This window comes from Macadamia integrifolia, unplaced genomic scaffold (genome assembly GCF_013358625.1).
Source record: "Macadamia integrifolia cultivar HAES 741 unplaced genomic scaffold, SCU_Mint_v3 scaffold562, whole genome shotgun sequence".
In the NCBI taxonomy this organism is placed as follows: domain Eukaryota; kingdom Viridiplantae; phylum Streptophyta; class Magnoliopsida; order Proteales; family Proteaceae; genus Macadamia; species Macadamia integrifolia.
In genome coordinates this window covers 77,902-222,080 of record NW_024870486.1, presented here as the reverse complement: position 1 = coordinate 222,080, position 144,179 = coordinate 77,902, and the positions used below count along the sequence as shown (strand labels likewise).

General features: G+C 41.8%; 1 non-coding gene across 1 annotated transcript; it reads right to left on the bottom strand.

Annotated features, from left to right (window-relative positions):
• Positions 1-120,959: 120,959 nt before the first annotated feature.
• LOC122069252 lies at positions 120,960-121,066 on the bottom strand. The gene has a single exon (XR_006137416.1). It is a non-coding gene; the product is annotated as a small nucleolar RNA R71 (small nucleolar RNA).
• Between the last annotated feature and the right edge of the window lie 23,113 nt (positions 121,067-144,179).

Below are 144,179 nucleotides of genomic sequence, written 5' to 3'. Positions count from 1 at the left end.
AAACACAAGGTCATGGAAAGGTCTCCAAGTAGCTTGCAAAACCAAGGAAGGGTAAGTATAGCATCAAACAAATAGAATTTCAATATCAGACATGGCATACCTCAGTGAGATCGTTCAAAAGAGAACGAGTAGTGGTCCCCGGAGGATGGCATCTGGCCTGGACCACCTGGTTATCTCCCCATTTTGTGGCCAGGAGGAAGAAGAATGTCTTAGGATCCCTCAGTTTAGGGGCTAGGGTTCCCAGAGGCTCAAAACACCAGGTATGTTCCAAGAAATCAAAGTAAGAAAGTGCAGACCGAATGGCTGAAAGAAAATAGATATGAGAAGGAAAGTTACCTGGATGATGTAGCCTGCCCCCTTGAGGCCCCTATTTCCATAGGATAGCAGGTCCAAGGACCATAGGAAATATGCATAGGCGGCCCCGCCCCAGTCCCAGGTATCTACTGTGCGAAGATCTTTGAGGAAGAACACCAGGTGGATATCTACTCCCCCTCGGAGGTCACTGAAGAGGCACTAACCCACAACAAACAGTAGGAAGGAACATGCTATCTGAGACAAGTTGCCTGGATTCTCCCCCAGGACAAATTTCCACCATTGGGCACTAATCTCCCCTAGACAGATGCACGTCTGGCCGGCTTTAATGGTGATACCAGTCAGATCTACGAATTCCCTGGCAGGCAGGAATCCTACGGGTAGGGTCATAGTTGTACCCCCAAATGGAATGTCTATCAAGGCATAGAATCACATAGGTGTAATGGTGATCTCGCCAGCAGGAAGGTGGAAAGTGTGAGTACAGGGCCACCACTGCTCCATCAGGAACCCCATATGGAGTTACAGATGCGATTCCGGCTGTTGTGAAGGGTTTGCTCGAAATACCAGTTGACCAGGCCGTCATCCCTATGGGAAGGACTTCTACAACTCTCAAGCTGGACCTCTCCCAGAGTCTTCCTCTTCCTCCTTTCGGCCTTATTTTAAAAAATTATAAAAAGCCTCAGAAACTTTCCTAAATTATAAGAAGCCCCAGAAAGTTTCCCAATTTGCACAGAAGCCCATGGAATGTCAAATGCTCCAAATAGCTCCTCCCAAAAAAAACAAGATGAATATCTTCGAGAATTCCAAGAGCAAAATGAAGAACACCAAGAACAAGAGGAAAAACTTTCAAGAAAAACTAGAGGGTTCTAGGAACTCACTTCACTTAGAAAAGTTAGAATGAAGAATGAACAAGGGAGGGGACCCATTTTATACAAAAAAACAATTCCAGATCAAGCATCAATAATCAAAAGATTCCAAATCAATATCAAGAATCAAATTCTAAACCAAAAATCAAGAGAAGATATAATTTATCTGGCCCCAAGTGGCCCAATCTCATCGACTCGGCCCCAAGTGGCCTAATTGCATTTACTCGGCCCCAGGCAGCCCAATCACTTTTATCCGGTCCCAGGTGGCCCAATGTTGTTAACTCGACCCCAGGAGTTCCTTTTTCTTTGAGTCGGACTTGAGTGGCCCGATCTCATAGACCAAATCCCTAAACTGGCACATGTGAAGCCCGACTAAAAAAATCCTAGTATCAAACATTTTTTACTTGTTGTAAGATTGGAAGAGCAACAAATTCCTCTCTTGTAACCATTAGTCTCAGATAGTCCAGACCCAGCCTGGAGGCCATATTCCCTCAACTGGCATATGTGAAGCCCAGCTAAGGAAGAATTAGGATCAAAGTACTAACTTTTTTTGTAGGATTAGAAGACTAGCAAATTCTTTTCCCCCAATTGGTAGCCCAGATAAGTCCTAAAACTTTAGAGATATTATTTGTTGCATTTTTTCAACTCCGTCATAACTGAGCAAGATGACGGTAGTATATGCTCTGAGTGACAAAATGTGGTCGACCTTTTCTTTGCCTTTCAGCAGTTGGTATAGGCCTTGGCCAAAAAGGGGGATTCTGTAGACACCCAATTTTGTCACCCTCCTCTAGCTCTGATGAAATTTGGATCTTGGATGCGACTTCTGACTTTCGACAGACAGAGGTGCTGATGGAAACATTCCCCTACCCAAAACCCTGGATATCCCCATGCAAGAGAGAGGAAGGTCTAATTTTAACTTTTTATATATGAAGGAATCTAGTCAAAATGACCATACAGATGAATAATGCTCAAAAATACAATTCCGATGATATATGATATGTCAAAATTGGGCTAATGAATCTCTGGCAATCATCCCCGAAAAATCATGCCTTCCTACACATATGCTGTGCACAGGGACTGTCTCGCTGGAAACCTGGAAAAATCCCTCACCTAACCCAAACACCCTAAAATTCATCTCTACCTACCCGGATAACCCCGAAACACTCCCAGGTCTAAAACCCTAGAAATCCCCACGCGAGAGGGAAGGGGTCCAATTTTCGCTTTCTATATACGAAGGAATGCAATCAAGATGATCATATAGATGAATAGTGTTTGAGAAAATGATTCTGACAATATATGATACACCAAAATCGGATTGACGAATCTCCCGTTATCATCATCGAAAAAACCCATATTCACATGCGCGCTGCGGTCTTTGGCCAACAGGCCAGCCAGCGCGCGTGCTCACTACCCATGGGCTGCAGCACATGCACACAACCCCACAGCCATGCACATAGCCTCACAAAACATGCACGGAGCCATGCCATGCACACACTTGTACACCCCTACCGTATGCTATGCGCCCCAACCGTACATTATGCCAGCCCCCACCGGATGAGTGTGCAGCCCCTCCATATGCTGTGCCCCCTCCATATGTGTGCATGCCCCCACTGCACAGTGTGTATGGCCCCACCGCACACTGTGCATGCCCCCTTCGCATGGCTGCGAGCCCCCAACACACGAGTGCGGTCCCCCACCACATGGTGTGCGCACCCCTGTCGTATGCTGTGCATGTCCCTACCGCATACCGTGTACACCTTGCCTGCATGGCCGTGCACACTGTGCCTGCACCATGCACAGGTGGCCCACACACCGTGCATATTGCCAGCACACCCATGCATTCATGCACCTGTGACATCACCTGCACTCCCTGCCTAAACATTCTCTCTCCTCCCATTTTTTTGAAAACTACCTTTTATGGCTAAACCTTCTCTCTCCTCCCGCTTTTCTAAAAATTACCTTTTTTAGCTAAACTTTCTCTCTCCTCCCTCTTTTTTGTAAACTACCTTTTTTGGCTAAACTTTCTCTCTCCTCCTGTTTTTCTGAAAAACTACCTTTTCTGGGTAAACTTTCTCTCTCTTCTCATTTTTTCAAAAATTACCTTTTCTGGCTGATCCTTCTCTCTCCTCTCGCTTTTTCAAAAATCACCTTTTTTCGGCTAAAGTTTCTCTCTCATCCTATTTTTTTGAAAATCACCTTTTTTTGGCTAAAATTTCTCTCTCCTATTTTTTCAAAAATCCCCTTTTACCAGCTAAAATTTTTTTCTCCTCCCATTCTTTTCTGAAAACCCCCTTTTACCATTGGACAAAAACCCTCCCCACTCATTTTACCTTCAACCCCCCTTTACCCATTGGACAAAAATCCTATCTCCTCACTTTAGGCAAGAGCCCCCCTTTTGTCCTTTGGATAAAAGGATTCTCCCTCTTTTATTTGGCCAGAAAAAACTATAAATACCCCCTCCCTTAGAAAAAAACACACCAACACACCAGAATCCCCTTTCAGAGTGAAATTTTGCTCCCCTCCCACTTCTTAATTTTCTTCTGATCTTTGGAGCGATCTTTGCCATGATTCGAAAACTCATTCGGATCTTCGAAGTGTTCTTTGGGATCTTGAAGATCTTCAATCCAAATTCTTAGATAGATCCAGTTTTTAGCCAAAAATAGGATGTTCTTAAGCCACCTCCTTTGAGTGTTCTTGAGCATTCTTGAGCATTCTTGAGATAGAAACCCCCCCTTTTTGAGGTTCTTCGGGTCTATGAAGAGATCTTTGTTAAGATTTGAAACTCTGTTTGGATCTTCAAAGTGTTCTTCGGGGCTTTGGAGTTCTTCAATCCATTTTTAGGTCACCCTGTTTCTTTTCAGAAATAGCCTTTTCTAGCCGAACCCCTATCCGAGTGTCCCTGGAGTATTTTTAGAAATAGCCATTCCCAGTGTAAGCTTTACCGAAGTGCCACCTCAGCCTAGCCTTCCCTTAGCTTATCCACAGCAGAAGCTCTACCGGAGTGCCACCTCATCCTGAGCCCAGAAATAGTTTTCCCTAGCCAAAGCTCTATCTGAATCCAAAGCCAGAAATAGCCATCCCTAGCTAAAGCTCTGTTCGAATCCAAAGCCAAAAATAGCCTTCCTTACCCCAATCTTTGTTCGAATCCAAATCAGAAAGTGACTATTCCTAGCTAGAACTCTGTCCAAATACCATCACAATCAGTATCTCTCAAGAAAGGAAGTTGGAGGTCAAGACCATCTTCCTCTGATCCAAGAGAATCCAAAAAATAGTCCGAGCCAGTACTAATCAGGGGCCCACCCCTCTTGACCCGAAACAGGGGTTAAGTTCAGGTATAATTTCTCAACCAACTTGTCATAATATAGACTTTAAACAGACCTTATCTTAGTGTATATAGTAGATTGAATTCAATTAATGTATATATATATATATGATAACTTAGCCATACATATGGAATAGTAATAATTGTGAAAAATGTTCGTTCTCAAGCATCTAGCAAGAAGACTAGTTGAACTGGGCAGATTGGGTGCTTAACACCTTCTCAACTCTGTAACCTCACACTTACCCCAAATCTCTAAACCAGACCAAATTTTGGGCCCTTTTCTCAGGAATCAAGCCCACCACCGGCTCCTAGGCCCATAACCCTCGGTGGTAACTCCAAACCCTATTTGCATGATCTTGATCCCTGAATTGGACCATCATAAAAACCCCCATCTTAAATGATGAATTTTACACTCTTATGAAATAGGCCTCCATATATCTCCAAGCCGTGATATGGCAGTGTGGGGCCCGTAAGCAAAGCACACATGACTCAAACCCCTCCCCCTCACATAAAGGTGAAGAGAGAGAGAGGAGAGAGGATGGGGATGCATAGCTTATTCTTCTCCGACCGCTACCCTAACACTAGAACCGAATTCCTTTGTATATGAAATGTCAAATTGGACCTTTCTTTTCTCTCACATGTGGTTTCTAGGAATTTTGGGTAAGTTTGGAATGCTTCTGGGAATGGTTACCTCAGCAAGGAGTCATCTTTGTCGATCAAAAGTGAGAAGTAATGTCCAAGATCCATAAGTCATCATAGTCAGAGGACGGTGACAAAATTGGGTGTCTACAGAATGCCCCTCTTTGGCTGAGGCCAGTGCCAACAGCTAAAGGGCAAAGAGAAGAACGATTATATTGTCACCCAGAGCATGTACTGCCATCATCCTGTTAAAAATTGACGGAGTTGAAAATGTAACAGGTAATATCTCTTAACTGCTTTAAAGTTTAGGACTTACCTGGACTGCCGGTTGTAGGAAAGAAATTTGAACCCTTTCGATCCTGTTATAAAATGTTGAACCATTGTTTCACAGAGATTTGAGCCCTCCCTTTAGAAGATGTCAGTGCTTGAAATTGTTCTTAATGCATCATTTGCAAAGATTTGAGCCCTCTCTGCAGAAGATGTTAGTGCTTGAAAATGTTCTTCCTAAGCTGGACTTCCTTACGCCAGTTTTAGGAATTAATCCATCATTTGCAGAGATTTAAGCCCTTCTTGCAAAAGATGTTAGCTCTTGAAATTGTTCTTCCTAGGCTGGGCTTTCTTCCACCAGTCCTAAGAATTAATCCGTCCTTTTGCAGAGATTTGATCCCTCACTGTAGAAGATGTTAGTCCTTGAAATTGTCCTTGATCAATCATTTACAGAGATTTGAGCCCTCCTTGCAGAAGATGTCAGTTCTTGAAAATGTTCTTCCTAGGCTAGGCTTCCTTCTGCCAGTCCTAGGAATTAATCTATGAGATCGGGTCACTTGGAGCCAATTCAAAGAGATTGGGCCACCTGAGGCTAGGTCAATGAAATTGGGCCACTTGGGGCTAGGCAATGAAATTGGGCCACCTGGGGCCGGGTCAATGAAATTGGGCCACTTGGGGCTAGGTCAATACTTAGGGCTGAGTCAATGAAATTGGGCCACCTGGGGCCAAGTCAATGAAATTGGGCCACCTGGGGCCAGGTCAATGAAATTGGGCCACTTGGAGCCAAGTCAATGAAATTGGGCCACTTGGGGCTGGATCAATAAAATCAAGCCACCTGGGGCCAAGTCTATAAAATTGGGCCACCTGGGGTTAGGTTAATGAAATCGGGCCACCTGGGGCGGGGTAAATGAAATTGTTTTTTCCTTGATTTTTTGTTGATTGGGATTCTTGAATTTGAATCATGCGATGGGAACCTTGAATTTTAAAATTTTGCTCTTGATTTGGAATCTTACTTTTGTCCTTTGATTTGGAATCTTGCTTTTGGCCCTTGATTTGAAATCTTGCTTTTTGCCATTGATTTGGAATCTTTGATTTTTGGCTTTTGATTTGGAATCATGATTTTCAAATGTATGTGATTAACACCATTTGTGATGTAAATATTTTCTACCTTTTCCATTTTTATCTACCATGTTCATTTGATAGATTTTCATCTATCATTTCATATGATTTTTACTTACCATTTTTTTATGAGACTCTCGTCTTCACTTTTATATGCCATAATTTTTATCCACCACAAGAAAATATTTTGTGGTATTAATCTTTAATTTGCACCTTGCAATTAGAATCCAAATTTTTTTTTTTCAAAGAATGAAATTTCATCCATAAAATGCCCCCCCTCCCATTCACTCACCAATCCGATTTCCTTGAGTTTGGAATGATCCATGACCGAGTTAGTTTGGGTTCTAGTGTTTTTTTCGAAGATTCAAAGCTTTTCCGCATTTCTTTGGGTTTCCTCAAAATTTTTCCGAAGATCATCGAGTCTCCTTCGAAGTTCTTCATAGTTCTCGAGGAGGGACCCATTTGGAGAATTTCAAGTGTTCTTAGGCTTTTTTACAGATTGTGAAGCTTCTTGGGGTTCTTTACAATTTTTGGAACTCTTGGAGTTCTTTGCAGTTTTTTGAACTTCTTGGGGTTCTTTGTAATTTTTTGGAACTTCTTGGGGTTCTTTGTAAATCTTGGGAAATATGGCTAAGAGATGAAAGAGGACTCCAGGAGAGATCCGACTGGGTATTAGAGAGAGATGCAGCACATGCTCTCAGGAGAAAGGCAGTCTCGCAGATTGCTATATCGATTGGTATATCGAGTGGACCCTTCAAAAGACTCCGAACGACATATGTAATGCAGTGTGGGGAAAATGGGTAAGTCTTTTCCTTTTCCTTTCATTATTATTCATTTCTGTTTATTTCTGCATTTATTTATTTATTGTTCATTTTTGCATTTGTATATTTTTTTTTGTTCATTTTTGTTCATTTTTGTATTTATTTATTTTTTATTCATTTTTGCATTTGTATATTTTTTGTTCATTTTTGTTAATTTTTGCATTCATTGTAGGAGCATGATGAAGGAATGGCCCCTACATTGGCTAGGTATGGCCATCCTAATACAGTTCGGGAGTGGTATGAGATGCTCCCCCATAGAGCACAAGGGCAAGTAGATTCCACTTACCTATGCCGCTTGGCCTTATTGGAGACCAGGAAATTCAGCTCGGTAGTGGCGGAAGCCTTGGTGGAGAGGTGGTGGCCGAGTACCCATTCTTTTCATCTTCCCATCGGTGAGATCACCATCATGTTTTTATACCCTGACTCGCATACCCTTCAGGGGGAGGCCTCTATCGATTCCTGAGACATTATCAGCACGGGAGGAGTTCACAGAGCTGACGAGCATTGAGATTCTAGACAATGATACACATATCCACTTGGGTGTGATCACTGCCACTGGATGAGGAAGGACCTAAGAGTGAACTCAGGTAACCCACTCCTTCCTATTATTTTCCGTGGCCTAGTGCCTTTTTAGTGACCTCCGGGATGGAGTGGACATCCGCATGGTTGCCCTCTTCCAAAACCTTCATGAGGTGGACTCTTGGGATTGGGGTGGAGCCGCCCACACCTATCTTCTACGGACCCTTGATCTGTTGGCATATGGGGATAGGGGCCTCAAGGGGGCAGGCTTCACTCTCTAGGTGACTTTGCATTTCTTTTTTTTTTTTTTCTTTTTCTCTTTTCATATTACTTGCACATCCTTATTTTGATATTTTAATTCAGCCTTGGTGTTACGAACACCTAGAGATCCTAGCCCCCATGTTGAAGGTTCCTCAGATTTTGCCTTTTCCCCTAGCTAGCAGATGGGGAAATAGTCAGTTTTTAAGGAACCGACACCTTCCTTCGGGGCTACAACCCGCTCTCTTTTAGATGGTCTCACTAAGGTAAGTCATTTGTGGTTTCAAATTTTCCTTTTACCTTGTACTATATTGATCACTTCTTGACTTTACATGTTTAATGGAGACCATTCCGAGATCTCCATTTCTACAACCCCGAGGAATTAGCTTGAGCTCAACGCCTAACAGAGCCGTACACTATTCAAGGGCATTTGGGGCCATGCCTGGTATCTGGGGGAGCGTGTCACTCCTTAGTGGTCTGATCCTCCAGTGCGCTCCCTTCCCTACTATCCTCCATCGACAATGCATAACCCTGAGAGTATCCCCGAGGATCAAATAGAGGTATGGGATGACAAGGTGTGGGATGATTCCCTCCTAGATCTGGGTAGGAATTATGAGGACTACCTTAAGGAGGGGATAGTCTGTGCTCCTTTTGGTCCCAGAGGACTGCTGGTATGTTTCCTCTCTTGAGCATTTTTTTTTTTCATTTCAAATTCTTCCTCTTTTGATTGATGTTCTTTCAGTGGAGAACACGGCATGTGGACCCCCCTTCCACTCAGTCATGAGTAGGTGATGCTTCCTCATCCCAGGATGGACCATCTATTATTGTAAGGGGACCTCTCTGGATGGCCATTAGTCCCTTCAGTGGTTTCCTGGGTTGGTCTTATCCTAGTGCAACCCGCCTGGGTATTCCTTAACTCCTGGAGCGTAGAATGGATAGGGACGCCTCTCTTGGGCTTCCTATCCCATTTGACTATGTGAGTATCAAAACACCTCTTTATTTGATTGGTTCTTAATTTCTTTGGACTAACATTCTCTTTCTCAGGTGTCTCCGGAACTCTATGCCGAGCTCAGGAGGATGCATCAGAGTCTATCTAAAGTCGTGGTTGACAAGGTATTTTCCTGATCTTAGTTTCTTTCCTCTTTTGTGGCTCCTTTTCTTGATCATTCAACGTGTTCCCCAGGAGAGAGAGAACAAGGCCCTGAGTAGACAGGTTGACTCTTGTCGATGAGATATTGCCCATTTGCAGGCACAGGTTGAGGGCTTCTCACAGAGGTCGGGGAGTTCAGGATTGGCACCTTCCAATTCTTCGGCCTTTCCTGAGGATGACGCCGAGTATGGTTCTGGTGAGGATCTTGACTTCTAGGGATTCATTTCTGTAGTTCTATAAACATAAACATATGTATATTCTCCCCCAATGTTTTTTATTATTACCTTCTTTTTTGTAATTTTGGTATTTTATGAATGGAAACCTATCTTTGGCACAAAGAAAATCTCTTTTTGGTTTGGAATGTTTTTTTTTATATATACATTTTTTGTTTAGCACAATCAATTCCACAACTCAAATTTTCATTAGAATAATTGAGATAACATGAAAGTAATAAGAAAGTCCAAATATCTCCTTCATTCTACTATGAAAATGACCTTCTTATCATAGATAGGATAGGCAGGTAACAAAGTGGGGAGACAGTTCCTAGGGTGGGTAAAAGTTTACTAACTCCTCTGGATCCACCGCCTTAATTATGTATTGTTGGTTGTTGTAAGTATGCAAGTAGAAAGACGTCTGAGTCAATCCCATTAATTTGACATAGTTGCATCCAGAGGTCTTCATCAGAAAATCCTCTTATGGATTCCCTGGGCATCTTCATGCAATTTCCTTTATAGTCCTTCCTTGTAGGTAATATTTCCAATCAACAATGAGCTTAAACTCTGATGCTTCCCTCCTTGCTTGCTAACAAAGAGCTCCAAGTCGACCTCCATTTAATGGCCTATTCAGTTTCAGCTTCTCAAGCAGCCAAAGCTGGGAAATAGCAAGACTTCCATGATAACAACCATGCCATTTCCTTAATGTGTCATCTAAAGAATCCATGACTTTTCCTAAAACCATCATAAGCTAAGAAGAGATGCCATGATTTTTCAAAGTATCACTCATTAGCTATTGTCATAACCAAACCTTTATCACTGTTGCACTGAAACCCTCTAATCAAGGGTGGGAAGTGAACTTCCCTTGACAAACTGGTGCCAGGTGGTGACTTTTGGGGAATAAAATTCTGGATAAGAATCTGGAGGACCATAGGCGGATGATGGATGCCCAATGGCCTTGCATGCCAAATGGCACTTCTTGGGAGACACAAGCTATGATGATCTTTTTAAGATACCTTGATTATTAATCTAGGAACCAATTTATTGTCTTCATATGGTTGAGACCGTACTTGCACATGTCAAGTTACCTAAGTATCCCTTGAGAGGAATCAGGCCTGACATAGTCCGGGCTATTCACCCTATTAGACATAGTATTTCTTGAGTTGATCCATGTTGATCAGTCCGGGTATTTCTTCATCATTGTGGTCTATGAGTTTCACAGCCTTACCTGGTAGAATCTCTTTGACAGTGAATAGGCCACTCCAGTTGGGCCTGAATTTCCCTCTTAGGTTATGAATTGGAGCTCTTTGTTCTCAAGGAACAAGTTCACCCTCTTCTATGTGACGGGGCCTCACATTCTTGTTGAAGGTCCTTGCCATTCTCAGTTGATATTTTTTCAGATTATCCATGGCCTTCATACTCCTTTCATCAAGAAAGTTGAGTTCATCGTGCCTAGCCTTCACCCATTCTCCTTCAGGTAACTAGCTATTAAGAAGCATCCTTAGAGATGGTATTAAGATTTCCATGGGTAGAATTGCCTCAACCCCATATACCAAAGAAAAAGGGGTTGCCCCTGTCAAGGATCATACAGAAGTCTAGTATGCCCATAGGGTAAGGGGTAGCTTATCAGCCCAATCCTTGTGTGTTTCTGCCATGTTCTGCAGAATGACTTTGATATTCTTGTTAGCTACTTCTACTGCCCCATTGGTCTACGGCCTATAAGTGGTAGAGCGATGCCTTCTGATACTGAATTTTGTGCAGATTTTGTTGATCTTGCCCCAAAAATGGGATCCTTGATCTGATATCAATTCTTGAGGTACTCCATATCGGGAAATGATGTTTTCCTTGATGAACTTGGTCACCTTAGCAGATGTCAGGATTGCATAGGACTGAGCTTCTATCCACTTGGTGAAATAATCAATGGTTACTAAGATAAACTCGTGGCCATTAGATGCTTTAGGGTTGACATTTCCAATGATATCAACACCCTAAGTGGAGAATGGCCAAGGTGAACTCAGCAAATGCAGCTCAGTGTAGACACCCAATTTTGTCACCCTCCTCTAGCTATGATGAAATATGGATTTTGGACTCGACTTTCGACTTCTGATTAACAGAGATGCTGATGGAAACATTCCCCTACCCAAAACCATGGAAATCCCCGTGCGGGAGGGAAGAAGATCTAATTTTGAATTTTCATATATGAAAGAATCTTGTCAAGATGACCATATAGATGGATAGTGCTAGAAAATAAGAATTTGACAATATATGGTATGCTAAAATCGGACTGACAGATCTCCTGCAATCATTCCTAGAAAATCACATTTTTTTCGAGCGCTTGTCGTGCACACCGGCCACCTAGCCAGCCCAGCCAAACCAACCAGCCCAGCCAGCCTAGCCTGGCCGCACACCTGTGCGCGGGCCTACTGAACACCTGTGTGCAGCCATGCCGCACACTGTGCATGGGTCTATCGTATACTATTCACAGGCCCGCTGCACGCTGGCGCACAACATGCACACTTTGCCAGCACACCATGCACACATGGCCTGCACATCGTGCACATTGTCCGCACACCCATGTTAGGTCCCAGATGACACTGAGAGGGGGGGTGAATCAGTGCATCCAAAAAATTTTCCTCAGCTAGTTCTTTACTAGATCACCAGCTGATGTGGCTAACTCTTAGTCACAGTCTATCGATGCTGCCCAGAGCTACTATACTATTGATAACTCTCGCTACTGCTAGAAACTTACTCACATAACTTGTATTGCTGCTGAAAGCTAACTCACAAACCCCACATGTCAATCACTATCACATACACATAGTTGTATATACATCCACACTGCACCACTAAGTGGTCATGTGTACCAGATATGTACACCTATCCTGCAGGCATACACTCCAATCCACAATATAATACTAGCATGCACAATCACAACACAAGAAATATCCACTGTTGGGCTCATCTACCTTACCTCCTAATGTGGACCATTGTAATTTGGTCTGAAGGGCAAAATCGTCGAGTAGGAAACCTATGCTACGAGAGGATATTGACTGACATCTTTTGCCGTTTTGGGGTGGACTTGGAGGGTGAGGCATGCTTGGGTGAAGAGGTCATAGACTTCAACCAAGATTCTCTGAGGAAGATGACCATAGATCTATAGGAGGTGACACCTATTCCAGGAGAGGGTTAGCAGCCTATGAAGGTAGAGGGTGGCGGTACTAACAGGGCAGGAGAAGAAGCTACTAGGGTTGGTGGGGCTCCACCACTTGATCCCCAGGCTATGGGTTCGATGGTAGCTTCTATAGAATTTACTCAATACTAATTATGACTGCATCCACAGCCAAGGGAACATGTTCCCAGTTTCCACCATTAACTTACAAAGGCTAGGTCTTCACTCCAATTTTCCCAGAATAATCTGAGAAGCCACACTCATGGCAGATATGTTTAGGTAGTGGTAACTACCAAGGAACACGCTGTCCCTATGTCCAGCACCCACTAAACACTAATTACATAGATACGGTTGGGCTTGTGATAATTCCCTTCAATGATATCCCACATATCATAAGTCTATGGCAATATAACCTAGCTAAGCATATAATAAAAATACAGTAAATCAAAAGCACAGGTCAATAAGGTTAGAATAGCTTACAACCCTGTAATGTCTCTGATCATTGATTTCTGAAGATGGGACCGAGAACTCTGATGGTCCACTAGAATCTTCAATCTCCCCTAAGTTAATGAAGAAATTGGAATCTTCAAGTGCACTGTAGAACCCGTATCAGTCTGTGTTTGAAACACTCTAGCAGTGAGTGTGAGATACAGATACTCTCCCTGTTCTTTTCCTCTCTTTCTTTTCTTTTCTTCTCCTTCCTTCTTTCCTTTCCTTTCTATTTCTTTCCTCCTTTGTGGAAGCTCACGTAGCTACATCAAGGCACACCACTTCTCCTCTTCTCTCTTCTTTCTTTCTACTTCCTCTTTTCCTTTGTTAGAGCTCTAATGGCTCAATAATGGCTCACACAAGCTTGAATGGGCTTCTTCTCTCTTTTCCCTTTCTTCTTCCTCTTCTTTTCTCTTCCCTTTTCTTGGCTACCACCAATGAAGCTTGCTGCCTTGGCTTTCAACAGCTTCTCAAGTCTCTAATGAAGGCTATGGATTAACTACAAGAGATTGTTGGTTTTGAATTCAAAGCATAAGCCTTCTTTGAGATTCAACTAAAGTATTTGGCCATCTCTATAACTCTTTTCTTCATTTTCTTCCCTTAGGCATGTAGAGCTCAAAGATATGAAGAATTTCCAACTTGAATCACCCAAATCGGAGTTAGGATGAGGGAGATATAGCCATTTGAAGTTGGGCTAACCAGAAAGCCAGAAATGAAATCTTCAGAGGTTAGAGTAGGCTACACCAGCGGTGCACGCAACAGGGGAGCAGATCTGACTGTAGATCTCATCTAAAATATCTTATAATCTAAGTTGTCCGATTAAACCAACGGATAATAGTTCTAAACCATTAGATTTGAATCTTACAAAGTCAAAGATGATGTCATCATAACGTATGTGCTGACATCGTCAGACGTATTATCAATCACCGATTGGCTGGTGTAGCATGTTTCACGGTATGCTGTCAGCTAACTTTAATAAAGCTCCATTGATCTTGACCGTTAGATTGGAACTGATCTGATATAATTGGCTCAGATCAAGATATGGAGAATCTCTTTATAGATTCTTTGCACATGCGCTACACACAATCAAGACTCAACATGGTGAGGCACCACACCATGATGTCCAATGCACTTCACCAATGAGGACCTTCGCGCAGGAATCTAAATCGTCTCATCAACACCTAAGTTCAGCAGTCGTTAGATGAGAATAGGCCTACGTGGCTTCATCTGAACCTTCCATTCTACAACTCTATACTCTCTTTTATTGCAATCAAGCCCCTACCTCCATATATTTCAGTGTTGAAATACCCTTATCAAGTTAGACCTTTAAAACCTTGAAATTAAAAAAAAAATTCCTCAAATGTCAAAATTAAAATCTGGAAAATCCACCTAACACCGAGAGTAATTGATAAATTTTCTAGTTTGGATTTTTGAACTGGCTTCACGGAAATAGATGTAACTTTTTCATACTATATCCGATGAGATGAAATGAAGTATGTTGAAACCGTGACTGGACGCTCTACAACTTTTCAGAAGACCCGATCATCTGACTCAACATGTAAAATGATCAAAATGCTCCTAGACCTTTCCAATGATTCATCTTCCTTATATGGTATCGGAATCCTATGAAATCAGATTTGTTGGAAAGATTTGACTTTTGTCGTATCATTACATGGAAAAAACTTTGTTTAAAATATTCATCTTCAATACCGAAATTTCCCTCAACTACCACAATGCCGTAACTTTTTCATACAGTATCAGAATGCGACAAAATTAGATGCACTGGACTAGATAAATTACAATCTATATTTTTCATGAAGGAATGGTCTTCCAAAAAAGACATTTTCGTTACCAAAAATGCTCCGAGCTTAAATAAGCCGATTTTTCCAGTTTTGACCTAGAAACCTGCACCACCTACCATGGATAGATCAAACCACTCCATACACACAATGTGGCTATGTTATCTCATCGGTGACACTGGACACTGCCATGTCATCATTTCCAACCACATAACCCAAACTGGTCACATCATCACCGCCATGTGATCGGGTCGCCAATAAGGATAACCATACAATAACAACCCATGCATTTGTGCACCCGTGACATCACCCGCACCCTCGACAAAACTTTATCTCTCCTCTCGCTTTTTTAAAAACTACATTTTTCAACAAAACCTTCTCTCTCCTCTCGCTTTTCTAAAAATTTCCTTTTCAAGTAAAACTTTCTCTCTCCTCCTGCTTTTCCAAAAATTACCCTTTCTGATAAGACCTTCTCTCTCCTCTTGCTTTTCTAAAAATTTCCTTTTTTGGTAAACCTTCTCTCTCCTCCTTTTTTGAAAATTACCTTTTTAGAAAAACTTTCTCTCTCCTCCTGCTTTTCCAAAAACTACCTTTTTCGACAACACTTTCTCTCTCCTCTCGTTTTTTTAAAAATTACCTTTTTTGACAAAACTTTCTCTCTCCTCCAGTTTTTTCTGAAAATCACCTTTTTCCAAGCTAAAATTTCTTTCTCCTCCCATTATTTTCTAAAAACCCCCTTACCCACTGGACAAAAGCCTTGCCCACCCATTTTTTCTTTCAATCCCCCCTTTACCCATTAGACAAAAATCCTATCTCTTCACTTTAGGCAAGAATCCCCCTTTCGTCCACTGGATAAAGGGATTCCCCCTCTCCTACTTGGTTGAAAAAAACTATAAACACCCCCTCCCTTAGAAAAAAGGAGACCAACAGACACCTGAATCCCCTTTCTGAGTGAAAATTTCCTCCCCTCCCCCCTCTTGATTTTCTTCTGATCTTCAGAGCAATCTTCGTTAATATCCAAAAACTCATTCGGATCTTCGAAGTGTTCTTCGGGATCTTGAAGTCTTCAATCCAAATTCTTAGTTAGATCCAGTTTTTAGCCAAAAATAGTATGTTCTTGAGCCACCTCCCTTGAGTGTTCTTGAGTGTTCATGAGTGTTCTTCAGCGTTCTTGAGCGTTTTTGAGATAGAAACCCTCCCTTTTTAGGTTCTTTGGGTCTATAAAGAGATCTTTGTTAAGATTTGAAACTCTATTCAGATCTTCAAAGTGGTCTTCGGGACTTTGGAGTTCTTCAGTCCATTTTTAGGGCAGCCCATTTTCTTTTTAGAAATAGCCTTTCTAGCCAAACCTTTGTCCGAGTGTCCCTGGAATCTTTCCAAAATAGCCATTCCCAGTGGAAGCTCTGTCGAAGTGCCACCTCACCCTAGCACTCCCTTAGCCTATCCCTAGTGAAAGCTCTGTTAGAGTGCCACTTCATCCCAAGCCCGAAAATAGCCTTCCCTAGCTGAACCTCTGTCCGTGTGTCCCTAGAATCTTTCCAAAAATAGCCATTCATAGCGGAAGCTCTATCGAAGTGCCACCTCAGCCTAACCCTCCCTTAGGCAATCCCCAGTGGAAGCTTTGCCAGAGTACCTCCTCATCCCAAGTCTGGAAATAGCCTTCCCTAACCGAAGCTCTGTCCGAATCCAAATCTAAAATTTCCTATCCAAAACTCTGTCCAGATACAATCACAATCAGCATCTCTCAAGAAAGGAAGTTGGAGGTCAAGACCATCTTCCCCTGAGCTAGGAGAATCCAAAAAATAGTCCGAGCTGATACCAATTAGGGGCCCACCCCTCTTGACCCAAAACAGGGGTCAAATTCAGGTATAATCTCTCTCCCCATTTAAGGATAATGTAGATACCTAATAAACCTTATTTTAGTGTATATAATAGTTTGAATTCAATTAATGTATATATATATATGTGATAACTTAGCCACAAATGTGGAATAGTAATAATTATGGAAAATGTTCGTTCTCAAAGCATCTAGCAAGAAGACCAGTTGAACCGGGCAAATTGAATGCTTAACGCCTTCCCAACTCTATAACATGACACTTACCTTAAATCTCTAGACTAGACCAAATTTTGGGCCCTTTTCTCAGGAATAGGGCTCACCCCCCGGTCCTAGGCCCATAACCCTAGGTGACGAATGTAAACCCCATTTGCATGATCCTGATCCCCGAATTGGACCATCATCAAAACCCTATCTCAAATGATGAATTTTACACTCTTGCGAAATAGGCCTCCACGTATCTCCAAGTGGCGATACGGTGGTGCAGGGCCAGTAAGAAAAGCCCACATGACTCGAACCACTCCCCCTCATATGAAGGTGATGAGAGAGAGAGGAGAGAGGACGGGGATCCATCTCCGGTCGCTTCCCTCACAATGGCGACTCTGCTGAGGATGAATGTCAAGCTTTCAATACTTGATGCTACCTTTAAATGCAAGAACATTTTCCACCACATTTTTTTGAAAATGTGTTTGGCTAACCCCATGTTTTAATGATATTTGCTAATTGCATCGGGCATCATGCTTGAAGTGAAATCATTTAGCGAGGGACTCCCTATCATGCCTACACCCTTGGGGGGTCACCGCATGTCATGGAGAGTACTCTGAGAGCAAATGATGCCCACTTCCTATATAAGAATGAGAGATATCGTCAAATGGTAAAGATGTTGTATTTATACCAGCACCATCGGGGAGGTTCGTGCACTTTATAGCACTCTGAGATCAATGCGTCATCAAATGGTGAGGATGTTCATATTTGTGCCAGCACCCTCGGGGACATCTGAGCACTCTATGGTATTCTAAGATTGAATGATGGTTACCCTACATTACACTTTTTCACACAATCACTCATGGTTCCACCATCCCGTGACCAATTGCTTAACCTCGTGTGTAGTCATGAGTAATGGGCAAGGAAGTCACCGCCTTGATCTCGTACCTATGGGTATATCAAAAGGATCACATACCTTGCATATATAGATCCTGTCAAGGAAGCCTTGTCAGTCCTATTGCATCACTGCATGCTCGCATCATGTAGAAAATAGATGAAGAAGCTAGAAGCGCCACAAGCTAACTGTAGAACTTGTTAGCAATCTTGAAAAGGAATGTTCCTACACTATATTCCCATTTTAAAAAATTGCTTTTCTAAAGTGGATTTTGGATAAAATGTGTCCCTCCTCCTTAAGGAAAAAGTCCATATACATAACTCAAGAGCAATCCCATCAGAGTCACGTTAAGTCCCGAGAAGTCTCGAGAAAATTAGGATGAAGGACACCTAGTGGGAAAAGAGAAAGGAAAGCATGAATTTATTACATGGAATGTCTTATGGGAATATTCTCAACAAGCCATTTGTATGAATCTCCTACTTATGACATTGGGTGGACCATCGAACCCTATCCACCCCTATCATTAAGCGGACTAACTTTGGATGGATCATTGGTTGATAATCTAGTGAATGTGTGAACAAGGGGTGGGGAATTCAAGAATCCTAAAATAAATCACTTTTGGTTTAGGCATAATTCCACATCTCAAGTATTCACCGCGGTCCTTTTGGATGCATCAGGGTAATTGGTTGACTCGCCTAAATCCAGAATCACCTCTATTATCTCTTTGAGATTGTCTACTACCAAGTGATTACAGCTCAGTAAGCATGGATCCACCCAATATGGAAACCCCTGAATAGGCCTGGGTCCGTCCTGTGGAGACTTTGTAGACAGAGATGGCTGAAGTCAAAAGAGGAATAGCTTAGATATTGTATACACTTCAGAACCCTCCCAGAGCTGATCCTAAGAGTGAGCCGGCACCGACAACAAGAGATATAGACCAGAATGGAGCTATAGGTCATTGTGGGAATTCTTTTTGAGTTAATTCAGGGGAACCAGAGTATGTCTGGCCAACCAGTCAAAGAGGATCTTCACCTATCCATCCCAATGGTCAATGAGGGGCCTATTCTAGGGTCCCTCCTCCTAGGGTAGTGATCGAAGATGAAGAAGAGGAATTTGTAGCACACGTCCATTTTGAGCCTTCAGAGATGGAGAAAGAAAGGAAGCTCAAAGAGCAATTAGAGATGTTGGACAGTATGATTCGAGTAGGAAATGGCTCAGAAGGCCAAGCAGTGGATTATGAGGAAATGAGTTTCTTCTCTAGAGTGAGAATTCCAGAAAAATTCAAATGGTAGACAGATAGGTTTGATGGGTCAGGAGACCCCAAGGCTCATCTCAAGGACTTCCTCAGCATCGCCAAGTCATGGCAACTTGTAGATAACCATATGGGGTAAGCCTTTATGTTAACCCTATCGGGACCAACACTGAGGTGGCTCACATATTGGAGTCATCACAAACTCAGAATTGGGCACAGTGGTGAAGGCCTTCATAAAACAATACTCCTACAATACTGAGGTGGATGTGAAACGTTGGGAGCTTGAGATGTTGAGGTAGTAGCCTAAGGAAGGATTCACCGCCTTCTTGATGAGATTTAGAGACAAGGCCGCTAAGATGGCAGATAGGCCTTCAGAAGCAGAGCAGATAGAGATGTTAATAGAGAACTTATCAACACCCTATTATGATGTTCTTTACTATCAACATTTGTAAACTTTTGATGCCTTGATAAACACTAGCACACGGGTGGTGAATAGAATTCTGAGAGAGACCCAGTATCAAGGGTCCTCCCAAGATGCAAGCAAGAACACCTGGGTCAGACAAGGAAAGGATCCAAAAACTAATATGGTGAGTGCAGTTCAGCAGTCAGTCTCACTAGTCACCTCTTCACAACCCTTCATAATACAAGCAGATGCACCTGGCCAAAAGGCTCCTCACCCAAGAAGGTAATTTTCATGGGAATGCCCATAATAGTCATATATGAGAAGTTAAAGAAGCGAGGATTGCTAGGGATAGTGGCTCCAGAGTGATCAGCAATCCTCCTCTAGCTTGGTATAGGAATTATGAGTATTGTGCCTACCACACTCAAAAGGGGCACAATACTAAAAGATGTTTGGGTTTACAACATATAATTCAGGACTTGGTAGATAATGGAACTATTGAGGTCAAGATCAAGCAACCTCCCAATGTCAATACCAACCCACTCCCTGATCATGTGAACAATTTGGATGAAGAAACTACAGAGAGTGACCCTACTCAACTCATTATACCTACAGCTCGGAAGAATCATATGAATGCCCACACTTATAGGAAAATCACGAGTCAAAGGGCTAAAGTTATAAGAACCGCAGAAGAAGAGAATCATTAGAGGAAAAGTTAGAAGATTGGGTGCCCCCCGTCCATCCCTCATCAGAAGAATCCACTGCACCACATTACTAACCTCCGCCACATTATTAGCCTCCGCCATATTATCAGCCTTCGCCATATCATCAACCTTTTGCCCCACCATCAAAGTGGAGGAACCTCTTCATCCTATCACCCCCAATCTTTATATCTTACCTCTCACATCACATCATCATCATACCATCCCACTTCATATCCCTCATCACCCTCATACCAATCCTATTCTCAAGGTTCAATGCATAACCCAAAAGAAGGATGGACAGACGGGTACGATTGGAAGGATATACTTGCACTACTAGATTTCCCAAATATGACTTCATCAATAGGGTCAGTAAATACATAAAGGGGAAGACTAGGAGAGTGATCCCACTTCTCTAATTCAGTATGTTATAACTTCAAAAGACAATCCAGAGGTAATTGAAGTGATTACAACTGATCTTCTCAGAGCAGTAACCACATTGGCCATAGGGGAGCTGATTAAAGAATACACTTCCTTAATCCACATAGGGAGTGACACAGAGGACGTTGAGTCAAGACTAGTCCAACTTTGAGGCAGTAATGATAGGATAGGACCAACCCTATGGAAATTTTTTGGTCCGTACGCTCTGAATACTACAAGCGTTTGCTAGAGAATTTGATGGTCCTAAGGAATCTGATGAAAAATCAAGGGGGAGTGAAATCAATAAAGAAGAGAATGATGATTGAAGAGGATTAAAATAATGATGAGAAGGATGGAGATGACTCTAATTCTTGAGAGGATGATGGGTATCCAGACTGGGAAACTACCAAGGGGCTTGGTACAATGATTATGATGATAAGTTAGAATATTACTCACCAGAACATCCGACATGTTTCTCAGTCTATGCCATTGGCAATGATGACCTAATAACAGATCCAACAAATGGCATTTATCCTTCCCTATCCATGGAGGGTGATGATTCTACATCAGATTCAGAGAATGAGGGGGAATTTAGAGAGCCAACGCAAGTTTATATGGATGAACAGTACACCACATTTGAGTTGGAAGAAAAACTGTATGAAGTGTATTCCAACACATTGAGAATGCAAGAAAGGGTAGAAGAAATTGACAAAATGTTAAGGGAAGTAACCATCATTGATCTTTACTACCGGGAGCAATTGGATGATTTGGAGGAAATAGGACCAGATGACACAATCGTAGAGGTAGTAGACACTGCATCCTAACAGCTTTTCAATGGAGTCAAGAAGCTATGAGCCAGGGCGATGGATATTTGTGGAGGTCCTCAACTTCCCACCCCAAGCAGGGAAAGAGAATCAGAAGAAGATGACTCTATGGTGGGGATAATCACCCTAACCAACAGTGATGATGAAGATAGTTATACCACTGAGATTATTGTGAAAAAACCAATCGGCGTGATGGAAACTAGAAGTGGGAAAGATTACAAGGGCAAGGCTATAGCAATAGAGCAACCAAGGGCTAATGAAGCTGGAACTAGTAGCATAAAGAAAGAGCCAGAGAACCCAGTCTTAGCTCAACTCAAGAAGTCCCAGGTAAATATCTCTATTTGGGGATTGATGATGGCGTTCCATTCGCACCATGAAGTAGTCTTGAGGTCTCTCACTAATGTGCAAGTGCCAATCGAGATAAATCTGATGCACCTCACACATATAGTAGAAGAAAAATATACAGTGCAGTCCCTAATGTTCTCAGATTTTGAGCTTCTTAAGGAAACCCAACACAATCGGGCTATCCACATTATAGTTGAATGCCTTGACAAAGTAGTTCCCCAGGTTCTTGTCAACAATGGGTCCACTTTGAATGTGCTGCCATTGAGATCGGTAAAGAGTATCAGTGTCAACTTGGAAGAAATTAGGACAAACACCCAAACCATAAGGGCATACGATAATACCAAGAGGAAGATCCGTGGCATCATTACCCTTGCTATAAAGATTGGCCCAGTGAAGTTTGATATTGATTTCCAATTCATTGATATACCGACAACTTTTAACATGCTCTTGGGAGGCCTTGGTTGCATCCTGCGAAGATGGTGTCCTCTAGTCTCCATTAAAAAATGAAGTTCATTTATGAGGGGAAGGTGGTCTTAGTGGCTGAAGATCCTGAAGTGGTTAACACTTTGGCCAATATTGAAAATGGGAAGAACAAGACCAGAAGGTGCAACTGAGTGTTTTTGACACCACTTGTGCAGCCATTGCCAAACAAGCTCCAAAGAAGAAAATTTTGGCTGACAATGAAGCCATCTGGAGTCCACTAGTGAATCAGATGATGAAGAACATGCAGTATTTTCCTGGTATGGGACTGGGGAAATATCACCAAGGAGTTCCAAAACAGCCTAGTTTGGTGGTGAACAAAGGAAAAAATGGTCTCGGCTACACTCCCCCAACTGTCAAAGGGAAGAAAGTGCTGAGGATGACTAGGAAGACCTCCGTCACTTACTACCCTACTCTCAATGGGTACTTCATGAAAGAAGGAGAGGCTTTCCCCTTTTGTGGAAGTGTGGAGCCATGGTTTGATGAAACCGCTGCCAAGATGCCACCAGGACTTGAAATTTTCTTCCAAGATGAGTTTGATTGGGTTACTCATGAAGTGGAACAATAGAAAATGCTAGTCAAAGAAGGTGACCAAGATAGTTGCATCACTGGGATAGAAGAAATTATGCTGATTGAGACTCGGTCTTCCTCTGATGATCCTACAACATTAATCCAATCAAAGGAGGCACCTAGTCCTCAAGTTCTCATGAAGAGAGAATGGGAGAAGAAGATAAGTTTCACCTAGAGTCTGCTACTTCCCATTGATTTGAAAGGCTTTATTTTCTCTCTCCTACAAGAGCCAAGAACCCAAAAGTTGCATGAGCTCAAGCCCCCATCCTTTTAGAGGAAGAAGTGTGTATACAAAGCAGAGGAGAGCACAGAGGATGATGGTTTGTATGTACTATGCCTAATCCAATTACAATGGGAAGGCTCGTGAAGGTGGTCAAAGATATGACTGAGGTACGGGGATGGCATCCCTCAGCAGGCTAAAAAAGATGGACTTCATAGAAAAGGGATTGAGCAGTCACCACCGATCTTCACCCCTCAAAAAGTTTAGCATTTTAGAGCCCGAGATTGATCAGTTGGTATTCATGAAGAAACGGGCATCTGTCTAGAGGAACTATGACGCCATTAAAGAAATAGCAGTAACCTTCTCAGAAGGCAATGAAGGTCTTTTGCCACATCTCCTCATCCATCAAGCCACTAAACCACTTTTGAAATGGATAAGCAATGGAGAAAACTTCAAGTTTGCTCATGCTATTGAGTCAACTAGCCTGATTACCCCTGGCGAAAGCATCAAGCCAGTTATCGAGTCTGTACTTGAATTTGTTGTTTGTGATTCTATGTCAATCTCCCCTTTTGAGAAGAGTCTAGAGTCCTTGTATGATGAGTCTATTACTCCTTCTTTCATTAATGAAAATTTTGATTCCAAGTATGACTTGCCTCCTTTTTCCGATGACGATCTTAATAAATATCAAGAATTAATAAAGCAATGCAAACCAAAGAAAGCCCAACCCATCTATGAGGACACTCGGGTTATTAATCTAGGAATTGACCAATGCCTTCGAGAGGTAAAAATTGACACTACCCTTGATGATGAAGAAATTAGAGCCTCTTCTCTCCTGCGTAGGGGTTTTTAGGGTTTTGGGTAGGGGAAATTTTCCATCATCATCTCCATTGATCGGTAGCCAAAAGTCACATCCAAGATCCACATTTCATCATAGCCAGAGGAGGGTGACAAAATTGGGTGTCTACAGAATGCCCCTCTTTGGTCGAGGCTTGTGTCAATAGCTAAAGGCCAAAGAAAAGAATGACCACATTTTGTCACCCGAAGCATATACTGCCGTCATCTTGCTCATTTAAGACAGAGTTGAAAAATGCAATAGACAATATCTCTAAAGTCTTAGGACTCACCTGGGCTGCCAATTGTGGAAAGGAATTCGTTACTCTTCTTGAAAAAAGGTTAATACTTTGATCTTTTGACTTTTCCTTAGCTGGGCTTCATATGTGCCAATTCAGGGAATGTGGTCTCCATATTGGGTCTTGTCTTTCGACCCAAACTAGACTATTTGGGACCGATGGTTACAAGAGAGGAATTCATTGCTCTTCCATTCTTTCAAGAAGTAACAATATTAGATTCTTCAATTTTCCTTAGCTGGGCTTCACAGTGCTAGTTTAGGAATTTGGTCGATGAGATCGGGCCACTTGGAACAGATTCAAAGGGGTTGGGCCTCCCGGGGGCCTGGTTAATGACATTGGGCCACCAAGGGCTGGGTTAATGAAATTGGGCCACCTGGGGCCGGGTAAATGCAATTGGACCACTTGGGGCTCGATCAATGAGATTGGGCTACTTAGGGCTAGGTAAATGAAATTAGGTCGCCTGGGGGCCTAGTCAATGAGATTGAGTTACCTAGGGCTAGGTAAATGTAATTGGGCCACTAGGGGCCGGGTCATTGAGATTGGGCTGCCCCAGGCCAGGTCATTAAGATTGGGCTGCCTAAGGCAGGGTGTGAGGGTAGCAACCGGAGATGGATGGACTATACATCCCCATCCTCTCTCCTCTCTCCTCTCTCTCTCTCTCTTCACCTTCATGTGAGGGGGAGGGTTCAAGTAGTGTGTGCTTCACTAGTTGGCCCGCACCGCTGTATCACCCCTTAGCGATACATAGAGGCCTATTTCGCAAGAGTGTGAAATTCATCACTTGAGATGGGGGTTTTGATGATGGTCCAATTCAGGGATCAGGATCATGAAAATGGGGTTTGGAGTCGTCACCTGGGGTTATGGGCCTAGGACCCGAGGGTGGGCCTGATTCCTGACGAAAGGGCCCAAAATTTGGTTTGATCCAGAGATTTGGGGTAAGTTTCAAGTTACAGAGTTGGGAAGGTGTTAAGCACCCAATTTTCCCGATTCAATCGGTCTTCTTGCTAGATGATTGAGAACTAACATTTTTCACAATTATTACTATTCCACAGGTATGGCTAAGTTATCATACATATATACATTAATTGAACTCAATATACTATATACACTAAGATAAGATCTGTTTAAAGTCTATATTATGCTTAAATGAGGAGAGAGATTATAGCTGAATTTTACCCATGTTTCATGTCAAGAGGGGTGGGCCCTTGATTGGTACGAGTTCAGACTGTCATTCATATTCTCCTAGCTCAGGGGAAGATGGTCTTGACCTCTAACTTCCTTTCTTGAGAGATGTTGATTGTGATGGTATTCGGACAGAGTTTTAGCTAGGAACGGTCGCTTTCGGATTTAGATTCAGACAAAGCTTCAGTTAGGGAAGGCTATTTTGGACTTTGGATTTAGACAGAGCTTCAGCTAGGGAAGGCTATTTCTAGGATTGGGATGAGGTGGCCCTCCAGTAGAGCTTTCACTGGGGATAGGCTAAGGGAGGGCTAGGCTGAGGTGGCACTTCGCCAGAGCTTCTGCTAGGAATGGCTATTTCTGTAAATATTCTAGGGACACTCGGATAGGTAGTAGGGAAGGCTATTTCTGGATTGGGATGGCCTCCAGTAGAGCTTTCACTGGGGATAGGCTAAGGGAGGGCTAGGCTGAGGTGGCACTTCGCCAGAGCTTCTGCTAGGAATGGCTATTTCTGTAAATATTCTAGGGACACTCGGATAGTGGTTTGGATAGGAAAGGCTATTTTTGATTTTGGATTCAAACAGAGCTTTAGCTAGGGAAGCCTATTTTTGGGCTTGGGATGAGGTGGCACTCTGACAGAGCTTTCACTGGGGATAGGCTAAGGGAGGGCTACGCTAAGGTGGCACTTTGGCAGAGCTTCCGCTGGGAATGGCTATTTCTGAAAATATTCCAAGGACACTCGGATAGGGGTTCGGCTAGGAAAGGCTATTTCTAAAAAGAAACAGGCCTACATAAAAATGGATTGAAGAACTCCAAAGTCCCGAAGAATACTTTGAAGATCCAAACAGAGTTTTAGATCCTAACAAAGATCTCTTCGTAGATTCGAAGAACCTCAAAAGGGGGGTTTCTATCTCAAGAACAGTCAAGAACACTTAAGAACACTCAAGGGATTTGGCTCAAGAACATACTGCTTTTGGCTAAAAAATGGATCTAACTAAGAATTTGGATTGAAGATCTTCAAGATCCCGAAGAACACTTTGAAGATCCAAATGAGTTTTTGCATCTTGACGAAGATCGCTTCGAAGATCAGAAGAAAATCAAGAGGGGGGAGGGGAGGAAAATTTTCATTTTGAAAGGGGATTCTGGTGTGTTGGTGTGCCTTTTTCTAAGGGAGGGGATATTTATAGTTTTTTCCAGCCAAATAGGTGAGGGGGAATCCCTTTATCCAATGGATGAAAGGGGGGCTCTTGCCTAAAGTGAATAGATAGAATTTTTATCCAATGGGCAAAGGGGGGGTTGAAGGAAAAAATGGTTGGGGAGGGCTTTGTCCAGTGAGTAAAAGGGGGTTTTTAGAAAAAATGAAAGGAGAGAAATTTTAGCAAGAAAAAGGTGATTTTCAAAAAATGGGAGGCGATAGAAACTTTAGCTAGAAGAAGGTGATTTTAAAAAAAAAGGAGGAGAGAGAAGGTTTAGCTAAAAAAATTAGTTTTAAAAAAAGCAGGAGGAGAGAGAAAGTTTAGCCAAAAAAGGTAGTTTTTAGAAAAGCGAGAGGAGAGAGAAAGTTTAGCCAAAAAAAGCAAGAGGAGAGAGAATTTGAGCCAAAAAAGGCAGTTTTTTCGAAAAGCAAGAGGAGAGAAATTTTAGCCAAAAAAGATAGTTTTTAGAAAAGAAGGAGGAGAGAGAAAGTTTAGCCAAAAAAGATAGTTTTTGGAAAAGAGAGAGGAGAGAGAAAGGTTTAGGCAGGTAGTACGGGTGATGTCACGAGTGCATGAATGCATTGGTGTGCAAGCAATGTGCATGGTGTGCGGGCCACCTACACATGGTGCAGGCACAGTGTGCACTGCCATACAGTAGGGGCATGCATAGAGTATGGCAAATGCATGCACACTGTGCGGCAGGGGTGTGCGGCCAAGTTGGGTTGGCTAGTTGAGCTAGTGTGTGTGACATGCACGCAGAAAAAATGTGATTTTTCGGGGAAGGTTGCGAGAGATTCATCAGTCCAATTTTGGAGTATCATATATCATCGAAATCGTGTTTCCAAGCACTATTTATCTGTATGGTCATCTTGACCAGATTCCATCATATATAGTCAAAATTAGACCTTCCTCTCTCCCGTATGGGGATTTCTAGGGTTTTACGTAGGGAAATGTTTCCATCAGCACCTCTGTCGGTTGGAAGCCAGAAGTCGTGTCCAAGATCCACATGTCATCATAACCAGAGGAAGGTGACAAAATTGGGTGTCTATAGAACGCCCCTCTTTAGCCGAGGCCTATGCCAATGGTCTAAGGGCAAAGAAAAGAACGACCACATTTTGTCACCCAGAGCATATACTACTGTCATCTTGCTCAATTACGATGGAGTTAAAAAAATGTAAAAGATAATATCTTTAATTTAGGACTTACCTGGGCTGCCAATTGGGGAAGGGAATTCAGTAATCTTCCAATCCTGCAAAAATTTAGTACTTTGATCCTGATTCGTCCTTAGCTGGGCTTCATATGTGCCAGTTCAAGGAATATGGTCTCCAGGCTGGGTCTGGACTATCTGGGACCGATGGTTACAAGAGAGGAATTCGCTGCTCTTCTAATCTTACAACAAGTAAAAAATGTTTGATGCTTGGATTTTCCTTAGCCAAGCTTTACATATGCCAGTTCAGGGATTTAGTCTATGAGATCCGGCCACTCAGACCCGACTCAAAGAAAAAGGGTCGCCTGGGGTCGGGTTAACAATATTAGGCCATTTGGGGCCAGATAAAAGTGATTGGGCCGCCTGGGGCCTCATAAATGAGATTGGGCCACCTGGGGCTAGGTAAATGAGATTGGGCTGCTTGGGGCTGTGTAAATTATGTCTTCTCTTGATTTTTCCTTGATTCTTGATTTTTGGTTTAGAATTTTATTCTTGATGTTGATTTGGAATCTTTTGATTCTTGATGCTTGATCTGGAATCTTAATTTTTTTTTTTTAATAAAATGTGTCCCCTCCCCTGTTCATTCTTCATTCTAACTTCTCTGAGTGAAGTGAGCTCCTAGAACCCTCTGGTTTTTCTTGAAGTTTTTCCTCTTGTTTTTGTTGTTCTTCATTTTGCTCTTGGAGTTCTTGAAGATATTCATCTTGTTCTTGAGGGAGGAGCTATTTGGAGATTTCGATATTCTCATGGGCTTTTGTGCAAATTGAGAAACTTTCTAAGGCTTCTTATAATTTTTGAAAGTTTTTGGGGCTTTTTATAATTTAGGAAAGTTTCTGAGGCTTTTTGTAATTTCTAAAAATATGGCCAACAGGAGGAAGAGGAAGACTCTGGGAGAGGTCCAGCTCGAGAGTTGCAGCAATCCTTCCCACAGGGATGAGCGCTTGGCCTATTGGTATTTTGGGCAAACCCTTCACAATAGCCGGAATCACATCTGCAACTCCATATGGGGTTCTTGAGTAAGTCTTTACATTTCGTTCATTAATTTGATCATCTTTTATTCCTGGTTTATATTATTTTTTCTTTTTACTACTTTTATTTATTTATTTATTTATTATTTCCATTAGCATGAGGGGAAGGAACTGCCTACCTTGGCCTCCTATGGCCATCCGAACATGGTTAAGATTTGGCATAGGATGCTCCCTTGCAGGGTGAAGGAGATGGCTGATGATACCTCCCTGTGCCGGTTGGCCCTCGTCGAGACCCAGGAGTTTAATCCGGCATTAATGGGGCCCTAATGGAGCTATGGTGGTCGAGTACTCACACTTTCCACCTTCCTATTGGTGACATCACCATTACGCCTATATGCTTCTATGCTTTGACGGGCATTCCATTTGGGGGTGGAACAATGACCCTACTCATAGGATTCTTGACTATCAGGGAGTTCACAGATTAGACTGGTATCACCATTAAAGCGAGCCAGACATGCATCCACCTAGAGGAGATTAGTGCCCGATGGTGGAAAGTTAGCCTAGGGGAAAATCCAGGCAGCATGTCTCAGATAGCATGTTCCTTCTTGCTGTTTTCCATGGGCCAGTGCCTCTTCATTGACCTCCGATGGGGAGTAGATATCTGCCTGGTGTTCTTCCTTAAAGATCTTTGCACAGTAGATACCTGGGACTAGGGTAGGACTGCCTATGCATATCTCCTACGGTCCCTAGACCTGCTGTCTTATGAGGATAAGGGCCTCAAGGGGGCAGGCTACATCATCCAAGTAACTTTCCTTCTCATATCTATTTTCTTTCAGTCATTTGGTTTGCACTTTCTTACTTTGATTTCTTGAAAGAGCCTTGATGTTTTGAGCATCTGGGAACCATAGCCCCTAAACTGAGGGATCCTGAGACATTCTTCTTCCCCCTGGCCACAAAATGGGGAGATAACTAGGTGGTCTGTGCCCGACGCCATCCTTCAGGGACCACCACTCGTTCTCTTTTGAACGATCTCACTAAGGTATGCCATGTTTGATTTTGAAATTATATTCGCCTAATGCTATACTTACCCTTCCTTGGTTTTGCAGACTACTTGGAGACCATTCCATAACCTTGTGTTTCTGGATTCTGAGAGAGTCAACTGGGTTCATCAATTGTTTGAGAATAGTCCTTTTCTAGGGCCTATAGGGCCATGCCTGGTACTTAGGAGAGAGAGTAGTACCCCAATGGTTAGACATCAATCCATGTCCTTCTCCCAGTCTTCCTCCACCCACTATGCATTGTCTAGAGACTGTCCCTACAAATGAGATGAAGTACTTGGCTAATGGAGTATGGGAGGACTCCTTTCTTGTTCCGGATAGGGACTATGGAGGCTTCCTTGAGGAGGAGATAGTGTGCACCCCTCTTGGTCCCAATGGTCTAATGGTATGTTGCCCTTTCTTGAGTATTTCCTACAAATTCTTCCTTGCTTTGGTCTTGACTGGTGTTCTTTCATGGGAGAGTGAGACATGTAGATCCTTTTACTATTCAGTCGCATGCTAGTGGTACCGATCCTTCACCAACAAGACCCTCTACCAGTGCTGGTGGGTCTCTCAGAGTTGCTAATGTCCCTTTTTGTGGCTTCCTTGCCTGGACCTATCCCAATGCGGCCAACCCCTCATCTTTTAGAGCCGAACAAAGATGTAGATGCTTCCCTTCGGCTGCCTATTCCTTATTATTATGTGACTATCTGATCATTTTCTAATTAACTCTCAACTTCCTTTGCTTGATAGGCTCTTTCTCAGGTGTCTCCAGAGGTGTATGCTGAGATTAGGAGGATGCCCTATGGCCTGTGCGAGGTGATAGTTACCAAGGATAGGGAGCTTGCTCGGTAGGGTGAATTGATTGAGGACTTGACCCAGAGGTTGGAGTGGGTTGGAGTAGCAACGGTGGACTCCCTGGTGCTTCATGAAAATGGTTCAGAGTATGGTTTAGATTATGACTTCAGACCCATAGGGATTTGTTCCTATATTTCTTGCAAACACAAACACATGGATATTTCAACATTTCTATGAAAACTTACTTTTGGCACAAAGAAAATCTTTCTTCCCTTTTTTTTTTTTTTTTATTGCAATGCTTAGGAACAATCAATTCCATTACTCAAGTCATAATTATAATAATCGGGATAACACGAAAATCCAAATACTTCCTCGTTCCATTACCAAGTGAATTACATGAAAAGGGGGACCACTTTCCTACCATAGACGGGATAGGTGAATAACAAGGTGGGGAGACAATTCTTGAGGTGGGTGAAAGTTCACTAACTCTTCTGGGTATGTCTCCTCGAGCCCGTATCGTCGGCTGATGTACATAGGCAAATGAAAGGATGTGTGTGTCAATCCCATCAGTCTGACATAGTTGTGGTCAGGGGTCTTTATCAAAAAATCTTCTTGTGGCTTCCCTAGGCACCTCCATACGATATCCTACACAGCCTTTTCCTGTAAGTACTTCTATCAATCGGTGATAAGGTTGAATTTCAAAACTTCTCTCTTATCCCAATAACAAAAAACTCTAAGTGGGCTTCCCCTTAATGGTGTGGTGAGCTTCAATTTCTCGAGGAGCCAAACCTAAAAAAAAGCAGAAGCCCCCTGATAATGATCAAGTCTGAATCTCTGGCCATAGCTCATGTCATCAAATCCCTTGAATGTTTCTACAAGAACCGTAGGGATGATGTCACCTCCCTTCTCTAATAGTTTTACTATCTCAATCAAAACAGATGGGGCACCATGCCTGGGAGTGTGGAGAACATAACAAGCTATCATGAAAGTAAATACGCATCCAAGGATCTCTGCTGATGGATTCTTCCCATTGGTAGATATTGGATGAAGATTTAAGCCACCTTCAGAATGTCGATCTTCCTATACTTGACAAACTGCGTTACTTCTTCTTCTTTCCATTCGAAGAAATCCTCAATTTCCTCTAAGCAATCTTCCTTTAAAGAGGGTTAGAACAAACTACCTTTGGGTGGAGATGGCATACAGATCCAAAATTCTTCAAGAGTTGGGAAAATCTCTGCTAATCCAAACCGAAATACATGCAGGTCGACATCCCAGTGTTGAGGCACCTATCGGAGTAATTGGTGATGTAGCTTCACACATCCAACTTGGCCAAGAAATGACACATTCATGGATTCCAGCAATCGTGGTGCCCTCATATTTATGTCTAAGGTCATTTCCTCAATTTCTTATCCAACGAGCTCATGAATTTTCCTAAAACCAATACAAAAAATGAGATATGATCATTTATCAAAGCATTACTCATTGGATAATGATTCAAACAAGCCTTTACCATTGTTGCATCAAACTCTTCTTTTTTCTTTTTTTGACTTCGACTGATCTAGGGTGGAGAATAAATTGGCTTTGATAAACTGGTGTTGGGTGGCGATTTTCTTTTAGAGGATAGAATCCTGGATAAGAATAGATGGACCATAGGTGAATGATAGATACCTAATGGCCTTGTATACCAAATTTTGATTCTTGGGGGAGAGAATCCTGGGTAAGAAGTGACGAACCAATGGGTGGATGACTGATGACTACTGGCCTTTCATGCCAAATGGCAATTTTTAGGGGACACAAACCATGATAATCTTTTAAGGTACTTTGATTATTAATCAAGGAACCAATTTATTACCTTAGATGGTTGAGACTGCACTTACATATGTCAAGTTGCCTATGCATCCTTTGAAAGGAACCAGGCCTGACGTAGCTCAGGCTATTCACCCTTTCAGACATAATATTTCTTGAGTTGATCTATGTGAACCAGTCCAGATATTTCTTTACCATTGTGGTTTACGAGTTTCATAGCTTTGCTTGGTAGAATTTCTTTGATAGTGAATAGGCTGCTTCAGTTGGGCCTGAATTTTCCTCCTGGGTCATGAATTGGGGCTCTTTGTTCTTGAAGAACAAGTTCACCTTCCCCTATGTGACGAGGCTTTACATTCTTGTTAAAGGCCCTAGCCATTCTCAATTGATACTTTTTTAGATTATCCATAGCCCTCATACGCCTTTCATCGAGAAAGTTAAGCTCGTCATGTCTGGCCTTCACCCACTCTCCTTTAGGCAGCTGACTATCAAGAAGCACCCTCAGGGATGGTACCAGGATTTCCACAGGTAGAACCACCTCAACCCCATATACCAAAGAGAAAGGGGTTGCCCCTATCTAGGATCATACAGAAGTCTGGTATGCCCATAAGGTAAGGGTTAATTTATCAGCCTAATCCTTGTGTGTTTCTGCCATTTTCTATAGAATGACTTAGATATTCTTGTTAGTTGCTTTCACTACCCATTGTTCTGTGGCTTGTAAGTGGTAGAGTGTTGCCTTCTGATACCGAATTTTATGCAGATTTTATCGATCTTGCTCCAGAAGTGGGATCCCTAATCTGATATCAATTCTTGAGGTACTCCATATCGGGAAATGTTATTTTCCTTGATCAACTTAGCCACCTTAGTAGAGTGAGGACTGCATAGGACTCAGCTTCTATCCACTTGTTGAAATAATCAATGGCTACCAAGAAGAACTTGTGACGATTAGATGCTTTAGTGTTGACCTTTCCAATGATATCAATACCCAAGATGAATTGAGCGAATGCAACTCTGTTGGTAGGATATGTATGATATTAGCAAATATCTGACACTTGTGGCATTTCTTGACAAAGTCCACGTAGTCCTCTTCCATTGTGTTTCAGTAATATCCTAGCTTGAGTATCTTCTTAGATAACATCTTGGCATTCATGAGGGGTCCATGAAGACCTTGATGAATTTCTTCCATGATAGTTGTAGCTTGTTCTTCATCTACACAAAACAACTGTATTCCGTTATAGGACCATTTGTATAATAGATCCTCTTGGAGAATAAATTGGGTGGCATATCTTCTCTGAAACTTCTTCACTCTGTCAGTTGCTTCAACTAGATACTTCCTCTCCCTGATGAAATTCACTATGTGAGCGAACCAAGACCGACCACCTACAGTGAGAGAGTTCATTGAGTTCTAATAAATGGACCTACTTCTTTGGTCTACCAAAAGTAGTTAGACTCTAGCCATAGGGTTGCATTCTACCATAGAAGCCAAGGTTGCAAGGGCATCAGCAAACCTGTTATTATCCCTTTAGAATTATTTGAACGAAATCCTCTCAAAGTGCTCAATCACCTCTTCTAGATGCTCTTGATATGGCTTTAGCTTCTCATCTCTAGTTTCCCACTTTCCATGTGTCTGACAGATGACAATGGATGAATCACCGTAAACCATAATCCTTTTCACACCAATGGTTAATGCAGTTTTGAGTCCCAAAGCACAAGCTTCATACTCAGCATTATTGTTGGTACATGGGAAGTCAAGGCAGAATGACGAAGGTAAATAAAGACCATTAGGAGTGACAAGCAATACTCCCACACCACATCCCTTTTGATTGGATGCTCCATCAAAGAATAACTGCCATTCATTAACTGTTTCTTCTTCCTCTATCACTACGATTCCTTAATCAAAAAAGGCATCATCCAAGGATCTTCCATCTTCTATGGGGTGGGCAGCCAAATGATCAGCTATGGCTTGCCCGTTGATATATTTCTAAGTAACATAGGTGATGTCAAACTCTGATAGCAAAAGTAACCAATGGGCCATCCTTCCTACTAAGGCCAGTTTCTCAAAGAGATATTTGATGGGTTCCATCTTTGAGATCAAATGCACCCGATAGGAACATGTCGTGTCATAACCTTTTAGTTGCCCAAATCAACACAGCACAAGTTCTTTCAAAAGATATGTACAGGGTCTCATATTCTAAAAACTTCTTGCTGAGGTAATATATAGCATGCTCTGCCCCCTTTTCCGTTTCCTTATGTGCTAGCAAAGAGCCCATGGAATACTATCCCATGGACAGATACAACAGAAGTGGCTCTGCTTCCACTAGGGGTGTCAATACTGGTGGGTTCATAAGGTACTCCATGATCTTGTCAAAGGCTTATTCGCATTGGTCATTCCATTTCATGGGCTGATCCTTCTTTTGCAACTTGAAAATTGGTTCACAGATTGTAGTCAACTAAGCTATGAATCTACTAATATATTGGATGTGACCTAGAAATCCTCATATTTGCTTCTCAGTCTGAGGCATGGGCATTTCCTGAATTGCCTTAATCTTGATAGGGTTGACTTCAATACCTCTTTTACTCACCAAGAATCCTAACAAATTTCCCGTTGTTGCCCTGAATACACACTTTTGAGGGTTCACCTTCAGCTGATACTTCTTGATTCTTTCAAAGAATCGCCTTAGTGCAGGAATATGCCCTTGTCGACCTTTAGACTTTACTATCATGCCATCCACATAGACTTCCACATCTTTGTTCATTATGTCACGCAATATGGCCGTGGCAGCTCTTTGATTGGTTGCCCCGGCGTTCTTCAGTCCAAAAGGCATCACCTTGTAACAATGGTTCCCCATGGAGTGGTGAAGGCTATTTTCTCACGATCTTCTGGGTGCATGCTTATTTAGTTGTATTCCAAGAATCCATCCATGAATGATAATAAAGCATGTCCTACTGTATTATCCACCAATACATCAATGTGAGGTAATGGGAAGTCATCTTTAGGGCTTACTTTGTTAAGATCTCGGTAGTCTATACACATTCGTACCTTTCCATCTTTCTTCGGTACTGGTACAATATTAGCCAACCATTGGGGGTACTTCACCACTTGCAAGAAACCCGCATTCCATTGCCTCATAACTTCTTCTCTAATCTTCTCACTCCATTCTGGCTGCATTCTTCGGTGCTTCTATTTTACCAGCTTTGCGCCAGGGTAAGTCGACAATCAATGCTGCATAATGTTAGGTTCGATACCAAGCATATCCTTATAAGACCAAGCGAAGACCTTGTGAATTCCTTTAGAATATTACTCATCCATTCTGCTTCTTTGTCATCAAGGGTAGTGCCAATTTTTACCTCTCGAAGGCATTGGTCGATTCCTAGATTAATAACATGAGTATCCTCATGGATGGGTTGGGATTTCTTTGGTTAGCATTGCTTTATTAATTCTTAATATTTGTTAAGATCATCATTGGAAAAAGGAAGCAAGTCATGCTCAAAATCATAAATTTCATTTATAAAGGATGGAGTAACAGACTCGTCAGACAAGGACTCTGGACTCTTCTTAAAAGGGAAGATTGACAGAGAATCACAAACAATAGATTCGACTATAGACTCAATAATTGGATTAATGCTTTCACCAGGGGTAATCAGGTTAGTTAACTTAATAGCATGAGCAAACTTGAAGTTTTCTCCAATGCTTGTCCAGTTCAGAAGTGGTTTAGTGGCTTGATGGATGAGGAGATGTGGTAAAGGGCCTTCTTCACCTGCTGAGAAAGTTGCTACTATTTCATTAATGGTGTTATGGTTCCTCTAGACAGGTGCCCGCTTCTTCATGAATACCAACTGATCAATCTCGTGCTCTCGAAAGCTAAAATTTTTGAGGGGTGAAGATCGATGGAGACTGCTTAATCCTTTTTCTATGAAGTCTATCTTTTTACAAGGGTAGCGGCTAGAGGTGGATCCCCATTCTCTCTCCTCACTCTCCCTTTACCTTCGTGGAGAGGGGGAGGGGTTCGAGTCATGTGTGCTTCGTTTACGGGCCCCACACCGCCGTATCGCTCCTTGGAGATAGGTAGAGGCCTACTTCACAAGAGTGTAAAATTCATCCTTTGAGATAGGGATTTTGATGATGGTCCAATTCAGGGATTAGGAGCATGCAAATGGGGTTTGGAGTCGCCACCTAGGGTTATGGGCCTAGGACCCGGGGGTGGACTTAATTCTTGAAAAAAGGCCTGAAATTTGGTCTGGTCCAAAGATTTGGGGTAAGTGTCAGGTTACAAAGTTGGGAAGGTGTTAAACACCCAATCTGCATAGTTCAACTGGTCTTCTTGCTAAATGCTTGAGAACGAATATTTTTCATAATTATTACTATTCCACATGTATGGCTAAGTTATCACATATATATACATTAATTGAATTCAAACTATCATATACACTAAAACAAGGCTTATTAGATATCTACATTATGCTTAATGGAGGAGAGAGATTATACCTAAATTTGACCCCTATTTTAGGTCAAAAGGGGTGGGCCCTTGATCAGTACCGGCTCAGACTATTTTTTTAAATTCTCCTGGCTCAGAGGAAGGTGGTCTTAACCTCAAACTTCCTTTCTTGAGTGATACTGATTATGATGGTATCCAGACAGAGTTCTGGCTAGGAACGGTCACTTTCGGCTTTGGATTCGAACAGAGATTCGACTAGGGAAGGCTATTTTTGGCTTTGGATTCGGATAGAGTTTCAGCTAGGGAAGGCTATTTTCGGGCTTGGGAAGAGGTGGAACTCAGACAAAGCTTCAATTGGGGATAAGCTAAGGGTGGGGTTGGCTGAGGTGGCACTCTGACAGAGCTTCTGCTAGGGATAGGCTAAGGGAGGGCTAGGCTAAGGTGGCACCTCGACAGAGCTTCCACTGGGAATGTCTATTTCTAGAAATATTCCAGGGGCATTCGGACTGAGGTTCGGCTAGGAAAGGCTATTTCTGAAAAAAAAATGGGCCGACCTAAAAATAGATTGAAGAACTCCAAAGTCCAGAAGAACACTTTGAAGATCTGAACAGAGTTTCAGATCTTAATAAAGATCTCTTCATAGACCCGAAGAACCTCAAAAAATGGGGGGGTTTCTATCTCAGGTACGTTTAAGAATGCTCAAGAACACTCAAGAAAACTCAAGGGAGGTGGCTCAAGAACATACTATTTTTGGCTAAAAACTAGATCTAACTAAGAATTTGGATGAAAAATCTTCAAGATCCCGATGAACACTTTGAAGATCTGAATGAGTTTTTGGATCTTGACGAAGATCGCTCCGAAGATCAGAAGAAAATCTAGTGGGGGGAGGGAAGGAAAATTTCACTTTGAAAGGGGATTCAAGTATCTATTGGTCTCCTTTTTTCTAAGGGAGAGGGGGATATTTATAGTTTTTTTTAACCAAGTACGAGGGGGGAATCCCTTTATCTAGTGGATGAAAGGGGGGCTCTTGCCTAAAATGAAGAGATAGGATTTTTGTCTAATGAATAAAAGGGGGTCCTGAAGGAAAAGATGGGTGGGGAGGGCTTTTGTCTAATGGGTAAAAGGGGGTTTTCAAAAAAAATGGGAGGAGAGAGAAATTTTAGCTTGGAAAAAGGTGATTTTGGGAAAAGCGAGAGGAGAGAGAAAGTTTGAAAAAGGTAGTTTTTAGAAAAGTGGGAGGAGAGAGAAAGCTTTACCAGAAAAGGTAATTTTAGAAAAGCAGGAGGAGAGAGAAAGTTTTACCGAAAAAGGTAATTTTTGAAAAACCAAAAGGAGAGAGAAGGTTTTGCCAGAAAAGGTAGTTTTTGGAAAAGTGAGAGGAGAGAGAAGGTTTGGCCAAAAAAGGCAATTTTTGGAAAAGTGGGAGGAAAGAGAAGGTTTTGCTGAAAAAGGCAGTTTTAAAAAAAGGGAGAGGAGAGAGAAAGTTTTACCGAAAAAGGTAGTTTTTGGAACAGTTGGAGGAGAGAGAAGGTTTTCCCGGGGGTATGGGTGATGTCACGGGTGCGTGAATGCATGGGTGTGCAGGCAATGTGCAAGGTGTGCGGGCACAGTGTGCATGGTGTACGGCTGAAGCCTGCACAGCGTGCAGCAGGCCCACACACAATGTGTGGCAGGCCAACTCACAGCGTGTGGTAGCCCCACGCATAGCCTGTGACAAGCCAGCGCACAGCATGCAATGGACCAGTGCACAGCGTGCTGCAGGCCCGTACACAGCATGCGACAGGCCCGTGCACAGTGTGCGGTAGGCCCGCTGTGCATAACGTCCAACTGACCCGTGCACAGCGTGAGGCAGGGTTGCGCACAGTGTGATACAGGCCCGTGCATAGGTGTGTGACTAGGCTGGGTTATCTGGCTTGGGTTATCTGGGCTGGCTTGCTTGGTTGGGCTGGTTGGCTTGGGTAGGCCGACCGATTGGGTGGCCTGTGTGTGACATGCACGTGGAAAAACTTGATTTTTCAAGAATGATTGCTGGAGATCCGTTGGTCCGATTTTGGTATACCATATATCGTCGGAATTGTATTTCTGAGCACTATCCAATTGTATGGTCATCTTGACTAGATTCCTTCATATATGAAAGTCAAAATTGGACCCCTTCCCTCCTACACGGGGTTTTCTAGGGTTTCAGACTCGAGAGTGTTTCAGGGGTATTTGGGTAGTTAGGGGATGAATTTTAGGGTGTTTGGGTCAAGTGAGGGATTTTTCTAGGTTTCCAGTGGGATTATCCATGCGCAAGGCATATGTGCAGGAAGGTGTGACATACGGGTGAAAAAACGTGATTTTCTGAGAATGATTGTTGGAGATCCGTCGGTCTGATTTTGGCGTATCATATATCGTTGGAATTATATTTCTAAGTACTATTCATCTGTATGGTCATCTTGACCAGATTTTTTCATATATAAAATGTTAAAATTAGACATTCCTCTCTCCCACGCAGGGATTTCCAGGGTTTTGGGTAGGGGAATGTTTCCATTAGCATCTCTGTCAGTCAGAAGATGAAAGTCGCATCCATGATCCATATTTCATCATTGCCAAAGGAGGGTGAAAAAATTGGGTGTCTATAGAATGCCCCTCTTTGGCCGAGGCTTGTGTCAAAGGCTGAAGGGCAAAAAAAAGAATGACCACATTTTGCCACCCGGAGCTTGTACTACCGTCATCTTGCTTAGTTATGACGGAGTTGAAAAATGCAACAGATAATATCTCCTACCTACTTTGAAGTTGAGGACTTACTTGGGGCTGCCAATTGTGGACAGGAATTCACTACTCTTCCAATCCTACAAAAATGGTTAATACTTTGATCCTGATTCTTCTTTAGCTGGGCTTCGCATATGCTAGTTCTGGGAAATATGGTCTCTAGGCTAGGTCTTTCGAGCCAATCTGGACTGTCTGAGACCAATGGTTACAAGAGAGAAATTCTCTGTTTTTCCAATCTTGCAATAAATAAAAAACATTTGATTTTTTTGATTTTCCTTAGCTTGGCTTCAAGTGTGCCAGGTCAGGGAATTTGGTCTTCCAGGTGGGTTCTTTTGAACCGGGTTGGGTTATCTGGTCTTCCAAGCAAGTTCTTTTGAACCGGGCTGGGCTATCTAGTCTTCCAGGCAGGTTCTTTGAATCGAACTGGGCTATCTGGTCTCTCAGGTGGGTTCTTTTGAACTGGGCTAGGCTATCTGGTATTTTAGGCGGGTTCTTTCAAACTGAGCTGGGAAATCTGGTCTTCCGGGTGGGTTCTTTCAAACCGGATTGGGCTATCTGGTCTTCCAGGCAGGTTCCTTCGAACTGGGTTGGGCTATCTGGGATCGGGTTAATGAGATTGGACCATCTGGGGCTGGGTCAATGCAATTGGGCCTCCTGGGCTGGGTCAATGAGATTGGGTCACCTAGGGTCGGGTAAATGAGATTGGGCCACCTGGGGCTGGGTTAATGAGATTGGGAGGATGCACTATGGCCTGTGCGAGATGATAGTTTCCAAGGATCGGGAGATTGCCTAGCAGGATGCACTGATTGAGGACCTGACCCAGAGGCTAAAGTAGGTTGGAGTAGCATCTGTTGACTCCCCAGTGCTTCATGAAGATTGTTCAGAGTATGGTTTAGATGATGGCTTATGACCTATAGGGATTTATTCCTATATTTCCTGCAAACACAGACACATGGATATTTTATTTCCTTTTTATTTTTCCCTCCCCTTGCTTGTTCATTATATTATTTCACATTTCTATGAAAACTTACCTTTGGTGCAAAGAAAATATTTTCTTTTTGTTTGCAATGTTCAGGCATAATCAATTCCATAACTCAAGTCATAATTAGAATAATCGAAATTACACAAGAATCCAAATACTTCCTCATTTCATTACCGAGTGAATTACATGAAAAAAGGACAACTTTCCTACCACGAATAGGATAGGTCATTAAAAAGGTGGGGAGACAATTCTTGAGGTGGGTGAAAGTTCACTAACTCTGCTGGGTCTGTCTCCTTGAGCCTGTATTGTCGGTTGATGTATATAGGCAAATAAAGGACGTGTATGTCAATCCCATCAGTCTGACATAGTTGTGGCCAGAGGTCTTCATCAAAAAATCTTCTTGTGGCTACTTTGGGCACCTCCATGCAATATCCTACATAGCCCTTTCCTGCACGTACTTCTTCAAAACGGTGATAAGGTCGAATTCCGAAACTTCTCTCTTATCCCGGTAATAAAAAACTCCGAATGGGTTTCCCCTTAATGGTATGGTGAGCTTCAGTTTCTCAAGGAGCCAAATCTGAAAAATAGTAGGACTCCCCTGATAATGGTCTAATCCAAATTTATGGCCATAGCACATGTCATCAAATCCCTTGAATGTTTCCACAAGAACCGTAGGGACGATGTCACCTCACTTCTTCAATGTTTTACTACCTCAATCAGAACAGATGGTGCACCATGCCTAGGAGTTTGGAGAACATAATGAGCTATCATGCAAAGTAAATAAGTATCCAGGGATCACTGCTGATGGATTCTTCCCATTGGTAGATATTGGATGAAGATATAAGCCACCTTCAGAATATTGATCTTCCCATACCTGACAAACTGCTTCACTTCTTCTTCTTTCCATCCAGAGAAATCCTGAATTTCCTCTAAGAAATCCTTCTTCAAAGAGGGTTAGGACAAACTGCCTTTGGGTGGAGATAGCATACAAACCTAAAATTCTTTAAGAGTTAGGCAAATCTGCACTAATCAAAACCGAAATACATGCAGGTTAGCATCCCAGTGTTGAGGCACCTGTCAGAGTAATTGGCGATGTAGCTTCACACATCCAACTTGGCCAAGAAATGACACATTCATAGATTCCAGCAATCCTAGTGCCCTCAGATTTTTGTCTAAGGTCATTTCCTCAACGTCTTATTTTACGAGCCCATGAATTTTCCTAAAACCAATACAAACAACGAGATATGATGATTTATCAAAGCATTACTCATTGGCTAATGATTCAAACAAGCCTTTACCACTGTTGCATTAAGCTCTTCTTTTTTCCTTTTTGGACTCTGACTGATCAAGGGTGGAGAATAAATTGGCCTTGATAAACTGGTGCCGGGTGGTGATTTTCTTTTAGAGGATAGAATCCTGGATAAGAATGGACAGACTATAGGTGAATGATAGATACCTAATGGCCTTGCATACCAAATTATGATTCTTTAGGGAGAGAATCCTAGTCAAGAAGTGATGGACCAATGGGTGGATAACTGATGCCTAATGGCCTTTCATGCCAAATGGCAATTCTTGGGGGACACAAACTATGATGATCTTTTAAGGTACTTTGATTATTAATCAAGGAACCAATTTATTACGCTAGATGGTTGAGACCGCACTTGCACATGTCAAGTTGTCTACTCATCCCTCGAAAGGAATTAGGTCAGACGTAGTTCAGGCTATTCACCTTTTCAGACATAATATTTCTTGAGTTGATCCATGTTAACCAGCTTGGGTATTTCTTCGATATTGTGGTCAACGAGTTTCATAGCTTTGCCTGGTAGAATTTCTTTGATAGTGAATGGGCCGCTCTAGTTGGGCCTGAATTTTTCTATTGGGTCATGAATTGGGGCTCTTTGTTCTTGAAGAACAAGTTTGCCTTCCTCTATGTGATGGGGCTTTACATTCTTGTTAAAGGCCCTAGCTATTCTCAATTGATATTTCTTTAGATAATCCATAGCTTTCATGCACCTTTCATCGAGAAAGTTTAGCTCATCATGTCTGGCCTCCACCTACTCTCCTTCAGGTAGCTGACTATCAAGAAGCACCCTAAGGGATGGTACCAGGATTTTCATGGGTAGAACCTCCTCAACCCCATATACCAAAGAGAATGGGGTTGCTCCTATCGAAGATCGTATAAAAGTCTGGTATGCCTATAAGGCAAGGGATAATTTATCAGCCCAATCCTTGTGTGTTTTTGCCAGTTTCTGCAGAATGACTTTGACATTCTTGTTAGCTACTTCTACTGACCCATTAGTCTGTGGCCTGTAAGTGGTAGAGCGATGCCTTCTAATACTGAATTTTATACAGATTTTTTCGGTCTTGCCCTAGAAGTGGGATCCATGATCTAATATCAATTCTTAAGGTATTCCATATTAGGAAATGATGATTTCCTGGATGAACTAGGCCACCTTAGCAGATGTGAGTACTGCATAGGACTGACCTTCTGACTGAGCTTCTATCCACTTGGTGAAATAATCAATAGCTATAAAGATGAATTCATGGCCACTGGATGCTTTAGGGTTGACCTTTCCAATTATATCATACCCCAAGTGGAGAATGGCCAAGGTGAACTGAGCGAATGTAACTCTACTGGCGGGATATGTATGATGTTAGCAAATATCTGACACTTGTGGCATTTCTTGACGAAGTCCATGCAATCTGCTTCCATTGTGTTCTAGTAATATCCTAGCCTGAGGATCTTCTTAGATAACATCTTGGCATTCATGTGGGGTCCACAAAGACCTTAATGAATTTCTTCCATGATGGTTGTAGATTGTTCTTCATCTACACACAACAACTGTATTCTGTCATAGGACCGTTTGTATAATAGATCCTCTTGGAGAATAAATTGGGTGGTATATCTTCTCAAAAACTTCTTATCTCTGTCAGTTGCTTCAACTGGATACTTCCTTTTCCTGATGAAATCCACTATGTGAGAAAACCAAGACCGACCATCTACAATGAGAGAGTTCACCGAATTTTGATAGATGGGCCTGCTTCATTGTTCTACCAAGAATGGTCGGACTCTGGCCATAGGGTTGCACTCTACTATAGAACCCAAGATTGCAAGGGCATCAGTAAACCTATTATTTCCCCTCTGGAGGTATTTGAGAAAAATCTTCTCAAAGTATTCAATCACCTCTTCCAGATGCTCTTGAGATGGCTTCAGCTTCTCATCTCTAGTCTTCCATTTTCCCTGTGTCTAAAAAATGACAATGGATGAATCTCCGTAAACCTTGATCCATTTCACCCCAATGGTTAAAGCAGTTTCGAGTCCCAAAGCACAAGCTTCATACTCAGCAATGTTGTTGCTATATGGGAAGTCGAGGTAGAATGACGAAGGTAAATAAAGACCGTCAGGAGTGACAAGCAATATTCTTGCACCACATCCCTTCTGATTGGCTGCCCCATCAAAGAATAACTGCCATTCATTAACTGTGTCTTCTTCCTCTATTGTGGTGATTCCTTCATTGGGGAAGGCATCATCCAAGGACCTTCCATATTTTGTGGGTTAGGTAGCCAAATGATCGGCTATGGCTTGCCCCTTGATAGATTCCTGACAACATAGGTGATGTCAAACTCTGATAGCAAAAGCAACCAATGGGCCATCCTTCTTGTTAAGGCCGGTTTCTCGAAGAGATATTTGATGGGATCCATCTTTGAGATTAAATGGACCTGATAGGAAACCATGTAGTGTTGTAACCTTTTAGTTGCCCAAATCAACGCAGCATAAGTTCTTTCCAAAGATGTGTACAGGGTCTCATATTCCAGAAACTTCTTGTTGAGGTAATATATGGCGTGCTCTGCCCCTTTTTTTGTTTCCTTTTGTGCTAGCAAAGAGCCCATGGAATACTCTCCCACGGATATATACAATAGAAGTGGTTCTCATTCCATTGGTGGTGTCAATATTGGTGGGTACATAAGGTACTCTTAATCTAGTTGAAAGCTTTTTGGCATTGGTTATTCAACTCCATGGGCTGATCCTTCTTCAGCAACTTGAAATTTGGTTCACAGATTATAGTCAACTGAGCTATAAATCTGCTAATATATTGGATGTGACCAAAAAATCCTCGTATTTGCTTCTCAGTCTAAGGCGTGGGAATTTCCTGAATTGCCTTGTTCTGGATAGGGTCGACTTCAATGCCTCTTTCACTCACAAAGAAGCGTAACAACTTCCCCATCGTTGCCCTGAATACACGCTGCTTAGGGTTCAACTTTAGCTGATACTTCTAAATTCTTTCAAAGAATCACCTCAGTGCGGGAATATGCCCTTGCCGATCTTTAGACTTTACTATCATGTCGTCCACATAGACTTCCGCATCTTTGTTCATTTTGTCATGCAATATGGCCATAGTTGCCCTTTGATAGGTTGCCCCAGCGTTCTTCAGTACAAAAGGCATCACCTTGTAACAATAGGTTCTCCACGGAGTGGTGAAGGCAGTTTTCTCACGATCTTCTGGGTGCATGCTTATTTGGTTGTGTCCTGAGAATCCATCCATGAATGATAATAAAGCATGCCCTGCCGTATTTTTCAACAATACATCAATGTGAGGTAATGGGAAGTCATCTTTAGGGCTTACTTTGTTAAGATCTCAGAAGTCTACGCATATTAGTACCTTTCCATCTTTCTTCGATACTGGTATAACATTGGCCAACCATTGGGAGTACTTTGCCACTTGTAGGAACCCCACATTTCATTGCTTCACAACTTCTTCTCTGATCTTCTCACTCCATTCTGGCTGCATTCTTCAGAGCTTTTGTTTTACCCGCTTTGCCCTAGTCTAAGTCGACAATCAATACTACACAATGTTTGGTTCAATAGCAAGCATATCCTCTTAAGACCAAGCAAAACCCTCAGTGAATTCCTTCAAAAGATTACTCATCTGTTCTACTTCTTTGTCATCAAGGGTAGTGCCAATTTTTACCTCTCGAAGGCATTAGTCGGTTCCTAGATTAATAACCAAAGTATCCTCACAGATGGGTTGGGCTTTCTTTGGTTTGCATTTTTTTTATAAATTCTTGATATTTATTAAGATCATCATTAGAAAAAGGAGGCAAGTCATACTTGAAATCAGAAATTTCATTCGTGAAAGGAGTAACAGACTCGTCATACAAGGACTTTGGACTCTTCTCAAAAGGGGAGATTAACATAGAATCATAAACAATAGATTCGACTATCGACTCGATAATTGGCTTGATGCTTTCACTAGGGGTAATCAAGCTAGTTGACTCAAAAGCATGAGCAAACTTGAAGTTTTCCCCAATGCTTGTCCAGTTCAGAAGTGGTTTAGTGGCTTGATGGATGAGGAGATGTGGTAAAGGGCCTTCTTTGCCTTCTGAGAAAGTTGCTGCTATTTCTTTAGTGGTGTCATGTTTCCTCTGGACAGGTGCCTGCTTCTTCATGAATACCAACTGAACAATCTCATGCTCTCGGAAGCTGAATTTTTTGAGGGGTGAAGATCAGTGGAGATTGCTCAATCCCTTTTCTATGAAGTCCATCTCTTCGAGCCTGCTGAGGGATGCCATCCTGGTACCTTGGTCACATCTTTGACCACCTTCATGAGCCTTCTCGTTGCAATTGGTTCGGGCATAGTATATACAAAGCATCATCCTCTATGCTCTCCTCTATTTTATGTACACACTTCTTACTCTGAAAGGGTGGGACTTAAGCTCATGTAACTCTTGGGATCTTGACTCTTATAGGAGAGAGCAAATGAAACCTTTCAAATCAATGGGAAGCGACAGACTCTAGGTGAGCCTTATCTTCTTCTCTCATTCTCTCTTTATGAGAACTCAAGGACTAGGTGCCTCCTTTGATTGGATCAATATTATAGGATCATCAGAGAAAGACCCAGTCTCAATCAGTGCAATTTCTATTATCCCAATGATGCAACTGTCTTGGCCACCTTCTTTGACTAGCATTTTTATTGTTCCATTTCATGAGTCACCCAATCGAACTCATCTTGGAAGAAAATTTCAAGTCCTGGATGCATCTTGGCGGTGATTTCATCAAACCACGACTCCACACTTCCACAAAAGGGGAAATCCTCTCCTTCTTTCACAAAGTACCCATTGAGAGTAGGGTAGTAAGTGACAGAGGCCTTCCCAGTCATCGTCAGCACTTTTTACCCTTTGACAGTTGGAGGAGTGTACCCGAGACAATTCTTTCCTTTGTTCACTGCCAAACTAGGCTGCTTTGGAACTCCTTGGTGATATTTCCCTAGTCCCATGCTAAGGAAATACTGCATGTTCTTCATCATCTGATTCACTGGCAGACTCCAGATGGCTTTATAGTTAGCCAAGATTTTCTCCTTTGGAGCTTCTTTGGTAATGGCTGTGCAAGTGTTGTCTATTTTAAAATCACTCAGTTGAACCACCTGGTCTTGTTCTTCCCCATTTTCAATGTTGGTCGTAGTGTTAACCACTTCAAGATCTCTAGCCACTAAGACCACCTTCCCCTCGTGATGAACTTCATTTTTTGATAGAGGCTAGAGGACACCGCCTTCACAGGATGCAACTAAGGCCTTCCTAAGAGCATATTAAAAGTTATAGGTATATTAATGACTTGGAAATCAACATTAAACTTCACCGGGTCAATTTTTATATCAAGGATAATGACACCAAGGATCTTCCTCTTGGTATTATCGTATGCCCTTATGGTTTGGGTGGTTGGCCTTATTTCTTCCAAGTTGACACCGATACTCTTTGCTGATCTCAATGGTAGCACATTCAAAGTGGACCCATTGTCAGCAAGAACCTAGGGAACCACTTTGTCAAGGCATTCAACTGTAATGTGGAAAGCCTAATTGTGTTGGATTTCCTTAGGAAGCTCAGAATTCAAGAACATCAGACAATTGTGTTGGGTTTTCTTTAGAAGCTCAGAATCTAAGATCATCAGGGACTGCAATGCGTATGTTGCTCCTACTATATGTGCGAGGCACATCAGATTTATCTCGATCGGCACTTGCACATTAGCGAGAGACTTCAAGACTGCTTTACGGCACGAAGGGGACACCATCAACAATCCCCAAATGGAGATATTTGCTTGGGATTTCTTGAGTTGAGCCAAGACTGGGTTCTCTGGATCTTTCTTTAAGCTGCTAGTTCTAGCCACATTAGCCCTTGGTTGCTCTATTGCTAGAGCCTTGCCCTTGTAGTCTTTCCCACTTCTAGTTTCCATCACATTGATTGGTTTTTTCACAATAATCTCGGTAGGAGAACTATCTTCATCATCACTATTGGTAAGGGTGATTATCCCCACCATACAATCATCTTCTTCTGATTATCCTTCCTTGTGTGGGGTGGGAAGTCAAGGACCTCCACAAATATCCACTGCCTTAGCTCATAGCTTCTTAACTGCATTCAAAAGCTATTGGAATGCAATGTCTACTACCTTTGCGATTATGTCATCCAGTCCTATTTTCTCTAGATCATCCAATTACTCTCGGTAGTATAGATCACTAATGGTTACTTCCCCTAACATTTTTTCAATTTCTTCTACCCTTTCCTACATCCTCAATGTGTTGGAATACACTTCACATAGTTTTTCTTCCAACTCAGACATAGAGTACTATTCATCTATATAAACTTGTGCTGGCTATCCAGATTCCCCCTCATTTTCTGAATCTGATGTGGAATCATCTCCCTCCATGCATAGGGAAGGGTAAATGCTACCTGTTGGATCAGTTATTAGGTCGTCATTGCTAATGGCATAGATTGAGAAACATGTCGGATGTTCTGGTGAGTACTATTCTGACTCATTATTATACCAAGGCCCTCGGTAGCCATCCCAGTATGGATACCCATCCTCCTCAGAGTCATCTCTATCCTTCTCATATTCATTTTTGTCCTCATCGTCATCGTCATCATCCTCTTCTTTACTGATTTCACTCCCCCTTGATTTTTCATCAGATTCCTCAAGACCATCATATTCTCTGGCATCCAAACACTCATAGTATTCAGAGCGTACTGACCAGAAGATTTCCATAGGGTTGGTCCTATCATTACTAGCTCAAATTTGGACCAGTCCTGACTCATCATCATCTGTGTCACTCCTTATGTGGATTAAGGAAGTGTACTCTTTGATCTACTCCCCTATGGCCAATGTGGTTACTGCTCTGTGAAGATTAGCTGTAATCTCTTCAATTAACTCTAGATTGTCGTTTAAATTTACAGTAGGCTGAATTAGAAAAGTGGGATCATTCTCCTGGTCTTCCCCTAATGCATTTACTGACCCTGTTGATGAAGTCATCTTTAGGGAATCTGGTAGTGTAAGCATATCCATCCAATCATACAGGTTCGTCCATCCTTCTTTTGGGTTATCCACTAAACATTGAGAATGGGATTGGTATGGGGGTGATGAAGGATATGAAGTGGGATGGTATGAAGATGATGTAATGTGAGAGGTAGGATATGAAGATTGGAGGTGATAGGATGAAGAGGTTCCTCCACTTTGATGGTGGGAAAAAGGGTTGATGATATGGCGGAGGCTGACAATGTGGCATAGGCTGGTAATATGGTGCGGTGGATTCTTCTGATGAGGAGGGATGGATGGGGGGCACCCGATCTTTTGACTCTTCCTCTGATGATTCTCTTCTTTTGGGGGTTCTTATGACTCCAGCCCTTTGACTCATGATTTTTCTATAAGCACGAGCATTCATATGATTCTTCTGAGCTCTAGGTACAATGAGTTGAGTGGGGTCACTCTTTGTACTTTCTTCATCCAGATTGTTCACATGATTAGGGAGCGGGTTGGTATTGATATTGGGAGACTGCTTGATCTTGACCTTAATGGTTCCATTGTCTACCAAGTCTTGAATTGCATGTTGTAAACCCAAACATCTTTCAGTATTGTGCCCCTTTCAAGTGTGGTAGTCACAATACTCATTATCCCTATACCAAGCTGGAGGAGGGTTGTTGATCACTCTTGGAGCCACTGTCCCTAGCAATCCTTGCTTCTTTAACTTCTCATAGGCGGTTGTTATGGGCATTCTAGATCAAAAAACTGCCTTCTTGGGAGAGGAGCCATCTGGGCTGGTGCATTTGCTTGTATTATGAAGAGCTGTGAAGAAGTGGCTGGTGAGATTGACTGTTGAACTGCACTTACCATATTAGATTCTGGATCCTTTCCCCATCCAACTTGGGTGTTTTTGCTTGCATCTTGGGAGGATCCTTGATACAGGGCCTCTCTTAAAATTCTATTCTCCATCCGTGGGCTGGTGGCTATCAAGGCATCAAAATTTTTCTAATGTTGACAGTAAAGAACATTATAATAGGGCTTTGACAAGTTCTCTATTAACATCTCTACCTGCTCTGCTTCAAAAGGCGTATATGCCATCTTGGTGGTCTTGTCTCTGAATCTCATCAAGAAGGTGGTGAATCCTTCCTTAGGCTACTGCCTCAACGTCTCAAGCTCCCAACGTTTCACATCCACCTTAGTATTATAGAAGTATTATTTTGTGAAGGCCTTCACCACTGTCACCCAATTCTGAGTTTGTGATAACTCTAACTATGTGACCCACCTCAGTGCTAGTCTCGATAGGGTTAAGATGAAGGCTTGCACCATCTGGTTATTTGCAAGTTACCATGACTCTGGGATGCTGAGGAAGACCTTGAGATGAGCCTTGGGGTCTCCTGACCCATCAGACCTATCAGTCTGCCACTTGAATTTTTTTGGAATTCTTGCTCTATAGAAGAAACTCATTTCCTCAGAATCCACTGCTTGGCCTTCTGAGCCCTTTCCTGCTTGAATCATACTCTCCAACTTCTCTAACTATTCTCTCTATTCTCTAAGCTTGCTTTCCTTCTCTGTCTTTGGGGGCTCAATGCGAACATGTGCTGTGAATTCCTCTTCTTCATCTATGATCACTACAAGGGACCTTAGAATAGGCCCTCGTTAACCATTGGGATGAGTAGGTGAAGATCCTCTCTAATCGGTTAGTCGTACATACTCTGGTTCCCTTGAGTTGACTCAGGAAGAATTCCCACGATGACCTGTAGGTCCATATCTCCCGTTTTCGATGCTGGCTTATTCCTAGGATCAGCTCTGGGAGGGTTTTGAAATGTATGCAGTATCTGAGCTTTCCATCTTATAACTTCATCCATTTCTATCTGTAAGGTCTCCACGGGATGAACCCAGACCTATTCGGGTGTTTCTGTGTTAGGTGGATCCATGCTTACTGGGCTGTAATCACCTCGTAGTAGACAATCTCTAAGAGATGACAGAGGTTATTCTGGATTTGGGTGGGTCAACCGATTACCCTGACGCTTCCAAAGGGACCATGGTGAATACTTGAGATGTGGAATTGTGCCTAAAATAAAATTGGTTTATTTTAGGGTTCTTGAATTCCCAACCCCTTGTTCACACATTCAATAGATTATCAGCCAATGATCCATCCAAATTTAGTCCACTTAATGATAGGGGTGGATAGGGTTTGATGCCCCTGGTCCACCCAATGTCATAAGTGGGAGAGTCATACAAATGGCTTGTCGAGAATATACCCATAAGACATTTCATGTAATAAAGTCATGCTTTCCTTGCTCTTTTCCCACTAGCAGTCTTTCATCCTGATTTTCTCGGGACTTCTAGGGACCTGACGTGACTTTGGCGGGATTGCCTTTGAGTCATGTATCTGGACTTTTCCCTTAAGGAGGTGGGACACCATTTATCCAAATTCCCACTTTAGGAAAGCAATTCTTTATGATGAGAATATAGTGTAGGAACATTCCTTTTCAAGACTGCGAATAAGTTCTACAATTAGCTTGTGGCGCTCCTAGCTTCTTCATCTATTTTCTACATGATGCGAGCATACGGTGGATGCAATAGGACCAACAAGACTTCCTTGATAGGATCTATATACGTAAGGTACATGATCTTTTTGATATACCTATAGGTACAAGATCAAGGGGGTGACTTGCTTGCCCATTACTCATGACTACACATGAGGTTAGGCAATTGGCCACGGGGTGGTGGAACCGTGAGTGATTTTGTGCAAAAGAGTAATGTAAGGTAACCATCATTCAATCTCAAAATGCCATAAAGTGCTCGGAACTCCACAAGGGTGCTAGCACGAATACGGACATCCTCGCCGTTTAATGACGCATTCAATCTCAGAATGCTATAAAGTGTACGGACCTTCCCGAGGGTACTGGCACAAATACAACATCCTCATTGTTTGACAAATCCTTTCATTCTTGTATAGGAAGTGGGTATCATTTTCTCTCAGAGTACTCTCCATAACATGCGTTGACCTCCCCGAGGGTGTGGGCATGACAGGGAGTCCCTCACCAAATGATTTCACTTCGTGTATGATGCTTGATGTAGTTAGAGAATACTATTACAAACATAGGGTTAGCCAAACACGTTTTCAAACAAATGTGTTGGAAAATGTTCTTGCATTTAAAGGTAGCATCTAGTATTAAAAGCTTGACATTTATCCCTAGTGGAGTCGCCACTGTGAGGGTAGCGGCCAGAGGTGAATCTATATCCTTTCTCTTCTCTCTCCCTTCACCTCATGGTGAGGGGGAGGGGTTCGAGTCGTGTGTGCTTCCCTTGTGGGCCCTGCACCATCGTATCACCACTTGGAGATATGTGGAGGCCTATTTTGCAAGAGTATAAAATTCATCCTTTGAGACAGGGGTTTTGATGACGGTCAAATTCTGGGATCGGGATCATGTAAATAGGGTTTGGAGTCATAACCTAGGATTATGGGCCTAGGACCTGGGGGTGGGCCCGATTACTGAGAAAAGGGCCCAAAATTTGGTCTGGTCCAGCGATTTGGGGTAAGTGTCAGATAACAGAGTTGGGAAGGAGTTAAGCACTTTTTTGCATTAGTGTCTATAATTTCTTTCTTCTGTGTAATACTAATTGATAGGATCTCATTCGTAAGTGCTACAAGATCTCGTGCACTGGAGCCCAAGGCTATGGGCCCGAATTTTTTCGTATGGAACACTTTCTTTTTCAAGTAGAATCCCCTAGTATATGAAAGAATGAAAAGGCACTTTCATTGAACGCCAGTTGTTACCATAGTAGCTACATGAATCGAAGCAGATACTGGAGTGGGACCCTCCATAGCATTGGGTGACCAAGTATGCGATCCTATCTATGCAGATTTCCCAGCAGCACCAATAAAAAATAAAATACAAATAAGAGTTATGGCATTCAATCTCATATTACAAGAAATCTAAGAATTTCTAGGGGCACTAGCATGAGTAAAAATGGTTGAAAAGTCTACTGTTTGAAAGAGAGTAAAACGACCCGAAATCCCAGGAGCAGATCCAAAATCACCTACTCGATTGACAGGCATAGCTTTTGTAGGTGCTTTATCTGTCTTGTCTTCCACCTCATAAGGGAGTTGTGTTCCGAGGGACTACAAATCTCTATGGAACTTGGACATACTTAAAACTGACCCAATTGAGACGGTGGCCACACCTTGATCAAATAGTGATGATGTGGTAAACCCTAGATATGTGGCTGATTTATCAAGGGGAAGGACCACGCTAGTCGTCTTAGTGTGTGGTAATTTTCTTGGTTCAACTGGTCTTCTTACTAGATGCTTGAAAAAGAACATTTTCCACAATTATTACTATTCCACATGTATGGCTAAATTATCATACATATATACATTAATTGAATTCAAACTATTATATACAATAAAACAAGGCTTATTAGATATCTACATTATGCTTAAATGAGGATAGAGATTATACCTAAATTTGACCCCTGTTTCAGGTCAAGCGGGGTGGGCCCCTGATTAGTACCGGCTCGGATTATTTTTTCAGATTCTCCTGGCCCAGGGGAAGATGGTCTTGACCTCCAACTTTCTTTCTTGAGAGATGCTAATTATGATGGTATTCAGACAGAGTTCTGGCTAGGAACGGTCGCTTTCAGATTTGGATAGAGCTTCGGCTAGGGAAGGCTATTTTTGGCTTTGGATTCAGATAGAGCTTCAGTTAGGGAAGGCAATCTCTGGGCTTGGGATGAGGTGGCACTCCGGCAGAGCTTCCGTTCGGGATAGGCTAAGGGAGGGCTAGGCTGAGGTGGCACTTCGGTAGAGCTTCTACTGGGAATGGATATTTCTAGAAATATTCCAATGACACTCGGACAGAGTTTTGGCTAGAAAAAGCTATTTCTGGGCTTGGGATGAGGTGGCACTCTGGTAGAGCTTCCACTGGGGATAAGCTAAGGGAGGGGTAGGCTGAGGTGGCACTCCGACAGAACTTTTGTTGGGGATAGGCTGAGGGAGGGTAGGCTGAGGTGGCACTTCAGCAGAGCTTCCGCTATAAATGGCTATTTTTGGAATATTCCAGGGACATTCAGATAAAGGTTCGGCTAGGAAAGGCTATTTCTAAAAAAAAATGGGCTAACCTAAAAATGGATTGAAGAACTCCAAAGTCCCGAAGAACACTTTGAAGATCCGAACAGAGTTTCATATCTTAACAAAGATCTCTTCGTAGACCCGAAGAACCGAAAAAAAAGGGATTTCTATCTCAAGAACGCTCAAGAACACTCAAGGGAGGTGGGTAAAGAACATAATATTTTTGGCTAAAAACTGGATCTAACTAAGAATTTGGATGGAAAATCTTTAAGATCTTGAAGAACACTTCGAAGATCTGAATGAGTTTTTGAATCTTGACGAAGATCGCTCTGAAGATCAGAAGAAAATCCCGAGGGGGGAGGGGAGGAAAATTTCACTCTGAAAGGGGATTTAGGTGTCTGTTGGTCTCCTTTTTTCTAAAGGAGGGGGGAATTTATAGTTTTTTTTCAACCAAGTAGAAGGGGGGAATCCTTTTATCCAGTGGGCGAAAGGGGGGCTCTTGCCTAAAGTGAAGAGATATGATTTTTGTTTAATGGGTATAAGGGGGGGCTGAAGGCAAAAATGGGTGGGGAGGGCTTTTGTTCAGTGGGTAAAAGGCGGTTTTCAGAAAAAATGGGAGGAGAGAAATTTTAGCTTGGAAAAAAGGTGATTTTCAGAAAAGCGGGGGGTGGGAGAAATTTTTATCAAAAAAGGCAATTTTTGAAAATGCAAGAGGAGAGAGAAAATTTGGAAAAGGTAGTTTTCGAAAAAAGCGGGAGGAGTGAAAAAGTTTTACCAGAAAAGGTAGTTTTCAAAAAAGTAAGAGGAGATTGAAGGTTTTTTCAAAAAAGGTAGTTTTAGAAAAGCAGGAGGAGGGAGAAGGTCTGATTGAAAAGGTAGTTTTCAGAATAGCAGGAGGAAAGAGAAGGTTTTACCAAAAAAGGTAGTTTTAAAAAAAGTGGGAGGAGAGAGAAAGTTTTACCGTAAAAGGCAGCTTTTGGAAAAGTGAGAGGAGAGAGAATGTTTTGCTAAGGGTGCGGGTGATGTAACAGATGCACGAATGCATGGGTGTGTGGGCAATGTGCAAGGTGTGTGGGCCATGTGCACGGTGTGTGAGCATAGTGTGCATGGTGTGCGAGCATGTGCACGGTGTGCGGGCACAGTGTGCACGGTGTGCGGCTGGGGCCCGCACACTATGCGGCAAGGCCATGCACAGCGTGCGGAAGGCCAGCGCACAGTTTGCGGCAGGGTCGAGCATAGTGTGCAGCAGGCCTCACACAGGGTGCGGCAGGCCCATGAACAGTGTGCAGCAGACCTGCTCACAGCATGCAGTGGGGCCGAGCACAGTGTGCGATAGGCCCATGCACAACATGCGATAGGCCCGCGCACAGTGTGCTGCAGACCCGTGCACTGCGTGCAACAGACCTGTACACAGCATGTAGCAGACCCATGCACATGTGATAGGCCCGTGCACAGCGTGCTGCAGATCCGTGCACTTCATGCAACAGACCTGCGCACAGCATGCGGCAGGGCCGTGCACAATGTGCGGCAGGCCCGTGCATAGGTGTGTGGCTAGGATGGGCTTGGCTGGGCTAGCCAGTTGGGTGGGTGGGTGGCTGGTTGGGTGGCTGGTGTGCGCGACATGCGCACGAAAAAATGTAATTTTTTGGGAAAGATTGTCGGAGATCTGTTGGTCCGATTTTGGCATACCATATATCATCGGAATCGTATTTTCGAGCGTTATCCATCTATATGGTCATCTTGACTAGATTTCTTCATATATGAAAAGTCAAAATTGGACCCCTTCTCTCCCGTGCAGGGATTTCTAGGGTTTCAGACTCGAGAGTGTTTCGGGGTTATCTGGGTAGGTAGGGGATGAATTTTAGGGTGTTTGGGTCAGGTGAGGGATTTTTTCAGGTTTCCAGTGGGACTATCCATATGCATGGCATATGTGTGGGAAGGCACGACATGCATGTGGAAAAATGTGATTTTTTGGGAATGATTGCCAGAGATCCGTTGGTCCAATTTTAGCATATCATATATCGCCAGAATTGTATTTTTGAGCACTATTCATCTATATGGTCATCTTGACCAGATTCCTTCATTCCTTCATATATAAAAAGTAAAAATTAGACCTTTCTCTCTTCCGCGTAGGGATTTCAAGGGTTTTAGGTAGGGGAATGTTTCCATCAACATCTCTGTCGGTCGGAAGTCGAAAGTCGGTTCCAAGATCCATATTTCATCATAGCCAGAGGAGGGTGACAAAATTGGGTGTCTACACTTTTCGAGCCTATTGAAGGATGCCATCCCGGTACCTCGGTCACATCTTTGACCACCTTCCTGAGCCTTCCCATTGCAATTGGTTTGGGCACAGTACATACAAACCATCATCCTCCGTGCTCTCCTTTGTTTTGCATACACACTTCTTCTTATGAAAGGATGGGGCTTGAGCTCATACAACTCTCGGGCTTTTGGCTTTTGTAGGAGGGAGCAAATAAAACCTTTCAACTCAATGGGAAGTGGCAAACTCCAGGTGAGCCTTATCTTTTTCTCTTCTTCTCTCTTCATGAGAACTCGAGGACTAGGTTCCTCCTTTGATTGGATCAATGTTGTAGGATTACCAGAGAAAGACCCAGTCTTAATCAGTGCAATTTCTGCTATCCCAGAGATGTAACTGTCTTGGTTACCTTCTTTTAGTAGCATTTTCTATTGTTCCACTTTATGAGGTACCCAATCAAACTCGCCTTGGAAGAAAATTTCAAGTCCTGGTTGCATCTTAGTCGCAGTTTCATCAAACCACGGCTCTACATTCCCACTAAAAGGGAAATCCTCTCCTTTCACAAAGTATCCATTGAGAGTAGGGTAGTATGTAACAGAGATCTTCCTAGTCATCCTCAGCACTTTCTACCTTTTGACAGTTGGAGGAGTCTACTCGAGACCATTCTTTACTTTGTTCACCGCCAAACTAGGCTACTTTGGAACTCCTTGGTGATATTTCCCCAGTCCCATGCTAGGAAAATATTGCATGTTCTTCATTATCTGATTCACTGGTGGATTCCAAATGGCTTCATAGTTAGCTGGGATTCTCTCCTTTGGAGCTTCTTTGGCAATGGCTGCGCAAGTGGAGAGCCTGATTTTGTTAGGTTTCCTTAGGAAGCTCAGAATCCAAGAACATCAGGGACTACACTATATATGTTGCTCCTACTATATGTGTGAGGTGAGTCAGATTTGTCTTGATTGGCACTTGCATATTAGTGAGAGACCTCAAGACTGCTTCACAGTACAAAGGGGACGCCATCAACAATCCCCAAATGGAGATTTTTGCATGGGAATTATTGATTTGAGCCAAGACTGGGTTCTCTGGCTCTTTCTTTATGCTACTAGTTCCAACCTCATTAGCCCTTAGCTGCTCTACTGCTAGAGCCTTGCCCTTGTAGTCTTTCCCAGTTCTAGTTTCCATCACGTTGATTAGTTTCTTCACAATAATCTTGGTGGGATTACTATCTTCATCATCACTATTGGTTAGGATGATTATCCCCACCATAGAATCATCTTCTTCTGATTCTCCTTCTCTCCTTGGAGTGGGAAGTTGAGGACCTCCACAAATATCCACTGCCCTGGCTCGTAGCTTCTTGACTGCACTGGAAAGCTATTGGAATGTAGCGTCTACCGCCTCTGCGATTGTGTCATTTGGTCCTATTTCCTCCAGATCATCCAGTTGCTCCTGATAGTAAAGATCACTAAAGTTACTTCCCCTAAATTTTTTCAATTTCTTCTACACTTTCTTGCATTCTCAATGTGTTGGAATACACTTCACATAATTTTTCTTCCAACTCAAATGTGGAGTACTGTTCGTCCATGTAAACTTGGGTTGGCTCTCCAGATTCCCCCTCATTCTCTGAATCTGATGTAGAATCATCTCCCTCCTTGCATAAGGAAGGGTAAATTTCACTTGTTGGATCAGCTATCAGGTCATCATTGCTAATGGCGTAGACTGAGGACTGAGAAACATGTCGGATGTTTTGGTGAGTAATATTTTAACTCATCATCATAATCTTTGTACCAAGGCCTTTGGTAGTCATCCCAGTCTAGATACCCATCATCCACTCAAGAATCAGAGTTATCTCCATCCTTCTCATCTTCATTTTTGTCTTCATCGTCATCGTCATCGTCATCGTCATCGTCATCGTCATCATCCTCTTCTTTGTTGATTTCACTCTTTCTTGGTTCTTCATCAGATTCTTCAGGGCTATCAAATTCTTCGGCATCCAAATACTCATAGTATTCAGAGCATACGGACCGGAAGATTTCCATAAGGTTAGTCTATCATTGTTGAAGTTACAGCAAGATGAATTAGTGAAGTGGGATCACTCTCCTGGTCTTCCCCTAACGCATTTACTAACCCTATTGATGAAGTCATCTTTAAGGAATCTGGTAGTGCAAGCATATCCTTCCAATCGTACCCATCCGTCCATCCTTCTTTTGGGTTATATTCCGAACATTGAGAATGGAATTGGTACGAGGGTGATGAGGGTGATGGGATGGTATGAAGATGATGTAATGTGAGGGGTAGGATATGAAGATTGGGGGTGATAGGATGAAGAGGTTCCTCCACTTTGATGGTGGGGGAAAGGTTGATGATATGGAGGAGGCTAATAATACGGTGGAGGCTGATACTGTGGTGGAGGCTGGTAATACGATGCGGTGGATTCTTTTGATGAGGAGGGATGGACGGGAGCACCCGATCTTCTAACTCTTGCTCTGATGATTCTCTTCTCCTGGGGCTCTTATGACTCCAACCCTTTGACTCATGATTTTCCTATAAGCACAGGCATTCATATGATTCTTCCAAGCTCTAGTTACAATGAGTTGAGTGGGGTCACTCTCCATAGTTTCTTTATCCAGATTGTTCACATGATCAAGGAGTGGGCTGGTATTAATATTGGGAGGCTGCTTGATCTTGATCTAAATGGTTCCATTGTCTACCAAGTCCTGAATTGCATACTGTAAACCCAAACACCTTTTAGTATTGTGCCTCTTCTGAGTGTGGTAGGCACAATACTCATGATCCCTATACCAAGCTGGAGGAGGGTTGCTAATCACTCTTGGCATCACTGTCCCTAGCAATCCTTGCTTCTTTAACTTCTCATATGCGGCTGTTATGGGCATTCCCAAATCAGAAAATTACCTTCTTAGGTGAGGAGCCTTCTGGGTTGGTGCATCTGCTTGTATTATGAAGTGTTGTGAAGAGCTGGCTCGTGAGACTGATGCTGAACTATGCTCATCATATTAGTTTTCATAACCTTTCCCCGTCCAACTCGGGTGTTCATGGTTGCATCTTAGGAGGATCCTTGATACTGGGTCTCTCTTGGAAGTCTATTCTCCACCCGTGTGCTGATGGCTATCAAGGCATCAAAAGTTTACAAATGCTGATAGTAAAGAACATCATAATATGGCTTTGACAAGTTCTCTATTAACATCTCTACCTACTCTGCTTCTGAAGGCCTATTTGCCATCTTGGCGGCCTTGTCTTTGAATATCATCAAGAAGGCGGTGAATCCTTCTTTAGGTTGATGTCTAAACGTCTCAAGCTCCCAACGTTTCATATGCACCTTAGTATTGTATGAGTATTGTTTAGTGAAGGCCTTCACTACCTTTGCCTAATTCTGAGTTTGTGATGACTCCAACAATGTGAGCCACCTCAGTGCTGGTCCTGATAGGATTAACATGAAGGCTTGCCCCATCTGGTTATCTGCAAGTTGCCATGACATGGTGATGCTGAGGAAAACCTAGAGATGAGCCTTGTGGTCTCCTAACCCATCAAATCTATCAATCTGCCATTTAAATTTTTATGGAATTCTTGCTCCAGAGAAGAAACTCATTTCTTTAGAATCCACTACTTGGCCTTCTGGGCCTTTTCTTACTCAAATCATGCTCTCCAACTTCTCTAACTGCTCTCTGAGCTTCCTTTCTTTCTCTGTCTCTAGAGGCTCAAATCGGACGTGTACTGCAAATTCCTCTTCTTCATCTTTGATCCCTACCCTAGGAGGAGGGACCATGGAATAGGCCCATCATTGACCATTAGGACTGGTAGGTGAAGATCCTCTCTGACCGGTTGGCCAGACATGCTCTGGTTCCCATGAGTCAGCTCGGGAAGAATTCCCACAATGACCTACAGCTCCATTCTATTCCACATCTCCCGCAGCCGATGCTGGCTCATTCCTGGGATCAACTCTAGGAAGGTTCTGAACTGTATGCAGTATCTAAGCTATCCCTCTTTTGACTTTAGCCATTTCTATTTGCAATGTCTCTATGGGGCAGACCCAGGCCTGTTCGAGAGTTTCCATGTTAGGTGGATCCATGCTTATTGGGCTGTAATCACCTGGTAGTAGACAATCTTGAAGAGATGATAGAGGTGATTCTAGATTTAGGCGAGTCAATCGATTACCCTAACAAGTCCAAAGGGACCGCGGTGAATACTTGAGGTGTGGAATTGTGCCTGAACCAAAAGTGGTCTATTTTAGGATTCTTGAATTCCCAACCCCTTGTTCATACATTCACTAAATTAACAAAAGTTAATTCATCCAAGGTCAGCCGCTAAATGGTAGGGGTGGATAGGGTTTAATGCCCTTGGTCCACCCAATAATATAAGGGGGATGTTCATACAAATGGCTTGTTGAGAACATTCCCATAAGACACATTCCATGTAATAAAGTCATGCTTTCCTTGCTCTTTTTCTACTAGGTGTCCTTCCTCCTGATTTTCTCCGGACTTCTTGGGACTTGACGTGACCCTAGCAAGATTGCTCTTGAGTCACGTATCTGGACTTTTTCCTTAAGGAGGAGGAACACCTTTTATCCAAAACCCACTTTAGGAAAGCAATTATTTATAATGAGAATATAATGTTGGAACATTCCTTTTAAAGACCGCAAACAAGTTCTACAATTAGCTTGTGGCGCTCCTAGCTTCTTCATCTATTTTCTACATGATGCGAGCATGCGGTCGATGTAATAGGACCAACAAGGCTTCCTTGATAGGATCTATATACACAAGGTACATGATCCTTTTGATATACGCATAGGTACGAGATCAAGGGGGTGACTTCCTTTCCCATTACTCATGACTACATACGAGGTTAAGTAATTGGCCACGGGGTGGTGGAACCATGAGTGATTGTGTGCAAAAGTGTAATGTAGGGTAACCATTATTTGATCTCAGAATTCCATAAAGTGCTTGGACCTCCCCGAGGGTACTGGCACAAGTATAGATATCCTCGCGATTTGATGAAGCATTTGATCTCAGAATGCTATAAAGTGCACGGACCTCCCTGACAGTGCTGGCACAAATACAACATCCTTGTCATTTGACAATACCTTCCACTCTTGTATAGGAAGCGGGTATCATTTTCTCTCAGAGTACTCTCCATGACATGAGCTGACCTCCCTGAGGGTGCGAGCATAACAGGGAGTCCCTCGTCAAATGATTTCACTTTGAGCACGATGCATGATGCAGTTAGCGAATACAATTACAAACATGGGGCTAGCCAAACAAGTTTTCAAACAAATGTGGTGGAAAATGTTCTTCCATTTACATATAGCACCTAGGGTTATGGGCCTAGGACCCGAGGGTGGGCCCGATTCCTAAGAAAAGGGCCCAAAATTTGGTCTGATCTAAAGATTTGGGGTAAGTGTCGGGTTACAGAGTTGGGAAGGTGTTAAGCACCTAATCTACCTAGTTTAACCGGTCTTCTTGCTAGATGCTTGAGAACAAACATTTTTCTTAATTATTATTATTCCACATGTATGGCTAAGTTATCACACATATATACATTAATTGAATTCAATATACTATACTATATACACTAAGACAAGGTTTATTTAAAGTCTACATTAGACTTAAATGAGGTGAAAGATTATACCTGAATTTGACCCCTGTTTTGGATCAAGAGGGGTGGGCCCCTGATTGGTATTGGCTCGGATTGTCTTTCTTGTTCTCCCGGCTCAGGGGAACATGGTCTTGACCTCCAACTTCCTTTTTTGAGTGTTGCTGATTGTGATGGTATCCAAACAGAGTTTTGATTAGGAATAGTCACTTTTAGATTTGGATTCGGAGAGAGCTTTGGCTAGGGAAGGCTATTTCTGGGTATGGGATGAGGAGGCACTCTAGTAGAGCTTCCACTGGCGATAGGCTAAGGGAGGGCTAGGCTGAGGTGGCACTTTGACAGAGCTTTCATTGGGAATGGCTATTTCTGAAAATATTCCAGGGACACTCGGATAGGGGTTCGACTAGGAAGGGTTATTTTAGATTTTGGATTCGGACAGAGCATCGGCTAGGGAAGGCTATTTCTGGGCTTGGGATGAGGTGATACTCTGGCAGAGCTTCACTAGGGGTAGGCTAAGAGAGGGCTAGGCTGAGGTGGCACTTTGACAAAGCTTCTGCTGGGAATGGCTATTTCTAAAAATATTCCAGGGACACTCGGACAAGGGTTCGGTTAGGAAAGGCTATTTATGAAAAGAAACTGGCCAACGTAAAAATAGATTGAAGAACTCTAAAGTCCCGAAGAACACTTTGAAAATCCGAATAAAGTTTCAGATCTTAACAAAGATCTCTTTGTAGACCCGAACAACCTCAAAAGGGGGGATTTCTATCTCAAGAACGCTCAAGACCGCTCAAGAACACTCAAGAACACTCAAGAATACTTAAGGGTGGTGGCTCAAGAACATACTATTTTTGGCTAAAAACTAGATCTAACTAAGAATATTGAAGATCTTTAAGATCCCAAAGAACACTTCGAAGATCCGAATGAGTTTTCAGATCTTGATGAAGATCGCTCCGAAGATCAGAAGAAAATCAAGAGGGGGGAGGGGAGGAAAATTTCACTCTAAAAGGGGATTCTGGTGTGCCTTTTTCTAAGGGAAGGGGTAATTTATAGTTTTTTCAGCCAAATAAGAGAGGGGGAATCCCTTTATCCAGTGGACGAAAGGGGGGCTCTTACCTAAAGTGAAGAGATAGGATTTTTGTCCAATGGGTAAAGGGGGGGTTGAAGGCAAAAATGGGTGGGGAGGGCTTTTGTCCAGTGGGTAAAAGGGGCTTTTTAGAAAAAATAGAAAGAGAAATTTTACCTAGAAAAAGGTGATTTTTGGAAAAAAGAGAGGAGAGAGAAACTTTAGCCAGAAAAAGGTGATTTTTAGAAAAGCGAGAGGAGAGATAAAGGTTTAGGCCAGAAAAGGTAGTTTTCAAAAAAGTGGTAGGCGAGAGAAGGTTTAGCCGAAAAAGCAATTTTTGAGAAAGCTGGAGGAGAGAGAAAGTTTAGCTGAAAAAGGTAGATTTTGGAAAAATGGGAGGAGAGAGAAAGTTTAGCCAGAAAGAGCAATTTTCAGAAAAGCAGGAGGAGAGAGAAAGTTTAGCTGGAAAAGGTAGTTTTTGAAAAAGTGGGAGGAGAGAAAGTTTAGCTAGAAAAGGTAGTTTTTAAAAAAAGCGACAGAAGAGAGAAAGGTTTAGGCAGGTAGTGTGGGTGATGTCACGAGTGTGCGAATGCATGGGTGTGCGGCTAATGTGCATAACAGGTGTGTGCACGGGAGGGTGTGTGGGCAATGTGTATGGTGAGCGGGCCACCTGCGCATGGTGCAAGAACAATGTGCACGGCCATATAGCAGGGGCATGCATAGCATGTGACAGTGGTGCACACACTGCACGGTAGGGGTGTGTGGCCAAGCTGGGCTAGCTGGTTTAGCTGGTGTGTATGACATGCATGTAGAAAAAATGTGATATTCTAGGGAAGGTTACGGGAGATCTGTCAGTCCGATTTGGCATAACTTATATCGTCGAAATCGTATTTCTGTACACTATCCATTTGTGCGGTCATCTTAATGAATTTTAGGGTGTTTGGGTTAGGTGAGGGATTTTCTCAGGTTTCCAGTGGGACTGTCCATGTGCACGGCATATGTGAGAAAAGGCGTGATTTTTTGGGGATGATTGCCAAAGATCCATCACCAAATTTTGATGTATCATATATCGTCAAAATTGTGTTTCTGAGCACTATTTATCTGTATGGTCATCTTGACCAGATTCCTTTATATATGAAAGGTCAAAATTAGACCTTCCTCTCTCTCACACAGGGATTTCTAGGGTTTTGGGTAGGGGAATGTTTCCATCAGCACCTCTATCGGTCGGAAGCTAGAAGTCGCACCCAAGATCCATATTTCATCATAGCCAGAGGAGGGTGACAAAGTTGGGTGTCTACACCGGGTCAATGAAATTATGTCTCTTCTTAATTTTTCCTTGATTCTTGATTTTTGGTTCTTTCATTTGGAATTTTGCTCTTTGCTTTTGATTTGGAATTTGATTTGAATTTCGATGCTTGATTTGGAATCTTTAATTTTTTTTTTTTTGGGAGAATGAATTTTTTATATAAAATGTGTCCCCTCCCCTGTTCATTCTTCATTCTAACTTTTCTAAGTGAGTTTTGAATTCCTGGACGTTTTTCTTGAAGTTTTCCTTCTTGTTCTTGGAGTTGTTCACCTTGCTCTTGAAGTTCTTGAAGATCTTCATCTTGTTCTTAAATTTCTTGAAGATCTTTATCTTTTTCTTGAAGTTTTTGAAGATCTTCATCTTGTTCTTGAGTGAGGAGTTATTTGGAGAATTTGATATTCTTATGGGCTTTTGTGTAATTTGGGAAGGTTTTTTGGGGCTTCTTATAATTTCTAAAAATATGGCTAAAAGGTGAAAGAGAAAAACTTTGGGAGAAGTTCAGCTTGAGAGCTACAACAATCTTTCCCACATGGATGAGAGCCTGGCCGACACACCGTGCAGACTCTTCACAACAACTGGAATCACATCTGCAACTCCATATGGGGTTCCTAGGTAAGTCTTTATATTGTATTCATTATTTTGATTATCTTTTATTTTTTTCTTTGTCTTTCTTTTTATGTTGTTTTGCTTTTTGTTTGCTTATTTTTGCTGTCTTTTATTTCCATTAGCATGAGGGGAAGGAACCACCTACCTTGGCCTCGTATGGCCATTCGAACATGGTTTAGTCATGGCACAAGATGCTTCCTCGTAGAGTAAAGTAGATAGTTGATGCAATATTCCTAGGCCGATTAGCTTTGGTAGAGATCTGAAAGTTTAACCCGACACTGGCGGGGGCTCTGATGGAGCGGTGGTGGCCCAGTACTCATTCTTTCCATCTTCCTATTGGCGAGATCACCATTACGCCCCAGTGCCTCTATGCCTTGACAAGCATTCCATTCGGTGGTAGATCCATGACTCTATCTAGGGCTCCGACTGTCCAGGAGTTCGCAAACCTAATCGGCATCACCATTGAGGCTGACCAGACACACATCCACCTAGGGGAGATTAGTGCCCGATGGTGGAAAGTTGGCTCAGGGGAGAACCCAGGTAACATATCTCAGGTGGCCCATTCCTTCTTGCTATTTGTTGTGGGTCAGTGCCTCTTCAGCGACCTTCGAGAGGTAGTGGATATCCGTCTGGTGTACTTTCTTTGAGATTTTCGTATAGTAGACTTTTGGGACAGGGGCAGGGCTGCCTATGCATATCTCCTGCGGTCCCTAGATTTGATGTCCTATGGAGACAAGGGCCTCAAGGGGGTAGGCTTCATTATTGAAGTAACTTTCCTTCTTATACCCATTTCCTTTCATTTAATTGGATTGCACTTTCTTACTTTAATTTCTTGAAACAACCTTACTGTTTGGAGCATTTGGGGATGATTGTTCCCAAACTGATGGAACCTGAGGCATTCTTCTTCCTTGTAACCATGAGGTGGGGAAATAATCAGGTGCTTAGGGCTTGATGCCATCCTCCAGGGACCACCGCTCGTTCTCTTTTGAACAATCTCACCGAGGTATGCCATATCTAACACTGAAATTCCTTTCATCTTATGTTGTACTTACTTCTCCTTGGTTTTGTAGGTCACTTGGAGACCATTCCATGACCTCGTATTTCCAGATTTTGAAAGATATGCCATGATCAAACACTTATCCGAGCACTAAGTCCTTTTTTGAGGTATATAGGGCCATGCCTGGTATTTGGGAGAGAGAGTAGTATCCAATGGTCGAATATCGATCCACGCCCTTCTCCCGATCTTCTTCCACCCACTATGCACTGCCCAGAGATCATCCCAATAGACGTGATGAAGCGTTTGGCTGGCCGAGTATGGGATGACTCATTTCTGGATCAGGATAGGGACTATGGAGCCTTCCTGGAGGAGGAGATAGTATGCACCCCTCTTGGTTTTGATGGTCCAATGGTATGTTACCCTTTCTTGAGTATTTCCTTCAAATCCCTTTCTATTTTGATCTTGACTAACGTTCTTTCAGGGGAGAGTGAGACGTGTAAATCCTTCTGCTATTTGGTCACATGCCAGTGCTACCGATCCTTCATAGGCAGGAACCCTCTACTAGTGTCGACGGGTCTCTCAGGGTTGCTAACATCCCCTTCCGTGGCTTCCCTACCTGAACCAATCCCAACATAGCCAACCCTAGTCTCCCTCATCTTCTGGAGTCAAACACAGATGTAGAGGCTTCCCTTGGGCTACCTATTCCTTATGATTATGTGAGTATCTGATCATCCTCCAATTAACTCTTGATTTCCATTGGCTGATATACTCTTTCCCAGGTGTCCCCGGAGGTCTATGCTGAGATTATGAGGATGCACTATAGCTTGTGTGAGGTGATAGTTGCCAAGGATTAGGAAAATGCATAGCAGGACGCGCTAATTCAGGACCTGACCTAGAGGCTAGAGTAGGTTGGACTAGCATCTGCGGATTCCTCGGCACTCCATGAGGATGGTTCAAAGTATGGATTAGATGATGGCTTTTGATTATAGGGATTTTTTCCTGCATTTATTGAAAACACAAAAAAATGGATATTTTCTTTCTTTTTTCTTTTTCACTCCCCTTGTTTATTCATCACTTTATTTCAGCATCTTATGAAAACTTATTTTTGGCACAAAGAAAATCTTTTTCCTTTTTTTTTTGTTTGCTTGGAATGTTCAAGCATAATCAATTCCATAACTCAGGTCATAATTAGCATAATCGGGATAACACGAAAATCCAAGCACTTCCTCATTCTATTACCAAGTGAATTACATGGGAGGGAAACAACTTTCCTATGATAGACAATATAGGTAAGTAAAAAGGTAGGGAGACAACTCTTAAGGCGGGTGAAAGTTCACCAACTCTTCTGGGTCTGTCTCATCGAACCCATAATGTCGGCTGATGTATATAGGCAAATAAAAGGATGTGTGAGTTAATCCCATCAACCTGACATAATTGTAACTAGGGCTCTTCATCAAAAAATCTTCTTGTGGCCTCCTTGGGTCCCTCCATGCAATATCTTGCATAGTTCTTTTGTGCAGGTACTTTTCCCAATCAGCGATGAAGTCAAATTTTGGAACTTCCCTCTTATACTGGTAATAAAGGGTTTCGAGAGGGGGTCCTTTTAATGGCTTGGTGAAAATTAGTTTCTCTAAGAGCCAAATCTGAAAAACAACATGACTCTCATGATAATGATCTAGTCTGAATTTGTGGCAACAACTCATATCATCAAATCCCTTGAATGTTTCTACAAGCACCGTAGGGATGATGTCACCTCCTTTCTTCAACTATTTTACTACCTCAATCAGAACAGATGGTGCACCACATCCGGAAGTACGGAGAACATAGAAAGCTATCATACAAAGTAAATAAGCATCTTGTGAACTCTATTAATGGATTTCTCCTATTGGTAGATATTGGATAAAAATCTGGGCCACCTTTAGAATGTCGATCTTCCCATACCTAACAAATTGTTTCATTTCCTCTTCTTTCCATCCGAAGAAGTCCTGAATTTCCCCTTAGTAATTTTTCTTCAAAGATGATTGGAGCAAATAGCCTTTGGGTGGAGATAACATACAATCCCAGAATTCTTTGAGAGTTGGGAAAATCTCTACTAATCCAAACCAAAATACATGCAAGTTGGCATCCCTGTGTTGTGGCACCTGCTGGAGTAATTGGTGATGTAGCTTCACACATCCAATCTGACCAAGAAATGGCACATTCATGGATTCCAACAATTCTGGTTGCCACATATTTATGTCCAAAGCCCATTTCCTCATCGCCTCATCCAACAAGCCCATGAGTATTCCTAAAACCAACACAAACAAAGAGATATGATGATTTATCAAAGGATTACTCATTAGCTAATGACTAAAACCAGCCTTTACCACTGTTGCATTATGCTCTTTTTTTTACTGATCAAGGGTGGGGAATAAACTGTCCTTGATAAATTGGTGCCAGGTGGCGATTTTCTTTTAGGGGATAGAATCCTGGAGAAGAAGTGATGGGCCAATGGGTGCATGACAGATACCTAATGGCCTTTCATGCCAAATGGCGATTTTTGGGGGACACAAACTATGATGATCTTTTAAGATACTTTGATTATTAATCAAGGAACCAATTTATTGCCTTTAGATAGTTGAGACTGCACTTTCAGATGTTAAGTGGCTACATATCCCTCGAAAGGAATCAAGTCTGACGTAGTTCAAGCTCTTCGCCTTATTAGACATAATATTTCTTGAGTTGATCCAGGTTGACCAGTCCGGGTAATTTTTTCACCGTTTTGGTCTATGAGTTTCACAGCTTTGCCTAGTAAAATCTCTTTGACAGTGAATGGGACACTCCAGCTGGGCCTAAATTTCTCTCTTAGGGCTCTTTGGTCTTGAAGAAAAAATTTACCTTCTTCTATGTGACGAGGCTTCACATTCTTGTTAAAGGCCCGAGCCATTCTCAATTGATATTTCTTCAAATTATCCATGGCTTTCATACGCCTTTCGTAGAGAAGTTGAGCTCATCATTCCTAGCCTTCACACACTCTCCTTTAGGTAACTAACTATTAAGAAGCACCCTTAGGGATGGTACCAGGATTTCCACGGGTAGAACTACCTCAACCCCATATACCAAGGAGAAAGGGGTGGCCCTTGTCGAGGATTGGATAGAAGTCTGGTATGTCCACATGGCAAGGGGTAACTAATCAGCCCAATCCTTGTATGTTTCCACCTTTTTTCTATAGGATGACTTTGATGTTCTTGTTGGATGCTTCTATTTCCCCATTGGTCTGTGGCCTATAAGTGGTAGAGTGATGTCTTCTAATACAGAACTTTGTGTAGATTTTGTCGGTCTTGCCCCAGAAATGGGATCTCTAATCTGATATTGATTCTTGAGGTACTACTCTATATCAGGAAATAATATTTTCTTGGATGAATTTGGCTACCTTAGCAGATGTGAGGACCGCATAGGACTGAGCTTCTACCCACTTGGAGAAATAATCAATGGCTACCAAGATGAACTCGTGACCGTTAGATGCCTTGGGACTGACCATTCCAATGATATCGATGCCCAAGTGGAGAATGGCCAAGGTGAATTGTGTGAATGCAGCTCAGTTGGTGGGATATATATTTTGTTAGTAAATATCTGACACTTGTTGCATTTCTTGACAGAGTCCACCCAATCTCCTTCCATTGTGTTACAGTAGTATCCCAACCTGAGAATCTTCTTAGAAAACATCTTAGCATTCATGTGGGGTCCGCAAAGACCTTGATGAATTTCCTCCATGATGGTTGTAGCTTGCTCCTCGTCCACACATAACAACTATATTCCATCATAGGACCTCTTGTATAACAGATCCTCTTGAAGAATAAACTGGGTGGCATATCTTCTCAAAAATTTCTTTTCACTATTTGTTGCTTCAACCAGGTACTTCCTTTCTCTAATGAAATCCACTATGTGAGCAAACCAAGACCGACCATCCACAATGAGAGAGTTCACTGAATTCTAATAAATGGAACAACTTCTTTGTTCTACCAAGAATGGTCAGACCCTAGCCATAGGGTTGCATTCTACTATGGAAGCCAAGGTCATAAGGGCATCAACAAACCTATTATTATCTCTCTGGATGTATTTGAATGAGAACTTCTCAAAGTGTCCAATCACTTTCTCCAGATGTTCTTGATATGGCTTTAGCTTTTCATCTCGGGTTTTCCACTTTCCTTGCGTTTGACAAATGACAATGGATGAATCTCCATACACCTTGATCCTTTTAACACCAATGGTCAGGGCCGTTTCCAGTCCCAAAACACAAGCTTCATATTCAGGAATGTTGTTTGTACAGGGGAAATCAAGGCAGAATGATGATGGCAAATAAAGATCTTCAGAAGTGACAAGCAATATTCCCGCACCACATCCCTTCTGATTGGCTGCTCCATCAAAGAATGACTGCCATTCATTATCTGTGTCTTCTTCTTCTATCGCTATGATTCCTTCATCAGGAAAGGCATCATCCAAGGATCTTCTATCTTCTATGGGGTGGCAGCCAAATGATCGGCTATAGCCTACTCCTTGATAGATTTCTGAGTAACATAGATGATATCAAATTCTGATAGTAAAATCAACCAATGGGCCATCCTTCCTGTCAAGGCTGGTTTCTCGAAGAGGTATTTGATGGGATCCATCCTTGAGATCAAGTGCACCAGATAGGAAACCATGTAGTGTTGAAACCTTTTTGTTCCCCAAATCAATGCAGCATAGGTTCTTTCCAAAGACGTGTACCTTATCTCATATTCTACCAACTTCTTGCTGAGGTAATATATGGAATGCTTTGTACCCTTTTCTGTCTCCTTCTATACTAGCAAAGAGCCTATGGAATAATCTCCCATAGATACAATAGAAGCAATTCTCCTTCCACCGACGGTGTCAATACTGGTGGATTTATGAGGTATCCTTTGACCTTGTCAAAAGCTTATTGGCATTGGTCATTCCATTCAGTGGGTTGGTCCTCCTTCTTCAGCAGCTTGAAAATTGGTTCACAAATTGTAGTCAACTTTGCTATAAATTTGCTAATATACTGGATGTGACCCAAAAATCCTCGTATTTGCTTCTCGGTCTGAGGTGTGTACATTTCTTAAATTGCCTTGATCTTGGTAGGGTCAACTTTAATGCCTCTTTCGCTCACCAAGAAGCCTAACAAGTTTCCCACTGTTGCCTCAAATACACATTTTTGAGGGTTCAGCTAATACTTCTTAATTCTTTCAAAGACACGCCTTAGTGTGGGAATATGCTCCTATCAATCTTTTGACACCATCATGTCGTCCACATAGACTTCCACATCTTTGTTCATCATGTCAAGAAATATGGCTATAGCTGCTCTTTGATAAAGTTGCCCTAGCATTCTTCAGTCCAAAAGGCATCACTTTGTAACAATAGGTTCCCCACGAAGTGTGAAGGCTATCTTCTCACGATCTTTCGGTTGCATGCTTATTTGGTTGTATCTCGAGAATCCATCCATAAATGATAATAAAGCATGCCTGGCCGTATTATCCACCATCATGTCAATGTGAGGTAATGGGAAGTCATCTTTCGGGCTCACTTTGTTAAGATCTTGGAAATCCATGCACATTCGTACCTTTGCATCTTTCTTCAGTATTAGTACAATGTTGGCCAACCATTGGGGGTACTTCACTACTTATAGGAACCCATTCCATTGCTTTAGAAATTCTTCTTTGATCTTCTCACTCCATTTTGGCCGCATTCTTCAGAGCTTTTGTTTTACCGGCCTCGGCCCAGGGTAAGTCGGCAATCAATGCTGCATGATGTTGGGGTCGATACCAGGCATATCCTCATAAGACCAAGAAAAGACCTCAGTGAACTCCTTCAAAAGACTAATCAACTATTCCGCTTCTTCATCATCGAGGGTAGTACCAATTTTTACCTCTCGAAGGCATTGGTTGGTTCCTAGATTAATAACCCAAGTATCCTCATGGATGGGTTGGGCTTTCTTTGGTTTGTATTGTTTTATTAATTATTGGTATTTATTAAGATCATCATTAGAAAAAGGAAACAAGTCATACTCGGAATCAAAAATTTCATTTATGAGAGAAGGAGTAACAAACTCGACATACAAGGACTCTAGACTCTCATCAAGAGGGGAAGATTACATAGAATCATAAACAACAGACTCGGCTACAGACTCGATAACTGCCTTAATGCTTTTGTCAGGTTATTTAGGCTGGTTGACTCAAAAGCATTAGCAAACTTGAATTTTTCTCCAATGCTTGTCCAGTTTAGGAGTGGTTCAATGACTTGATGGATGAGGAGGTGTGGCAAAGGGCCTTCTTCTCTTTCTGAGAATGTTGCTGCTATTTCTTCAGTGGCGCAATGGTTCCTCTTAACAGGTGCCCGCTTCTTCACGAATACCAGCTGATCAATCTCATGCTCTCGGAAGCTGAACTTTCTAAGGGTTGAAGATTGGTGGGGAACTTAATTCTTTTTCTATGAAGTCCATCTTTTTGAGCCTGTTAAGGGATGCCATCCCGATGCCTTAGTCACATCTTTGACCACCTTCACAAGACTTCTCGTTGCACTTGGTTCGGGCACAATACATACAGACCATCATTCTCTGTGCTCTTCTTTGCTTTGTATACACACTTCTTCCTCTGAAAGGGCGAGGCTTAAGCTCATGTAGCTCTCGGGCTCTTGGTTCTTGTAGGAGGGAGCAAATGAAGCCTTTCAAATCAATGGGAAGCAACAGACTCCAGGTGAGCCTTATGTTCTTCTTCCATTCTCTCTTCATGAGAACTCGAGGACTTAGTGCCTCTTTTGATTGGATCAATGTTGTAGGGTCACCAGAGGAAGACCCAGTCTCTATCAGTGCAATTTTTACTATCCTTGTGATGCAACTGTCTTGATCACTCTCATTGACCATCATTTTCTGTTGTTCCACTTCATGAGTCACCCAGTCGAACTCGTCTTAAAAAAACACTTCAAATCCTTATTGCATCTTTGCTGTAGTTTCATCAAACCATGGCTCCACATTTCCACAAAATGGAAAATCCTCTCCTTCTTTTACAAAATACCCATTGAGAGTAGGGTAGTAAGTGATAGAGATCTTCCTAGTCATCCTCAGCACTTTCTGCCCTTTGGTGGTCGGAGGAGTGTACCCGAGACCATTCTTCCCTTTGTTCACTGCAAAACTAGGTGCTTTGGAACTCCTTGATGAAATTTTCCTAGCCCCATACTAGGAAAATATTGCACATTCTTCATCATCTGATTCACCAGTGGACTCCAAATGGCTTCATAGTTAGCTGGGATTTCCTCCTTTGGTGCTTCTTTAGCAATGGTTGCACAAGTTGTGTCCAATTCAAAACCACTTAGTTGGACTTCTTGGTCTTGTTCTTCCCCATTTTCAATATTGGCCAAGTATTAACCTCTTCAGGATCTCCGATTATTGTGATCACCTTCCCTTTATGAATGAACTTCATTTTTTGATGGAGACTAGAGGACACTACCTTTGCAGGATGCAACCAAGGCCTTCCCAAGTGCATGTTAAAGCCGTCGGTATATCAATGACTTGGAAATCATTATCAAACTTCACTAGGCTAATTTGTACAGGAAGGGTAATGATACCAAGGATCTTCCTCTTTGTATTGTCATATGCCCTTGTGGTTTGGGTAGTTGGCCTCATTTCTTCCAAGTTGACGATCTCAATGGTAGCACATTCAAAGTGGACCCATTGTTAACAAGAACCTAGGGAACCACTTTTTTAAGGCATTCTACTATGATATGGAGAGCTCAATTGTGTTGGATCCCTTTATGAAGCTCTGAATCTGAGAACATCAGAGATTGCACAGCATATGTTGCCCCTACTATATGTGTGAGATGTGCCAAATTTATTTTGATTGGCACTTGCACATTAGTGAGGGACTTCAAGACTGCTTCATGGTGTGTGGGGGATGCCATCAACAATCCCCAAATTGAGGTGTTTACTTTGGACTTCTTGAGTTGAGCCAAGATTGAGTTCTATGGTTCTTTCTTCAAGCTGCTAGTTCCAGCCTCATTAGCCCTTGGCTATTCTACCGCTAGAGCCTTGCCCTTGTAGTCTTTCCCACTTCTAGTTTCCATCACGTCAACAGGTTTATTTACAATAATCTCTGTGGGATAACAGTCTTCACCATCACTGTTTGTTAGGATGATTATCCATGCCATAGAATCATCTTCTTCTTCAGATTCTCCTTCCCTGCCTGGGGTGGGAAGTCGAGAACCTCCACAAATATCACAGCCCTAGCTCATAACTTCTTGACTGCATTGGAAAGTTGTTGGAATGCAGCGAATACCACCTCTGCAAAAGTGTCATCTAACCCTATTTCCTTTAAATCATCTAATTGCTCACGGTAGTAACGATTACTGACATTTACTTCACCCAGCATGTTGTCAATTTCTTCCACCCTCTCTTGCATTCTCAATGTATTGGAGTACACTTCACACAGCTTTTCCTTTATCTCTAATGTGGATTCGGGTTCATCCAGATAAACTTTTTGAGTCTGCTTCCTCACTTTCTGAATCCAATGTAGAATCATCTCCTTTCATGTAAAGGGAACGGTAAATGCCACCTATCGGATTAGCCATCAAATCATTAATGCCAATGGCATAGACTGAGAAACATGTTTGGTCATCTAGTGGATAGTATTCTGACTCATCAAAATTAGCAATGTACCCAGGCATCCCAATCTGGATACTCATCATGTTCCTACGATTCAGAGTCATTTCCATCATTCTCATCCTTGTCCTCATCATCATCGTCATCATCCTCTTCTTCACTGATTTCCCTCTTACTTGATTCTTCATCAAATTCTTCTAGACTATTAAATTCTCTGGCATCCAAACGCTCGTAATATTCAAAGTGTATGGACCATAATATTTTCATAGGGCTAGTCTTGTCATCAATGGCTTGAAGTTGGACCAGCCCTGTCCTGTCATCCTCTGTGTCACTCCCTATGTGGATTAGGGAGATGTGTTCCTTAACCTGTTCCCTATGGCCAATGCAGTTACTGCTCTGAGAATATCAACAGTAACCTCTTCAATTACCTCTGGATCATCCTCTGAAGATATAACGGGATGAATTAGAGAAGTGGGATCACTTTCTTGGTCTTTCCCTAATGCATTTCACTGGCCCTATTGATGAGGTCATTTTTAGGGAATCTAGTAGTGCAAGCATATTCTTCCAATCGTACTTGTCCGTCCATCCTTCCTTTGGGTTATACACCAAACATTGAGAATGGGATTGGTATGAGGGTGATGAGGGATATGAAGTGGGATGATATGAAGATGAAATGATATGGGAGGTAGGATATGAAGATTGGGGGTGATAGGATGAAGAGGTTACTCCACTTTGATGGTGGGGGAAAGGTTGATGATATGGCGGAGGCTGATAAAATGGTGAAGATGGAAGTTATGGTGGGGGTTGGTAATGTGGTGATGTGGACCTTTCTGTTGATGAGGAAGGATGAATGGTGGGTGTTTGCTTTTCTAATTCTTCTTTTGATGATTCTCTTCTTCTGAGAGTCCTTATGATTCCAGCCCTTTGACTCACGATTTTTCTATAAGCTTAGGCATTCATATGATTCTTCCGAGCTCTAGGTACATGAGTTGAGTGGGATCACTCTCTGTAGTTTCTTCATCTAGATTGTTCACATGATCAGGGAGTGGATTGGTATTGACATTGGGAGGCTGCTTGACCTTGACCTCAATGGTTTCATTGTCTACCAAGTCCTAAATTGCATGCTGTAAACCTAAACATCTTTTAGTATTGTGCCCCTTCTAATTTTGGTAGGCACAATACTCATGATCCCTATACCAAGCTAGAGGAGGGTTACTGATCACTCTTGGAGCCACTATCCCTAGCAATCCTTGCCTCTTTAACTTCGTATATACGGCCGTTATGGGCATTCCCAAATCAAAAAACTACCTTCTTGGGTGAGGGGCATTTTAGGCGGGTGCATCTGCTTGTATTATGAAGGGTTATGAAGAAGTGGCTGGTGAGACTAACTGTTGAACAACACTCACTATATTAGTTTCTACACCCTTTCCCCGTCTAACTTTGGTGTTCTTACTTGCATCTTGGGAGGGTCCTTGATACTTGGCCTCTCTCAAAATTTTGTTCTCCACACGTGTTTCGGTGGCTATCAAGGCATCAAAAGTTTACAAATGCTAATAGTAAAGAACATCATAATAGGGCTTTGATAATTTTTCTATCAATATCTCCACTCACTCTGATTTTGAAGGCCGATCTGCCATCTTGGTGGCCTTATCTCTAAACCTCATCAAGAAGGCGGTGAATCCTTCTCTGGGCTGCTACCTCAATATCTCAAGTTCTCGTCACTTCACATCCACTTCGGTGTTGTATGAGTACTGTTTGATGAAGGCTTTCACCACCATTGCCTAATGCTGAGTTTGGGATGACTCCAACTATGTGAGCCACCTTAGTGTCGGCCCTGATAGGATTAACATGAAGGCTTGCCCCATCTAGTTATCCACAAGTTGCCATGACTTGGTGATGCTGAAGAAGACTTTGAGATGAGCTTTGGGGTCTCCTGACCCATCAAACATGTCAGTCTGCCATTTAAATTTTTTTTGAATTCTTATAAAAGAAAAGAAACTCATTTCCTCTAAATCCACTACTTGGCCTTCTAATCTTTTTCCCACTTGAATCATGTCTCTAACTTCTCTAACTGCTCTATGAGTTTCCTTCCTTTCTCCGTATCTATAGGCTCAATGCGGATGTGTGTTGTAAATTCTTCTTCCTCATCTTCGATCACTACCCTAGGAGGAGGGACCCTAGAATAGGCCCCTCGTTGACCATTCAGATGGGTAGGTGAAGATCCTCTCTAACCAGTTGGTCTGACATGCTTGGGTTCTCCCGAGTCAACTTGGGAATAGTTACTATGATAACCTGTGGCTCCATTCTATTCCACATCTCCCGTAGCCAGTGCCGACTCATTCCTAGGATCAGCTCTGGGAGGGTTCTAAAGTGTATGTAATATCTGAGCTATCCCTCTCTTGACTTCAGTCATTTCTATTTGTAAGGTCTCCACAGGATGGACCCAGGCCTGTTCGGCTGATTTAGAGTCGTGTGGATCCATACTAACTAGGCTATAATCACTTGGTGGTAGACAGTCTCGAGGAGACGATGGAGGTAACACTGGACTTAGGCAAGTCAACCAATTACCCTAACGCGTCCAAAGGGACCATGAAGAATACTTGAGGTGTGGAATTGTGTCTGAACCAAAAGTATCTTAGTTTAGGATTCTTGAATTCCCAACCCCTTGTTCACACATTCACTAGATTAACAACCAACGATCCATCCAAAGTTAGTCTGCTTAATGAGAGGGGGTGGATAGGGTTCGATGCCCCTAGTCCACCTAATGTCATAAGCGAGAGATTCATACAAATGGCATGTGAAGATTATTCCCATAACACATTCCATGTAATAATGTCATGCTTTCTTTACTCTTTTTCCACAAGGAGTCCCTTGCCAAATGATTTCACTTCGAGCATGATGCGTGATGCGGTTAGTGAATACAATTACAAACATAGGGTTAGCCAAATATGTTTTCAAACAAATGTGGTGGTGGAAAATGTTCTTGGATTTAAAGGTAGTATCTAGTATACGAAGCTTGACATTTGTCCCTAGAAGAGTCTCCACTGTGAGGGTAGCAGTCAGAGATGGAATGACGTCTCTCTTCCCTTGGGGGGTAAAAGGACTTGCATCCCATCCTCTCTTCTCTCTCTTTCCCTTTCATGTGAGGGGAGTGGTTCATGTAGTGTGTGCTTACCCTGTGGGCCCCACACCACCATATTGTTGCTCAGAGATACGTGGAGCCCTATTTTGTAAGAGTGTAAAATTTATCATTCGAGATAGGGATTTGATGATAGTCCAATATAGGGATTGGGATCATGCAAAAGCGTTTGGAGTCACCACTTAGGATTACGGGCCTAAGACCTAGGGGTGGATCCAATTCCAAAGAAAAGGTCCTAAAAGATGGTCTGGTCCAAAGATTTAGGATAAGTATCAGGTTACAGAGTTGGGAAGGTGTTAGGCACCCAATCTGCCCAGTTCAACCAGTCTTCCTACTAGATGCTTAAGAATGAATATTTTCCACAATTATTACTATTTCACATGCATGGCTAAGTTACCACACATATATGCATTGACTGAATTTAAACCACTGTGTACATTAAAACAAGGTGTACTAGATATCTACATTATGCTTAAATGTGGAGAGAGATTATACCTGAATTTGACCCTTGTTTCGGGTTAAGAGGGGTGGGCCCTTGATTAGTACCGGCTCGGACTATCTTTCATGTTCTTCTGGCTTAGGGGAAGATGGTCTTGACCTCCAACTTCCTTTCTTGTGAGATGTTGATTGTGATGGTATGTTTACAAGGTTTTAGCTAGGAACGGTTACTTTTGGATTTGGATTCAGACAGAGCTTTGGCTAGGGAAAGCTATTTTCGGATTTGGATTCAGGCAGAGCTTTGGCTAGGGAAGGCTATTTCTGGGCTTAGGATGAGGTGGTACTCCAATAGAGCTTCTGCTAGGGATAGGCTATGGGACAGCTAGACTAAGGTGGCACTCCGGCAAAGCTTCTGCAAGTAGTGGCTATTTCTGAAAAGATTTTAGGGGCACTCGGATAGGGCTTCCAGTAAGAACTACTATTTTTGGAAAGAAATGGATTGACCTAAAAATGGATTGAAGATCCCCAAAGCCCGAAGAACACTTTGAAGATCTGAACAGAGTTAAGGATCTTGACAAAGATCTCTTCGCAGACCCAAAGAACCTCAAGGGGGAGGGATTTCTATTTTGGGTAAAACTCAAGAACACTCAAAGGAGGGGCTTGAAGAACACATTATTTTTGGCAAAAACTGGATTAGACTAAGAGCTTGGATTGAAGATATTCAAAGTCCCAAAGAACATTTCGAAGATCGAGAAAAAATTTGGATCTTGACAAAGATCGCTCTGAAGACCCGAAGAAAATCAAGAGGGGGGAGGGGAGGAGAGTTTCACTACAAGGGAGTGAGGTGGGATTTTTTGGTGTCTGAAATACAAAGGAGGGGGTATTTATAGGTTTTTCCAACCAATAGGAAAGGGGAAATCTCTTTGTCCGTCGAACAAAAGAAGGCTTCTTGCCAAAATGGGGGGAGAGGACATTTATACATTGGGTAAAAGAGGGGTTCGGACCAAAATGGGTGGGGGAAGGTTTTTGTCCATTGGGTAAAAAGTGGGTTCTTGAGAGAGAGAAACACTAGCAAGCAAAGGATTTTTTTTTTGCTTCAACTGGCTGAAGGGGAAATCCCCTTGCCTACTAGGCCAACGGAAGAAGAATCTCGACCATTGTCGACGATGCGAATGGTTAGGCCAAAATGCACGAGCTTAGTCATGGGTGTGCAGCACATGGTGTGCGTGTGGTGGCACGTGGGTGTGGGCATGGGCAGTGGATGGGGAAGTTGGGCATGGGCCATCACACTCATACGCAGGCTAGCCTGCTGGCCATCACACTCATGCGCAGGCTGGCCTACTGGCTAGCACACATGTACTGGGCATGGGCACAGGCCAATACTCGCGGGGGCAAGAGACACAGGGCCAGGGCACGAGTAGGGGGCATGGGGTTGTGGGTGCTGAGGTGTGGGGGTGTGGATAAGGGTACAGGGCCACAGGTGCTGAGGTGTGGGGGTGCAGGCTGGCTGGTGCGGGGGTGTAAGCCTATGTGCGAGGGTGGTGCATTGTGGGCATGGCTTGGGCTTTAGTTTGGGCAGCATGGTAGGCATGGTAGGGGCTTGGCTTGGCCAGCATGGTAGGGATGGCAGGGTCTTGGATTGGTTGGGCAGCATGTGCTATGGCCCATAGGCATCAGCCATGTGCCATTGCCTCGGGCAGCAGTTATGGGCTACGACCATGGGCAATAAGCACTCGTAGTGCACGAGCGATTATGGGTTTTTCCAGTGACAATTACAGGAGATCCATTGGTCCAATTTTGGCATACCATATATCATCAGAATCATATTTTTGAGCACTATCGATCTGTACAGTCATCTTGACCAGATTCCTTCGTATATAAAAAGTCAAAATTAGACCCTCTTCTCTCCTGCGTGAGGGTTTCTAGGGTTTCACATCCGGGAGTACTTTTGGGTTATCTGGGTACATAAGGGATGATTTTTAAGGTGTTTGGGGTTGATAGGGGATTTTTCTGGGTTTCCAACGAGACTGCCAGTGTGTGCGGCATACGTGCGAGAAAGTATGGTTTTTTAGGAATGATTACAGGAGATCCGTCAGTTTGATTTTGACTGTCATATATTTCCAGAATCATATTTCTGAGCATTATCCATCTGTATGGTCATCTGGACCAGATTCCTTCATATCTAAAAAGTCAAAATTAGACACTCTTCTCTTTCGCACGGGGGTTTTTAGTGTTTTGGGTAGGGGAAAGTGTCCATCATCATCTCCATTGATCGGAAGCTGGAAGTCAGGTCCAAGATCCATATTTCATCATAGCCAGAGGAGGGTGATGAAATTGGATGTCTACACCTTCTTCTTTCATTATTCTTATTCTTGATCTTTTCCTGTATTCCTTAGGATAGAAGGATCTTCACTTTGGAGAGCCAAGTCAGTTCCTACGAGTAAGAAATTGCATAGCAGGATGCACTGATTCAGGATATGACACAGGCTTGAGCACACTGGACTAGCATCGACCAGTTCCTTGGTACTCCATGGGGGTGACTTAGAGTATGGTTCAAATGATGACTTTACTCCTTAGGGACCTGTCCTTGTAGTTCCTCTAAGTGTAAACACATGTATATATTCTCCTTTTCTTTCTCCCTCCCCCTTTTATTTTGGCATCTTCTAAGTGGAAATCTATCTTTGACACAAAGAGATCCTTTTCTTTTTGTTTTTGTTTGTGGATTGTAATGTTTAGGCATAATCAATTCCATAACTCAAGTTGTAATTAGAATAATCTGGATAACACAAAAATCTAAATACTTCCTCATTCTATTACCAAGTGAATTATACGGAAAGGGGAACAATTTTTATACCATGGATAGGATAGGTAGGTAAAAAGGTGATGAGACAACTCTTGAGGTGGGTTAAAGTTCACCAACTCCTCTGGGCCCATCTCCTGGAGCCCATATTGTGCTAATGTATGTAGGCGAGTAAAAGGATGTCTGAGTCAATCCCATCAACCTGACATAATTGTAGCCAGGGGTCATCATCAGAAAATCTTTTTGTGGCTTCCCTGGGTACCTCCACACGATATCTTGCACAGTCCTTTCTTGCAGGTGCCTTTCCCAGTCAGTGGTGAGGTTGAATTTTGGAACTTCCCTCTTATCCTGGTAGCAAAGAGCTCCGAGTGAGCCTCCTTTTAATTGCTTAGTTAACTTCAACTTTTCAAGGAGTCAACTCTGAAAAAGAATGGGACTCCCTTGATAATGATATAGTTCTAATCTATAGCCATGGCTCATGTCATTGAATCCCTTGAATATTTCTACAAGAACCGTAGGGATGATGTCACATCCTTTCTTCAACTATTTTACGACCTCAACCAGAACAGGCGATGTACCATGCCTGGGAGTTTGGAGAACATAGTGAGCTATTATGTAAAGTAAATAAGCATCATGTGATCTCTGTTGAAGGATTCCTCCTATTGGTAGATATTAGACAGAGATCGGGGCCACCTTCAGAATGTCAATCTTCCCATACCTGACGAATTGCTTCATTTCCTCTTCTTTCCATCCAAAGAAGTCTTGAATTTCTTCTGAATAATCTTTCTCAAAGGTGGTTGGAATAACTTTCCTTTGGGTGGAGATACCATACAAACTCAGAATTCTTCAAGAGTTGGGCAGATCTCTACTAATCCAAATTGAAATACATACAGATTGGCATCCCACTGTTGAGGCACCTACCAGAGTAATTGGTGATGTGATTTCACACACCAGATCCGATCAAGAAATGACATATTCATGGATTCCAGTTATCCTGGCACCCTCATGTTCCTATCCAAGGTCCATTTCCTCAATGTCTCATCTAAGAGTGCCTGACTTTTCCTAAAACCATCACAAAAAAAAAAGAGATATGATGATTTATCGAAGCATTATTCATTAGCTAATGACTCAAACAAGCCTTTACCACTATTGCATCAAGCTCTTCTTTTTTTTTTTTTTTTTTTTTTACAGATCATATATGGAGAATAGACTGGCCTTGATAAATTAGTGTCAGGTGGTGATTTTCTTTTAGGGGATGGAATCCTAAATAAGAGTTTAATGGACCATAGGTGAATGACAAATATCTAATGGCCTTGCATGCCAAATGGCGATTCTTAGGGGATAGAATCCTAGATAAGAATTAATAAACCAATAGGTGAACAATAGATACCTAATGGCCTTGTATGCCAAATAGCGATTCTTGGGGGACACAAACTATGATGATCTTTTAGGATACCTTGATTATTAATTTAGGAACCAATTTGTTGCCTTGAGATGGTTAAGACCGTACTTACACATGTCAAGTTGCCTACGAATCCCTTGAAAGGAATCAGGTCTGACGTAGTTCAGGCTATTCACCCTTTCAGACATAATATTTCTTGAGTTGATCCATGTTGACCAATCTAGATATTTCTTTGCCGTTGTGGTCTATGAGTTTCACAGCTTTGCTTGGTAAAATCTCTTTAACTGTGAAAGGGCCACTCCAGTCGGGCCAAAATTTACCTCTTGGGTCATGAATTGGGGCTCTTTGTTCTCAAAGAACAAGTTCACCCTCTTCTTTGTGGTGCGGATTCACATTCTTATTAAAGGCCCTGGCCATCCTCCGTTGATATTTCTTCATATTATCCATGGCTTCCATACGCTATTCATCGAGAAAATTTAGCTCATTATGTATGGCCTTCACCTACTCTCCTTCAGGTAGATGACTATCTAGAAGCACCCTTAGGGATGATAATAGGATTTCCATGGGTAGAACCGTGTCAACGTCGTATACTAAAGAGAAAGGGATTGCCCCTATCGAGGATCATACAGAAGTCCAATATGCCCATAAGGCAAGGGATAACTTATTAACCTAATCCTTGTGTGTTTCTGCCATTTTTTGCAGGATGAATTTGATGTTTTTGTTGGCTACTTCTACTACCCCATTGGTCTGTGGTTTGTAAGTGGTAGAACAATGCCTTTTGATACCAAACTTTGTGTAGATTTTGTCGATCTTACCCCAGAAATGGGATCCCTGATCTGATATCAACTCTTGAGGTACTCCATACTGGGAAATGATATTTTCTGGGATGAATTTGGCTACCTTAGTAGATGTGAAGACCGTATATGACTGAGCTTAAACCCATTTGGTGAAAAAATCAATGGCTACAAAGATGAACGTGTGACCATTGGATGCTTTGGGGTTAATCTTTCCAATGATGTTGATGCCCTAAGTGGAGAATGGCTGAGGTGAACTGAGCGAATGGGGTTGATCTACACTGTTGTCATGGGTGTTCCCAAATCAGTAAACTACCTTCTTAGACGGGGGGCCTTTTGAGAGGGTGCATTTGTTTGTATTACAAATGGCTGTGAAGAAGAGGCTGGTGAGATTGACTGTCGAACTACACTCACCACATTAGTTTCCAGACCCTTTCCACGTCTAACTCAGGTGTTCTTCCTTGCATCTTGGGAGGATCCCTGATATTGAGCTTCCCTTAGGATTCTATTTTCCACACATGTGCCAGTGGCTATTAGGGCATCAAAACTTTGTAAATGCTGATAGTAGAGGTCATCATAATAAGGCTTTAATAAGTTCCCTATCAACATCTCCACTTGCTCTGCTTCTGAATGCCGATCTACCATTTTGGTGGCTTTATCTCTAAACCCCATCAAGAAGGCAGTGAATCCTTCTCTCGGCTACTGTCTCAATGTCTCAAGCTCCCGACATATCACAGCCACCTCAATATTGTATGAGTACTGCTTGGTGAAGGCTTTCACCACTGTCGACCAATTATGAGTTTGGGATGACTCCATCTGTGTGAACCACCTTAGTGCTGGCTCTGATTGGGTTAACATGAAGGCTTGCCCCATCTGAATTTCTACAAGTTGCCATAACTTGGCAATGCTAAGAAATACCTTGAGATGAGCCTTAGGGCCTCCTGACCTGTCAAACCTATCGGTCTACCACTTGAATTTCTCGGGAATCCTTACCCCAGAGAAGAAACACATTTCTTCTGAAACAACTATTTGGCTTTCTGAACTTTCCACTGCTCGAAGCATATTTTTCAATTTTTCCAGTTGCTCCCTAACTTTCCTTTCTCTCTTCGTTTCTGGAAGTTCCATTCAGATGTGCACTACAAATTCCTCTTCTTCATCTTCAATCACTACCCTAGGAGGAGGGACCTTGGAATAGGCCCCTCGTTAACCATTTGGACAGGTAGGTGAAGATCCTCTCTGACCGGTTGGCCTAACTTGCTCTGGTTCTCCTTAGTCAACTCGAGAAGAGTTTCTGCGATGGCCCATAGCTCCATTCTATTCCAAATCTCCTATAGCTGGTGCTAGCTCAATCCTAGGATCAGCTCTGGAAGGGTTCAGGAGTGTATACAATATCTAAGCTATCCCTCTCTTGACTTCATCCATTTTTATCTACAAGGTCTCCACGGAATGGATCCATGCCTATTCGAGTGATTCAGAGTCGGGTGGATCTATACTAACTAGGCTGCAATCACTTAGTATTAGATAGTCTCGAGGAGACAATAGAGGTGATACTAGACTTAGGTGAGTCAACCGATTATCCTGATGTGTCCAGAGAGACCGTGGAGAATACTTGAGGTATGGAACTGTGCCTGAACCAAAAGTGGCTTATTTTAGGATTCTTAAATTCCCAGTCCCTTGTTTACACATTCACTAAATTAACAACCAATGATCCATCCAAAGTTATTCCACTTAATGATAGGGAGCGGATAGGGTTTGATGCCCCCAGTCCACTCAATGTCATAAGCAAGAGATTCATACAAATGGCTTGTCAAGAATATTCCCATAAGACATTCTAAGTAACAAAGCCATACTTCCCACTACGTATCCTTCCTCCTGATTTTCTTGGGACTTCTCGGGACTTTACATAACTCTAATGGGATTGCCCCTGAGTCACGTATTTGGACATTTTTGTTTTGGAGGAGGGACACCTTCTATCCGAAATCCACTTAGGAAATCATTTCTTTATGATGTGAATACAGTGTAGGAACATTCCTTTTTAAGACCGCAAACAAGTTTTACAGTTAGCTTGTGGCACTCCTAGCTTCTCCATCTATTTTCTACATGAGGGTACGTGATCCTTTTGATATACCCGTAGGTAGGAGATCAAGGAGGTGACTTCCTTGCCCATTACTCATGACTACACACGAGGTTAAGCAACTAGCCATAGGGTGGTGGAACCGTGAGTGATTATGTGCAAAAGAGTAATGTGAGAATACCATTATCCGATCTCAGAATTTTATAAAGTGCATGGACCTCCCCGAGGGTGCTGACACAGTTATAAACATCCTCACCATTTGATAATACCCTACACCCTTGTATAGGAAGCGGGTATCATTTGCTCTCAGAGTACTCTCCATGACATGCATTGACCTCCCCGAGGGTTGGGCATAACGGGGAGTCCCTCACCAAATGATTTCACTTCGAGCATGATGTATGACGCGGTTAGCGAATACAAATACAAACATGGGGTTAGCCAAACACTTTTTCAAATAAATGTGGTGGAAAATATTCTTGCATTTAAAGGTAGCATCTAGTATCGAAAGCTTGACATCTATCCCTAGTGGAGTCGCCACTGTGAGGGTAGTGACCGGGAGATCGATGACTTCATGAGTCGCCAATCCATCCTCTCTCCTCTCAGTTCTCTTTTCATGAGGGAGGGGGGGTGTGTCGTGTGTGCTTTCCCTATGGGTCTTGCACCGCCATATCACCACTTTAAGATACATGGAGGCCTATTGCGTAAGAATGTAAAGTTCGTCATTCTAGACGGGGGTTTGATGATGGTCTAATACGGGGATTGGGATCATGCAAAAGGGTTTGGAGTTGCCACCTAGGACTATGGACCTAGGACCCGGGGTGGGCCCAATTCCAGAGAAAAGGGCCTAAAAGTTGGTCTGGTCCAAAGATTTAGGGTAAGTGTTAGGTTACAAAATTTGGAAGGTGTTAGGCACCTAATCAGCACGGTTCAACTGGTCTTCCTCCTAGATGCTTAAGAATGAATATTTTCCCCAATTATTCCTATTCCACATGCATAGCTAAGTTATCACATGTATATACATTGACTGAATTTAAACGACTATGTACACGAAAATAAGGTCTATATAAGGTCTACATGATACATGATGGCAATTTTGTTGAGAAACAATACCTGAACTTAACCCCTGTTTTGGGTCAAGAGGGGTGGGCCCCTGATTAGTACCATCTCATACTATCTTTTAGATTCTCCTGTCTTAGGGGAAGATGGTCCTGGCCTCCGACTTCCTTTCTGGAGAGATTTTGATTGTGATGATATTTGGGCAAAGTTTCGGCTAGGAGTGGTTACTTTGGATTTGGATTTGGATAGAGCTTCGGCTAGGGAAGGCTATTTCTAGATTTGGATTTGGATAGAGCTTCGGCTAGGGAAGGTTATTTCTAGGCTTCGAATGAGGTGGCACTCTGACAAAGCTTCCATTGGGGATAGGCTATGGGAGGGTTAGGCTGAGGTGGCACTTCAGTAGAGCTTCCGCTGGAAATTGCTATTTCTGGAAAAATTCCAAGAGCACTCGAATAGAGCTTCCACTGGGAATGACTATTTCTGAAAGATTCCAAGGGCACTCGGACAAAGCTTCAGTTGGGAATGGCTATTTCTAGAAAAATTGATTAGCCTAAAAATGGATTGAGGATCCTCAAAGCCCTAAAGAACACTTTAAAGATCCGAGTAGAACTCTGGATCCTGACAAAGATCTCTTCGTAGACCCAAAGAATCTCAAGGGGGAGGGATTTGTACTTTCGGTAAAGATCAAGAACACTAAAAAACATATTATTTTTGAAAAAAATGGATTGAACTACAAACTTGGATTAAAGATCTTCAAGATCCCAAAGATCACTTCGAAGATCCAAACAAAATTTTGGATCTTCACGAAGATCACTCCGAAGACCCGACGAAAATCAAAGGCGAAGGGGTGTAGGAGAGACGGTAGAGCTTCACTTCCTAAGTGGGGTTGTGATTTTTTTTTTGTCTGTTAAATCCAAAGGAGGGGATATTTATAGTATTTCCAGACCCAAGAGGAGGAGAGAGAATTCTTTTAACCAGTGGACAAATGGGGGTTTTTGGACTAAAGTGTGTGAAAATCCCAACAAATATGTCTCGGCTGAAAATCCCAACAGATATGTCTCTTAACTATTGCTCATACAATTTAAACACAGTTAAATTTAAATTTATATATTGGCTTCTATTGTTTTGTGGCTCATCGTCAAGGATCATATACCTACACAGACTTGGTCAATATAAGATTAATTTAGTCAAAATTCACAAATATTGAGGTTTCCTAGGAAATTTTACTCTTTGGAATCGAAACTAACGAAATGATACTGAAACTTAATATGTGGTTGAACTTTCATCGTAATTGCATTTTTCTTATTAAAAATTATAATTTATACAAAAGGTTTGATGAAAACATAATGGAGCCAGTAATTATAGAGAGCCAATACATCACCTAATACAAAAGGGCATCATAGAGAGAATGCTCATTAATTTTTCCATAATTTAAATACACAAGAAAGTATTTTTTTGTAATGCCATAACATAATGGCCAAATATCCAAATATAAATTAGAACAAGTATTTAACATGATCCACAAATATGTGCACATTTATCTTACAAACTGATGTAAAATAAGTAAATATACTCTAAATATTTCCTGTTATAATCATGCTAAAATAAAATGATAATGCAATCATATCTTTAAAGGGAACAAAAGGAGAAATGCTTAAATAATTAAGAAATTTCACATAATATGAATCAAATACATGGCTAAACACCATAATATGACTTAAATACATGAATTACTTGGGCATCCATAGGTCTCCCTAGAACATGACCATACCACCTCAACTGGCTCTCACAGAGCTTATACAGAATCGGTGCGACCCCCACTTTGTTTCTTATTTATACATTCCTTACTTATCCCTCTTGGTCTTGCATCACATCCCTCGTAATATCCAAATCTCTGCTACACCAAAAAATGAGGATGTTACGTGGGATCCTCATCTATGGGTGTAGTAGAGATGACGATGTTACGTGTGATGTGAGACAAGATTAAGAAGGATAAATTAAGGAATGATTGCATGAGAAACAAAGTGGGGGTCACACTAACTCGGGACAAGCTCTATTAAAGCCAGTTGAGGTGGTATAGTTATGTTCCACGATGACCTATGGATGTCCCAGTTAGGAAAAGTGACCAAATGCAAATCGACAAGTGGTAAGGAAAGATATGCATATGGTAAGGAAAATTGGCTGCTGGACAATATGCAAATTAGTCAGTATCAATTTGGATACAAATCCTACAATGTTCTTCTAAGTATTATTGCTAGACCTTCTTAAGTTACTGGCATTACTTGTCATATTATTTGCAAATCTTTTAAGTTATTGAGAGTACTTATCATAATTTTACTTCTCTTTTAAGTTATTGAGTGTACTTGTCATATATGATATCTATCACCTCAGCTCAGTTGGTGATTGCTCTATTAAAAGCTCAGGAATCCACATCAGGAAGGATAACAACCAACTAGCTAATGGGAAGAGTCACCGACTTCTATATAAAGAACACTTAAACTAATTTTTAGAGTGAGACACACAGAACACTCAGAGATTTGCCTACTCTCCCCTCCGATTTTATCATGATATTGAGTTAGGCATCAGAGTCTTCTTCCTAGGGTCACCCTCCGGGCTAGTTTCTTATCTATGGTTTGCAGGTTCTAACTAAGTGGTAAACTACAGCAACATGTATTATTTGGCTTTTTTTGTTTTATCTTCATTATGTTCTTCATCAATATGGATCTGGAACTTCAGGGCTGTGGAGAGAAGAGGATCAGACAGGGGAATATTAAAATTAGGATATAACGTTAAAAACACTATTCCAGCATTCAACGTAGTCTGAACAGTGGCGATCACGGCATGTTGATACCGTAAGAATCGACTGTCAATTTCCATATCCATGGACTCAAACCATATGATCTATACCACACCCATTACGGCCATCAAGACGAATGGAAATTATTTCTTACCACCATGTGTTGAATCAATGACACCCGACCACAACAAGTTTCGGCCCCACTTCTTGATAATTCTGATAAGGCTTGGGATCTTCACCAATCTGGTCTTCTCACTGATCCTCGAATAAAGCACCTCCTCGATGCGCACAATGACTAGCTCATTGATCATGCTATATTTTATCCCACCAGCAGCACCGATAGTTCTGAAGATTAATAATCTGGGAGGAAGACGTAGAACTGGAAGAGGAAGAACGTCGGGGAGATGAAAACAAAGAAGAAGAAGGGGAGGCCATAGGAAGACAATAAATTAGCTAGTGGCAAAATCCAGATCTGAACCATCACCTCTTGCTGAAGAAACTGAAGTAGATAAAGACACAGCTAGTTGAGGCCGATCAAGAACCCCCCTGATTATATTACCATACCTCTCGAAGACAAGCACCCCAAAAATTAGTCGAATGACGCTTCAACCTCTCCACATCTGTCTCTTACCTATTATCACACCCTATAGAAACCCAATTTTTTCACCCTCCCCTGGCTATGATGATTTATTGATCGTGGACGTGACCTCTCACTTTTGATCGATAGAGATTACAATTGATTGAGGTAACCCAACCCAAAAGCATTCTATACTCACCTAAAAACCCTAGAGATCCAATGCGAGAGAAAAGAATGGTCCAATTATGACTTCTCATATATGAAGGAATCCGGTCCAAAGTGACCATACGGATTGATAGTCCTGGGAATCACGATTCAAATGATATATAGTGCATCAAAATTGGACGATTAGATCTCTTGCAAACATCCCCATGCTGACACCCACACCTTTCCATGAGTACCCAAACCCCACCCATGCAAGCACCAACACCTTGCCATAAGCACCCAAGCCCCACCCATGATAGCACGACATATACCCACACTTAGCCACGCAAGCCTCTAGGCCCATCCATACGTGCCTTGCGAGCCCCTAGACCCACCCCTATGTGCCCTGTCCCACACTGTGTGCGACCCTACCCCTTGATCTTGCACCCCCGTATGCAGGCAGGCACCCCCGCATGCATGTAGGCACATACATGCGAGCTATCACACCCCATTCACATAGAATCGGATCGGTGACAGGGTTCCCTTCAGGTAACCTAAAACCATCAAGGTCATCTGATACAGTAACCACACCACAGCAAGCCACATGTACATGGAATATATTAATGTAATTTCAGTGGAAGTCTTGTCATATATAAATACATGTAGATCCCCATGTACTCTTGATACCGAAATTGTTATATATAGAATATTTACATGTAGGCCCGTATGTACGATAGTTACACAAGAAATAACAATGTAACTATCAAGAGCACAAAAAGGGGAATATACCCAAAAGAATCAAGAAGAAGAACTATGAATGGTGATATCTACTACTGACCCACAACAAATTCATGCACGGGCATCCATTTCTATGATCAAATTCTTTAGGGATCCACCAATCCCTCACTAGAGGTTCATCGGTGGACCCTGGCACATGTCCCACTAATGGAAAACTTGTAAAATCATCTAAAAAGGTGTGCACATGAGGGGTAAGCTCACTAGCTTGGTAAATGGAAAGAAAGACTCACACAAGCAATTACAATCCAAATGATAATATATGCATGTGATTCATTTTAATCCTATTCACCTAAGCAACATTACTAAGTCATAGGTTAAGTGCTACTCACAAGCACAATGTGTAATACATCCATAGGGTTGTCGGAGAAGGCCAGCCGTGAGCACTCAGAAAAGTAAATCATAGTCAAACCACAATAGAAATGTAAATTGTGGCTGAACCATAGTAGAAAATAAAAGCAATATGATTGGTCCTCCGAATATATCACCAAAGTTACCAACTGTCCTAAGGATTAGTCGAACATACTTCTAACCACCATAGTGGTCCATGACCGGTGCTTCCTCCTAGTGATAACCCAACACCTAAACCCCTATTGGGAAGGATCGTAGCATGAGGGAATGTCAAATCCTAGCCACATACTCCAATATGAGATAGTACGACTGTATAGTACTTTCGTGTCCCATTCCATGGTGTATCAATGCATTCGTTTCCAAGCCGACTACAACATCTATTCTAGAAATCCCATACACGTCCGGTAAATCCTCATCATAATCCATTAATGAATAAATTCATGCTCAAGATTCACATCAAGTTACAAATAATTGGAAATTTATAGATACAACATGTTCATTTCTAAATGCATCTAACAATAGTCAAGCATATGCATGAGAATGGCATTCGTAATGTTGAGATAATATATAAATTAACATGATCCCATAAACACTCCAAAAATAAAATCAATGTCCTCTCCCTACTTACTTATCCTTGTAGGAGAATATGCACTCGCGGTATAGGTAAGATCCAGAGTAAAGACGAATGTCTCAAAACCTAACACATAGAAATTTAGAATACATCCATTTCCAAATTATAAAAAGATATAAGATATGGTCAGGATGCATTTAATAATGTGAAGAATGTTGTCGGTGAGTTTGAGTTCCAATGGAGCTCATTTGGGCTACTGGTGGGACATACAGGTGGGTAGGAGAACCCACCTGTGCAAACTGCCCAGGCAGATAGCACCCAGACACACACCAATGGGTGCTACTGGTGGGTCTGGTACCCATTGGTCCTACCCGCCGGTAGGACTTGGGGCCAACCCAGAACCGGTGGGTGCTATTGGCAGGTCTTGGTACCTAATGGTCTTACCCGTCGATAGGTCCAAAGAGACCGGTGGGTTATACCGACAGGTCAGGGTACCTGCCGATCTTACTTGCATGCTATCCCAGAAGCCTAGGTAAGACTAGGAGGTCACATTGGTGGGTCTAACTACTCACCGATGCTACCCACTAGTGTCCTACGGGTTTTGTTATACTTCTTCCCTTCTTCATTCCTCCTCTTGGGAACCCAAGGGGGTTGTTCCAACTTCATTTCCTACACATTTTAGGCTTCATCTACTTGATTATTCCATGGATCTAAGTTAATTCAAGGTTTTTGAAAGAAAAATCATACATTGGTTCAAGAAACCCTAAAACTTAGAATCCTTTCTCCAAACTCAAAATGTCACCAAATACTTTCAAATCTTGGTTTTCCTTCCTCAAACCTTCAAAGAAATCACACAAGGTTTCTATTATCTCTTTGATTTGATCACACACAAGAGGGTTTTATCACATTCCAAGGGTTTATGGCGTTACTTACCTCAAAACATAGATCTCATGGTACCAGATACTATTCTGACGACGAAAAGGTAAGTTACGGCTTCAGAAATCAAGGGGAAAACCTACTTCCCTCTTCCTTCTCTTCTCCTTCCTCTTTTCTCCTTCTTCTTTACTCCTCTCACCAACTTTGAAGGTAGCAGCCAGAAGATGAGAAGATCCCTCTCTTCCTCCCTCCTTTTGGGGGGAGGGGAAAAGGACTTGCTTGCATTCCATCCTCTCTCCTCTATTTCTCTTTCATGAGGGAGGGGTGTATCGTGTGTGCTTACCCTATGAGTCCCACACCACCGTATCTCCGCTCAAAGACACATGGAGGCCTATTTCGTAAGAGTGTAAAATACGAGGATTTGAGGATGGTCCAATATGAGGATTAGGATCATGCAAAAATGTTTGGAGTCGCCACCTAGGATTATGGGCCTAGGACCCAGGGTGGGCCCGATTCCTGAGAAAAGTGCCCGAAAGTTAGTCTGGTCTAGATATTTAGGGTAAGTGTCAGGTTGTAGAAATGGGAAGCTGTTAGACACCCAATCTACCTGGTTCAACCTATCTTCCTACTAAATACTTAAGAACAAACATTTTTTATAATTATTCTTATTCCACATGCATAGTTAATTGTCTTACATATGTAAATTGACTAAATTTAAATAACTATGTACACTAAAACAAGCTCAATATAAAAGTCTACATTGTAATTCTGTTGAGAAATTATACTTGAGTTTGACCCTTGTTTCGGGTCAAGAGGGGTGGAACCCTGATTAGTACTGACACAAACTTTCTTTCGAATTCTCATAGCTCAGGGGAAGATGGCCTTGATCTTTAACATCCTTTTTTGAGAGATGTTGACTGTGGTGATGTTCAAATAGAGTTCTAGCTAGGAACGGTTACTTTTGGGTTTTGGTTGATATCTTAATTTGGTAGAGCTTCTTCTAGGGATGGACTACTTCCAGATTTTGGCTAAGGTGCACTCCAATAGAGCTTCCGTTGGGGATAGGTTATGGGAGGACTAGAATGAGGTGGTTCTCTGGTAGAGCTTCCGCTGGGATTAGGCTATGGAAGGGCTAGGCTAAGGTGGCACTCTGGCAAAGCTTCCACTAGGGATAGGCTATGAGAGTGCTAGCCTGAGGTGGCACTCTGGCAGAGCTTCCATTAGGGATAGGCTATAGGAGGGCTAGGCTGAGGTGGTAGTCGGGCAAAGCTTCCTCTGGGAATAGGATAATCCTAAGGATTGAGGAACTTCGAAGGCTTGAAGAACACTTTGGATCTTTACAAAGATATCTCCAAAGACTGTAAGAACCTCAAGAGGGGGTGGGAGACTAAGGGGAAACATTTCCTACACAAAATCTCACTCAAAGAAGGTAATGGATTGATGAGTTTTGAAGGCCCAAAGAACACTTTGAAGATCCGAAGAACACATCGGATCTTATGAAGATCTCTCCGTAGACTTGAAAAACCACAAGGGGGAAAAGGTGAGGAGAGAGGGCAGAGCTTCACTATTATGGGATGCTCAGTACGAGACTTCGGTTGTGAGGTTGTGTTGGTGTGTACAACCAAAGGGACAGGGGGTATTTATAGGATTTTCAGACCAATGGGGAGGAAAGAGGAATTTCCTCAATCAATGGGGTGAAAAAGTGATTTTCCTAAACCAATGGGTGGGGTGGAAGGTAATTTTCTTGGACCAATGTGGGAAAAGGTAATTTTTTTGGACCAATAAGCTAAAAAGATTCCTTTTGGACCAATAGGAACTCATGATGTAGGGTATGCTAGCGTGGCAGTATGAGGTGCATAGGCGGGTGAAGAGAGAATCCCTTCTCCAAATTGATTGTCGAAAGGGGATTCTGACCATTGATGAGGGTGTAAGGGATTTGACAGGGGTGCAGGAGCTTCAATGGGGGTGTCGAGATTAAAACAGGGGTGCTGGGATTACAACAGGGGTGATGGGGTTAAAATCGGGGTGCCGAGGTTAAAATAGGGCTACTGGCACTCCAGCAGGCCTACTAGGGCTCCAGCAAGGGTGTTGGTGCTCCAACAGGGCCGTTGGGGCTCCAATAAGGGTGCTGGGGCTCTAGCATGGGTGTTGGGGCTTGATCGGGCATGCATGGGGCTTGATCAGGCATGTGCGGGGCATGGTCGGTTGTGTACAGGGAACTTCAGGTATATACGGGGCACGGTCAGGTATGTGTGGAGTGCGGTCGGGGTGCAAGGCAAGGCATGGGGGCTCGCATGGGAGGGGTTTGGGCACTCAAGGCAAGGCATGAGTGCTCGCATGGGAGGGGTTCGAGCACTCAAGGCAAGGCATGGATGCTCGTATGGCCAAGGTTTGGGCACTCAAAGCAAGGCATGGGTGCTCGCATGGGTGGGGTTTGGATATTCATGGAGTAACTTTTGGAAATGATTTCAGGAGATCCGATGGTCCAATTATGACATACTGTATATCGTTGGAATCATGATTCTGAGTAATATGCATATGTATGGTCACCTAGGACCGAATTCCTTCATATATGAAATGTCATAGTTGGATCCTTCTTTTCTCTCGCACAGGGTTTTTAGGAATTTTGGGAAAGTTTGGAATGTTTCGGGGCTGGGTTACCTCAATTAATTGTCATCTCTATCGATCGGAAGGGAGAGGTCGCATCCAAGATCCATAAGTCATCATAGCCAGAGGAGGGTGATAAAATTAGATGTCTACAGAATGCCCCTCTTTGACCGAGGCCTATGCCAACAGCCGGAGGGCAAAGAAAAGAACAACCACATTTTGTCACCCAGAGCATGTACTGCCGTCATCTTGCTCATAAATGATGGAGTTGAAAATGCAATAGGTAATATCTCTTAACTATTTTGAAGTTTTAGAATCTTACCTAGGCTGCCAATTGTAGGATAGAAATTCACTACTCTTCCAATCCTATAAAAGTCGTTAGTACTTGATTTTTTGAATTTTCCTTAGCTGGGCCTCCATGTGCCAGTTCAGGGAATTTGGTCTCCAAGTTGGGTCTTTCGAACCAATCTAGACTATCTGGGACCATCAATTACAAGAAAGAAATTCACTGCTCTTCCAATCTTGTAAAAGACAAAATATGATTCTTGGATTTTCCTTAGCTAGGCTTCCATGTGCCAGTTCAGGGAATGGGCCATCTAGGGCCAGTTCAATGAAATTCTTTCTTTGGAGTTCTTGAATTTGAGTAGTGATTAGAACCTTAAATTTAGGCCTTTTGAATCTTGAAATTGGGCTCTTGATTTGGAATTTTGAATTTTGGCTTTTGATTTGGAATCTTGTATTAGCTTTTGATTTGGAATCTTGCTTTTGGATTTTATTTGGAATCTTGCTTTTGGCTTTTGATTTGGAATCTTGCTTTTGGCTTTTGATTTGGAATCTTGCATTTGGCTTTTGACTTGGAATCTTCCTTTTGGCATATATGTGACTAACCACCATTTGTGATGTGATTTTTATCTGCCATTTTCATGTGATGGACTTTCACCTACCATTTCATGTGATTTTTCATCGACCATTTTTATGTGGTAATTTTTATCCATCTTTTCCAATAGATTTTTATCTACCATTTTCATGTGATGGACTTTCATCTACCATCTCATGTGCTATAATATTTATCTACCACAAGAAAATACTTTGAATTTGGTATTTTTGGTAACAATTTTTAATTTGCACCTTGGAATTAGAAGCCCAAAATTTTTTATTTTATTTATTTATTTTTTCTTTGGGGAACCAATTTTTTGAACCATAAAATGGTCCCCCCCTCCTATTCATTCCCCATTCTAATTTTCATGATGGGAATGATTCATGAGCGAGTGAGCTCGGGTTCTTGAGTTTCTTCGAAGATTCGAAGTTTTTTGCATTTGTTTGGGTTTCCTCAAATTTTTTCGAAGATCTTTGAGTTTTCTTCGAAGTTCTTCATCTTCTCCTTGAAGATCTTCATAGTTCTTGAGGAGGGGGCCATTTGGAGAATTTGAAATCTTTTCAGGCCTTTTTGTAAATTGTGAAACTTCTTGGGATTCTTCCAGTTTTTGAGAAATATGGCCGAAGGAAGGAAGAGAATGACTGCAGGGGAAATCTGACTTAGTGGTGGAGAGAGCTGTTGTTGATCCTCCCAAAGGGATGATGGTCCCACAGATTGGTACATCGGGCGAATGCTCCATAGGACTTAAGACCATATATGTAACTCAGTATGGGGCACATGGGTAAGTCCTTACATTTTTCCTTATTTATTCATTATTTTTTGTGCATTCATTTGTTATTTGTTTTTTTTTCATATATATATATATATTTTTGTATATTTTTTATTTATTTTAGAGGCACAATGAGGGAGTACCCCCCACATTGGCCAGGTATGGCCACCCAAACGCCGTGCGGGACTGGTATCAGGTGCTTCCCCACAGAGTTAGGAGATTAGTAAATTCCACTTACTTGAGCCGATTGGCCTCGTTGGAGACCAAAAAGTTCAATTCAGAATTAGCAGGCGCTCTAGTTGAGCAGTGGTGGCCGAGCACTCATTCATTTTATCTTCCCACTGGCGAGATTACTATTACACCCTTATGCTTTTATGCCATAATGTGCATACCCTTTGGAGGGAGGCCCATATCCCTTCCTGAGACCTTGACAACACATGATTTTCTGGACTTGACTGGTATTGATATCTTGAAGGACTAGACGCATGATTGCTTGGGTGTGATCAGTGCCCGCTGGATGAGGACAGACCTGAGGGTGAACCCAGGTAACTTTGCATAGATAACTCGTCTTTCTTCTTATTCACTTTAGCTAATATCCGTATGGCTACCCTCCTCCGAGACCTTCAGGAGGTGGATTCTTGGGATTGGAGCAGAGCCACCTATGCATACCTCCTACGGACTTTGGACTTGCTAGCATATGGGGATCGAGGCCTCAAGAGAGCAGGTTACATTTTCTATATGACTTCACATTTTTCTTTAGTTTTTTTTTCAATTGATTGCACCTCCTTATTTTGATCTTTCAAATTAGCCTTGGTGTTATGAAAACCTCGAGACCCTAGCCACTGTATTAAAGGATCCTCAGAGCTCATCTTTCCCTATAGCCATAAGATGGGGAGACAGCTGGATATTGAGTAATAGATGCCATTCTTCTGGGACCAATGCCCATGCTCTTTTGAGTGGACTCATAGAGGTAAATCATGTTTGGTATCAAATTTTCCTTTTGCCTTGTACTATACTAACTTCTTCCTAACTTTGCAGGTTAATTGGAGACTATTTTGGTATCTCAAATTCCCTAACCCTGATGAGTTTGCTTGGGCCAAATACCTGATAGAGAATCGTGTGCTATTTAGTGGTATCTGGGGCCACACTTTGTATTTGGGAGAGAGTGTCACACCTCAGTGGTCTGATCCTGATGAGTGTTCCCCCCCTTGCCTTCCTCCATCTACTATGAATCATCCGGAGCATATCCCTGTGGGAAAAATTGAGGGATTTACTGAAGCGGTATGGGATGACTCCCTCTTAGACCAGGACAGGGATTATGAGGCCTTCCTTGAGGAGGAGATGGTATGCGCTCCTTTCGGTCCTAGAGGGCCACTAGTATGTTTCCTTCTTGAGCATCTTTTCCATATTTCCCAATCTTTCTCTCTTTTTTTTTTTTTTTGTTGATGTTCTTTCAATGGAGGACATGACATGTGGACACCCCCTCCAACTAAGTCAAGAGTAGGGCTGCTCCTTTGTCCAAAGTCGGGTCTTCTACCATTGTGAGTGGACCCCTTCCGATGGCTACCAATCCTTTTAGTTGTTTCTTGGGATGGTCTATCCTAACGCGACCCATCCGGGCATTCCCCAGCTCATAGAGCGTTGAGTAGACAAAGATGCCTCCATCGAACTTCCCATCCTGTTTGACTGCATGAGTATCCAAACACCTCTTATTTGATTGGTTCTTAAATTCTTTTGACTGACATGCTCTTCCTTAGGTATCTCCAGAGATCTATGCTAAGCTTAGGAGAATATATTAGAGTCTATCTGAGGTCGTAGTTGATAAGGTACCCTCCTGTTCTTAATCCCACCCTTCTTCTTTATTGCTTCTTTTCTTGATCGTTTCCTTTTGTTCCCCAGGAAAAGGAGAACAACGCCTTGAGGAGACAGGCCAGCTCTGATCGACAAGAGAATGTCCATCTACTGAGGCAGATTGAGGATCTCACATGGAGGTTGGCGAGTTCAAGATTGGCACCTTCCAGTTCTTCCACCTTTCATGAGGACGATGCCAAGCATGGTTCAGACAAGGATTTTGACTCCTAGGGATTTGTTCTTGTAGTTCATGTAAACACAAACATATGCATTTTTTTTTTTTGCATCTTATGAATGGAAACCTATCTTTGGCACAAAGAAAATCTCTTTTTGATTTGGAATTTTTTTTTTTTTGGCATAATCAATTCCACAACTCAAGTCTTCATTAGAATAATCGAGATGACACAAAAGTCCAAATATCTCCTAATTTTACTACCAAGTGAATTACATGAAAATAAATTTCCTACCATAGATAAGATAGGTAGGTAACAATGTGGGGAGACAGTTCTTAGGGTGGGTAAAAGTTCACCAACTCCTTCAGGTCTTTCGTTTTCAGTCCATACTGTTGGCCGCTATACATAGAAAAGTAAAAGGACGTGTGATTCAATCTTATCAGCCTGACATAGTAGCATCCAAGGTCTTCATCAAAAAATCCTCTAATGGCTTCCCTGGCATCTCCATGTAATATCCTTTGCAGTCCTTCCTTGTAGGTACACTTTCCAATCAACAATGAGCTTAAATTCCGGGGCTTCCCTCCTTTCTTGGTAACAAAAAGCTCCGAGTTGACCTCCATCTAACGACCTAATTAGCTTCAGTTTCTCAAGCATCCAAAGTTGGCAAATAATGGGACTTCTATGAAAATGATCAAGTCCAAATCTACGGTTATGGCTCATATCATTAAGGCACCTGTCAGATTAGATTGTGATATAGTTCCATGCACCCAATCTGGCTGAGTATTGACATACTCATATACTCTAGTTGTCCTAGTGTCATCATGTTTATGTCCATAGTCCATTTCCTCAATGTTTCATCCAAAGAGTCCATGACTTTTCCTGAAATCATCATAAGCAAAGAAGAGATGTGATGATTTTTCAAAGTATCACTTATTAGCTATTAACACAACCAAACCTTTACCACTATTGCATCAAAATTCTCTTTTTTTTGTTTTTGTTTTTTTTTCCTTAACTAATCAAGGGTGGAAAATGAACTGGCCTTGATATACTGGTGCCGGGTGATGATGGATGCCTAATGATATAGTTCCATGCACCCAATCTGGCTGAGTATTGACATACTCATATATTCTAGTTGTCCTAGTGTCATCATGTTTATGTCCATAGTCCATTTCCTCAATGTTTCATCCAAAGAGTCCATGACTTTTCCTGAAATCATCATAAGCAAAGAAGAGATGTGATGATTTTTCAAAGTATCACTTATTAGCTATTAACACAACCAAACCTTTACCACTATTGCATCAAAATTCTCTTTTTTTTGTTTTTGTTTTTTTTTTCCTTAACTAATCAAGGGTGGGAAATGAACTGGCCTTGATATACTGGTGCCGGGTGATGATGGATGCCTAATGGCCTTGCATGCCAAATAGCTATTCTTGGGGGACACACATTGTGTTGATCTTTTAAGATACCTTGATTATTAATCTATGAACCAATTTATTGCTTTGAGATTGTTGAGACCGCACTTACAAATGTCAAGTTGCCTATGTATCCCTTGAGAGGAATCAAGTCTAGCATAGTTCAGACATTTCACCCTATCAAACATAATATTTCTTTAGTTGATCCATGTTGACTAGCCAGGTATTTCTTCACCATTATGGTCTATGAGTTTCATAGCCTTGCCTGGTATAATCTCATTGACAGTGAATGGGCCACTTCAGTTGGGCCTGAATTTCCCTCTTGGGTCATGAATTAGGGCTTTTTGTTCTTGAAGAACAAGTTTACCCTCTACTATGTGATGGGGCTTCACATTCTTGTTGAAGGCTCTTGCTATTCTCAGTTGGTATTTCTTCAGATTATCTATGCCCTTCATTCGCCTTTCATCAAGAAAGTTATGCTCATCATGCTTGGCCTTCACCCATTCTCCTTCAGATAGATGACGATCTAGAAGCACCCTTAGTGATGGTACTAGGATTTCTATGGGAAGAACCGCCTCAACCCCATATACCAAAGAAGAAAGAGTTGCTCCTATCAAGGTTCGTACAAAAGTTTGATATGCCCATAAAGCAAATGGTAACTTATTCACCCAATCCTTGTGTGTTTCAGCCATTTTCTATAGGATCACCTTGATTTTTATGTTAATTGCTTCTACTGCCCCATTGGTCTATGGCCTATAAGTGGTAGAGCAATGCCTTTTGATACCGAACTTCATGCAGATTTTATCGGTTTTGCCCCAGAAATGGGATCCAATGAGGGTAGCAGCCGAAAGATGACGATGAGATCTCCTCTTCCCTCCCTTTTCTGGGGGGAGGGGAAAAGGGCTTAGATTCATTCCATCCTCTCTCCTCTCTTTTTTCTTTCATAAGGGAGGGGTGTGTCATGTGTGCTTACCTTACGGGCCCCACACCACCGTATCGCTGCTTGGAGACACGTGGAGGCCTATTTCATAAGAGTGTAAAGTTCATCATTTGAGATGGAGATTTGATGATGGTCCAATATGGGAATCGGGATCATACAAAAGGGTTTGGAGTCACCACCTAGCATTATGGGCCTAAGATTCAGGGGTAGGCCTGATTCTTGAGAAAAGGGCCCGAAAGTTGGTCTAGTCCAAAGATTTAGGGTAAGTGTCAGGTTATAGAATTGGGAAGGTGTTAGGAACCCAATCTACCTGGTTCAACCGATCTTCCTACCAGATACTTAAGAACAAACATTTTCCATAATTATTCCTATTCCGCATGCATGGCTAGGTTATCACACATATATGCATTGAATGAATTTAAATGACTATGTACACTAAAACAAGGTCAATATAAAGTCTACATTGTGCTAATTTTTTTAAGAAATTATGCCTGAGCTTGACCCCTATTTCAGGTCAAGAGGGGTGGACCCCCTGGTTGATGTTGGTGCGAACTTTCTTTTAGATTCTCCCAACTCAGGAGAAGATGGTCTTAACCTCCAACTTCCTTTCTTGAGAGACACTGACGGAGATAATATTCAGACAGGGTTTCGGCTAGAAATGATTACTTTTGGATTTGAATTCTGATAAAGCTTCAACTAGGAAAGGCTACTTTTGGGCTTAGGCTGAGGTGATAATTTGATAGAGCTTCCGCTAGCGATAGGCTATTTCTTGATTTTGGATGAGGTGGCACTCTGATAAAGCTTTCGCTGGGGATAGGCTATGGGAGGGCCAGGCTGAGGTCACACTCTAACAGAGCTTCCGTTGGGGATAGGCTATGGGAGGACTAAGCTGAGGTGGCACTCCAATAGAGCTTCCACTGGGGATAGGCTATGTGAGGGCTAGGTTGATGTGGCACTCCGGTAGAGCTTCTACTAGGATAGGTTAATCCTAAGGATTGAGGAACTTCGAAGGCCCGAAGATTACTTTAAAGATCCGAAGAACACTTTGGATCTTTACAAAGATCTCTTTGAAGACTGGAAGAACCTCAAGAGGGGGTGGGAGACTAAGGAAAAACTTTTTCTATACAAAATCTCACTCAAAGAAGGCAAAGGATTGAAGAATTTCGAAGGCCTGAAGAACACTTTGGGTCTTATGAAGATCTCTCTGAAGACTTGAAAAACCTCAAGGGGAAAGGGGAGGAGAGAGGGTAGAGCTTCACTACTTTGGGATGCTCACATGGACACTTAGGTTGTGGGGTTGTGTTGGTGTGTAAAACCAAAGGGAGGAGGTATTTATAGGATTTTTGGACCAATGGAGAGGAAAGAGGAATTTCCTCAATCAATGGGGTGAAAAAGTGATTTTCCTAAACCCATGTGGTGAAAGCATGAGATTTTGGACCAATAGGGTGGAAGATAATTTTCTTGGACCAATGGGGGAAAAGGTAACTTTTTGGACCAATAAGGTAAAAAGAATCATTTTTGGATGAAGAGGAACCCACAGTGTAGGGTACGCTAGTGGGACAGTATGGGGTACATAGGCAGGTGAAGAGGGAATCCCTTCTCCAAATCGATTTTCGGAAGGGGGATTCCAATTGTCAGTGAGGGTGTAGGGGCTTTAGCAGGGGTATAGGAGCTTTAACGAGGGTTCAAGGGTTAAAATAGGGGTGTCGAGATTACAACAGGGGTGTTGGGGCTCCAACAGTGGTGCAGGGGCTCCAGTATGGGTGTTGGACTCCATCGGGCATGCGTGGGGCTTGGTCAAGCATGCGTGGGGCTTGGTCAGGCATGCGTGGTGTAGGGTCAGGTATGCTTAGGGTGTGGTCAGGTATGTGTGGAGCACAGTCAAGTTTCAAGCCAAGGCATAAAGGCTCGCATGGGCGGGGTTTGGCCACTCAAGGCAAGGTATGGTTGCTCGCATGGGCGACGTGTAGGCACTCAAGGCATGGTGTGGGTGCACATATAGGGGGGGTTTAGGCACTCGAGGCAAGCCATGGGTGATCGCATGGTCGGGGTTTAGGCACTCAAGGCAAGGTGTGGGTGCTCGTATGGGCAGGGTTTGGGCACTCAAGGCAAGGCGTGGGGGCTCGCATGGGTGGGGTTTAAGCGCTCAAGGTAAAGCATGGGGGCTCGTATGGGTGGGGTTTGGGCACTCAAGGTGCAACTTCTGAGAGTGATTGTGGGAGATCCAATGATCTAATTTTGACATACCATATATCATTGGAATCGTAATTTCTAGTACTATGCATCTGTATGATCACTTAGGACTGAATTCCTTCATATATGAAATGTCATAATTGGACCCTTCTTTCTCTCGTAAAGGGTTTCTAGGAATTTTGGGTAAGTTTGAAATGCTTATTGGAATGGTTACCTTAATCAATTGTCATCTTTGTTGATCGGAGGTGAAAGGTCATGTCCATGATCCATATGTCATCATAACAGGGGGAGGGTGACAAAATTAGGTGTCTACTAAATGCCCCTCTTTGGCCGAGGCCTGTGCCAACAACCGAAGGGCAAAGAAAAGAACGACCACATTTTGTCATTCAGAGCATGTACTACTGTCATCTTCCTCACCAATGACGCACGTGAAAATGCAACAGGTAATATCTCTTAACTACTTTGAAGTTTTAAAACCTTACGTGGGCTACCCATTGAAGGAAAGAAATTCGCTGCTCTTTCGATCCTACAAAAGTCATTAGTGCTTGGTTTTTTAAATTTTCCTTAGCTTGGCTTCCGTGTGCTAGTTCAGGAAATTTGGTCTCCAGGCTGGGTCTTTCGAACCAATCTGGGCTATTTGGGACCATCGATTACAAGGAAGGAATTCATTGCTCTTCCAATCTTACAAAAGACAAAATGTGATTCTTGGATTTTCCTTAGCCGGGCTTCCTTGTGCAAGTTCAGGGAATTTATAAATGAGATTGGGTCACTTGGAGTCAATTCAAAGAGATTAGGCCACCTAGGGCCGGTTCAATGAAATTGGGTCACCTGGCACCAGGTGAATAAAATTGGGTCACCTAGAGCTGGGTCAATAAAATTGGGCTACCTGGGGCGGTTCAATGAAATTGGGCCACCTAGGGCCGATTCAATGAAATTGGGCCACCTAGGGACGGTTCCTTGATTTTTTGTTAATTGGGGTTCTTGAATTTGAATCATGGGATGGGAACCTTGAAATTTGGCTCTTGATTTGGAACCTTGAATTTTGGCTTTTGATTTGGAATCTTGATTTTTGGCTTTTTGATTTGGAATCTTGATTTTTGGCCTTTTGATTTAGAATTTTGTTTATGGCTTTTGATTTGGAATCTTGCTTTTCATATGTATGTGACTAACGACCATTTGTGATGTAACTTTCATTTACCTTTTCCATGAGATTTTTATCTACCATTTTCATGTGGTGGACTTTCATCTACCATTTCATGTGTGATACCTTACTTTCTAAACCTGGTCTAATTAACCGTATTGACTTGGTTCTAATCATATAGGGGCAGAACCGGAGAGAACCGACACAGGAACCATACATATGGTAGCAAGGGTGACAAGGGTGACCTTGAACTCGGGTTGGCCTGACACAACTGAGCGGGTACCAAGTGTAATACATGCACCCAAGCCTTGCACTTGCATGCACCATGAGGCCATGTACAAAAGTAAAGGTACGTACTAATATTTGTGGGTGCCAATGTAATCTAATATTATATGGGAGTTTATTCCCATGGAAGCCCACCTAAGATATACCCACCTGAGATATACCCACCTGAAATTTAGCCCACCTGAGATAGCCCACTTGAGATTTAGCCCACCTAAGATAGCCCACCTGAGATTTAGCCTACCTGAGATAGCCAACCTGAGATTTAGCCCATCTGAGATTTAAAAGATATTTTGGGGTCCTAGGTATAAAAGGGGGAGACATTAATTGTCTTTCCCCTCATTAATGTTACTTGGTCGGTGGGAGACTAAAGAAGAGAGAGAAAGAAGAAGAAAGGAAAAGAGGAAGAAGAAGAAGGGAAAATTGATTGTAGAGCTTCACCGAGCTGGGTCATGGTATTTTGAGCCCAGATTAATGATCAGCTCACCGAGGTCTTCGATTTGAGGTAGGTATTGCGCACATTCCAAAGATTCTTAGGAAAACCGCTTTCTTAAACCCTCTTTTTGATTTTTAGTAAAAAAACCCACTTGGATCTCGCTAATCCTACTTGGATGATCATATCTAAGGTTTAATGGGAGGTGTGTATAATGATTTTGAAGGATTAGGAAGGAGTGTTGGTGAAGATCTAGAGTATTTGGAGGTTCTTGAGTAAAAGAAGTGAAATTTGGGGTTTTATTGGTGTTCTTGAGAAGAGCTAAGAATCTTCCTTTCTTTTTTATTTGACCTTAGATCTAGGTTGAGGATAAATGATTGGACCTTAGATAAGTGATTTAAGACACCAGATCATCCCCAAAAAAGTTCCCTAAGCTGAAGGAATGTCAGGAATGATGTTGGAAAATTTTCATTTAAAGACTAGGGGGTATTTTTACCCCCCTGTCTTTTGGTTTTAGCCCACCTAAGTTCCTAGAACTCAGTTTCTGGGCTGTGGGATAACCGGCAGGCTGAAACTGGTGGGCTACTTAGCCCACTGGTCTTTGGCTCTAGCCCACCAATCTTTCCAGAATTTCCAGATTTGGTCTAAATTTGATGGGTAACCCCCATTTATTATTCTAAACCCAATTTTAGAGTTCAAACATAATGATTTTGACCCTAACATAGTGAAATGATAAACCATTATGTTTATGGTAGGTTATACTCAATATACACATACCGACACATCAAATCTTTTTTGTACTGGGTACAAGCACAATGTACATATACAAGTAAGTGGGGAGTGGACTCTGATTTAATTTCAGAATGTTATGCATCATTTAACATATGTTAGTCTAGCGCATCAGGTCACTTGTGTGTAGACTAGACATCACATATGCCATATCACGCATTTGAATGTGCATTTACATAATATGCTATGCTTTGTGTTATGATGGAATATTCATTATATTTTGGTGTATGTGATGGAGGAATATCATTTGGACATGATATGCATGCTAGACTTTAGATGCCTTAGACAGCTTAGAAACGAGTGCATGGTGGCACGTCGTATGGGATGCGACGCCATTGTGTAATTGTACTATAGCCATGTAGAGGCATGTGGCTAGGATATGATTTACCCTTGTGCTACGACCCTTCACAATAGAGGTTAATGTGTTGAGGGAGCATTGGGGGGAAGCATCGAGTTACGGTTGTCGAACTCCTACAGTGGTTATAAGTACGCATGGTTGATCGCTAGAATAGTCGGTAATCCCAGTGATATATTCAGAGGGCTGATCGTACTGCTTTTATTTCGGGTGGAGTCACCCATTTACTTTCTATCATTTAAATATGTTAGGAGTCGGCTTGTATTTTAAATTCTAGTACCAATGGTGGGCCTTCTTCGAAAACCCTATAGGCAAATCACGAGATGAAGTTCGCGGCTCGTACCCGGGGTATACGCGCACTGTGGTTGTGAATGGCATAAAAAACCTTTGACCTAGTAATGTTGTTTGGCTAATAAGTTTAAAATGGATTACATATAGGCGCATTTGTGTGGTGACTGTTTGTGTGGTTTTCCTTATGTGGTCTTCCTTTCCACTTACTGGGCTAGTGAACTCATCCCATGTGCACAACTCTTTTATGTGATTTTACAGGTTACCTGCCTAGTGATCAGGAGCTAGGCCCCACTGTGGAGTTTCCATCTGAGGACTGGTGGGTCCCTGATGAGTTCGAGCACAGTGCCGATTGCACGTGCAAGGATTGTGCTATGTTGCAGCTGTGACTCCTAATTGATTCTTTTGATTCTTTTTTATGTACTCTTTTTTTGTTACTTGATACTTAAATTTATATATATATATATATCATACCTTCGGGCCCAAATGTATGCAACCTTTATAACTCAATTTAGGTGTCAAGTATTTGGGAAACAATTACAGGTATTATTATGAACAGGTCTTTCGATGAAAATACAAGTATGATCTTAGATTAGTAGATGTATGTTGTATTGTAGTTATTGCATTGTTGATCCTAGTAGGTTATGAGTTAACCGCTGTTAACTCGGCCACCGACTAGGCTTTGTGTGAGCAGGGTGTGACAACGGTGGTATCTGAGCGCGATGCTCTGCCTACCTACAACATACTGCTTAGACCCCATAGAAACTATAATAGGTCTAGGGTGGGTGAAGAAAAAAAAAACCTTATGAAAAGTTAAAAATCCTTAAATTAAATGTAAAAAGTTATAACCATTGCACTCATGGCATGCATGCATTGATAGTATGAATCTTGGTTAACTCATTTTGGAATTGTCATAATGGAATTCACTTGGTAGTGAAAATTTTAATAAAATTTTGGTAGCATAACAATGTAAAATGAGAAAACCAAAAATTTTCAAACATAAAACCTGATAGACAACAAGAATAATAAAATAATAACATATGGAGGCCGTGTCGGCGACCATCAAACCACACAGTTTAATATAAGCAAACCATTCAGGAATTCACAATTTCTATCAAGATCACAATTCAAACTTTAAGTAGACAAAACAAAATAAATTTCAAAATGAATGACAGATGCTATTATTTCTTAAAGTTATACTAGTTCGATCATGTAAGTAAAGCAGAAAAGTCAGCTATGAAACCATAATAGGTAAGACTATCAAATAAAGATGAAAAGAGACAAGTACAATGATAAGTAAAAGGTCATGAGAAGATAATAGGCCATCAATCTAGAGTGCTAGTCGGAGTTGGAGTCGTCATTAGAGACATCGAAATGCTCTTCTAAGTGGACCCGAGAGTCGATTCTGAGACACGTGTCCTAATGAGTGAATTGATCATGGAGGTGCACCACTCTCCTTTGTGCATGACGAACATCCATAGGGATCACGCTAGAAGAGATGTACCTATCCCAGGTAAGTCACTGAAACCTAGACTCCATCTCTCCAAACTCTCTCCACATTTGGAGCTCTCTACCGGTGTTCTCTTCCACTCTCCTAAGAAGCTCCTGCTCCCTGGCCGTACTTTCTCTAAGCTGACCTCTAAGCTTAGTCTGACTCTCTCTCATGGACCTCAACTCTTATAGAATATCTTCTAGGATAGGTGCCTCTCCAGTAGGTGGCGGAGCTAAAGTTTGTGTGTTAGAAGCACTAGGCATGTCTAGGCCACTAGCTCTAGCTGGTCTAGAACCGCCAGCTCCATGGAAAGTAGGATTTGCCATCCTAGTGTCCAAGGGTACCTCCTCCTCGCTGATCTCCTCCTGGTATGAAGTGACTCCCGTCATCTCTGGTACGCTCATCCTTCTCCATAGGTACACCCTCCTCCTACTCCACATCCTCCTCTTCCTACTCCTCAGCTGGCTGAGGCTCTACCATCAAGGTACGCAAGTTCATCTATCTCAAATTCTTGATAAAGAACTTATCCCTGGGGATCGATCCCTCCTCCTCAGAAAGGTCGACTGTGAAATGCTCGAAGGCTAGAGTAAGGGCTCTTCCATAGGGTAGGCTGGCATCCTTGGGATGTAAGGCATGGTGATGTATGGACCTCAACATAAAGTAGGGGAGGCATAGTCTGGGTACGTTGCCCTCAAGGGTAGATAATAGGCAAGTAGTAAGGTAGGTGGGCATGAAACCTACCTGATTCTAGGGACCACTCATAAGAGCTAGGTTGAACTGCACTAACCTAGCAAATACCCTACCCTCAGGAGAAAAGTCCAACTCGGATGCAGGCCTCGCTGGTGAACCACTAATGACCTTGTAGATGTGCTTCTGCATGTGTCAGCTCATCAGTGGGCCTATGCCTTTGGTCCTAGGAGGACTGTAGTAGTGGATGCCCTCTGAAGAGATACCCATAATCTCTACCAGTCTATCTATAGTAAAGATGATCTCTACACCCTTCAATGGCAAACTCCCCCTCCTCCTTCATGGCCTCCAAGTTGCAGTAGAACCTCCTCACTAAATCCTTGTAGCATGACCGATCAATGTTGAGAATGGACTCCCAACCTAGGGCAAAAAACCTCTCCAAGAGGTGAATGTGAGAAAAGTGGTCCACAATCACCTGTTTCTCCATTATCACCGGTAGTGAACGGAAGGTACTCCATAAGGATGTAGCTCTCGCACTATAGAAGACCATCTCATCATAGTCGGATGAGTCCTCCCATTCCCTAGATGGTGATGGGGCTGAAGAACTAGACCCCACCTCTCTCTTCCTAGCCTTGGAAGTCTTTCTCTTCCTTGATGGCTCTTTGGATTCCTTGCCTCTTCTTGGTGGCATCCTGAAATTTCAAAGAAGAGAGATAAGTACACGAAGTAAAATAAGAAGTCAAAGTATAAGGAGTATCAAGTCGAGACGAATAGTAGAAATGAAATCAAAGAGATGAATAGAAGGAGTTGTAACAGCATATGGCTGAAATTTTTAGGAAATGTGATCTAAGCTGGTATTTCACAAATCATTAAATCGGGTGCCTAAACCTGCTAAGTGAAAATACATGGATATGAAGGATTATGGTGGTGGAAATCACCAAGCAAACATAGGAGATGCAAAGTGATGAATGAGATCATGCATATGTGGATTGAGATAAACAATGACCCAAGTGAGATGTGGTCTTAATGCGTGAACAGTCTAAGAATGTATATGATGAATAGATCCTTTCAAGAGAACACGAGATACCACACTAGCTTAAACAAGAGATGGCATATCCCTATTTGGGTTTAAAATAAGAAATTGAAGGACCCCAAATAAGTATACCAACAAAATAGAGAAATTCAAATTTTGGGAATCTAGCCAAATGGAAGGTTTACATTCAAAGGAAACAATTAATGATGATTCCAATATGCTTGAAGACTCATGATTTAAATGTAAACAAAGAGTTCAAGATATGGCTAGGTATAATCTTCCTAATGTTGTTGCCCTCTTTGTTTGGGAAAATTATATAAGGAATTTAGGACTATCATACCATCCAAATTTGGGGTAAATTGCAAAGGAATGGTTATTGAACACAAGAGAAGCCTAACATTTCAATGAGAATAAGAAAACTCATAATGTGGATGCTAAATTAATACAGATAAGAGAAAGGCACAACAAAATCCCCAAAATCGATGTCTAGGGCATAAAAAGGGAGAAAATCTCTCCAATGTTCCATTTCAGGGATTGAACTAATTGGAAACTTAAAGCTAAGTTCTACAATAGCATATGAATCGTTTTCTATGGAGAGAATCAAAGGAAAAACAAAAGCCCCAACACCATTGGCAATTTTTCCATTTAAAAGAGAGAAAACCAATAAATTTTGAGAAGAAAAAGGGTTAGAACCTTACCTTGAAGATGGAGTGGTAGAGAAGACAAACATGAGCAGATCATTGCATCGATTCGGTGAGTCGAGTCATGAGAAATCTCCCAAAGAAATCCCAAAGTCGCCTGAGTTCGTATGAGAGGGAAGGAGAGAAAAATAGGTAGAAAAAATAGGGTTTAAAACCGTTAAATTGTGGCCTCGGGTAACTCCGACAGGATGAAATCGGTGGGGTTCAGCCAGCTAAGCCCATCGGTCTTTAGCCCGTCAGTTTTGGTTGTAAGGGCCTGACTCCATCGGTGGGTCCTACATGGCCTGCATTGGTGGGTTTATTGGTTATTTTTAAAAAACTATAAGTTTATATGGGAGATTTGGGCCAACACATATGATTAAATGCGAATTTGGAATTTGAATTATTATGTGCACGTTTCTTCGATTGTTTTGGGATGGAAGTGCACAAAGCTGCGATCTAAGCTATGAGCAATTGTGTAATGAGTTGTAACACTAACATATACAAAATTTTTATATAAATCAGGTACACTAGCGATGGTACACATTAGATTCGAGGGTGTTGTAGAAACGCAACCCTAAAACGATGCAGAAGATAATGGAAAAACAAAACAAACAATGCACACAGATTTTACGAGGTTCAGCAAGGTTGCCTACGTCCCCGGTGAGATGAGATCCTACTTCACTATCAATGGAGAATAGGGTTACAATGCTCTTCCTCAAATATATAGCGGAAAAAACCCTAATCCGGATCAAATTACAATTGCCACCCTAATCCGGATTAAACTACAATTGCCCTCAAATAAAAAATTCGAGCGGGGGACTGCGCCCCCCTACACCCCCTGCGCAGGACCGCCGTCCAGCCTGTCTAGTTGCTGCACCAGTACTCCCTGGATTAAACTGCGACGGAATACAAGACATCATACACCAACAATCTCCACCTTGGCTTGAATTTTGTCGAGCCTCTTGTAAAGATAACTTGTAGACGTCTTCATCATTGTACCTCATTAGAGGCACAAACCCGCACCTATTTGGTGCGTCCCTCATCTTCAACAATGAGTAGTATTAATCAAGTCCAAACAGGACTCGAACTTCTCTTTAGTAACTGGCTTTGTAAACATATCTGCAGGATTGAGATCTGTATGAATTTTTCTCAAGTGAATACTGCCTTCTGACACAAGCTCCCTGATCTTGTGAAATCTCACATCAATATGCTTTGTCCTTGCATGAAACACTTGATTCTTTGCAAGATGTATGGCACTCTGACTGTCACAATGTAACACTGTACCTCCTTGCTCCAACCCCAACTCACGAACTAGTCCAGCCAACTAGACTCCTTCCTTGGCAGCCTCAACTGCTGCCATGTACTCTGCCTCTGTAGTAGACAATGCAATTGTAGACTGAAGCATCGCCCTCCATGATATAGGTCCACCAGCCAATGTAAACACATACCCTGTAGTAGACCTCCTCTTATCTAAATCACCGGCATAGTCAGAATCAACATAACCTGCCAATTCTGTAGAACTTCCCTTGCCACTGAACATAACACCTATATCTTTAGTCTTGCTCAAGTATCTGAAGATCCACTTAATTGCATTCCAATGCTCCTTCCCTGGATTACTCATGTATCTGCTAACAACACTGACTGCATGAGACAAATCCGGTCTGCTACAAACCATAGCATACATGAGACTCCCAACTGCGCTAGCATAAGGGACTTGAGACATCTGCTCCACCTCCTCATGTGTTGTAGGGCATTCCCTTTCAGATAACTTGAAGTGGCCAGCTAACGGAGTGCTAACCGGCTTGGCCTTTTCCATATTGAAACGCTCTAGCACCTTTTCAATATACCTCTTCTGAGTTACCCAAAGTTTACCTGCATTTCTATCTCTAAGGATTTCCATGCCAAGGATCTTCTTAGCGGCACCAAGATCCTTCATCTCAAATTCAGCACTCAACAAAGACTTCAAAGAAACTATATCATGTTTGTTCTTTGCAGCAATGAGCATGTCATCAACATAAAGCATCAACAAAATAATGGAATTATCACTTGACACTTTATAATAAACACAACTATCATACTCACTTCTTGTGTAGCCAATCTTCATCATGTGAGAATCAAAGCGCTTGTACCACTGCCTAGGAGATTGCTTAAGGCCATAAAGCGACCTCTTAAGCAGACAAACATGGTCTTCCTTTCCCTGCACCTTGAAACCTTCAGGCTGCTCCATGTAAATCTGTTCCTCCAAGTCACCATGAAGAAATGCAGTTTTCACATCAAGTTGTTCAAGCTCTAAATCATACATGGCCACTAAAGCAAGTAGTACCCTGATCGAAGTGTGTTTCACCACCGGAGAAAATATTTCATTGTAGTCTATCCCCTCCTTCTGTGCATAGCCCTTGGCTATAAGTCTGGCCTTATACCTTTCACGCTCCTTCTCAGATGCTGCCTCTTTCTTACGAAAGACCCATTTACACCCAATGATTTTTCTTCCCTTGGGTTTTTCCACAATCTCCCAAGTCTTGTTCTTCTGTAAAGATTCCATTTCCTCCATCATAGCTATCATCCATTTATCATGCTGTGCATCACTCATAGCATCATGGTAGGAAGATGGATCACCTGTACCTACAGTGAGGGCATAGGCAACCATGTCCTCAAACCCGTATCTCATAGGTGCTTTGTGAGTACGCTTCCCTTTACCCTTTGCCACAGTATAGGGAACTTCTACTGCTTCCTGTTGTCCTGGTAAGTCACTTGATGACTCATTCTCTCTTGTTGTTTCTAACTCACCTAACTCCACCTGCATAGTAGAATCTTCTTTATTTTCATCAACTGCTTGTGAATTGTAATTTGACTTCATTATATGAGACTCATCAAACACAACATCTCTGCTAACCACAACTTTTTGTGAACTTGGATCCCACAACTTGAATCCCTTTACACCTTTCTTAAAACCAAGAAAGATACATTTCTTAGACTTTGAGTCTAACTTGGAACGCTGCTCACTCTCAACATGCGCATAGGCTGGACAACCAAATATTTTTAGAATAGAATAATCTACTGGTTTTTCTGTCCATACCTCTTCAGGAATTTTACAATCAATCGCCTTTGATGGAGACCTATTGATGAGGAAACATGCCATGTTCACTGCTTCTGCCCAAAATCTCTTGCTCAACCCTGCATTCAGCCTCATACTCCGAGCTCTTTCTAGAAGTGTTCTGTTCATCCTTTCAGCTACACCATTTTGTTGTGGTGTCTTTGGAACTGTGAAGTGACGTGTAATCCCTTCAGCTTTGCACAATTCTAGAAATGGCTTGTATGTGTACTCTCCTCCATTGTCTGTTCTCAAGTATTTAATTTTCTTTCCTGTCTTCCTTTCTACCTCAGCCTTCCATTCCTTAAATTTAGTGAACACCTCACTTTTATGCTTCATGAAGTAGATCCAGACTTTCCTTGAGTAATCATCAACAAAGGTCACGAAGTATTCTGCCCCACCTTTAGATTTTGTCGTTGAAGGACCCCATACATCGCTGTGTACATAATCAAGCACCCCTTTACTCTTATGTTTTGCAGTTTTGAAGCTAACCTTGCACTATTTTCTGAACATTTTCTTTTTATGAAGCTCCATCAATCCTCTTTCTCCCATATGCCCTAACCGCATATGCCACAGATAGGTATCATCTGTATCAAATACTGCATCTGTAGTCACAGATGCTCCACCTACAACTGTGCTCCCTATGAGTCTGTATAGGTTTCCTGCTAGCTGTCCCTTCATGACAACCATTACACCCTTAATAACTTTGAGAACTCCACCTTCTGCTATGTACTTGCAGCCATTTAAGTCAAGTGCCCCCAAAGATATTAAGTTTTTCCTTAATTCTGGTACATGTTTCACATCTGCTAAAGTTCTTACTATCCCATCAAACATCTTGATTTTGATAGTGCCTATCCCAATGGTCTTGCATACGGCATCATTCCCCATTAGGAAAGATCCACCATTATATGGTTGATATGTATCAAACCAATCCTTATGCGGACACATGTGATATGAACATCCAGAATCTAAAATCCAAGAATCAGAAGGTTGATTCTTACCTGATGATATAGAGAGTACATCTCCATCATCTCCATCTGAACTGTCAGCCATGCTAGCTTCCTCAGATGCTTTATCTACACCTTTCTTCTTTAAGTCCGCCTTCCTCTTCAAGCACTCTCTCTTCATATGACCTTCCTTCTTGCAATAGTAACAAGAGACCTTTGTCTTTGCCCCTTTTGATTTCGATCGACTCTTCCCAGATCCCTTCTGATTTGATCTCCCTCTTTCCTGCCCCTTGTCACCTCCGAAAAAACCTTCTCCTTGAGATTTCGTACTACTGGCCTTCTTCCTTGTATCATTGGACATGAGGGCAGCTGCGACTTCATCCATCTCAAGGGTTTCCTTCCCGTACAAGAGAGTCGTTACTAGATGATCATATGATTCTGGGAGCGACGACAACAATAGTAACGCCTTGTCTTCATTCTCGATCTTAACCTCCAGGTTTGCAAGTTTACTTACGATCTGATTGAACATGTTAAGATGCTCTAATAGATCCGTACCTTCCTCCATCTGTAGAGAGTACAATTGCTTCTTCACGAACAACTTGTTCGTTAAGGACTTCGTCATGTAGATGCTTTCAAGTTTCGCCCATAACTGCGGTGCAGAATCGATACCCACAACATATTGTAGGGCATCATCAGAAAGATTTAATCGAATAGCACTTATCGCCTTTTCTTCCATCTCTTCCCAATCTTCGTCAGTAATTTTTTTCAGGTTTCTTCGACTTCCCCAACAATGTTTTCGCCAAACCTTGCTGTATCAGAAGATCCTTCATCCTTTGACGCCAGAGGGTGAAATTGTTCTTCCCATTAAACCTCTCGATGTCATACTTGACATTCGATCCCTTCCCTGCCATCGTGATAGTAAACCCTAGAAAACGGAAACCTAGAGCTCTGATACCAATTTGTTGAAACGCAACCCTAAAACGATGCAGAAGATAATGGAAAAACAAAACAAACAATGCACACAGATTTTATGAGGTTCGGCAAGGTTGCCTACGTCCCCGGTGAGATGAGATCCTGCTTCACTATCAATGGAGAATAGGGTTACAACGCTCTTCCTCACACCTCTCCGTATTCCTCACACCGCCGTCTTGGCTGTCTAGGTGCTGCACTAGTACTCCCTGGATTAAACTGCGACGGAATACAAGACATCATACACCAACAGGGTATTACACCCAGTGTTTTTGATGGATTGTTTTCGGTGGCTCCAAAATGGCTCTATATAGGCTCAGGTTTGGGTTTCATTGTACTAAACCCTATTCTAACTTATGAAAAAGGTGTGGGAATGGCCAAGGAGGACTTTTCAATCCATTCCCTACCTTCCTCTTGCTATTTCACGATCGATCAGTGTTGCATTCATACAAAAGGTATGTTCCTCCTCTCTGTTACCTAGTTTTGTGATTTTCTTCTCTATGAGCTTTACATTCAGCCATTGAACCTGGTTTTTCATTCTTAATCCTTAGGAATCATAATGCAACGATGTTTGGAAGCCATGTACGTACCCGACGTGTCTTTGAACAAGAGGAGTAAGATGTCACAGCTCAATTCAACCCAATCTTGTTCTGCTCTGTGGCTGAGCGAGACCGTTGGGAACTCTTTGACCGTCATAATGTGGACCTAGGAGTCTATTTGAGGACCAATGACTTCTGTGCATTCTGTCTCTATCAATGATTTGATGATGTTGGGTGGTACTGCATCTTAAAACCTAACAAGTACTACTACCCTACATTGGTTAGGTTATTCTACTCCAACCTGCAATGTGTGAACCGGGGTACTGAAGAGATGCGGATCACCTCCTATATGAAGGGGTTGGAGATCTCCTTTGATATGGGGTTGTTGGCAAATATTTTGATGGTCAACATTACCGGTGACCTGGGGTACTGCCCGCCTCGAACTCCAGCTTATGACTTCCAAAGTCTGGATACTTTTCAGAAGATAAATGACATGTTGAATAAGGAGGCCACGGGGTGGCACCACTCAGTCAAATACTTTGCTACTCCAAAGTTTGTCTGTCATGTGATTCAGTTGAATGCTCTTCCCACTTGTGGACACTATGATGAGGTATCCGCACTGTAAGCCTATGTGACCTACTGCGTGTACATGGGGGCATAGACATGTCTTCTTTACCTCCTTATGTGGACCATGGTACTTTGGTCCGAAGGAATGGATCATCAAGTAGGAAGCTTATGCTATGGAAGAATACTTACTGACATCTTCCGCTGCTTTGGGGGGGACTTGGAGGAAGAGGCACGCTTGGGTGAAGAGGTCACAGATTTCAACCAAGATTCTCTGAGGAAGATGACCATAGATCTAAGGGAGATGACACCTATTCCAGGAAAGGGTTAGCAGCCTATGGAGGTAGAGAGTGGCAGTGCCAGTAATGTTGACGGCGATGCCGGTGATGTTGGTGGAGGTGTTGGTGGTGCAGGAGAAGCTGCTAGGGTTGGTGGGGCTCCGCCACCTGATCCCCAAACTATGGCTTTTATGACTACTTCTACTTCTAGGGGCACTAGGGGTGCGAGGCCTTACTATCTCAATGATGTTATGGCCCACCTAGACACCACCACACCTCTGATGAGGAGTATAGATGGCCGCCTTAACAGCATAGACAGGACCTATTGTCTTATGGACAATATAGTGGCCTCCCTAGAGGCACAGATGCAGGCGATGGTCTTCCATCTTGGTATTTTGGTGCCTCCTCTAGGAACACATGGTCCGAATTAGGCTCAGGGCTAGGGACAGAACTAGCAGTAGTAGTAGCAAGAGTAGCAAGAGTAGTGGCATGTTTGCCACTGTAGCTTTTAGGATTTTCCTTTCCATGTTTTATTTGAGTTTGATGTATTACGTTTAGTTGAACTTTCATTTTATGTCATTTGTTTCTGTCATTTACATTCCTAGTCTTTAGGCTAGTTAGGATTTCTTGCTTTCCATACATTAATTTTATAAAAAGTGTAAGCTGTGTAATCAAGTTTTCCATTATAATGAAATGGCTTTAACACCTATACTTGTCTCCTAATTGTGCAATTTCTATTATTGTAGTCTTGAGATTTTTATTTAATCCTAATTTCCCCAAAATCATGGTTTTACTGAGATTATGAGTTGAGGCAAAGCATCACGCTCTGATACCATAGCAGTCACACCCCAATTTCCAGTTTGACCCAACGTACCATTAGGAATACCAGCGGTGTAAGTAAGATACATACCTGTCTTACAAACCTACCAGGATCGCTGATAGCAGTACCTTAACATTTCACGATCCCACATCACAACCAACCATAAGTAGCGGAATCAAAGTATAATAGCGAAATCATCAAATATAAATGGGAAAATTATCTAATGATAAACATAATATTGTTAACCGAGTTATTCTATTTACAATCCTTCAAGACTTACATATATCAAGTTTAAAAAATAATATTCACAGACCTGTATCAATATAATAAAAAATACACTGAACACCTCATGGCGTAGCGTATGCAAAAAAGCCGCAAGCACAGTCCTGGCCATGCTCCTCCACTTTCGGCATCCACCAGTCACTCACTTTGTACTCAGGTCTAGAGAAAAAAGAGTCACTATCCACAGGCACGACCGTACCTGTATCATCATCTAAAAAGTGTGTATACATGGGGTGAGCTTTCCAACTCGCTCAGTGCGGGTGGGGTCAAGCACATCCAAGCAAGACAGTAGCAATAATAATTCATGATGCATGATAGAGAAAATTAAACAAATAGTCCATGATGCTCGTGATGTAGTTCATTTATTTATTGTCCACCAAATAATACAAACTAAGTCTGGTAAATGCTACCACGACGCATTAGGTTGTATCCTTTGTCTTAGAACTGCCATCGACTACACAAGGATACAAATCCTAGCCATGATTAGAAGCCTGTCGGTCCCCGTAAGTGTCCATGGGTCACCCGGCAAACCCTTGATAACCCCTCCTAGCAGTCATGGCACCAGTACATCATCGGCCATGCCGGATAGGTTCCTGCCTCTGGATACAATCACATCGTACTGCGGGTTTGGCATTCTGGAAAGGCACATCGAACATACCACAATGGGTTATCCAACACCTCAACCCCTGTTGGCAAGGGTTCGTAGCACAGGGAGTGATACCTAATCACATATACGCTACATGCCTTCATAATGATATAGTTAGTATGAATTACTCGTTACCGGCAAGACCTCTGCCACAAAGTGTAATCCATCTCCAAATACAGTCCAGGGTACACGATACCAATGATACCTTTCCTATAAAGTAAAACTTTAGACCATTTACCTAATCTAGCATACATATCATAGTTGAGTATGGACGACGTGACACCGGTACCAATCATCGGCCACGAAGCGAATCCATTTTCAAATGCAATGTCGGGGTACACGATACCAGCGAGACCTTGGCCACAAGGTGCAACTCACGACTACAACTAACTTTAATGCACATAATCAATGCATGAATGCAACATACACATGGCAATCATGGCATCGGTACCACCTCGGCCACACCGGATTCTGTCTCACACACACAACCAAACACACGGCGATCACAGTACTAATACCACCTCGGCCACATCAGATCCCGTCATACATTTAAATAGACAGTTCATATGAATTGCATAAGAATGTAATATAAGACAATCACCATCATCGTGTGAGAAATATAATTAAGTATATTAAATCTACGCATGTGAACAATTCTACAATAATTAAACAATCCAAAATAAAACAACCATCCGTCACTTTGTTGATCTCTGCTTGTGTTAGGGTTCAGCTAAGGCCACCGATCAATCGACTCAATTTTGGTCTTGGGGCTTGTGCGCATCATTGTCCTAGACATAAGTACAATCATACATTAGTATGTGTCAAAAATATCAGGAGGGACCCACATGGATCACCCCCAAAGGGTACAAACAAAATCTATCAGTGATAGTAATGTCACTAGAAACACCCACCAAAAATAGGGAATCTCCATCAGAAATATCAGTCCTATTTATGCCACCAGAAGCAAACCCAATGGATCCGATGGGCTGTTTCTGGTGGTAATTTAGGACAGTCCACCCATTTTGGGGCTTTTCGGCTCATGCCCGATCGTCGGGATTTGTTCCATGGAGTTTGTTGGGGATGTTCCCAGCATCATTCTAAGCCAATAAAATCCTAATTTTACCGACCTATTTGGGAGATACATCAATCGAATGATAGAAACCCTAGTTGGTCTTTTTGTAATACATGTTCTCGGAGCTTACCGGGCTTGGTTCGAGCTCGACAACAACACCGGGAGGGTAGAACATGCATTTTACAACCTTAACATGATTTTTACACTAAGATTCCATCCATACCTAGCTTTGTCTAGGTCAAAATGAAGAGAGAGAGTGGTGGAAGTGAGTGTACTTACCTCCAATAGTGATTCCGACAACTTGGTGACAGTTGGCACCAAGGTAAGCCTTCTCCTTCTTCTTCCCCTTCTTCTTCTTCCTTTTTCTCCTTTTTTTGTCCTTATTTATGTTGGACATAATAAAAATGAGAAAATGAATTCCTCATTTCTAACTTATAAGTTAAAATGGACCTTAGGGTCTGTTTGGTTGGACCCTATTCAGACCAATCGAGTTATTATGACTTTCGGAGCCCGAGAACCCATCCACTTAGGTTTAAAATACATTCACGTCAAGAGTAAAGTGTGGGGGATGATTTGGAATCATCCGATACTATTTATGACATGAGTGGCGAGACCCACAGGCATCGACACCATGACAGCAGCCTATTATGTTCACCAGAAATAGCCCATCGGATTTAGGCCCAGTGGATCCGGCGGCATATTTTTGGTGGTCAAGACTGCAAGCTGTCTTGATTGCTTACTGTCCCATGGCTGGTCTTGTATGGGTGGTTTCCCTCGGCCATGCTCAAGGCCTTTCGATAACTTCGATATGTGCCTGGACTTATGTGTGAGGAGTCGGGTCACTTACCATCTGGGATCAAAAGGTGTGAGTCCCCTCCAATTAGACTGGCATGCGATGCATGAACACTTGGGGTCATCTCTTCCCCTTTAGCAATGGGTGGCCGCGAGCCAAAACCTGACCGTCCTTCCAATCTCCAGTCCGAGACATATCACAACAGTTCAAATTAGATCGAGTCAGGGCACGGGTGTAGCAGATAGTGTTCTGTTGCATGAGTGTTGGGTGGGGTACGTAATAGTGTGAATAAGTTAGAAAGAAGAGATTCAACAAGTAGTGAACCTATACATTTGCTCTCTTTAAAACCTTTCAATATAGGAGACCAACAGCAAAACCCTCAACCTAAATCTCTGAAAGATAGGTTCTACCCTGCTAGAGCATCCCAACCTTCCTGCATAGTTCTACCACAAGCCCAGGGCAATAATTTTGAGCTCAAATCTTAGTACATCACTATGTTGCTCCACTTCCATGGGTTGATCTCTAATGATGCATACTTATTTCTAAGGGATTTTGAAGAGGTATGTGTTCTAATTAAGATCCAACATCTTGCTGATGATGCTGTTAAGCTTAGGTTCATCAATTTTGCATTGAAAGACCAAGCTAAGAAGTAGTTATATGGGTCACCCACAAATTCCATAAACTCATGGGAACAGTTTACAGTTTTCTTCCTTAAAAAGTTTTCCCAACTCACAAGACCAATAAGCTTAGAAATGATATCCTTCCATTTAGGCAAAAGCCTAGCTAGTTCTTTTCCAAACTTATAGAGAGATTCAAGGATCTACTCCAAGAATGTCCTCACCATGGCCTAGACTTATGGCATTTACGTCAAATAGTTTATGAGGGTATTGATTACCTAACTAAACAAATGATAGAGTCTATGTGCCCTGGGAGATTCACTTCCTTTACTGATGAAGGAAAGGCATGGGAATTCTTACTTGACTTAGCTTACAAAACCCATGAGTGGGAATCAACCTAAGAGAGTGAAAGAATAATAGGAAGGAAAGGATATTTTATGGATGAGTTAGTAACCAAGGAAGCTCACTTAGATAGCCTTATCAAAAGGATTGAGGTTATTGTTCCTAGAGAGCCATCATCAATCAATTTGGTTAAGATGTGTGCTTAGTGCCAAGCCCCTGGACATGTCATAGAAGAATGCCTCAATACCTCTGGGGGAACTTCCAATAAAAGTGTGAATACCTTATATCAGAATAATTCATATAGAAACACTTACAATCCAGGATGGAGAAATCACCCAAATTTCTCTCGGAACTAGAGCAATCAAATAAGGCCTTCCAATTTCCATAGTCAAGGTCAATGTGGACCCCAAAGGTCTCCCTTTACACAACAACGTTTTTCCCGAACTACTTTTTCTACGCCAAATGCAGGACCTCAGGCTCGTTTTCCTAGGCCCCTTCTCCTATCATCTTATTAGCAATCCCCTGGGTTTACCAACACTGGAGAGGCAAGTGATTTGAAAAAGAATATGGCCCTCCTGATGACAAGCCATCAAAATATTATGAGAGAACTCACCCAAGTTGTCTCAATTTTTCGTGAGAGGGAGAAGGAAACTTCAGCCTGTTAGTTCATAAGCACCAACTAATGCACCACTGAATATAGTACAAAATAAGACCCAACAAGGCCCCTCCAACTAATGTCATATTGTTTATGCCCTTAGGAGTGGCTGAGAGTACCAACAGAGTGTTCCTAAATCTTCTCCTTCTATTACTCCTGCTCCTTCTATTGAGGACACAAGTGTGCCTCTTGCTCCAGGTTCGTCCAATGAACCTAAAGATTCTTCTGAAACTAAAGATGATTTGGTCGAGGCAACGAAAAATGAATCTTCTAAAAAGGGGCAAATCCCTAACAATCCTTATGTTCTTCCTGTCCCCTTTCCTAATTGCTTGGTAAACAAAAGGAAGACTGCTTCCATGGACAAGATTTTAGAAGTCTTCAAAAAGGTTTTTGGATGCCATATCCTAGATCCCTGTCGACGTAAAGGTCCTCAAAGATTTGTATACTCACAAATATATCACTAGTGTGCCCAAAAAGGCATTCTTGGCAGATAACATTTGTTCCATAATTACTCAGCCTATAGCATCCAAATATAAGGATCCAGGGAGCCTTACCATAGCTTACATCATAGGCAACACTTACATTGAGCATGCCTTACTTGACCTCGGTGCAAGTGTGAATCTTTTTCCTTACCATGTGTACAAGCAACTAGGATTGGGATAATTGAAAGCCACTAGAACTACTCTTTAATTGGAAGATAGATCTATTAAGATTCCTAAAGGGATGGTTGAGGATGTCTTGTTTAAGGTGGGGGAATTTATTTTCCCAGTTGATTTCATTGTGTTTGATACCGAACCCTTCCAAACCAAGGATGAGATCTAATTAATTCTAGGAAGACCGTTTTTGGCTACCAGTAATGCATTAATCAGTTGCCGGAATGTTTCCTAAGGTTATATTTTCGCAACCAAACTATTAAGTGTAACATGTTTAGGATAGGAAAGAAACTATATATGGAAGTAGAGATCAATATGCTTGAGGATTTTTTGGATTTTTTGATGATTTAATTACCAACCTTGATAATGATTTTGATTCAGAATTTCAAAAGTGTATGGATGAGTTGGATGATGACAGTGAAAATTTCTTTTCTGAAGTCTTGAGTCTTTACACACCTGTGGAGCCCTTAAGACCCATTTCCAATTCCATTCCCAAACCTTCCATAGTTGAGCCCTTTAAACTAGATCTTAAGGACTTGCCATCTAATTTGAGGTTTGCTTTCCTAGGGCCTTACTAGACTCTTTCAGTAATAATTTCTTCAGATTTGACTTCTAGCTAGGAAGATAAATTACATGTTAAAAGACAATAAGGAAGTACTAGGTTGGACCATGGCTGATATCAAGGATATAAGCTCTTCTATTGTGCATCATATACATCTTATGGAGGATTCCAAACCATCCATTGAACCCCAAAGAAAAGCTAACCCAGTAATGATGGAAGCCATTAAGAAAAAGATCCTAAAGTGCTTGGATCATGGAATAATTTATCCTATTTCTGATAGCCAATTGGTAAGCCCAGTTCATGTGGTGCCCAAGAAGTCTAGTGTTACTGTAGTTCCCAATGCCAGTAACAGACTGATTCCAACCAGTGTCCAATCAGGGTGGAGAGTGTGCATAGACTATAGAAAACTTAATTTGGCAACCTGGAAGGACCACTTCCCATTGCCATTCATTGACCAGATGTTAGAGGTTACCTGGACATGAATATTATTATTTTCTTGATGGATATTCTGGCTATAACCAGATCCCAATTGCTATAGAAGATCAACATAAGACCACTTTTACATGCTCGTATGGAGCATTTTCTTACAGGCGTATGCCCTTTGGGCTTTGCAATGCCCCTACTATGTTCCAACGATACACGGTGAGCATTTTTTTGATATGGTTGAAAAATTCTTAAAAATATTTTTGGATGACTTTTTGATTCATAGGAATTCATATTCTGAGTGTCTTCACCATCTTTCCCTAGTTTTGAAAAGGTTCATATCTAATAATTTGGTTTTGAATTGGGAAAAATGCCATTTTATGGTTAAATCTATAAATGTTTTAGGCCATACAATATCCAAGGAGAGAATTAAGGTAGATAGAGCCAAAGTGGATTTAATTATTAATTTACTACCTCCCCAATCTGTTAAGGATGTCCGATCTTTTCTTGGTCATGCTGGCTTCTATAGAAGGTTTCTTAAGAACTTTAGTCAGTTAGCTCAGCCTCTCACCTCACTACTTGCTAAAGATCAAACTTTTGAGTTTTCTACAGAATGCCTAGAATCCTTTGAGCAACTTAAGAAGGAGTTAACCAATGCACCCATTGTTCAACCACCTGTTTGTACTGAATCTTTTAAACTAATACGTGATGCTTCTAAATTTACCATAGGAGCAGTTTTGGGACAAAGGATTAATAAGCTACCCACTGTCATTTACTATGCTAGTAGGACCCTAAATGATGCACAACTCAACTACACTACCACTAAAAAAGAATTTTTACCTTTTGTATTTGCATTAGAAAAGTTTCGATCTTACTTAGTTAGGTCACATGTGGTGGTGTATACTGATCATTCTGCACTTAGATACCTTGTTAAGAAGAAGGATGCCAAAGCCCACCTCATTAGGTGGGTTTTACTTTTGTCAGAGTTTGATTTGAAAATTAGGGATAAGAAAGAAGTGAAAACCTAGTTGCAAACCATTTATCTCGGCTTCCCAATTCCTTGACTGTCAATTCTCCAGTCAACGAGAATTTTCCTGATGAACAGTTACTTGCAGTGTCTAGTGAACCATGATTTGCTGACTTTGTCAACATCTTAGTCTCGGGTGTGACTCTGAATCACTGGTTCACCCAAGTTAAGTACTTTTTCTAGGATGATCCTTATTTGTTTAAGATATATCTGGATCAGATTATCCGACGATGTGTTCCTGATCATGAGCAGCATTCCATTCTCTCTTTTTGTCATGATCAGACATGTGGAGGCCATTTTAGTGCGAAGAAGAATATGGCCAAAGTTTTACAGTGTGGATTCTATTGGTCTAGTCTCTTCAAGGATGCTTTTATGTACTGCAAGCCTTGTAAAGCCTGTCAATCTTTAGGACATGTGACCAAGAAAAATATGATGCCCCTCAACCCAATTGTAGTTGTTGAGATTTTTTTATGTATGGGGTATTTATTTCATGGGACCATTCCCTAATTCTTTTGGAAATTTGTACATCTTATTGGCTATAGATTATGTTTCCAAATGGATTGAAGCCATTGCCTGTAAATCTAATGACCACAAAGTGGTGATCAAGGTTATGAAAGAGCACATTTTAGCCCACTTTGGTACACCACATGCTATTATTAGTGATAGAGGTGCACACTTTTACAGTAGGCCTTTCGAGGCCTTGATGAAGAAATATGGGATTACCCATAAGCTGACTACACCCTATCATCCTCAAACTAGTGGTTAGGTTGAGGTATCCAATGGAAGATTAAGCAAATTTTGGAAAAGACTGTCAGCCCTAATCGTAAGGATTGGTCTAATCGATTGGTGGGTGCCTTGTGCGCGCATATGACTGCTTATAAGACCAATTTGGGTCAATCTCCCTACCATCTAGTGTATGGGAAAGCATATCACTTACCGGTTGAGTTAGAACATAAGGTGTTTTGGGCTATCAAACAACTGAATTTTGATTTGTCTACTGCTAGCACTCATAGAGGACTCCAACTAGCAGAGTTGGAGGAGATTAGGAATAATGCCTATCACAATGCTAGGCTTTATAAGGAAAAAACCAAGTGTTTGCATGATAGACAAATCCTTAGGAAGTCTTTCACTCGTGGTGATAAGGTTTTGCTTTACAATTCTAGGTTGCATATTTTTCCTAGCAAGTTCAGATCCCATTGGGATGGTCCTTATATTATGCATATTGTTTTTTCTCATTGTGCGATTGAGGTTTTGAACTCTAGCACAAGTGCAATTTTCAAGGTTAATGGTCAGTGTCTAAAACCATTCTTTGAGTTTCCTACTACTGCTAAAGAAGAGGTCATGGATCTCCATGAACCTCTTTACATAGATGACTGACTTTTACCCAAGTATGACCCCCTTGCTTTGTCTTTGCTTTCAATTCTTTCCATGCATTGAGGACATTGCATGACTTAAGTATGGGGGAGGAAAATCAGTTTCTTTTTGTTTTTGTTTTTTTCCTTTGTTTGTTTTTCTTTTGTTCTTGAGCTTGCTAAGGATGAAGTCCCACTTTGGTTTTTGGCTAATGACCATACCATTCGGTAGCTTAATATGTGAAAATACGAGTTTTGTTTAAGGTAACCATCTTGAACATATAAAAACCGTGTTGAGAAAAAAGAAACAAGCCTGTGTCTTGAGATGGGACCCTCTTTTGAAAAATAAGAAACCCTTGTTTTACGTTGTTGGACCATATGTAATTCTGTGGGTTCCTTATACTCTTGATTTGGAGTTGAGACTTTCTTTTTTAAAATACCATGATTTTACAAATACACAACTTTAAATGAAGTGTAGAAAGTGAAATAAAATGAAAAGTAAGAGTTGATTTCCTTAGAACTAGACAAGGCATTGCGTCTCAAGATGCGTGGTATCTTGACTGAAATTCTTAAGGAGAAAACTTTTGAAAGAACTCTAGCATCACGTTCTATGTGGGCATATGCAAAAAGCGAAGCTACATAGTAACTTGGGTGTTTGGTGTTTGCTCCACCATGTCATTCAGGCCAACAGTAGTCAAGTAGGATAGAGCTGATTAAAAAAAAAAAAAAAAAAAAAAAAAAAAAAAGAGAAAGAAACCACACAGTAGGGAAGTATGTATAAATGTCATCAATGTCTTGGTAACATGTTTCGTCAAAAACACTCTAGGCCTTAGTCCTTGGTTCCCTATTACTTCACAAGTGGTCTGGCCTTAAGATAAGGATGTTTTGAAATGAGATGAGGAGAGTTTCGAATTAAGAAATATACTTGGGCCTAAAATTGATATGGGGTAATAAAAATTCAAGTGTGGAGGTCCCTAGATCAAGTGTAAGAGAAATTATCTTCGCTTCAGATCGGTATGGCCCTTACCTTTAGCCAAGGTTGGGATTTTAGTTTTTTGAATTTTGGGTCTATATTCACTGCAAACACTCATGAGACACAACTCGTCCACTAGGGGTGACCTAAGGGTTTAAAGGCTTGTTGCACATGCTAAGTGCAACCGTGATTCATACGAAAGTGAGTTAGGTTTTTCACTTTTTGTTCTTTTCTTTTTTATCTTGTTCAAGGACTAGATAAGTCTTAGTGTGGGGGAATTCTGATGAGCACATTTATGTGTGAAATCTAGGGTATAAAAGCATGCATTTTACATATTTAGAATTGAGTTACCTTGGGTTACTCTCTTTTTGCAGGTTTTGTATTTTAAAGGCCTTAAGGACTATCGGGTGCCATATCTCTAATTTTACATATAAAGAGGTCCCGTTTCTTATCATGGTTCTGAAGAGGATAAAATTCTGAGCAAGATGGATGTTTTCAATTAAAAGTACACATCTATTTGGTCACCTGTATAAGTAATTATTCTTTTCAGGTCAGAAAAAGAATAATAGATCAGAACTGAACCGAGATGTAGAATCAGCCCATCTGCAGTTATCCCAGGGGTATAAGGAATATTCTAAGATACCAACAAGGATCGATGGACCCCCCTTGAGTGATTGATGATTCATTTTTGGTAACAACAACTACTTAGCGTAGAGGTGTGCAAAATCCCTTGCTCATTAGGAGATCTCAAGTTTCATCAGGAGATCTCAAGTTTTAATTCTTGGTTGCCATTTTTTTGGAGTGTTTTTTGAAAGATTTTCTCTCTCCTACTCATCACAATTGATTTAAACAAAATATAAAGGTCGGCCATGGAGAGTTTTGTGCAAGTTTGAAGAGAGAGAAAGAGAGGGAAAAAGGGGAAAAAAATAGGAAGAAAAAAATGAAATCAAAATTGTGGGAGATCTCATCTCCTATAATTCTCTCTCTTCTCTCTCCTCCACCTGATCACACAAATTCAACCCAGAGATTGCGCACAAAAGAGAAGAAGAAAAATATATGAAAAAAGGTAAGAAATAATAAAAATTCCTTACTTCCTATTTTCTCTTCTCTCTCTTCCCATCCACCTCATCAAAATTGTCCAAGGGAATCCACCCTTGGACGTCCTCCTCTCTCCCATATTCGCTATAAAAGGGAGTCCACCAAACCCTAATGGGTTGTCCCTCTCTTGCTCTCTTTTTCTTTAATTTTTAGTTGTGCTCTCCTTCTAGTTCTAGTTCAAGTTCTTCTTTGTTTTTCTTACTTTAAACACTTTTGTAATTGGTTTTATTTCATTAATGCAATGTCTTTTATTTTTATGGTTCATGTTATTTAAGTTATTTGAAGGTGTAATAATTTTAATTTCTAGTTCTAGGGTTAGTTCTAGGTGACAAGAACAATTTGTGGAGCATCTCTTTCAAGTTCAAGTTTTTTTCTTCATGACTTGCTTTCTCCAGGCCTTGCAATTTCAGATTTGATTTAGTTCAGATCTGGTTTTTAGGGCTGGTAGTATCTCAAATCGATCAAGTTTTTAGTTCAAGGATTGAAGTTCAATTAAGTAGGCTCCTTCATAAATCTTCTCACCCCCCCTCTCATTCCCTCTTCTTGCTACCATTTCATTCTTAAATTAGGTTTTAAATTTTCAGTTTAACATTATTGCTCTTCCTTTTCCCCAAGGTTCATGGCCAGATTATGCGTTGGCTTTGCCCCTCTCTAGCTTTGGAACCATCATTTTATTTTGATTATTTATATTGTATCCTTCCCCTAAAGCCAAGTAGAAAAATCCTTGTAAGAGTACTCTCTGGTCAAGTAGGGAAGCTCATATTATTTATGATACATCCCTAGGGCTAAGTAGAGATACCTACTTGTGTGCCTCTCTCTAGCTATTTCCCCTTTTTATTGTATTTATTATTTTCCAGCACTTTTACTTTCAGTTATTTTTTTTTTTAATTACGTGGTTTGATTATTTAAACTTTTAGATGACGAATGGTTAGAGTTAGGTGTGAATGTTAGGTCGTTCAATTTTTATTCTAATTGTAATTCTAATTTCTCTAGATGTGTTGGTTAGGACGTTTTTAGATGCATTCGTGTTAGGATGATAGTTAGAAGTAGATCACCATAATCAGTCATTACATTTTTGCATAACTAAAAGAAGCTAAAAATAAAGTGGCTGCTCTCCTTGTGTTCGACCCGTTAGCTACACTAATCCGTATCTTGTGGTTACTTTTAAAACTCAAACACTTGCCTTACTTGCCCTAGCGCAAGTGTAAATCTTTTGCCTTACCATGTGTATAAGCAACTAGGATTGGGAGAATTGAAAGCCACGTAACTACTCTTCAGTTGGTAGATAGATCTATTAAGATTCCTAAAGGGATGGTTGAGGTTGTCTTACTTAAGTCAGGGGAATTTTTATTCCCTGTTGAATTCATTGTTTTAGACACTCAACCAATTACCAACATTCAGGACCAGATCCCAATCATTCTTGATAGACCATTCCTTGCCACCAGTAATGCCATAATCAATTGTAGGAATAGTACCATGAAACTTTCCTTTGGCAACACTTCTCTGGATTTTAATTTCTTTAGATTGGGTAAGCAACTAAATCTTCATGAGGAGGGAGTTTATATGCTCCAAGAAATTCTAGATTCCATTAAGACTTATTTTGATATTGATTTTGATTCTGAATTTCAAGAGTGTATAGAACAATTGGGTGATTTTGATGAGGGAGTTATATCTGAGGTTTGGAGTCTCCAACCACCTTTAGAGCCCATTGGACCCTTATTTACCTTAATGCCTAAGCCTTCCATTGTTGAACCCCCTAAGCTTGAGTTGAAAGAGTTGCCCTCCAATCTTAAGTATGCTTTCTTAGGTAAGGATCATACTCTTCCCGTCATCATTGCTTCTAATTTGACTTCCAATCAGGAGGAGGAGTTGATTGAGCCTCTAAAGGAAAATAAGGAAGCCATAGGATGGACCATGGCTGACACAAAGGAATTATCCCTTCTATTGTTCAACATCATATTCACCTCATTGAGGGATCCAAACCTTCAACGGAACCCCATAGAAGAGCTAACTCAGTGATAAAGGAAGCCATTAAAAAAGAAATACTTAAATGGATGGATAATGGGATTATTTATCCCATTTTTGATAGGGACAAGTATTTTTGCAATAAGGTTTTACAAATGAGATGCTCCAAGGCTTTTCATGATAGGCAAGTGAGATCCCAATGGGATGGTCTGTATGTTGTTCAGATTGTTTTTTCTCATGGTGTTGTTGAGATGCTAAACCCTAGCACAGGTGCAATTTTCAAGGTCAATGGTCAATGGTTGAAGCCCTTCGTTGAGTTGACATCTTCTACTCTGGAAGAGGTCATGGATCTCTATGAACCTCTTTACACTAATGACTAACTTTTACCCATATATAACCCCCTTGCATTGTCTTTGCTTTTAATTCTTTCCATGCATTGAGGACATTGCATGACTTAAGTGTGGGGGAGGGAAGCCAGTTCTTTTTGTTTTAATATCTTTTCCCTTTGTTTTTTTATTTGTTTGTTTGTTATATTTTTTTTAAAGCTTGCTAAAGATATAAGTCCTACTTTGGCTTTTGGCTAATGACCATAGCATTCGGTTGCTTGATGTATGAAAGTAATAATTTTGATTATGGTACCCATCTTGAACACATAAAAATTCTGTTGAGAAAAAAGAAACAAGCCTATGTCTTGAGATGGGACTCTGTTTTGAAAAATAAGAAACTCTTGTTTTACGGTGTTGGACCATATGTAAGTCTGTGGGTTCCTTGTACTCTTGATTTGGAGTTAAGACTTTCCTTTTAGATTGGCATGAGTTGATAAATACATAATTTTAAATGAAGTGTGTGATATAAAAGTTGATTTCCTTGGAACTAGACAGGGCATTGCACCTCAGGAAGCATGGTGTCTTGATCGAAACTCTTAGGGAGGAAACTTCTGAAAGAACTCTAGCATCACTGTCTATGTGGACATATGCAAAAAGTTAAGCTACATAGTAACTTAGGTGTCTGGTGTTTACTCCACCATGTCATTCTAGCTAATAGTAGTAGAGTAGGATAGAGTTTATTATGGAAAAAAAAAAAAGAGAAAGAAAACCACACAGTAGGAAAGTATGTGCAAATGTCATCAATGCCTTGGTAATATGTTTGGTCAAAAACACTCTACGCCTTAGTCTTTGGTTCCCTGTTACTTCACAACTGGTCTTGCCTTAAGATAAGGATGTTTTGGAAGAGATAATGTGAGTTCCAAATTAGGAAATATGCTTGTGCCTGAAATTGATATGGGGTAGTAAAATTTCAAGTGTGGGGGTCCTTAGATCAAGTGTAAGAGGAATTATCTTTGCCCCTGATTGGTATGGCCCTTACCTTTAGCCAAGATTGGGATGTGTTTTTTTTTTTTTCTAAATTTTGGATGTATATTCATTGTAAACACCCACGAGACACAACTCGTCCACTGGGAGTGACCTAGGGTTTTAATGGCTTGTTGTACATGCTAAGTGCAACCGTGATTCCTATGAAAATGAGTTAGGTTTATTGTGTTTACTTTTTATTCTTTTTGTTTTGCTCGAGGACTAGCAAAGTCTTAAGTGTTGGGGAATTCTGATGAGCACATTTATTTTTGAAATCTTAGATAGCAAAGCATGCATTGTACATATTTGGAATGGAGCTACCTTGAGTTTTACTCTTTTGTTTTTGCAGGTTTTCTATTTTCAAAGCCTTAAGGACTATCGGGAACTATATTTCCAATTTTACACATAAAGAGATCTTGTTTCTTTTTAATTGCTGTGAAGAGGATGAAAATTTGAGCAAGATGGACGTGTTGCATTAAAAGTACACATTCGTTTGGACAACCGTACACATGATTATTCTTTTCGGGCTAGAAAAAGAATAATGGACCAGAACTGAGCTGAGATGCAGAACCAGCTCGTATGCAGTTGTTCCAAGGGTATAACAAATATTCCAAGATGCCAACAAGGATGGAGGGACCCACATGGGGCATTGGACACACTCTCTTTCCTCCCTTATGCGATTTACACTCTCTCCTATCTTTCAGGAGATCTTATTGAAGATTCTTTCCACTCACTTAAAGATAAAGGACACGGATGGAATTTTCCAATAAATTAGAAGATTGTCTAAGCAATAAAAATCATCAAAAAGGCTGCCCACGTTAAAAGAGAGAATAAAAAAATAAAAAAAAGGGAAAAACAAAAGGAACGAAATCTCCTCTTTCCTATTTTCTCTCTTATCTCTCCTCCACCTCACAAAATCGTCCAAGAGGGGCCCACATTTGGGCATTCTCCCCTTTTTTTCCCTATATTCTCTCCTTTTTCTCTTCTCTCCTCCCTCCACCTCCTCACCCAAATTGTCCAAGCCTCTCTCTCCCCTATTTTTATTCCTTTTCTCTACCCTCCGTCTCACCACACAATCGACCACCAAATCCCCTTAGACCGTCCTCTTCTCTCTCCTCTCCTCCACTTCCTATTTTATCTCTCCCTCCCCTCTCCCTAAAAAAGGGAGTCGACCAAGGGGAGGAGGGTGCATCCTTTCTTCTCTAGTTTTTCTCTTTTTCTTTAGGCTTTTTCTTCTCTAGTTCTAATTTTCTAGTTCTTTGTTTTAGGTTTTGGTTTAAGCACTTATGTAGTGTTTTTTTTATTTAATGAATGCAAGCACTTTTGTTTTTGATTCAGTCTTTCATTTTATTGCTTATGGTATTGAAGTTATAATTTTCAATTTCTAGTTCTAGAAATAGTTTTAGGTGACAAGAATAAGTTGTGGAGCATCTCTTTCAAGTTCAGTTTTTCTCTTCTAGATTTATTTTCTCTAGGCCTAGCAATTTTCGATTTGGTTCATTCTAGATCTGGTTTTTAGGGCTAGTAGTATCTCAAATCAGTCATGTTATTTTAATTCAAGGATTCAAGTATTGAAGTTCTGGTAAGTAGGCTTCTACATAAGTCTTCTCACCTCCTCTCATTTCCTCTTCTTACTACCCATTCATTCTTAATTTTGGATTTAAATTTCAGTTTTTACTTCGGTACTTTCCATTTCCCCCAAGGTCATTGGCTAGATGCATGTGTTGGCTTTGCCCCTCTCTAGCTATGGAACCATCCTTTTATTGCCTTTACTTTTAGCTATTTACTTTCAGTCGTTTACTTTGCCTCCCTTCCCCTAAAGCTAAGTGGAGCAGCCCTTGTAAGAATAACTCTCTAGTTAAGTAGGAAAGCTCATATTATTTATAGTGCATCCCTCAGGCTAAGTAGAGAAACCTACTTGTGTGCCTCTCTCTGGCTTTGTCCCATTTATTTGTACTTTTATTTACATTTCACCACTTTTACTTTCAGTTATTTGCTTTTTAATTGCGTGGTTTGAGTATTCAAATTCTTAAATGATGAATGGTTAGGTCCTTCAATTTTTATTGCAATTCCAATTTTCAATTTTCCTAGATGTGTTGATTGGGATGTTTTTAGATGCATTTATTTTAGGGAGGTAGTTAAAAGTATATCACCATAGTTAATCGGTATACTTTCATAATACTAAAAGAAGCCTAAAATAAAGTGGCTGCTCTCCTTGTGTTCGACTCCTTAGCTACACTGATCCGTACGCAATCTGCTTCCATTATGTTCCAATAGTAGCCGAGCCTAAGAATCCTCTTAGGTAACATCTTGGCATTCATATGAGGTCTGCAAAGGCTTTAATGTATTTCATCCATAGTTGTTCTGGCTCCTCATCCACACATAGTAACTGTATCCCATCATAGGATCATCCACACATAGTAACTGTATCCCATCATAGGATCTTGTACAATAGGTTGCCTTGAAGAATGAACTTGGTGGTATACCTTCTTAAAAACTTCTTCTCCCCATCTGTAGCTTCAACCAAATACTTTCTTTCTCTGATGAAGTGTCATACCCCACTTCCAGTAGACCTAACTTATCATTAGGAATTCCGGTGGTGTGAGTAAGACATTTATATGTCTTACAACCTACCAGGATCTCTGATCACAGTACCTTAACATTTCACAATCTCACATCACAAACCAACCAAAAGCAGCGAAATCAAAGTATAATAGCGGAATCATCAATAAAATGGGGAAATATCTAATGATATTATAATATACTTAACTAAGTTATTTTGTTACAATTATCCAAGACTTATAAACATTAGTCCCAAAATATACAATCCACATTCTATATCAAAAGGATCAAAAGTACACCGTACAACTCACGGTGCGGCGTAAGCACAGTGGTTGCAAGCATAATCCTGATCACGCTCCTCTGCTTCTGGTATCCACCAGTCGCTCACACCGTACTCTGACCCAGAGGATACTGGGTCACACGCCATTGGCACCACAGTACCTACATCATCATCTAAAAAGGGGTGTATACGTGGGGTGAGCTTTCCAACTCGCTCAGTGAGGGGTGGGGTTCATACACATCCAAGCATAGCATTTGCATAAGTAAATATGATACATGATTACAAAAATTAAACATATAGTCCATGATGCTCGTGATGCAGTTCATTTATTTTTATTATCCACCTAACAATACAACTAAGTCTGGTAAATGCTACTATGGCACATTAGGATGTATACCTCATCTCAGAACCGCCATCGACTACGCAGGGATACAAACCCTAGCCATGAATAGAAGCTTGCCGATCTCCGTAAGCATCTATGGGTCACCCAACAAACCTCTGATAACCCCCTCTTGGCTATCATGGCACTGGTTTAATCATCAGTCACGTCGGATAAGTTCTTGCCTCTGACAACAATCACATCGTACTGCAGGTGTGGCATTCCAGAAAGGCACATCGAATATACCACAATGGGTAATCCAACATCTTAACCTTTTTTGACAAGGGTTCATAGCATGGGGAGTGATACTTAACCATAAATATTCTACATGCCTTTATAATGATACAGTTAATACGAATTACACAATACCGGTAATACCTCGGCCACAAAGTGTAACCCGTGACCGTTTACCTAATCTAGCGTGCATATAACAGTTGAGTATGAACCATGCAACATCGGTACCAATCATTGGCCATGAAGTGTATCCATTTTCAAATGCAGTCCCAGAGCACACGATACTGGTAACACATCAGCCATAAAGTGTAATCCATGACTACAACTAACTCTAATACACAATCAATGCATGAGTGCAACAGACATACAAAAATCATGGTACCAGTACCACTTCGGCCACACCGGATTCTGTCTCATACATACATCAAACACTCGATGATCACAGAATCGGTACCACTCGGCCACACCGGATCCCGCCATACATATTCATAAACTTTTCATATCAATTTTATAAAAATGTAACATGTGGTAGCATACCATCATCATTCGAGAAATTAGGAAATTATATAAAGATATATTCATGTGAGAAATTCTACATAATTAAGCATTCTCAAAATAAAAGCAATCCATCCCTCACCTTGATTATGCTCGTGTAAATTAGGGTTCAAGTATGGCCACCAATTATTCAACTCAATTCTGGCATCGGGGTACGTGCGCATCACTACCTCAGGAACAAAGGTAACTGAATGTCAGTCTATGTCAGGAACATCAGGGGGGGCTCACATGGGTCAACCCCAAAGGGTACAGTTAAAGTCCATCAGTGATAGTAATGTCACCGAAAACACCCACCAAAAATAGACACTGTCCTCCAAAAATATCAGTGTTGTTTCTACTAGAGCTGGCAGAGAGCTCCTAAGGCTCGAATGTTCACTAGAAGCAACACATCAGAAGCAGGCCAAGTGTTTTTGGTGGCTTGTTTCCAGTGGCAGTACTGAATTGCCCAGGTGAATTAGGGCTTTCTTGCTCTGGCCCGAACGCTGGGATTTGTTCCATAGAGTTTGTGGGGTGATGCTCCTAACATCATTATGAGCTAATAAAATCCCAATTCCACAGATCCATTTGGGAGATACATCGATTGAACGATCAAAACCCTAGTTGGTCATTTAGCCAATCTTATTGTCGAAGCTCACCAGACTCGGTTTGAGCTTGGAAATGGCACCAGGGACATGAAATATGCATTCCCCGAGCTCAACAGGGTTTATGACCCAAGATCAATCCTTTACCTAGCTTAACCTAGGTCAAAATGAAGAGAGAGTAGTAGAAGAGGATGTACTTAGCTCCAACAGGGATTCTGACAACTAGGCGGTAGCTGGCACCGAGGTAAGCTTCCTTCCTTCTTCTTCCTCTTCTTCTTTTCTTCTTTTCTCTCCTCCTTCTCTCCCACATTTGCACATAAATGAGGAATGAGGAAATGAATCCTCATTTCTCACTTGTAATTTAAGTAGGCCTTAGGGCCTGTTTGGCTAAACCCTATTTGGTCCGATAGGGTTAATCCGACTTCCGAAACACGATGCCCCGACTTTGGTCGTAAGGTGTTTATTTAAAGAGAAAGGTGTAGGGTAGGATTTGGGATCATTCAGGGCTATCTATGATGCAGGTGGTGGGACCTATGGGCACCAAAACCTAACCAGCAACCTGATTGGTCACTGGATTCAAGCCCAAGCTATTTTTGGTGGCATACTTTTAGTGGTTAAGACAGTCTAATATCTTGATCGCTTGCTGTCCACCAGCTCGTTTTGCACGGGTAGTTGCCCTCAGCCATGCTCACGATCTTCCAAAAATTTCATTGCATGCCAGAATTTAGATGTGGGGTGTGGGATCACTTACTATCTAGAATCGAAAGGCACCAATCCCCTCCAGTTGGACTGGCAGGAAATGCACGAATATATGGGGGGTCATCTCTTTTCTATCGGCAATGGTGGCCACAAGCCAAATCCCAATTGTACTTTCGATCTCTGGTCTAAGACCTATCACAACAGTTCAAATTAGACTGGGTCAGGGCACGGGTGTAACATCCCCCCCACCTTATAAGAATTTTGTCCTAAAGATTGAACATACCTGGTAAATCAAGCAATCTAGGATACTGCTTCATCATCTCAACTTCCTGCTCCCAGGATGCTTCCTGTTTGGGGTGGTTCATCCACTTCACTTTGATAAAGGAAACAGTGCAGTTATAGAGAATATAGTCCTTCCGATCAACAATCTTCTCTTGATATTCCATATAGGAAAAATCCTCGTCTAACTCATGGGGTATGTAAGTCAAGATGTGAGTTGGGTCGGGAATGTACTTCCTCAACATGGATACATGGAAGACATCATGTGTACCCTCCAACTCTGGTGGTAAAGTTATCCATAAGCTACAAGTCTGATCCTTTCTAGTACATCGTACAGTCTCATAAACCTCAGACTAAGCTTTCCCTTCTTGCCGAACTGCATCACCCCTTCAATAAGGGAGATCCACAAGAATACCTTTTCTCCAACTCCAATCTCCAGATGTTTCCTCCTAACATCTGCATTAGCTCTTCTATTTGGACTGAGCTACTTTGATCCTTTCTCTGATCACATCCACCTTCTCACTAGTAGCCTGTATCAAGTTTGAACCTAGAATATACCACTCACCAGCCTCATCCCAATAGAGTGGAGTCTGTTTTATCATACTGTGCTTCAAATGGGAACATTCTGATGGTGGCCTGATAGTTGTTGTTGTAAGAGAACTCAATAAGGGAAATGTGCTCATCCCAACTGTAACTCATAGCGTAAGGCACATGCTCGAAGTAGGTTCTCTAATGTCTGGATAGTCCTCTTTGACTAACCATCTGTCTGTGGGTGAAATGCTGTGCTGAAATTCAATCGTGTGCCCATAACTTTCTACACACATGTCTAGAACTTGGAAGTAACCATGATCTCGATCAGAGATAATGCTAACTGGTACACCATGCAACCGGATGACGTTGTCAATATATAACTTGGCCAACTTGTCCATAGAAAATGTGACCTTGATTGGGATAATACCTTGCTCAAGTGGTCCACAACTACCCAAATGGCATCCATACCCTTCTGAGTGTGGGGTAAGCCAGTGATGAAGTCCATGGTAATATTTTTCCATTTTCACTCCGGAATAGTAGTGACTACAATAAACCATGGGGCCTTTGTCTTTTAGCCTTGACTTACTGGCATGTGAGGCATCTAGACACATGTGTGGCGACATCATTCTTCATTTCCTTCCACTAGTAGGAACCCTTGAGATCCTTATACATTTTAGTGCTACGGGGGTGAATGGAGTATGGAGAGCTGAGAATCCCACTTTCAATTATAGAGAAATCTGGGTCTTTCTAGGTTCCTTCCTTGCATTCTGTTATCAACTTTTGCAACTTTACATCAATACCCTAAGCTGCAGTGATCCTATCTACCAGACTAAGTTGTATCACCAATGTCGATAGTGACAAGGTGACACCTTCCACTAGTAGCTCTAAATCCTGTTTCCTAGCCTCCTCTATAAGATGTTCATTGGTGGTCAGTGATGCAAGAGTCAGTGACTGGGATTTTTGACTAAGTGCATCAGCTACCACATTGGCCTTTCCTAGGTGATAGTGGATAGTACAGTCATAGTCCTTCATCAACTACAACCAACGTCTCTATCTCATGTTGAGCTCCTTTTGGGTGAAGAAGTGATTGGGGCTCTTATGGTCACTGTAGATCTCACCCTTCTCACCATATAATATCTCTTGATTTTCAATGTAAAAATCACTGCTGCCAACTCCAAATCATGGGTGGTGTAGTTCTTCTCATAATCCTTCAACTGGCGAGATGCATAAGCAATGACTTTCCCGTGCTGCATCAATACACAACCCAATCCCAGCTTGTAGGCATCACTATACACAACCCACCTATACCGGTCGGAATAGTTAAAACTGGAGCTGATACCAATCTTTGACTTACCTCCTTGAAGCTCCTTGAAGCTCTTCTCACAAACATCAAACCACTCAAATTTCACCCCCTTTCGTGTAAGTTAGGTCATTGGGGTAGCAATATGGGAGAATTTTTCATTAAACCTCCTGTAGTATCTGGCCAATCCCAGAAAACTATGTATGTCTACCACACTCTTGGGAGTCCCCCATTCTAGAACTGCCTTCACCTTGCCTGGGTCAACCTCTATACCCTTGTCTGAAACAATGTGGCCTAGGAATGCCACCTGTGACAACTAGAACTCGCATTTTCTAAACTTGGCATAGAGTTGCTTCTCTCTCAGACGTTGCAATACCAACTTCAGATGCATGACATGTTCTTCTGCACTCTTGGAGTAGACCAAGATATCATAAATGAATACAATCACAAACTAAGACATCCTGGAATACCCGGTTCATCAAGTCCATAAATGCAGCCAGTGCATTGGTCAACCCAAATGGCATCACCAAGATTTCATAATGTCCATACCTTGATCTGAAGGTCATCTTGTAGAGATCACTATCCTTGATCCTGAGCTAGTGGTAGCCCGATCTAAGGTCAATCTTGGAGAATACCTTAGCACCCTGTAACTGATCAAACAAATCATCTATCACCAAAGGGTACCGGTTCTTGATGATTAGCTTGTTAAGCTCTCGGTAATTAATGTACAACCTCATACTTCTGTCCTTTTTCTTGATGAACAATACCTGTGCTCCCCATGGAGACACACTAGGTCTAATGAATCCCTTTTTTAGAAGATCTTGAAGTTGCACCTGTAATTGCTTCAACTCTATAGGGGCCATGAGGTAAGGGACTTTTGAAACTGGTGCCAAACTGGGAGTAGATCTATAGCAAACTCTGTCTCTCGGTTTAGGGGCAAACCTATCAAGTCATCCAGAAATACATCAGAAAATTTGCTCACTATATCTAGCTCAGTTAATGGCCTAATCTTTATCTCAGTATCCATGATAGATGCTAAGTAGCCTTGACACCCTTTATCTAGTAGTTTCTTCATCTGGAGTGCAAAAATGATAACCTTCTTAGGTTTCTTGGGCTTATCCCCTTAAAAGGTAAACTCACCTTCATCACGAGGTCTAAAAATGATTGTCTTCTCTACACATAGCACACTGGCTCTGTATGTGGACAGCCAGTCCATCCCTAGAATCGTGTCAAAGTTGATCATATCCAACTCGATCAAGTGAGCATTTAGCTCATGTTCCCCTTTGGTCACTGGACAAGGTTCATATACATAGTTCAGACCTACTACACTCCCTGTAGGGGTACTCACTTCCATACACTGCGTCAATCCTTTGCGTGGAATCCCCCTTTTCTTTACGAATGCTGATGATACAAACAAATACAAGGCTTTTGAGTCAAATAACACATGTGCAGGCAATAATAATATCAATAATGTACCTGTCACTACACCGGGTGCAGCCTCTGCATCTTCAACGGTCATGGAAAACACCCTTCCCTATAGTCTCTGGCCCTATGGGGGTTATGCTGGTCTGGTGGCTACATAAGTCCGCTAGGGCATAGGTGACATAGTGTACGATGCATCACCTAGCCTTTGATGGGGGCATGTCCTCACTTGGTGGCCCGACTGATCACAATGAAAACACCTTGGGCTCAACCCCATAAATTGAGACATAGCACTGGAATGGGAGTACTGAGAAGTCTGGCTAGCTTTGGGCTTCCTAAATTGTACTAGAGTTGGGTTGATATAAGGCACACAGAAGAGTTTGATACCTTCCCTAGAGCCAGTGGACCCCATAGGCCTCTTTCCCATTCCATGCTGGGCCAAGAAGTTATCCCTATGTTGGTCTTCAATAGATTTGGTCACTTGGACCACCTCGGCATACATCTGCAGTTTCAACCCATTTATGGTTGACCTAATTCCTGGCCTCAACCCTTTCTCGAACTTCTTGGCCTTAGCCCTATCACCCCAAAGATGCTTAAGAGAAAAATGGAATAGCTCCTCAAAACATTGCTGATACTCGAGCACGAACCAGGACCCTTGCACCAACTGGGAGAACTCACTCTCTCTCCTATCCTGGAAGCTTTCTAGAAAATAGTTCACAAAGAAGGCTCCTTTGAAGTCCACCCAAGTAGGGTTTAGGTTACTTGCCCTCAGAATGGGCTCAGTAGCACTCCATTAATCATCAGCCTCATTTTGCAATTAGTAGCCACTCGCACAGAAAATTTTTTGCTCCTCAGTGTAGCCCATTAGCCTAAATACCTTTTCCATACCACCAATCCATGTTGATGAATACAGTGGATCTTGGCCCACCTTTGAGAAGCATAGAGGCATAAGCCTCTGAAACTTCTCTATCATTTTTTTCAGATCTACCTAACCCTCTACGTGTGCCTGGGCTTGTTCTGGTGTCAGGTCTTGCATATGCCCATGTACATTTTACTGCCCATGCCTATGCACTTGTGCACCACCTAATGTTTGAAGGGTAGCCGATCCGATGGGTACCAAAATAGATGCAGGTGGAGTAGGAGGTGCGGGTGGTGCACTATGGGCTCCCATTGCCACTTGGATCCAATTATCGATCCCGATCATAAACTAATTCTATCTTTCCTCAACTTCCCTCATCATATTATTCATGATGGAAGCCACATCATGAGTTGTAACTACCGATGGACCCAGGGGTGCATTGCGAGGTCTACCCCAATTCCACGTAGGGGAAGCGGGAGGTGACGAGCATGACTGGGATTAGGACCGAGTGTTTCGGCATGACATGATTCCTGTGGAGGAATCCGATTAGTTCACATGCATATACAAGGTTGCATGTAATTGGAACACATGCATACATAGTGGGTCTCACATGTATACATAAGGCAAATTTAGGGTTAGAGCACGCATAAGTGGGGTCCATAAATATTGGGATCCAATTGCACACATACCACGAAGGGGCCCATAATTAAGGAAACAAATAATAATAAAGATTTGGAAAATAAAAAAAATTTATTCCCAAAATAGTTCACCAAAAACAGGGGCTATTTTCACTAGAAATATGGGCCATTCCACCGAAAATATTAATCCTGTTTCCAATGGGACTGGTAGAGGTTGACTTGGTGCTTTTCAACTCACCGGATCTAGGTCCAGTGTTTCCGGTGGACCTAAAATCACTATTTAAGGCTCAGGTTTGGGGTTTCTTTTGCAAAACCCTATTCCAACTTGTGAAGAAGAAGAAAATATGGCCCAGGAAGGTTCCCCAACCCATTCTCCACCTTTCTCTTGCGATTTCATGACCAATTTGTGCCACTTATGCGTCAAGGTAAGTTTTTCTTCTTCTCTGACCTAGTTTTGAGATTTTCTTCTCTGTGAGCTTTGTCTCAATCTCGTAAATTAGATTTTACTCTCTAAATCCTTAGGAATCCTACTGAAACCATGTCTGGACGTCATGATCGTACTCGTCGCACCACTGCACAGGAGCAATAAGACATTCTTGAAGAGGCATAGTACAACCCACTTCTGTTTCGCTCTGTGGCTGAGTAAGATCATTGGGGGAACTTCGAATACCATAATATGGACCCGGGAAAGTACGAAAGCATGAGAGACTTTCGGCAGTTTCACCTTCGCTAATGCTTCGAGGCGGTTGGGTGGTACCATATCTTGAAACCCAACAAGAAGTACTACCCATGTTCCATTTTCCCTTGTGAGCGACCATCTTCTTGGCTCTGTGTGGGTGGTGAGAGTCCATGATGATGAAGGGCGTAAGAAAGAAGAGATGCAAGTTTTTGAGAGGGAAAGGATCCTCAGAGATCTAGGTTAGAAATGGGTTCTAAGTTTGGTTTTTGGGAGAGGAATGGTTGAAATAGGTTTTTAGGGTAATAGAGGTTTTTGAAATGAGACAAAACTGGGTCAAAAAAAAATCAATTTTAAAAGGGTTAGGATTAACAGTTTTCTCCAAGATTTGTTTGATCTGCCTATTAGACACCTCCACTTGGCCACTAGTTTGGGGGTGGTAAGGGGTAGATAACTTATGGGTGATCACATACTTTTTCATCAAGGCCTCAAAAGGACGATCACAAAAATGAGTACCCCTATCACTAATTATTGCACTTGGTGCACCAAAGCAGGAAAAAATGTTTTCTATGTGAACCTAAACCACCACTTTGTGGTCATTAGATTTACAAGGTATGGCCTCTATCCATTTAGAAACATAATCAATGCCCAAAAGTATGTACAAATTCCCAAAGGAATTAGGGAATGCTCCTATAAAATCGATGCCCCATACATCAAAGATCTCAACTACCAAAATAGGGTTGAGGGGCATCATGTTCCTCTTATTGATACGGCCAAAAGATTGGTAGGCGGGATAAGCCTTACCAAAATCAAAAGGATCTCTAAAAAGTGTGGGCCGATAAAATCTGCATTAGAGAACCTTTGCGGTAGTCTTCTTAGGTCCAAACTGTCCACCAGATGCATGATCATGACAAAAAGAGAGAATGGAATACTGATCATGATCAGGACACATCATCGGATAATCTAATCTGGACATATCTTTAACAATTGTGGATCATCCCAGAAAAAGTACTTAACTTGAGAATGAAACCTATACTTATCTTGGGTGGACCAGTGATCTGGAGTCACACCTGAAACTAAGAAGTTGACAATGTCAGTAAACCATGGTTCATTGGACATTGCAAATAACTGTTCATCTAGAAAGTTCTAGTTGACTGGAGAATTAACAGTCAAAGAATTGGGAAGCCGGGATAAACTTTTTACAACTAGGTTTTCAATTCCTTTTTTATCCCTAATTTCCAAATCAAATTCTTGCAAAAGTAAAACCCATCTAATGAGACAGGCTTTGGCATTCTTCTTCTAAACTAGGTATCTAAGAGTAGAATGATCAGTATACACCACCACATGTGAACTAACTAAGTAAGACCGAAACTTTTCTAATGCAAACATGACAAATAAACATTCTTTTTCAGCAGTTGTATAATTGAGTTGTGCATCATTTAAGGTCCCACAAGCATAGTAAATGACAGTGGGTAACTTATTAATCCTTTGACCTAAAATTGCTCCTATAGTAAAGTCCAACACTTCACACATCAGTTCAAAATGTTCCGTCTAAACAGGTGGTTGAACAATGGGTGCAATGGTCAACTTCTTCTTGAGTTGCTTGATGGATTCTAGGCACTCTTTAGAAAACTTAAAAGTTTGATCTTTGGCAAGTAATGAAGTGGGAGGTTGGGTTAACTGACTATAGTTCTTAATAATCCTTTTGTAGAAGCCTGCATGCCCTAGAAAAGGCCGAACGTCCTTAACAGATTGAGGAGGTAGTCTTCTTAGGTCCTAGAAAAGGTCTCTATCTACCTTAATTCCCTCCTTGGATATTACATGGCCATAAACAAAACCAGATTTAACCATAAAACGACATTTCTCTCAATTCAAAACCAAATTGTTAGATATGCACCTTTTCAAAACTAGGGAAAGATGATAAAGACATTCAGAATATGAATTCCCATGA